Below are 144,179 nucleotides of genomic sequence, written 5' to 3' on the forward strand. Positions count from 1 at the left end.
TCGGCCCTCCGTCCGCATTCTGAGCCATCCGACTCAATCAAAATAAGGCCCAATGTCCTGCCTGACAATACCCCCCAACACTCCTTGTCTACCTAATCCTTTACTTTGCCCCCTGTACCACCTCTATTCTTCTCTCCTAGTCTTCCTACATCTCCTCCTCTCCCCTCTCCTCTGTCTCACATCCTCCCCTTCGTTACCCTTCCACTCCTCTCCTGTTACCCCACTTGCACTCATAGTAAAAATAATTTTGATAAACTCTAACAATTAACATGGAGTATAATTGAAGTTCTTAGCACACATTTGCGCAAATGTGTCGGCCCATCCACCGCGTCCAGGTGAACTTCATTAAATGGGTCCCTAACATTTCTAATACTAACACATTATATAAATTTGCACTCACTTCTAACCTATCTCGGGCCCTCTACTCTACCACTCAGCCCTGCTCCCTCATTCCTCCTACAGTTTCCCTTCCTAGTCCAGGAGTCAGCACAATCACTATACCCTGTACATCTCTGCCTTCTAAATTATATCACCTTAACGCTATAGCAATCCTGATAATCTCATTCACATCCCAACCACTAACTCATTCCCCCTATCCTGTGCCCTCTGGAATGCCAGATCTGTTTGCAACAAACTGGTTCCCACTCATGACCTTTTAATTTCCAACTCCCTGTATCTCGTAGCCATTACTGAAACCTGGATCACCCCCTCTGACACTACTTCTCCTGCTGCTCTCTCTGCTGGGGGCCTCACATTGTCACACACACCTCAACCTGGAGGTCGCCATGGTGGTGGTGTTGGCGTCCTTTTCCCTCTAGCTACTCCTATCAACTCATTCCTCCAGAGCCAACCCTTACATTCTCTACATTTGAGGTCCATGCTATACACCTCTACCAACCTGCCAATCTTCGAGTTGCTGTCATTTACCGTCCCCCTGGCATGCCCTCCAAATTCCTCGACAACTTTGCTTCCTGGCTTCCTCACTTCCTCTCTTCTGACATTCCCTCTACTATCCTAGCTGATTTCAACATCCTTATCAATAAAACCTCAAAATCCCCTGCCTCTAAACTCCTTAATTTCACATCTTCACTTGGTCTCTCCCAGTGGACCACCTCACCCTCCCATGTGAATGGGAACTCACTGGATCTGGTTTTCATTCATCGTTGTGATATTTCTGATTTCTCCAACTCCCCTTTTCCCCTCTCTGACCACCACCTGCTCTCATTTACCTTATCTCTCTCTGCTTCCCCATCTCTACCTCCTAAGGCTACCATCACCAAACGTAACATTGAGGCTATTGACACGTCATCCTTGTCCTCCCTATTTGACTCACTTCTCTCCTATTCTCTCTCTCTTATTCCCTGAACAAGCCACTTCCCTATACAATTCATCCCTTACCTCTGCACTTGACACTGTCGCCCCACCAACCACAATTCACCTTCGCAAATCAACACCTCAACCATGGCATACCAAATACACCAGATATCTTCAAAAATGCTCATGCACTGCCGAGCGACAGTGGAGAAAATCACACTCTAAGGCAGACTTCCTCCACTTTAAACTTATGCTCTCATCTTTTGGTGCTGCCCTTTCCCTTGCTAAAGAATCTTACTTCAAAATTCTCATCTCATCTCAGTCTTTGAACCCCCAACGCCTCTTTGCCACTGTCAACTCCCTCCTCTGCCCACCATCACCTCCTCACTGTCTGCTCTTGACTTTGCCACTTATTTCACATCCAAGATTGACTCCATACGTCAAGACATTTTATCCCACCAGATCGCCAGCAACCAGCCACCTTCTATCCCTTACCACCCCTCCCTTTCCCTCTCACCAACTCTAACATCTTTCTCCCATGTATCTGGTGAGGAAGTTATGGCCCTCATCCATATCTCCCCCAGCACCACCTCCCCACTTGACCCTATCCCCTCCCACCTCCTCCGCCACCTCTCTCCTTCTGACTGTTCCCATCTTGCCCACCTTCTCTATCTCTCCCTCTCATCAGGCACTGTCCCCTCTGCCTTCAAGCATGCTATTGTCTCCCCTATTTTTAAAAAACAGACCCTTGATCCTAACACCCTCTCCAACTACCGACCCATCTCTCTCCTCCCCTTTACCTCCAAACTCCTTGAGCGTATTGTCTACAACTGCCTCACTTCTTTCCTCCCACTCTCTGCTTGACCCATTCCAATCTGGCTTCCATTCTCTTCACTCCACTGAAACTGCCCTCACAAAAGTCTGCAATGATCTTCATGCTGCCAAATCTAAGGGCCACTACTCTCTGACCTGTCTGCTGCATTTGACGCTGTGGACCACCCTCTCCTTCTCTGAATCCTTCACTTCCTTGGTCTGCATGATACTGTTCTCTCCTGGCTGTCCTCCTACTTCTGTGATCGTTCCTTCTCTGCATCCTCTCATAACATTACCCCCCCCACACACACACACACACACACACACTTCCACTAACCGTTGGTGTCCCACAAGGTTCTGTTCTTGGTCCTCTACTTTTCTCTCTCTATACATCCTCATTAGGTGAACTCATTAGTCCTTTTGACTTTCAATATCATCGCTATGCTGATGATACTCAAATCTACCTTTCATCCCCTGACCTTTCCCCCGCTCTCCTCACTCGTATCTCCAACTGTCTCTCTGATATCTCTTCCTGGATGTTCCAGCGCTTTCTCAAACACATTCGTTCGGCAAACACGCGTTGGCTCTCCTATCGACCTGTTATCTCCTCCCACTCCTACCTCAAAGATTTTTCACGTGCTGCTCCCTTACTCTGGAATTCTCTATCTCTCCCCCTCAGACTCTCCACTTCTATGCAGAACTTCAAACGGGCTCTTAAGACCAACTTCTTCACCAAACCCAGCAAACTGTCCTTCTAACCTTCCGTTCCTCGCCCTATCTACCCCTCCGGTGTCACCCCTGTCTACCTGCCCCCCCTCTTTAGAATATAAGCTCTCACGGGCAGGGACCTCTTACCTCATGTGCTTATACTTTCTTACTTCAGCAGTCTTCAACTGCACCAAAGCACGCTGTTTGCTGCCATCTGGATACTTATGTTGCAGCAATTGGCTGATGTTCCTATAATCATTTACCCTGTATTTGTCCTGTATTGTCTTCAACTGTAAGTTACTGTTTTCCAGTTTGATTATGTGTACTCTGTAACTGGGCGCTGCAGAACCCTTGTGGCACCATATAAATAAAGGATAATAATAATAAATATAGGTGTCAGCTGTGGAACATCTGTATGTGTGTGTGTTGGGGGGGGGGGGGAAGATAGAAAGAAAGAAAGAAAGAAAGAAAGAAAGAAAGAAAGAGTTGACGCTGGGCAGAAGCAAGCTGAGCCTTTTATTAATATCAGAATGACCAAGCTCTCCCTTCTGCACTATGCAAATACAGTTCTTTGCACATAAATAACCAGATCCAGTTTCTTGACTTGGGGGAATTATTGAAACAAAAGAAAAAGCAAATATGCCCGGACTCCATTTCCCCCATATTAGTACCAGCTGCATACCTCCCAACTGTCCCGCTAAACGCGGGAATGTCCCGACATTTGGGGACGTTCCCGCGTCCCTCCCGCGGCCGGCAGTGTCCCGCTGCGGGGGGCAGTTGCCGCTCCCTCATTTGCATACTCCACGCCCCCAAATCGGGCGCTCGTGCGGCGTGTCCCTATTCTGATCTTCAAAAAGTTGGGAGGTATGCAGCTGCGTGGCAGTATTAATGCCATATATGTATACAAAACCGAAAAACTTTTGTTACCTGCACTAACAATAATATACCGCATATCTGTGTGCATCTAGCAACTAAAAGCATGGTGATTATGTTCATAATTTGAATTAAACAGCCCGTTGTCAAGAGACCCCAACTCTCTGCAAGCCCCTACACCAGCTTCTATACACAGCATCGAACTGCAGTTGCATGCACTCACCTATCAGGTACAAAGGGTAACATCCATAATTGTGAATTATTGTCGTCAGCCAATCAGATCAATCTCACACCATACTTCCCTACTTTCTTTTGCTCCTCTCCTGAAGTGAAGCCCGGAGAGGAGATGCTGATTTGCGGGGTTGGAGCCTGACATCATCAAGCCCCGCCCTCATTACAGCCAAATGGCAAAATTTCAGGTTAGCAAGGAGGGGGCGTGGCTAAAATGACAAGCTTTGCATAATTTAGCCCCACACCCTCCCTTGTGGATCCTACGATCTCCAGGAGCCACCCAGCTGTTCCGGGAAGGTAGGAGGTATGTCTCACTCACACGGTGATTTGGGGAGATTAAAATATATAAAACCAAAATGGCTACTGGAATCGGAGAATCCACGGTCAGTTTTAAGTTGAAATGAATTATTGTGGACTGAACAAAAAAAAAATACATGTTACTAATATATAGGTTATACAATATTTTTTTAACAATGAATTGGTTTCCTCTCATATCACCAAGCTAAAAGCAAATTCCTTACGCACATGGTATGAAAACTGATAATACCCGATATCTCCTACATCAATAGACTGTTCTTTAGCAAGCTGTGTCACATCACAGGCAGTGCAGAGATAAGGAATAGGCAATAGATAAGTGGGATCTGCTTGTAAAAATGTTTGCTGAGTTTATACACACAGACATCTGACACAAAGGAAGAGCAACAGGAAATTAAAATCCTCCTATATCTCAGTTTATCGCATACACCAAGTGTATTTGTAAAGGCCTTTACATGTCAGATGCTGAAATAACAGCACAACTACAAAGATAAGATACTTAGTAAAGTAAAAATAAAAGTAAAATACATTTCGATACATTACAAAGGACAGCAAACTACATTTCATTATAGTGCTATGTAACAACAGTCTTGCAGTAAATGTGGGCGCAGGGGGTCTGCGGGGCTATTGTAACGCTGCTGTGGCCGGAACCCGTAGATTTGCTTGTCTGTGGTCCCGGCTCGGCTTCTGCTGCTATGAAAACGGACCATCACAAAATGTCCGCCCCCATACAGCAGACAGTTTTTGCGGATGCTAGAGGAGGCGGCGGCCTTCACTAGCATCCTCAAAAACTGTCTGCTGTATGGGGGTGGACATTTTGTGATGGTCCATTTTCATAGTAGCAGAAGCCAAGAGGGGAGCCGGGACCACAGACAGGATCTGTGGGTCCCTACTACAGAAGCGGTGCACAGGGCGGGGTTAAGGGGGGGTGTTTGTGAACTTTACTTGGAGGGGGGGTGCTGCCGAAATTTCGGTGGGGGGGGGTGCAAATCTGGTACTTACGCCACTGTGTTATTCAGTGGCGTAAGTTTGTCCCAGTTGCCCGGAAGCCAGATAAATAGTGGTACCCCACACACACCGAATATAAATATACAGTATGCATGTATGTGTGTATGTTATGTAAATTATATTAAAAATAGTGTTACGTCTTTGATCCTGCTAGTAGGGGGAGTCAGCCACAGAAGCGATATTGACAGCTTTCAATTAACTGATTCAAACTTGCAGGGGAGGAGAGGTGCCCCCTTTGGAGCAGGAGCCCGGCAGCAGATGTCTCCATTGCCTCCCAGAGTTACGCCTCTGGTGTTATTCAATAAATAATAAGATCATTCAAACGTTGAGCGTTCACTGCTGTTATTATTTCATTATAGATTTTTACAGAACAAATACATATCATGCAGCCCTGTACAGAGAATCTGTCATCATTCACCTCAGTTCCTCATGTGAGCTTACAATCTACTTTACACTGTACCTACCACCCACAATGCAAACATGGGGAGAACATAAAAACAACATATACATAGCACCAACCCCACATTCCATTATTGCAGGGTTTATTTCCTGCAGCCGCTGGGTTTCCTATTCAATTGCAGGACTGAAAATGGGACGTAGTGAATTCTATAGGATTTTATTACGCCTCTCCAGAGCAAGTCTGCTTTTTCCTAAAATTGTTAACTTTAGGAAAAATCAATAGGGCTTGCTCTGGGACCCAGCAACCCCCCTCCCCTGTGTAAACATTAAGAGGAGACCACCAAATGCCACGAAGACCACCAGAACCCCCCGGAGAGGTGAGTTTCTTTATTTATTTTACTTATCACTTGGTATTCAGCGCAGAAATCCGCGTCAATATTTTTAAATTAGATCTAATCAGTATTGGGAGCGGACATACTGTATATGCTGTAACCCAAAACTGGCCACAATTTCTGCAGGTTTTTTTTTTTTAACCTTTCTCCCAATTGAATTCCCTGTTTAGTCACTGACAATACGAATCAACGGACACTACAATACCACGTCTTAATTGTTTTAAAGGTAAGTAAAAAAAAAAAAGCAAGTTTAAGATTCTTCTCCAGATTCCTCAAATTGTGCCATTGCTTCTGGGTCACCCGAGAAAAGGGTCCTTGCTGTCTACAGGCAGGCATCAAGATAAGACTTTTGTTTTTACTCCCTATCATTTTAGCCTGTCTGGAACATGTAGCTGAAAGTAATAAAGATAGCAGCCAGGATGGAGCAGAATAGGAAGTTACCCTGACACACATAACTATTAATAGGTCAGTTTGGGCCGCTGCCTCCCCTGTAGACCTCTGTATAAATCCAAGCGTTGCATTAAAATTCAGCATTCAACATAATTGCAGCAATCAGCGTCTTCAGTGCCGGCACACAAGATGCCAATGGTTCCTGAAGCAAGAACTAGTTGATTCATGAACCATTGTCATGTGACAGGAATACATAAATTGAATTAACTTTATTTATACTTGTTAACTGGATGCAGGCTCAGATTGGCCTAACTAGGGATCCAGGGAAATCTCTATTATGGGTAGAGAGAGTTAGATTTAAGCAAGTTATTTTGTTTCTGTGCAGGGTAAATACTGACCTTTATTTTTACACTGCCATATAGATATCAGTTTGAAGTACACACCCCACCCAAATCTAGCTCTCTCTGCACATGTTACATCAGCCCCACCTGCAGTGCACATGGTTTTGCCCATTAGCAAACCAAATGTGCTTTGCGGGCCAACCTGAATATTATATAAGAGGGTGCAGTGGAAGTAGGCTCTCTGGTGTAGTGCAGTAAAAGGCCCATAATACAAAGGCCTGCGACCTCAGTTGTAAATTGTAATATAGTGGTTGGGCTTTGGCATTTGTGTCCACTCCTTTCCGGCGATTTAGCTCCTTGTCAGCTTAGGGCATGATGACAGACATAATGCACAACAAATCAGGGTGGGAGATTCATCAACACTACTTTATTATCTAATTGTCTTTACTTTCATTCCGGTCATTCAATAATGACAATGGGCGAGATTCTCTATCACAGAAATGTGGTAAAAACCCCGTTATCGGGTTTTTACCGCATTTCTGTATTCTCTAACCCCCCTTCGCAGTGTCAGCGCTGCGGAGGGAATCGCCAGAAAAAGCTGGCGATCCCCTGCAGAAGCCTATGGGCTTCTTACCGCAGCGCTGTGTGAGGGATCCGTCACGGATCCCTCCCAGCATGCCCGGCGGCCGGAGCGTCGGTCTGCGCATGCGCAGACGGACTCCCGGGTCATAGACCCGGAAGTCCAGCAACGGCGCCGCATCGCAAGGGACAGCTCTTACCGCAAGAGCTGTCCCTTGCGTTAATGACCGCATATTTTAGAGAATATGCGGTCATTAGAAATGCGAATGCCGGCGATACTGGGCTGCGGATTTTAGAGAATCCCGCCCAATGTATGCAATTAGCGTAGTGCCAATGGGGGAGCAGGGATACCATGTGATGCTCCCCCAGCGGCAATGCGCTGAATTACGTACATTGTTGGCGCCGGGGAGTGACTGCCGGAGGATGGGGACTGAAAGCTGCCGCCCGTCGCCTGTGACCGTCGGCCACGGGGATCGGTAAGTATAAAACGAAGCACCCACCAGCCTGCTCACTCTGCCATCCACCACCCTGCTCCCAGTGTAGTTTCACGGAGGCGCCTACTACGCTGACAACGTAGCTTAGGCTACGCTGTCAGCGTAGCGTACAGCTGCCGCCGTGAAACTAAACAAGTACCTTTAATTTATTTTATATTGAACTTTAATAGTTATTTACATAGCACACTAATATTCCACCACATTATCACTCACATCAGTCCATGCCCCAGCTTACAATCTATATTCATACTAGCGTACACTCCTGCACATGCCAGGAGACTCAAGATTTTTCAGCCAGTCCCCCACACCCAGATCTCCCACCTCTCGTATGGTTCCTAGGATGAGGAGATATTACAGGGAATTGAGGAAACATATCTAGGGCAGGGCCATCTTAACATATGGGCTCTATGGGCTTTGAGCTGAGGCAGATTGGGTTGTGGGCATTTGCCTCCTGGGCTTCTTGGGAGGTAGTAGAGAATGTTGCCTGGTCGCACTGATTGTGAAATACATGCAATCACAGTGGCCAAAAAGCATTATCTTGCTGCCTTCCAGACAGTGAATGGCTGTCAGCATGCTGATTTGTGGATGGCTGGAGTTATCCACCAATCAGAGCCAAGCATTCTCTAACTGCCTCCATGCCTGCAGCCAGACAGTGAATGGCTGTGAGCATGCTGATTGGTGGATAGCTGGAGCTATCCACCAAGCAAAGTGCTGACAACTGATCACTGCATGGAAGTGGAGAGATGGCACGGTACCGAAGGAGGGGTATGTTATGATTTTATTTGTTTTTGTTTATATTTTTTCTGTGAATTGGTGTGGAGGGGCGCCAAATGCATTGCTTTGCCCAGGTCCTACAATCAATGGTGCGGAGAGAGGGGGGAGTGGGAACTAGTTACCCAGACCCTGGCCTGATGGAGGGGTCCAGTTGGGCCCCATTACCTGGCATCAGCAGTTCTTCTCAACATAGCACATGCTGCTGTGTGCTGGGCTGCAGGGCCAGGGAGGTGCTTAACGTGCTATATTTTCTGTTTTTTATTCTAAGGGTGCATGGTCATGCCTCCCATAATTAGGCCACACCCCATGAAAGTACCTGGGCCCGGCCAGGCTCTCTACTGCCCTGCCTACAATGCTGTTAAGACGGCTCTGATCAAGGGTGAAGCTTAATGACACAGCTTCACGTTATTTAGCCCTGCCCATTTCCCATATACTTATGAGTCACAGTATTTTGGGGGTGGGGCCTAGTGATGTGGAGCCCAGCCCACCCTTTGAATCGGCAAGGAGAGTCTCCTCTATGGATAGGAGACTTAAAAGGTAGGCAAGTCTGTCTATAGTCCCTGACAGATGTACGCACACTAAGGACCCTTTGTTTTCTGTCAGAAGCCAATGAGCCTGCCAGTAAGTTTTTGTATTGTGGGATTAAACCCGAGCACATGGAGGAAACCCACACAAACCCACCATTAGGACATCAGTACTCTGATTTGAGTCTGATTGGCAGCCTCATCCTCCTATCTTGCAATCACTAGGGTAATATACGTAACAAAGTCAGTGAGCACAACATTCAGATACCTTTCATGACTAATAATGCCCTATAAATGTTTTATTGTTTCTAGAAAGGGACACAGCAGAACCGGGCACTCCTGAAGACAGATAACAAAAGCAATGTTGTACAAAAGACGCTATATTAGTGTAAGCTGCAGTGTACGCGGCAAAAACAAACAGCTTTCTGCAAGGAGATCTGCCAAAGTACAGTGCCTCAGGCAATAAAAACCTTCTTGAGCAAATTACCATTACTAATCCTACTGATCACCTTTAGTGCTACTGTATTTTGACCTCTAATTCTTTGGCTCCAGAAAGCCTGCGTATCCCAGCCCCCTTTTTATAATAGTATACGTTCAAAGGATACTTAAAAGTCTGGGTCATTTAAAAATAAGGAAACAGGCTGGCAGGAAAGGTCTCAAATATGCCTCTTATCTTTGACTCAGTAAAGCAAGTAAAACAGGAAACTTTACCCCATAAAGCTACACGTCGGGTGTACGGACACATATTGTACATAATAAGGGCCAAATGTAGACTGGAAAGTAAATCTGACTTATGTTGCTGCAAAAATGCTGCAAATGCATGTATCCGCAGTATGCAGAGTTACGTTTATCTTGCTTTACTCCCACTGGGCGGGAGGTTTTAAAATACATTGCCGCCCCTTGCAGCGATGCTAGCGCATAAGTACTAACATATGCGGGTAGCATCGCAATGCGATGACGGAGGCCCTCTGTGATATCTGTGAAGTGGTGTGCGGGGGGGGGGGGTGTCTCCGTCACATCCTTGGGCTTCAGCGACTGTCCCGGCGCCTCTCCTCCTCCCCTCTGCAGCCAGAAGGACCTCCAGATATGAAATGTTGCTAGGGGGAGGAGGAGTTTCACGGAGGATGGGACTTGGTTGGCGTCTGTGTCGGGCGGCGATAAGAAACCCATAGGCTTCTATAGGGTATCGCCACCGAAAACGGGGGTTTTACTGGATTTTTCCCTTAGTACACTATGTGTACCAGCGGCGTAACTATAGCACCGCAGCCCCCGCCACCGCGGGGGGCGCTGTGCATGTGGGGGCGCCGGGGGCTGCGGTGCTATAGTTAACACCCCCCCAATCCCCCGCAGACTTACCTATCTCGCTGTTCCCGGCGGCTCCGTTCTTCTGCTGAGGACCAGCACAAAATGGCCGCCCCCATATAGCACACAGTTCTCTAAAACTGTCTGCTGTATGGGGGCGGCCATTTTCTGGTGGTCCTCAGCAGAAGAGCGGAGCCGCCGGGACCAGCGCAATAGGTAAGGCTGTGGGGGATTGAGGGGGGGTTTGCAGGGGCAGCGGGGCGGGGGGGTAGGGGTGCTTGGCGGGACGGTGGCGGGGGAGGGGCGCCCCCCCCCCCACTGATGTGTACATTTTAGGTGTGGCAGATTTCCTTAGGGTGTACATCCAGGAAAGTTACTAAACCACAGGGCTTGTCTATCTATGACTATATTAGAGCCAGACTTGCCTTCTGTCCCGGATCCGTGAGGCATCGGGTTTTTCGGCAACTCCCCCCAGCACTGGAAGAGAGAGAGCACCCCTTCTGCTTTCTCTTCCTAGTCTAGTTGGCAGAACGGGGATATTACCTTAACAAAACCACAGACCCAGCGTAAGAGGCAGAACCTAATGATTTGTATGCTAATTATTAATTTTAGCTACACCCCTATGCAAATAGTCTCCAATTGCTGCAATTTTCCCAGGAGAGATGGAGCCTAATGATATATTACACCCGTCTCTGTCACCGCCCACCTTCTCCTCCTCTCCAGTCATCTCCAGGAGATGAAGAAATAAATGTAAGCAAGTATGGTTATAGCAATCAGTAGTGTCAACATGATGGTGTCACTATAGACACCCAAAAAACGTGAAACCTCATCTCGACCTTGTCACTGTTGACCACGTTCTCGTCGACCTGTTGCATGCATCAATCTTCTGTTACTGTCGATCTAGATGCTGCCGACTATTTTTAACTAGACACGTTTGACCAGTAGTAGTGGCTGACCATGGGATTGTCAATCTAGACATTGTCAATCTGCTAGGCCATTTCTGTGTTTTTAATTTCAGTCATGTATTATACGCTTAATTTGTATTACACACTGTAGTATTATTAATTGGTCAGATAAATGTATTTCTTTATTTACAGTTTCTTATATAGTGCAGCAGATTCCATTGAGCTTTACAATTGTAAACAGTGATAAAACAAACTGGGTAACAACAGATAGACTTGGAGGTAGGAGGGCCCTGCTGCAAGCTTACAGTCTAGGATAGTGATTTGGGCACAACTGTCATTATTTATTACCAGTTTCTTATATAGCACACACATATTCCGCTGCGTTTCACAGAGAATACTGTAGTTGAACATTCACATCAGTCCCTGTCTTATATTCCCTACCACATGTACACGCACACACAGACATTCTAGGGTTTATTTGTTGGGAGCCAATTAGCCTACCAGTATATTTTTGGATTGTGGGAGGAAACTGGAGTACCCAGAGGAAACCCACGCAAGTACAGGGAGAATATACAAACTCCACACTTTTTTGGCCATGGTGGGAATCGAACCCAAGACCTGAGTGCTGTGAGGCAGTAACCATTACACCATTCGTACTGCCCTACTGTTTTGCAAGGACAACACTGCTGGTCAATCTCTCATGGTTTCTGCATCTCTCCGCATCTCTAGATACAGTATATATAGGTTAAGATTTATTGAGTATTTAAAGTATAATTGATTGCTTCCACAGGTCATGTCATGTTACAGGCTTGTAGTGATTTCTGTGCATTCATATAGGTGCTCACGACAAAACCATGTGGCAACAAAGTCTCCAAGAAATCTGTTTTCAACAACGCAATCAGCAGTAAAACATTTCCTAGGTCAATAATCTCTGATATACAGGTGATATACTGTACTTACTGCTTACAGTATGTGCTCATAAACTTTCTTTGACCGAACTTTGCCTTTGAGTAGCAAAACAATCACTCTGTGTATTTGTGTTGTTGTATACTTTATGCGTGTACGTGTTGTAGTGTATGCTGTGAATGCATTTGTAGCCCATGACTGGTACTGCTTTGCCGCCTTATTATTGTTTTACCTGCAATCACACAGCAGGCTACATTTTACGTAAATGTTACTTCAGCCTAGTTTAATTAGAACAAAAAGAAAATAGGTAAGAAAGGGATTTTTATCACACCGCGGAAGGGCAGACATGTTGGGGCATGTGTGGTCATTTAGGGAGAGACGGTGTCTGATTATATGCATGGCCTGCGAGGCTGGGAAATGAGTTCCTACACAGTCAGAGACCGGCACACTCGCTGTCCGTCTCAATTAGATTATTCAGCTCCAACTCATGGTGACTTGAAGCCTATTAGGTTCTAAATCGTGTTCGGCCACTTAGGCTAGATTTGTGTGACATTACATAGGTGCAAGAACCAGGTGGCTAGGGAACTAAGAGGTAAAGAGAGTAATGAGTAAATGAGCCTGAGTTTTAGGCACAGCTGCCTACCCTCCTGCATTCTGCAGGAGACTCCCTGAAATAGCAGCAATCTCCCTCTCTCCCTCATTAGTCTAGCAATCTCCCTCATGTCACCTAGCCCACATTACACTGTTACATTTTTGGGGAAAAAGGAATGAGAGACAGATACATTTACACTGAATCATCAGCACCATTTCCCAGCACTTTACCAAGTATAGTATATCTTACTAACTGCTTTGGGGCTCATCTACATTTGGATATAAGTCATTTAAAAAGATTCCGCTTAGACGTAGCCGTACACAGCCACGCTTCTAGGTGCCACGTGCACAATCTCTTTTCACAATCTCTCCATATATGGAACTAGACAAACCCCTTTGGGTGGAGCTTGACACGCCCCCTCAATGGGGCGCTGTGCAAAATTCTACTACCAACTATAATCTACCTGAAACTAGTTTTCAAAAGTAGGCAAGTATGGTTGTAGGACTGGGAAACATATATGTATAAATGGAGAGAATCTGGGGAAACAAACATGCAGGCATAAAGTGTAGCTTCTATTCTTCTCTACTTTCCGAGAGACTCCAAAATTAGAGCGAGGCCACCAAAAGAAAGCAGAAGATTCTCCCAGAGAGTGCGCCCCTGCTGCAAGGTGAGTATAGACATGAATTAGGTGGGACATCAAAAGGGGGTGTGGTCACACATCATGCCCTCATCATGTGCCAATTTGGGGACATGGCCATAAGTCACACCCCCTGTTCCTAAGCATGACGTACAAAACTACAAATACAACCACAGTATCCCAAGTTTTAATTTCAAAAGAATGGGATCGGCATGCATGACTTGTGTAATACAGTGAATACAATACAAGGTGCAGATTTAACGTCTGATATTCTTGTTATCAATTGTTACGAATGTTAACTGCCAATTGGATCCCAACTGTAATGTGTCTGTAAAAGGACAGTTGGGAGAAGTGGCAGCCCGTACCTTTTGTTGGGGGGGGTTGTCTGTGGCTGCCGGGACTGGCGCATGCGCAGTACAAACCTCTGTACTGAGCATGTGGCCAGATTCTATAGACTGCTTCGGCAACAGCTCATAGAAGGGAATCATGGTCCCGGCTCCTGTATAATACAAGTGCCAGGCACCGGGACCCGCACATGTGCAGCTCCGTTCAGGGACGTGCGGTGAGGTTAATGGCTGAGGTGTCCCAGGCAAATACCAGAGCCAGATTTGCACACAATATATGAGCCATGGGGTACATGCCAGGATTATACACAAGTGCAGCAGTATAGGTACTCTTTACCTAGAACGGCGCCCATCGCGACCATCGAATGCACTAAAAAACGGGTGCGATGCGATGCCCGCGATGGCCGTGATTTCCCATAGGGACCAATGTTAAAAGTCAGATTGGACGCGATTTTAGTGTTCAATGCCTCAATGCCCGCGATTTTTCCATAGGAAACAATGTTAAATGGGCCACAGAGCCCTAATAGTCCCCCTGAAGTCTGAAATGGCCCCCACAATTTTTAACGGCACCCCACGATCAACGTCAACCCGAAGCGTGGCGAGCGCAGCGAACCCGCGAGGGGCGGCGGTACGCGTCCTCCGACCTTTTCATACCCCCACTATCCACGTCGGCGTGGAGTTGAGAATAGAATAGTGTGGCGAGCGCAGCGAGCCACCGAGCCCGAATCGTGGCGAGGGGACGCGGATACCTTCACAGGTAAACGCGTCCCCTCGCGGGCTTCACAGGTGTCCGCGTCGCCACAGACACCTGTGAAGCCCGCGAGGGGACGCGTATAACTGTGAAGGTATCCGCGGCCCCTCGCGGGGCGCGCTGCGCTCGCCACGCTTCGGGCTCGGTGGCTCGCTGCGCTCGCCACACTATTCTATTCTCAACTCCACGCCGACGTGGATAGTGGGGGTATGAAAAGGTCGGAGGACGCGTACCGCCGCCCCTCGCGGGCTCGCTGCGCTCGCCACGCTTCGGGTTCACGTTGATCGTGGGGTGGCATTAAAAATTGTGGGGGCCATTTAAGACTTCAGGGGGACTATTAGGGCTATGTGGCCCATTTAACATTGTTTCCTATGTAAAAATCGCGGGCATTGAGGCATTTAACACTAAAATCGCGTCCAATCTGACTTTTAACATTGATCCCTATGGGAAAATCGCGGGCATCGCGTCGCACCCGTTTTTTATGTACCCGCGATGCCCGCGATTTTTTACCCCCGACACCCGAGATCTACAGAAAAGGTAGCCAGGTTCTACCAGTATAGTTCTACCAGCTATACCCCTATTTATGCTGTATTTTATCAACACACCCTGTACGTCACCTTGTTATTTGTTTTTTGTTTGCTATGTACGGCACTGCGAACACTTTGTGGCGCCTTATAAATAAACATACTACTACTACTCCAGAGTTTTGACTATAACATTTTTTAGAATAATAAAAATAAGATTTTTTATATATATTCTTTGTATTTTTGACATACTTTATGAACTCAAAACTCCGGCATATACGTTAGTATGATAGGAAAGGCTGTGCCTCACCTGCCTCACCCCACTCGAAGCCACTGGTACCGATATAGGTACTGCGCATTTGCAATCTTGGATTTTGCACGGCAGCCCGCAGAAAGGCATCCCGGAGGAAGGGAACACCTCCCAATGGGACTGCCTTGGTGACTGGCAGGTCGGACTTCCAATAGGAAGTCACTGCCAGTCACAGTGAAGCCAGTGGTGGATTTGACCTGGGGGGGTGCTGCAGCTTTGCAGCACATAGGTAAAAAACGCCACTGGTTGGGAGTCGAGCATTATTAAATGTTCTCAACAGGGGATAACTAGACTGTCACTCAATATTAAACCTCCACCATAATTCTTCCCCGTGAACAGCTCAGCAAACAACAACAACAGATGCATGCAGCAAATATATATTTTTATTATTTATTTGTTTTTTAATAGGTCATTTCCACTATCCTCAGCATTATAACAGTCTGCACATAGGATGTTGCTTAATAATCGTCATAGCAACCTAATCCTCGCATGCACTTCTGCATCTTAATTTATGATTTGTAAGTGCGGTAACAACAGCGGCAACCTGCGCTGGGACACTGATGTGTTGTCAAGTGTCACCAGAAGAGCTCTCTGTCCTCAAACGCGGCCCTGTCTTTGTTCCTGAGAGATGAATGGGGACCCACCCCTCTCTAATTTACCTGCTGCTGTCCACATCATATCAGATTCCATTTACAGCTATTCCCATTGCCTTGTGCACATTCCTGGCTAGTATACAATTACAACCAACACATATTTATGTCCTGTTATAAAAAGTAACACAAATCCCAGCATTAGGCAGAATACACGAAGCTCTGCTTCCAAGAAGAAATCCCAAGACGGCAATAATCACCAGTTATTAACCTTCTGGGTTTTATTTCCAGCCCCGGCAGAGGTGACGGGATGAAGGACTGGGTCACGTATTGCAAAGTCGGTCCTGATTGGAAGAAGCCGGGGCAGAGTTTGACAAAGGGTTATACGGTACCTCTGGAGATGCAAGGGCGAAGAGACCATTGCTGAACCTTAGAAACATAGAAACATAGAATTTGACGGCAGATAAGAACCATTTGGCCCATCTAGTCTGCCCCTTTTTTTACCCTTCAGGTAAACTCAACCCTTTTTAATCCTTATTTCTTTGTAAGGATATTCATATGCCTATCTTGTTATACTTATACATATATTAACTGAAAGCAATTTCATTATTGTCCGGTTTATAATCCCATGCAAGAACAAAATAAAATAACGTTCTACATCTATTATTTTTAAATGTGGGATTAAAGCTACAGTAATGTACCCTGAGAAAGCTCCTGGGTTTCCCCATAAGATGAAGCACTGTAAGCATTTAACACCAAATAAAAAGATTGTGCGTGTGGTTCCCAAAACAATGGCTGCATCTTTCATCTCACATTCCATTAGCAATACCATGTCCCCTGGGCTTACAAATCCCTTGGAATCGTCTGCTCTGTTGATGACCTCAGTCTTTTATTAGCGTTATACCGTGCTGCAGGCTGCAGAGACGACACAAAGCAGGAACAATCTGATTTTTCCTGTGTGTGACGGCACTAAATGTCAGCGGCAATTATTTATTTATTTATTACCCGTTTCTTATATAGCGCACACATATTCCGCAGCGATTTACAGAAAGAATATATGAACATTCACGTCAGTCCCTGCCCCAGTGGAGCTTACAATCTATATTCCCTACCACATGTACATGCACACACAGACATTCTAGGGTTAATTTTGTTGGGAGCCAATTAACCTACCTGTATATTTATGGATTGTGGGAGGAAACCGGAATACCCGGAGTAAACCTACGCAAGTACGGGGAGAATATACAAACGCACAGCCATGGTGGGAATCAAACCCATGACCTCAGTGCTGTGAGGCAGTGGTGCTAACCATTACATCATCCATAGTGCCCCAATGCAATGACACTTTCAGTCTGAGGCTGTTTCGGCAAAACACAACACATACAACATTTTATCTAAACCACAATTGTTAGTCCAAGTCATGGGACGTGCTGTACTTACAGTTGTATTAATGAAGAAGCATATTGCCGGGAGAACCAATGTACTCAGTATCTCCCTACTGCAAATAACCAGTCCTAGACTGCACACCAGGCCATATAATGGGATGTAGATGTCTAACTGTCCAACTGTCCCGCTTATTGCAGGAACGTCCCATTTTTTTGGGACTGGCAGTGCCCTGGGGAGGGGGGGTTGTTCAGTTGGGAGTCCCCCCCCCCCCCCCCCCCTGTCACCCATGAATAGATGCTATTCCTGCAGCCAGAGGGGCTGCTGAGCATGCCCCCACAGCGGCGAAAATGGGTCGTGGTACCGCGCCAGCATCGTACGTACAGGCCACGCCCTCTTTTTGCTAGGTCACACCCCCAAAAATCCCACCTCACAGGGATCAAATGTTGGGAGGTATGGCCTAACTTCTGACAGAAAATCTTGTTCAAACTAAAACATAAAGATGTTCGCATATGATGGTGCGACGGCTGCCCCCATCGCAACTCCAGATGTCTGCATATAGAATGATTTATTGTAAATAAATTCCTACTTAAAATTAACTCAAGTAAAGGGCCCCATACACCTGCGATCACAATTAATTGCTGATGTATGGGGCCCATAACTGTAACACAAAATCAATCTCAGGACCATCATAGTCTTGCTGATGAGATATGAAATGCCTGAACGCAGACAATCCCATCATATGTGGGATAGCTGTATACAGGCTTACCAATATATATAAATATATAGATCCTTGAGGCAGTCTGCAACACAAAACTTAATTCAACTGGGGAGTGCTATGGCTATAAAATGTGGATAAATGCAGAAAATTAGAAGCCTTGATGTGCTGGCTTCTAATTTTCTGCATATATAAATATATATATATATATATTCGTAAAGCAGGCACTGGGTGTAATTAATGAGTCGTTCAAAAGAACCCCTGGCCACAAGCATGTAATCCCCCTGGCAACGAGCAAGGAACCCCTAGTAACGAGCATGGAACCCCTGGCAACCATCATGTAGGTAAGCAGAACTATAGGGGGCATTATGTGTTTGGTCATTAGGGTGTGTGGCATAAAGTTAATAAAGCATTACAGTGTATTGCATAATGTTCACTAGGCATTACAGTGTGGGGCATAATGTGTAATGGGTATTACATAGTTTGTGGGGCATAATGTGTAAGAACCATTACGATATAAAGGAAAAATGACAGGGGGGGGGGGGGTTTGGGCACTGAAACATACCGTTGCTCCAGGCACCTTGTCCCCTAGCCACTGCTCTGGTGCCGGGATCCTGTACCCAACCCATTCAGACATGTAGGAAAATGAAAAAATCATCTTGAACTTTTGACTGTCGTCTTCCAACCCAGTCGACCTTAGCCATTTTGACCTATTTCTGGTGTTGACCTAAGGCCTGTCTACCGTCAGTGGTTGACCTTAATAGGGTGGGCTAATGTCTGTATCCCGTGCAGAAATGGTTGCATAAACAGAGCTGGCACAGACGGAGCGCTGCCCGGCACAGTGTAGAAGGGGCAGATAAGGTTCTCCAGGTAGGGTGAGATGTAATTAGGGCTGACATCTGTCTTTCTTCTGACATCATGCAGTATTTGTGAGGATTAGGCAACGATAAGACGCAAGCTATTTTTATTAACATTAAAAGGATTATCCATTTGATAACAGGATGTTTTTGGCATTACAATGCCCCTGGGTTCCTGGTACCTTGTACCTATGTGCAGCTAAAGGCATGAAACCTCTTACAGAAAAACACTACGTCAGAGGAATGTATCGCTCAGTATGAATATGATAATCAAGTCAATGCACTGACTGACATGAGCTGTGTAATCCCAGCGTTTGCAGGTTCCGTAATTCTTACATAATGGAAGCACAAAATAGAATCAGATATATTTCTATATTATATAGAGATCTCTACAATAAAAAAAAAATTCCAACAGTAATTGTTTACGGGTCTGAGATATACGCAAAAGCGATATTACGGTGATAATCGTCTGACTGCGCATGCATCATGGTAGCACTGTGCTCGTGCCAGGTGCCACTGCTCTGTTGCTTGCATTGAGGATTCTTTTGCAAAGTGACTGACAGTTAGGGACCACTTGCTGCGCATGGTAGAGATGCGTTTTGTGAGGAGCGTCATACGCTGGAGTCATGTAGGCTGTAGCCCAACTTCCACGCGGACGGATATGGGGTGACTGCTTCAGAGGGTTCTTCTGCATGTGGCATTTCTAGGGATAACTCCTGGAGACAGGAAGACAGTAGGCGGGCAGAGATTTGCATTGGCATACAGTAGTAGATCTGGCAGCAGCTGACGTTACCCCATGTGACATCAGCCGCTTGCCCCGAGGATGCATGGGTACACCCAGTGTTTCCATGTGTGCGCCCAGGTTTTTTGGGGTCATACCCATAAAACGCTGCGTATTCGCGCATGCGCAAACCCGACCATCGGAGAACGGGGATGAATTTGGACCACTACAAGCGCGTCTGAATCGGCCCCATTATGTGGATGTTACCTGTATAATACACTACTGCTAAACCCTGGCACGCCCTACATTGAGGCGGCTTTTAGCCTGACCCCACAATGACCGATATTGATCCGAACCTCAGTGTATATCTTCCAGCGGGTACGGGTCATAGGCTGTACTAATATGGCGCAGTGACAGAGGCGGTGGTACTGCAACTCGAGTGAGCGGAACACAAACAGATATCGTTCCTGGTGGTCACATGCGTCAAATGACCCTGGCGAGACCATTGCTTTGTGTGTTGACCTGAAGAGAGCAATTTGTATACAAATCCCATTCAGCGGCTTTGGACAAGCATTCAGTAAAATATGGCAGTGTGCAGTGAGCGATTTTAGAGCACCTGTGCAAGAGAGCATATTTTGCCGTCTATTGCAACATATTACACATGTATCTAATTCTTTCAAAAATACTTTATTTTCTACTATCAGGGCCATTAAGAAATATGGAGGGCCCGGGTGATATTGAGAGGGTGTGGTCAAATCCAGGATGAGTGGCCATGTGACCTCCCAAAAAATGAAAAATACTATGCGTAAGCAGCAGCATAGGCTGTGGAAAGGGAAGCTCTTGTCCCCATGAACCGCTGGCCGGACCCTGCAAGTCCCTGGAACAAGCCTGTACAAGTACCCGCTCCCTCCTCCTCAACAGTCATTATGTCAGTCACTAGTTTGGCAAAGGTCAACATGTAGTCAGTCGACATTAACAAATGGTCGACACAACCAAAATGGTCGGCACATGAAAAAGGCAAGTCTTCATGGTCTTTTGGGTGGGTATGTCACCATTGGTCGACATGGACTGTCAGTTAGTGCACCGCTTTCCCTTGCATGGCTCGCTTCTTTCTTCATGCTCAGTGCAGTCTATTAAAGTCTCACTCAGTGCCGACATAGATTGTGAAGAACAAGTCCGATAAAAATAATCCTGAAACATTCATGTCGACCGTTTCCAATGTTTACCATTGGAATGCTGACCTTTTGCTTGTGTCAAACTTTTTTCAATGTCAACCTATGGCATGTCGACCTATTGCCTTTGACCAATAGTGGTGGACCTATTGGCTGTCGGACCATCCACCGGATCCCCTATAGGTAACCCAGCATTATATTTTATGGGTTCCGGGTGACCGCCTGACAATTGGGATCCCGACAGTCAGTATACCGACATCGGAATCCCGACTGCCGGTGCCCATGGCAGGGGGGATCCCGGCTGACAGGGGCTGTTCTCCCTTGTAGGGGTCCACGACCCTATAGAGGTAGAACAGAACCTGTGGCGAGCCACCGAGCCTGCAAGGGGCTTCTTTGTGCTCGCCCCCCTGTTGAAGCACCGACAGTCAGGATCCCAATGTTGGTATAGTCATACCACGCCCATATTTTATGAACTAAGCATTCCGGAGTCCCCAAGATCAGTGTCTGACTATCCAATAACATTACATTCATTACACCAATACATCCATTACAGTCAATGCAAAGGTTAGGTTTACATGAATTATTTAATGCATTACACATACCCAATATGCTGTCTGTACCTTAAGTGTAGTTAACAAGGAAGTTATTAATAAACAAAGGAATATAGTATTCACGCACGTACAGAAGACACTGGAAAAAAATATGTCCACAGTTTACTTACAGTTCCGTGCAGTATTGTGTTTCATTGGGAATATAACATTACTCTGTATATCATTTCCTGAGTGTTTCTAGAAATAAAAGCCATGTTCAAAAGTTTAAGTATAGTGCGATAATACATTGTACATATTGTTTTCTTTTACATCTTAGCATAGCATTTACATTAGAGTTTAGTAAGTTTGCAAAGGATCAAAAGAACACGGAGATCTATGGACAATAAACCCCTCTGGCACTAGAGATGAAAAGGTTAACACTGCGCACGCTGGTGTTTCACTAGGGAACCATGCCGGTAGAATTTCATGCAGAATCAGGTCATACAATGTAAACTCACAGAAAATAATTGCTTAAGGCCACCTACAGCCAGGACAGCCATCAGGTATTTTGGGGCCCGGGACTCATTTCCAGTCCGGGCCCTGGGCCCTCCTCACATGACTTACCATAACCCAGCTCCTGCTCCCCCATCTCCTCTTCCGCTGAGCTGCAGCCCGGAGGTCCCGGAGCGCAGGCTTCTTCAACTCAGGAAGCCAGCGGGCAATTAGAATGTAGCACCGGCTGGTGAGCCAATCAGAGCATGTGTTCATGGCAGCCGCTCTGATTGGCTGCCGGTACGCAAGCTCTGATTGGCTCAAAAGCCAGTGCAGCATTTTAATTGGCTGTCAGGGTCCTGGGTTGAATAAGCCTTCACGCCAGGACCTGCTTTGTTCAGCACAGCGGAGGCAGTCAGGGGGGTGGCAGTGGGCAGAATGAGCTCCCAACTGTCCCGGTTACCATGGGAACGTCCCAGTATTTGGGGACGTTCCCGCGGCCCACCCGGGGCCAGCAGTGTCCTGCGGCGCGGGGGGGGGCAGTTGGGAGTCCCCCCTGCCGCCTGTGAATAGATGCAATGCGCTATTCATGCCCGACAGCGGCGAAAACGCGGGAGCGGCGCGAGTATAGGCCACATGCCCAAATTTTCAACGTGCCTCCGGCTGCCGGAGGTATGGATTATCTAAAATGCATTAGAATAACGTTTAATGTACATGTTATGACAATGAGAAAAGCATTATATAAACAGGAAGGAGCTCAAAAATATATAGTCCAGGAAACATAGAAACATAGAATTTGACGGCAGAGAAGAACCACTTGGCCCATCTAGTCTGCCCCTTTTTTAAACATGTTACCTCAAATCCTATTTGATCCTTATTTCTTTGAAAGGATATCAATATGCTTATCCCAAGCATGTTTAAAATGTACTACTGTATTTGCCTCTACCACCTCTGATGGGAGGCTATTCCACTTATCTACTACTCTTTCTGTGAAGTAATTCTTCCTCACATTTCCCCTGAACCTTCCTCCCTCTAGTGTCAGTGCATGTCCTCGTGTTCTGTTGCTCCTCTTCCTGTGAAGAATGTCTCCCACCTGTACCTTGTTAAAGCCCTTGATATATGTGAAAGTTTCTATCATGGCCCCCCTTTCCCTTCTCTGCTCTAAAGTATACATATTAAGATCTTTTAGTCTTTCCTGGTACGTTTTGTGATGTCGGCCATGCACCATTTTAGTTGCTCTTCTTTGTACAGTCTCTAATGTATTTATATCCTTCTGGAGATATGGCCTCCAGAACTGAACACAATACTCCAGGTGAGGTCGTACCAATGACCTATACAGTAGCATTATTACTTCTTTCTTTCTACTGCTTCATTGCTTTGTTACATTGCCTACCTGCCTTTTTACCAGGTGTGGATGGAAAAGTCTATAGTGCACTAAGGCAACATGCACAAGGTGGACGTTGACAAAAGGTCGACACAAGCAAAAGATCGACATGGAAAAGGCAACATGAAAATGTCGACATGAGTTTTCCACGTTTTTGTTGTCCATGTTGACACCTGTAGAAAGGGGCCCCCAACTAGTGCAGTGCGTACCCGCCCTTGGCTTGCTTCGCTCACCATGTTTCAGAACACTTTGGGGGTTATTCTGGTTCATTCGCTCGGATGTGAATTCGCTTCCTTGCGAGTGAACCAGATCCCACAATGCGCATACGTTTGCACTGGCTGTGCATAATCATACAATCACAAGGGAGCATACGAGGGCCAAATCCTTCGATGGTCGCCTCAAATGATTGCGCCACCCGTTTGCAAATATGTCAGATATGTAGAGACTGACTTATATATTTGCGAGCCTCTGGTCCGAGAACGCAGCGGGTGGCTGACGTGCTGTGACGTCAGCCGCTGGGCCCCGGGAGGCAGCTGCCCACCTGCGTTCGCATGGGGACCCCCAGCATTTTCCTGTGGTTATGCCCAGAAAACGCTGGGCATCCTAATGCAGATGCCCCCTGTCGACTCCATACGTGCCCCCCCCCCCTACCCGTGCGAATGCCTCAGCGACTGTGCAAGTCGCCAAAGGCATCTGCTCAGCAGCCTTGCAAATGCACACATGCGCAAAGCACAAACATCGGTCCCGGTGCAAATACGTTAATCAAGTCAGAATGACCCCCTACTTACTAAGCATTGGAGAGAGATAAGTACCAGCCAATCAGCTCCTGTCATTCTTTTAAACACAGCCTGTAACATGACAGGAGCTGATTGGCTGGTATTTATCTCCATCCACTTTATCACTCTCCAAGGCTTAGTACATAGACCACTAAAGCTCTGAAGTCTAATTTAGCTGATATGATTGTAATGAACTTTCTGCTCCCCTGTGACCTTCTCAGCGCTTTATCCTGAGTGAATGCTCCCAAACATACATCTGAGGAAATCGCTATCACTGGAGGCTGAATAATTCTGTCTGTAATTGCTGTCTCAATAGTGTCTGTGATTGTCTGTAGTGCAGAGGGATATCAACTGCCTACCCTGGGTGTTCACTTTTCCTATAACTGGCCGTCCGCATAGTATCTGCTTAAAACATCTCTCCAAAAATGGCCACTGCCTTGGAGGGGACAGATGTTGAAGATCCCACTGGACCTCTTGAGTCTGTTAGGGTAGCGCAGCGCATACAGCGTTACACGGAAGTGCTGTATTCCAGGAGTGTTGGCGCGCTGTGACCATGTAACCCACTGGCAACGAGCAGAAGAACCCCCTGGCAATGAGCATATTGAGTATGTAACCTCCTGGCAACAAGCATAATAACCACCTGGCAACAAGTATGTAAACCCCTGGCAACGAGGATGTAAACCCATGGCAATAAGCATGAAATCCTATCAATGAGAAAGAAACTCCTGGCAACCATCATGTAGGTAAAAACCAAAAACTTTTTTGGCAGGTGTGCGCAATGGGCCTTATTCTGGTTCACTCGCAAAGGCAATTTCCTACTCCAATGGACAAAACCATGGGCACTGCAGGTAGGGCAGATGTTACTTGTGCAGAGAGATTTAGATTTGGGTGGGATTTTACTTCAAAGTGAGATCTATAGTGCAGTGTAAAAATAAAGCAGTCAGTATTTCCCCTGCACAGAAACAAAATAACACACCCAAATCTAATTCTCTCTGCACATGTTACATCTGCCCCACCTGCAGTGCACATGGTTCAGCCCATTTGAGAAGGAATTTGCCTCTGCGAGTGGACCAGAATAAGGGCCAATATTTCTATTTATGCCACTGTATAACAGTTACATTCTGGGAGGGAGTCAAAACATTTTTTGGCTTATTTCTATATACTATATTATAGGTAAGTCAAACTTGGCCAAGTTCGAGGGAGTCATACTTGATCTTGATGACTGATTAATATGTTATGGTCTTAATGTGACAGAAGCTTCACGACCAATAGATTATGCATGGGACTCCTTTCTGATGGAGGAAAGACATTACTGCTTTCATTAAGGGCAGGATGCAGCAAGCATCGCAATCTACTTGCGATGGATTCCGCCACACTCTGTATGCATATCACCGTTTACTTACGCCGTATGGAAGAAGATTTTAGCAAAGGACAGCTCTTGCAGTAAGAGTCATCCTTTAAGACTGGGTTTCTGGGTTTCGTACCCAAAGTCCAATCTGCGCATGCATCAGCTGCCCTGCGTATCGCCAGGGATGCTGGAAGCGATCCAGTTGGATCCTCACAGCTGTTGCTGCATCTCGCCCAAAGCATGTAAAGTGCTATTGAGAGTTCAAAAAACGTTACAGTCCACTGAAGCAGCCGGTCTCCCTTGAGTACAAAATACAGAAGATGGAATGCAAAACCTCCCATAGGTCTATTTTGAAACAAAACCAAATTGTTGACAACAGATAATCCAGCTATCTGAGAATGACCTTGTAGAAAGCTTTGACCTCACCTACGAAATCTGGGTTGAAGAGGTCGGTATCCGAATGGCTGACAGACAATACCTGCGTCGATAGTTAATAGCTCAACACCAAAAGATTGACATGCACAAGTATGATATTGACAAAAGGTAGAGACAAGCAAATGGTTGACATGAAAGAGGTGAACACATACTTTTTCAGGATTTGTTTCATTTTTCTAACTTCTTTTTACCTTCTTCCACCATACACATGGACTCGACATGTCCCTGTGCTCAGGTATCGAAACTGCCACCAAAAATTTTAAAAAACTCATGAAGATACTTTACTGTGGCGACCGTTTCCAAGTCAATATTTTTTTTTTCACCTAGACATTGTCTGTGAGCTATACCATACCCGAAGAGGTTTGCCTCTACCAGATGCAACCACTGAAGATCTGCCTACTTTCAGACATTCCAGGGAAGAAGACATTTTTGCCTGAACAGGCGTCCCTATGTGCTATTGTGGAGTCCGTTCTATGCTCCTCTATTACAATCTGGTATGGAGGGGCCAATGAATCTGACAAACGAAGCCTGCAAAGAGTGTTGAGGACAGCAGAGAGAATTATTGGGATGGACCTCCCCCTGTAAGGGAACAATACTTAAGTAGGGTCAAGAAGTGAGCTGGGAAGATCGTGGCGGACAAACTCCACCCTGGCCATAACTTATTGGATATTCTCCCATCAGGTAGACCAGGCATTCCCAACCACGGTCCTCAAGGCACACCAACAGTGCAGGTTTTGTAGATATCCAGGCTTGAACACAGGTGACTTAATTAATATCTGAGGGATTTTGATTAAACCATCTGTGCTGAAGCCTGGATATCACTAAAACCTGCACTGTTGGTGTGCCTTGAGGACCGTGGTTGGGAATGCCTGAGGTAGACGCTTAAGGTCCATCCCTGCCAAGTCGTCAAGAACTGCAAAAAGCTTCTTCCTGACAGCTATTCAGCTATTGAACAATGTACTCTAAGATACTACTAATCTAAACACCTAACTGCTCTATCTAACCTTGCAAATCATAATTTGTGAATTGTCATTTGTATGCGCAACTGATGCAATGTATGTATGCCCTGTTATCCCTCTTGTACCATGCTTGAAGCTGCACTATATCCACAAAAAATTCCTAGTATACGAGAGTATACATGGCCAATAAAGTGATTCTGATTCTGATTTACCTCGGAAATTGAAAAAAAAATATTTTACGTTATACTGAAAGAATTTATTTCATTCTTTCATTTCATTCATTCTTTTATTTTTCACCAAAAATAACAATCAACTGATAATCACTGCCAGCACTGTTCCGTGGCTCTCTGTCACATTATGGCCTAGCAATGGAGGACAGCTTTAGGAAGTCTGTCAGATCCAACATCCTCCCACATCTACGCTGTAAGGACAAGCTAAGTGACATTTTACCCACTTTTCCTTGTTCCAGTACTAATCGGGAGGCTTGCTCATCCAATCACCAGCTATTGCTCGGTGGCAAGCTTCCCGATGAGCGCAGGTGCTAGCCATCTTCGCTAAAAAGTGCATTAGTGTTTTCAAGACATTTGCTAGGTTGACATCTTCTCAACACTCCATGTTGCCCTCTTTGGAGGGAAATAGCATTTCTGCAAAATACTCAGAACCAAATTCTTGGCCAACACTGTCGAATGCTATATGAAACAACAGTAGAATAAAATCTGGCAGACAATTATTGAAACGTCATTTTCGGAGACATATATCATATATCATCAGACCTTTAAAGGCAAATGTCTTGTCCTACGGGCTTGCTTTCTAGTTTTCCTATTGAGCTAAAAATATCAAAGCTACATAAATCTCCTTTCAACCACGATTGTTAATTTTCTCACCACAAAAATGCTATTGTGTAATCTGTTAGGCTTCAAATGACCTTCCTTTCAGCAAGAAATGACATAGGTTTTCCGCGACAAAAATAATATCACACTTAAGCCACTCCGACTGTGGGACACATCGAACAGAGAATGGCGTAAGTCTTCCACGGCCTTTTGAACAGGCGCTGCAAGCAGTAAAGTGTTACCGGAATTGTACTGCCGAAAAAAAAATGGGTTGTTTGCATCAGTCAGATGCAAATAGATCCTGATACAAACGTCCGGTGCAGCGCCAAGGATTCTTTAAAAGTGGCATGATGCCATATTTAAAGAGGCACGCCAAATCACACCATGTACTATGCAAACTTGTGTGTTCATGTAAACCATTTCCTAGAGAATTCACTTACAGACCTGCTTCCAGTACATCTGCCTGCGCTCCAATTACCAGTTGGTAAGCCAGGTGAGCAACGGCAGCCATTTTCTGTTGCTTGGAGGGGCACAAGAGCAGAGTGCTATAAAAAGCCCATAGGATTCTATTGGGTAACACCACATTCCAGAGCTTGGTGCAAACGCGAGAAGCGTCCAAACCGCCGAAGACAGCATTTTCTAGGATTTGACCTCCCAAAAAAAAGCTTCCATGCAACCTGCCGTGACTCAGGAAACCTGTGCCCCAACACCACTGTTAGGGGTAAATTTACTAAGATGGGCGTTCTATTGAAGATGGGATGTTGCTCTTAGCAACCAAACAGGTTCTAATTGCTATGGGCAACATCCCATCTTTAATAGAACTCCCAACTTAATAAATGTATCCCTTATACTCAACCAGAATAAATCGCTTAAGGTTTGTTGACAAAATTGGAACAATATATTAATTTATCTCAATTACAGAAACATTGATGGCAACTTTCAGACTATTAAAAGGATAACAAAGATCAGAAACAAAACTTGAAGAAATAGAGAAATTGTTGAACAATGCACCATTGCAGCTCTGGCTGCGGACATTGGGGACAGTTGCAGTTGTGACAATTGGAGAAGGTCCTGGAAAAGGATGCCAATCCCGGGGCATTTTTTCAATCCCGGGAATCGGGATTGAAAAATGCTCAATCCCAGGATTCCCGAGATTGGCATCCCTAATAGAAAAAAGCCCCCCTTCCCCACATTAACTTACTTGGGGGGAGCAGGTGGAGGCAGTGGATGGGTCAGGTGAAGGCAGTGGGTGGGTGTTGCGCTGGGCGTTGAGGTGCCGGGCGGCTGAGTGGAGCCGGGAGCAGGCTGCGAGAGGGTTCCGACGGCTTCGGAGGTGCAGCAGTGTGGCCTTCAAAGCGTGACCTATAACCTAACTCATGCGGCGCAGGCCACATGCCGGGTTCGGGAACACTCAGGCAGCGTTCTAAGCCGACTCATCCTTCTCCAGTGTCACAGATGGTCACTGTACTTAAGGCAGAATGCCAAAACATATCAACTGCTGTTGGTCAGGAACTTGTGGACAGTTTGCAAAGAGTGTGTCTGCAGTCATCGCTGCCCGTGGTGGACCTACAAAGCACTACAAGTCTATTTGCTGTCAATGTCCAATCCCTTTTGACTACATAGTGTAGATTGTAAGCTTCACTGACCTAATAACTGGTAGTAATTAAACCAATTAGATATATTAGAAAAGGTAAGTGCAACTGTTTTAACTTTTATGGCAGTTGCGTAACAAAAAACTGTGCCCCCATGCTAGAAAAGTTTATTTACAAGTTATGGCAGCCTTGGCTGGTCCAACAACAGACACAAAGGCTCAGCAACCAGGGAGTGCAGCTATGGGGCCCAGAGCTCACTGTGGCCCACCTTCCTTGCCAAAGTTGCATATGTTATTACATGTTTTCACCATTGGGTGGTACAAACCTTTGCCTCTGTGCCAGCATTTATCTGTTACGCCTCTGGACCTGCTCTTGCTAGTGTGGTATAACGGTAACTGGGGAGAATTATAATTAGAGATGGTGGTTTAGATTTACTTGGTTCTTTTTTCCACTAAAATTATTGCAGGTTTGAATTTATGTTATTGGCTATCCAAAACAGGAGCCACATAGCCAATAAGATGCCGTTCTGAGATCAGTACACAACCGAATAAATCAAAGCCATTCATCTCTAATTATAATGTTACATAATATGAACTGGGGCACTGTAATGTGGCACAATATGAAATGTAGGCACTATAGTGTAGCATAATATGAACTGGGGTACTGTAATGTGGCACAATATGAAGTGTAGGCACTATAGTGTAGCATAATATGAACTGTGGCACTGTAATGTGGCAAAATATGAAATGTAGGCACTATAGTGTAGCATAATATGAACTGGGGTACTGTAATGTGGCACAATATGAAGTGTAGGCACTATAGTGTAGCATAATATGAACTGGGGCACTGTAATGTGGCACAATATGAAGTGTAGGCACTATAGTGTAGCATAATATGAACTGGGGTACTGTAATGTGGCACAATATGAAGTGTAGGCACTATAGTGTAGCATAATATGAACTGGGGCACTGTAATGTGGCACAATATGAAGTGTAGGCACTATAGTGTAGCATAATATGAACTGGGGTACTGTAATGTGGCACAATATGAAGTGAAGGCACTATAGTGTAGCATAATATGAACTGGGGCACTGTAATATGGCACAATATGAAGTGTAGGCACTATAGTGTAGCATAATATGAACTAGGGGTACTGTAATGTGGCACAATATGAAGTGTAGGCACTATAGTGTAGCATAATATGAACTGGGGCACTGTAATGTGGCACAATAGTAAGTGAAGGCACTATAGTGTAGCATAATATGAACTGGGGCACTGTAATATGGCACAATATGAAGTGTAGGCACTAAAGTGTAGCATAAAATGAACTAGGGGTACTGTAATGTGGCACAATATGAAGTGTAGGCACTATAGTGTAGCATAATATGAACTAGGGGTACTGTAATGTGGCACAATATGAAATGTAGGCACTATAGTGTAGCATAATATGAACTAGGGGTACTGTAATGTGGCACAATATGCAGTGTAGGTACTATAGTGTAGCATAATATGAACTAGTGGTACTGTAATGTGGCACAATATGACGTGTAGGCACTATAGTGTAGCATAATATGAACTAGGGTTACTGTAATGTGGCATAAAATTAACTGGGGGCACTGCATGTCATAAAGTGAATTAAGGGGTGTTGTGTTGCATAGTGTGCACTGGTAACCCTTAAAGGCCTATGAGTCCTTGGATCAACCTAATTTAGATCGACATGCATTGGGTCGACCTCTGAAGGTCGACACTTGAAATAGGAAGGTTGACACAAGTATTAGGGTGATGATGAGAAGGTCGACAGTCAAAAGGTCGACATGAGTTTTTCATGCCCCCCTCCCCCCCCCCGAATCGACATGAACACTATCAAGGTGTACCGCGTCCCCTCGCATGGCTCACTGCGCGCTTCATGCTTCAAGCACACTATTTTATTCTCCCACCGCGCTGTCGGCACGTCGGCTACAAAAAACACCTGAAAACCTTTTGACCGTCGACCTTCCCATTGTCGACCTAACGCTTGTGTCGACCTTCCATCCCTGCCGACCCATTTCATGAGTCGACCTAAGCCGTATCGACTATCAGTGGTCCACTTAAAAGTGACTTATAGCGGGAGGTACTAAGCATCCCATCAGCATAGCGAGACATTCTGATGTTAATAGCCCCATTATGTACCTAGAAGTGCGCATAGGACTGTTCTTCCAATGAAAGCTGTCCTTTGCAATAGGACTTACTGGTTTACGATCTGAGAGTCCTTCTGCGTAGTTTGACACGGCGGCCACCGGGGGAGCTGGGAGGGACCATAGGTGGCATTACCCAGCAGGTCCAAGTTCTGGAATGTATCACTGTCACATTCTGCAGCTGGCACAGATTGGCCGAAGTTTTCAGCTTTTTGGACGCATTTTCCCTTTAGTACAGTCCAGCCCCTAATGTGATCTATTATGGGACATAAACAGGGCCGGTGCAAGGCACCGGAGCGCCCCAGGCGAGTCGGGGTGGGGGCGCCCCGGTGCCGGGGGGTACCTGTTGCGCCGTCTGGGGAGTGGGCAGGGGGGTCCATGCTGGCGTCTGACAGGAGCCTGCAGTGGTGTCCTTGAAGCGCGGGTACCTGTGGCGCTCTGTATAAAGCTGGCGGCGGCGGGGGGTCCCTGCAGTGAATAAGAAATAACTAGCGTTTGCGGCGGCGCGGGAAGTGCTTCTGTTTTGAAAACACTGGCTGCACGCTGATTGGCTGAATCTCAGCCAATCAGCATGCGGCCAGTGTTTTCAAACCCGGCAGCGCTCTCCGCGCCGCCGCATAGTCCAGAGGATAGCGCTAGTTATTTCTTATTCACTGCAGGGACCCCCCGCCGCCGCCAGCTTTATATACAGCGCCACAGGTACCCGCGCGGCAAGGACACCACTGCAGGCTCCTGTCAGAAGCCGGCATGCACCCCCCTGCCCACTCCCCAGATGGCGCAGCAGGTACCCCCTTTGCACGGAGGGCGAGGGGCGAAATGCCGCCCTCCAGTGACCAGCGCCCTAGGCAAATGCCTAGACCTGCCTAGTGGTGGTGGCCCTGGACATAAAAGGAACTGCTGCAGAGAGGTGTCTCTCTAGAAGCATTGGGACAGGGACCCCATAAAAATTTTGCTATAGTATGGGGCCCACAAAGTTCTTTAAAGCCGGACGTAGATTCTCCTAAGCAGTGTCCATAGGGGCCAATTCAGACCCCTTTGTTACAGGCCAAATTCGGCCCTGTCCTCGATGGTTGGGGTTTGCGCATATGCAAACCCTGGGAGAAAATGGCCAGAGGGGGGCGGGAAGTGGGTGAAAGCATAAGAATGGCCAGCGTTTTATGGGCGTGGCTATTAAAATGCTGGGCGTCCGTTGTAGAAGCAGGCGTGTCGATACCTGCTCGGGACGGGTGGCTAACGTCACATGACATTAGCGCCCGCCCCCAATTCGGAGGACAGCGTGTAAATGAACAGCCCAGGCTGACTTATTATTACAAACGGCAGACAAATCATTCGATGGTGACTGACCATCGAATGAATTTCTGGCTGTGCAGCCCGAGCGATGGTATGTGTTAGCGTACACATCCCCCCCGCCTGCTAGCAAGTAGATTTGCGCTGCGGTGGAGCATTAACCTGCTTGCTAGGCTACAAGTACACGCAGCGTTGCGAAACAGGTATGAATCAGGTCCACAGTGTAACAAAGTTATGACTCTAAAGCCCGTGATCACCCTAAAGTTTTACCTTGCAGAAGCAACCTTCATTCCACGTTTAATGATCCCACACGAAAAAAGGAAGCAGTCCGATTCCCGAAACATCTATATTTCATGTTTGCCCTGCAGGCTGAAGCCTCTGACAGTGGGCCTGATTCTGGTTCACTCGCAAAGGCAAATTCTCCCTCTAATAGACAAAACCAAGCTGCACTGCAGGTGGGGCAGATGTAACATGTGCAGAGAGAATCAGATTTGCTTGTTATTTTGTTTCTGTGCAGGGTGAACACTGGCTGCTTTATTTTTACACTGCAATATAGAGATCAGCTTGAAGTACAAACCCCACTTTAATCTAACTCTCTCTGCACATGTTACATCTGCCCCACCTGCAGTGCAGCATGGTTTTGTCCATTAAAGAGAGAATTTGCCTTTGGGAGTGAACCAGAATCATGGCCAGTGTATTATCCTTTTTTTCCCCTCCTGTTGTTGCATTTTCACATGACCTACACTGTGCAGTCCTGACACACCAAGTAGTGAAATAACTTCCCTTAGGAAATAGTATGCCTGCTATAAACACTTGTGCAATTTGTCTTCTGGTCATAAGGAGTCAAATCACTGAGTTCCCACTCACTGAGCAGAGATCTCCCCCCTCCTGTCCTCCTCTCCCAGGCTGCAATGATCATGGCACAGAGCTTGCTGTAGCTTGCAGCAAACTCTGTCTTGTTGTGACTGGCACCTGGTCTGTCTCCTGCCAGCTAATCCTGACTTCCTACCTGTCTCCCTCACCTACAGACTTCTCCTCCAACCCCCCTAGTGCATTAGGAATAGAGGAGGAGGAGGAGGAGGAACAGGAGGTGTTCCCAGCAACCATCTGACCACCCTGCACTATGAATACTAAGCCCAGCCATGCCCCTGGCTCCTCCTGCAAGGCAGCTCTCTGCCTGCTGCTGCTTAGATGAAGCAGTCACTCGCTCTCTCAGACACTGCTTTGGGTCTCTCATTGTCTGTCTCATCGAACGGTTGCAGCTGATTTGCAAACAACAAAAAAAAGAAAAGAACAGGATCAATAATAAAATACAGCAACAATAAGAAGGGAGAGAGAGACCGCACTCATAAAAGGAGGCTGGCTGCATTTGCATTCAGGATCTTGGTGCGATAGGAAAGTGCATGCAGAAATCAGCAGCCTATATTAGAGCTGGGGAACGGTCACAGCCCTCATTGGCGTCTGGGCAGAGGCAGCAGCACTTGCAGAAGAGGAGGCAATGCTGTTACCGGAGAGAACCCTCTGCAGTCCTCTCTACTCCAGGCTTATCATTGTCTTACTATGCTTACGGGTAAAGGTATGTGTCCGTCCATCTCCAGCTGGATCTGCAGAAATTAAGGACGATCTGATCTTTACTTTTAAGTTCCTCCACCTCATTATTGATACTGATTGGATGGTTAGGAATCTCTCCAGCCCATGCATCGTTCTTGTACATAGTCTTTTTTTTTTTTTCTTTAGTGCATGCATATAGAGCATGCACTTATTTTATTTTTGCATTTATTGTATCCTATTTTATTTTTGGGTGCAAACGGGAAATGCACTTTTTTTGTTTTAAGTTTTTAGTTTTTTTTTATATTTTTCTAATTTGATTTTATTTTTTTTGCAACAGGTGTCACTAGCGTCAGGGCAATTCGAGTTGGAGATACTGTCTATGCAGAACCCCAATGGAGAGGTGCTGAATGGGAACTGCTGCGATGGCTCAAGGAACCCTGCGGACGGGAAGTGCACTAGGGATGAGTGTGACACTTACTTTAAAGTTTGCCTAAAGGAGTATCAGTCCCGGGTGTCTGCGGCCGGGACCTGCAGCTTCGGCGCTGGCGCTACCCCTGTCCTTGGGGGGAACTCTTTCAACCTCAAATACAGCAGGAATACTGAGAGGAACAGGATCGTGCTGCCTTTCAGTTTTGCATGGCCGGTGAGTCCTCATTTGGATTTATTAGGGATATGATATGGTGACCCCCCATCCCTCCCCCAGCCATATATATATGTATGTGTATATATATATATATATATATATATATATATATATATATAATATATATATATATATATATATATATATATATATATATATATATATATATATATAATGTGTGTGTGTGTTCTGCATCACATGTGGTGCCCACATACCAGTGCAATGTCATGGCTGTATTTGCAGTGGTGTTGCATATCCCATCAGAGCCCCCCCCCCCCCCCCTCCTCCCCAAATAAAAAATTATTAAAGTGTTTAAAAGTAAACGTTTATGATGAATCAAGACATCAGCTGTCATCGATGGTGGTTTTGCAATGGGTTAACTCCTTAGCTGCCTGTCTGTGCTTGGTGGATACAAATGTTGGATGAGGAGGGAGGCTCACCAGTACCGGTAGAGGGAAGCGGACTGATTGCCAGCCGTGGACCCAGGAGAGTGGGAGGAGAGCCTGGGATGGAGGGAGCTGCTCCCTCTGTGTGTATATATGTAGAAGATGAATATAGCTATATCTCCCTCTGTATGTTGTGGCTGCATGCTGTAACTGACTAGTTATCTGGCTGTTTTGGAGGACTATATGTCTTTACATGGGTATACGCTGTTGATGTGGCTGCTCACTGCATTGGAGTACTGTACAGCTTTGTTAGGTCCTGTGTATGACTATACTGTATATCCCTGTATGGCTGTCCCTAAGACTGTGCTCGTACCCTGTATTGGAGTGTTGTGGATGTATTAGGACGTCCTATATAAGTATCCCCCCCCCATATTGCTGTATTGGCATTCTGTCCTGCCTGCGGCTGTATTAGGAGGTCAGAAGTTCGGTAGAATGGTGAAGCTGGGGCTGGAGTAAATCTCCTGTAAACCTCTCTAGCAGTGTCCGGCTGGGCTGAGTTTTCCAATCCCTCTCCCTCCCCTCTTGTGGTTACTGTTTGTGTATATACAGCTGTAGCGCAGCTATTGGCAAGAGTAGGATGGATGATGTGACTGGGGGGGGGGATGTATCCCCAGTGTGCGGCCAGCAGAAGACCGGACTCTCTATACCTGCTGCAAGTCCCTGTAGAGATCCACCTGTTTTGTGCCACCTGAATATTCTGGTCAGGGGGTGCATGAAGATGGATTGACAGCTGTATCTCCCATGAGACGTCAGACTGCCTCATTTGCACCACTTCTTTCTGTGAGTGACAAGTGGTTTCTTTCATGTGGTTTAAGTTGGTAAACTCCAGCCAGACTGGGTGGTAATTGCCCTGCCGCTACTTGGGAAGGCTGTTATTGCAGGATATCTGTTTCTTCCCATGCTTATGGAGGCAAGCCTGGCATATATCCAGGAGGAACAGGGATTTATTACTGTATCCTCATACCTACCTATCCCCAAGCTCTCTCTCCCCCCACCACCTACCTCCTCCCATCTGATGATGTGCCTGCCCTGCCCTTCCCCTCCAGCTGTGTCCTTCCATCTCAGCCAGGTGTTGCAGGGTGGGTGTAGGAGAGCCATTTAATCTAGGAGTGCCATTTGTATTAATCATTGCTGTTCTGGAGCTGGGGAGGCTTTCTCTCCTACCCCTAACAGCAGCGATTCCGAAAAACCTTTCTTGTTTTGTCAGTGACTTTATTATCGACCGCATCCAAGGTCGTCCGTCGCAACAACCTGAAACCACAAAACCCCAAATTGTTCGATTTCAGGTATGCCCCTCCCAACCCAATCCTGGCGCTGGTGGGGGCATGACTTGCAGCCAGGATTTTGTGCCCTGTAAGGGTTACAGAGTGTTCAGGTGCAGCCCTGCTGACAATCATGCCTGTTTGCTTTTCACATAAACTGCTTAACATATACTTACAATAATTTGCTTTGCAAACTTAACTGTTGGAGAAAACTTTTTGCTTTTTTTGGAAGTTTTTTTGTGCAGCACAGTTACCCCTAAAGTGTGCTTATCCGTGGCCCACAATTGTGGAACATGGTGGTTAATTCTTTATTGTAGCCCAATCACTTTAGTTAATGTAAATCCGGTGACCTTTTTTATTTTTTCTCCAATTGTTTAAGTAGAATATTTGTAAATAGACATTATTTTTTTATCTATCTATCTAGTAGTATTTTATCTTACTGTGTGGCATTGCAAGATAGTATGTTGAAAAGGCTGATATAATTGTTTACAATCCTCTAATTCCCCATTGGTCACTAAACGAACTGGATAGCACTCCCCCTTATGTGCTGGCATCTAATGTTTAACCTTGAGGGGGTTTAATTGGCTGAAAGGCCAGGTCTCTCGTCTCCCCGTGCTTTTCATTCTCAACTTTCAACCTTGGTTTTGCCCAATGGGACCAAAGATTTTTTTTTTTCCCTTTTTGTTAAATAATGAGGCCACCCCAGTTGCAAAGGACCAAGTGGACGTCATCCCACGTTCCAGGCTTGCAGCCCTGTCACTCTGATTTTTAGAAGTTTGCATTCGCCAGTCCCATTTGCAAGCGTATAGTGTTGCTATTCCACAGATTGCATTAAAATGATTAATTTTTTTGTTTTGATTGTGTTGAGAATGCGGCCTTGTATTCTTTTTGCTTACCTGAATCGCAGATTTAGGAATAAAGCTTAATTTTGGGGGAATTCTGGAACCGTATGTTGGTTAACACAAGTAGCCTCTGTTGGCAGAGTGAGGGAGCCAGGTTTTGCTTGCTGTGAGATAAAATTGTTATCAAATATACCATCAAAGGGATAAAAGGCTTTATAAAAATCTGCGGTATTTGAAGTCCTGCCAATGCATGTACTGGCCCCATTGTTGTGGCATTTGACTTCTTTCCCATTCATGTTTTGAAGGACAGGCTCGTTCGGATGTTTGTCTTCTAACCTGAGGAAATAAACTCAGGTGTTTGATCATGAATGTATTCTACTGTGTTATGGATTTATGTAGCACTACTGTTTTTTCTTATCTTCTGGTTGGGTGGGGTTGATGAGGGATATCCTTTTATAGGAACTCTGGAATTAAACAATTAGTTGTTGTAAACCCTACTATATTTGTCAGACTCGCTGATCGCAACCAGTACTTTGTAGTAATAATCAGAACTTCTACAATTTTCAGTGGTAATTTGGCCACTAGGGGGCGCTGTGTCATTGTTACGCATGGCTTATTATTATTATTTTTTTTTTTTAAAGAAAATCTGTTTTCTGCTGTCAAAAATGTGATTTACTGTTCTGCAAAAAAAAGACTGCACTTTTTTCTCTCCAATCTGTGTTCTTTCTCTAAAAACGATTATTTTGTTGCTTGCCCGCGGACGGTGTCGTAAATTGGTGTAAGTGGGACTGGCCGATTGTTTCGTATCTTCTTTGTGTTTCAGATCACTTAATTCATGAATTGGGTAACCGAGTTCTCTGTTGTGCAGGATTGAGTAATGGGTCCAGAGAATAAAGGGTTGTAAATACATTTTTAAAGTCATCAGTTTGACAGAGTTGCTAGGCTACAGGTCGACTTGGGACAATGCGAGTTCACTAAACTTCGCTGCACCTGCAAATAGGAATGCACACACTGTATTCTGTGTGATCACATTAACCCTATTTTGCATTCCCCCCCCCCCCCCTCTTATTGTTCCTAATCACATTATGTCAGCTTGAAGGCAGTGTTTTTGTTTTCGATAATTTAATTTATTTAGACCTCTAATTAATAATGGTTTGTCTGAGTAATTCATTTTCCATAGAATGCTGGTCTGGAAAGCTCCACTTGTAGACTCGGTAGCCTGTATTGGTCTATGATGGCTTTGGGTGGTGGTTGTGGTTTTTTTTTTGTTTGTTTTTGTTTTTTAACTAGTGTACACTGAGATTTGCTTATGTTGTTGCTTTTGGCTATCCAAACTGGCATTATTTGCTATCTCAGGACACATTGGGAGTAATAACACAATGTGATCATCCTGTGATGAGGCATGACACACTGGTATTGTGTAACTCGGTGTAATAGAAATGTAGTGTCTGCTGAGGGCAACAGGGATGGATGCATGGGGAGTGATTACACATCTGGGGAAGTAGTCGTGGTGGGGCTTGCTTTTTGATACCTTGCAATACAGATGCTAATTTCTTTGTGGTGTTCTATGTAGCTGATCAATTGTGACATTAGCGTTTTTTTTTTTTTTGTAAGATGGGTCATAGGTCAAAGTAGGCAGCTGTCGTGGAATGCTAAACTTTAGTTATCTTAGGTCTCGTGTAGTTTGGGGACTGTATTGAAGGACAACACTACTGGATTGTCGCAGTACTGCACAAAATACTTATTGCAGTATGTATAACTCATTGTTTCAGTTGATGTATAAATTGTATAAAAATTTTTTTGTGGGTGCTAGGAGGGATCAGATTAGATCCCTCCCAGAGGGAATTTTGGAGAAAAAAAACCCATAGGCCTCTATAGCAACAGCTGGTGTTACCTACTACATCCAAGCACTTGGCATGTATTGGAAATGCGGACAATGCAGTTTTCAGACTTTTTTTTTTTTTTTTTGTCAGATCTTACATTCGTCCATCCCATTCGGTCTCAATGGCCCTTATTCTGATCTCGGCGGTACGGCCCGCGTGCGGCCGTACCGCCGATGTTTTCACTTTGCACATGCGCAGAGGTCACTCTGCGCATGTGCAGGGGAAATCGCCGCACAAAAAATGTATACGCCGCAAAGGGGGCGTATAGGGGCGTGAGGGGCTTAATAGCCTCATTACCCTATGCATACGCCCAGCGTTTCATGGGCGTTCCCATGCAAACGCGGGGCGTATGCATGGTAATGAGGCTATGACGCCAGTGATGGGGGCGGAAAGCTGACATCGCCGGATGTCAGCTCTCCGCCCCCATACAAGCTTTCACACGGACGATTGTCCGTGTGGTCTAAGCTTGCGGGAGCTGGTGGAGCGTGCGGCCCTGCCTTCGATGGTCGCCGACCATCGAATGCAGGGGGCAGCTCCCACCATGGTGGAGGCGTACGCCCCACCATTTTCATGCGGATCGCCATCCGTCCGCGTACGGACGGCCGTGGCTATCCGTATTGTAGGCGGGGATTGGTTTGTGCGGCCGGAGCAACGTATGCGGCTCCGGCCGCACAGATCAGAATAAGGGCCAATATCAGGTGTAAGATGGCAGGGAAGGTGGAAACCTGTTCAGACAATGAGGTCTTATTTTCTGTGTCTAAAGAGCACATCAGCAGCTGAAATTAATTGCCAACTTGTCGCAGTAATGATGTCATGGAAACACGTTTGGTACACTGCCTTCTGATAACGGCAGGACATACCTGCTCTGGCAGTCTACGACGGGTATGTCCTGCCGTTATCAAAGGCAGTGTACCAAATGCGTGAGAAGTCATTACTTAGTGATGTAGAAGTTTCTTTATATTTTGTGTACTCCTATTGGTCATGCATCTTTGCTAAATATATTTGTGTTTGGTAACATTGTCCATGCTATAAGACTACCCTGGTTTAACGGACGAGGCCAATATTTTTGTTAGTGGTGAGAAGTAGCCATTGGTATTTTATGAAAACTGGTGTACATGCTATAACCCTAAGCAAGCACACTGTACTGGGGGGATGGAGTATCCAGGTAGATCTATATGGATCATATTTGGCCCCTTTCTTAATACTCCACAGTGTGTATGGCCGGATAGTCATGCGCGTTCCCCCACCTATTGGCCAAGTGAACCACTTTCCACAGTTCACCTCCCGTGAATCTCAGGGCTGGGTGAAAATTGCTCAGTGTGTATGCACTGAGCGATTTTTCGACCAGCAATTTTCACATGATCGCTCAGCATACACATTAGGCATAATGCCCAGTGTGTATGCACCTTTAGAGGGATCGGAGGACATGGCCAGACTAATGCAAGCTGACTGTATGGTGATGGCAAATCAGGTAATCATTATGGTGGTTGCACCCTTGTACCCATGCAGTTCCTCTTTCCTGTCTTGGGTGTTAGGGGGGGTACACACCAGAACGATTAGGGCTCAATTCCATCAATCTGGATCCAATTCCGACCGATTGGATGCAGATTGTATGTAGATTGGGCATGTTTAGGTCCAATTCCGATCCGATGCGCGTCCCCGCTGTCGTTTGGTCGTTTTACAGATCCTACCTGCTGCAGTGAGGATCTGTAAAAGATCCATTCAACTGGATACAGACTCAGATCGGATTGGGATCAGATTGGATGCAGATTGTGTGGCTCCAACAGATCGTGCAAGCATCACACAATCTGCTAACGATCTACTAGCAATCAGGATCGTTCTGGTGTGTACCAGGTCTTACTTTTTGCTGTGTTGGTTCTAGCACACTCTGGTCTGTATCTCATTGCTGAGATGCAAACCAGTGTGTGCTAGAAGCAGCAGAGAGTGACACCCCAGGCAGGAAAGAGGAACTGCATGGGTAACAGGTGCAGGGTGTTTGAATACTTTTATAGTGTCTGTTACACTGGATGGGACACACCATGCTGGAAAAAATGCCCTTCTCAGAAATATGTCGGTTTACCCATTGCAACCAGTCAGCTTGGAGGTAGCATTTACCAAGTACATTCTATAAAATGTTAGTTCGATGCTCATTGGTTGCTATGGGAATCTTCTCCACTTGTTTTCACGGCTTGTCATCCCCAAAATTTATCGCAGCACCTGGAAATTGAAGTTTAAGGAGGAAACTGTCTCCCAATTAACCGAGGTGAAATCTTTTAGTGCATGACCGTGACTACACTTTCATATACTGTAGCAGGGTTTTGTCCTATTGCTATACGTAGCTGAATAATGGGGTGATGTGTCCAAATACATGCTTTTGGGTGAGATGCTTCAAAGAAAAAATGCGGTAAAAACCCTGTTTTCTGGATTTTTACTGCATTTTCATATGCAGCAAAGCCCCACCGCTAGGGCTTCGCTGTGGGGGTTATGCCAGTTCTAGATGATGCAACCCCCCTAGAAGCCTATGGGCGTAACCCCTGCCTTGCCTGTGTCCGGGCAGCCGCCTGCTGTGCTGCCCGGACCAGTGACCACCTCCTCCCTGCACCGCTCCGGGTGCAGGGAGGCGGAGCCCTGGCAGCCAGGGAAGGGTCCAGGGAGGGAGGAGCAACCCGCTGCACAACACAAAGGACAGGTTTTATCGCAAGAGCTGTCCTTCGCATTAATAATTGCATATGTTCGTGCATATGGGATTATTAACAATGAGAATGCCGGCGATGTGCGGCCGCAGTTATTAGAGAATCCCGCCCTTTATATTTTTTTGCAGGAACTTTTATTTTAACTTTATTTTCTATAACAGTATTTTATCTTTTCCTCCATTGAAGCCGGTCTTGAAGGAGTTAAGTTATAGTATGTAATACATCACCTATAAAAACACTGCTGAATTGTATTAGCATTCCTAACCCCTCTGAATGTACACTGAGAATTGATGTGCTTAACCCTAGTGACCTTTTTTATTCCCAGTTGGACAGATAAGAAAAATACTGACCATGTAGATGGTTCGGAGCTGGCGGACGAAAGTGGGTGATTCAACACCGCTTGCTAAGGAGCGGTCGGTCGCTGCTTAACACCGCCTGCCCGAATGCCCTTCCAAGGATTTCTCTCCCCTTCAGAAATAAATCAGTCTGAACTGACTTATTTCCATGCCCTTGCCCGCCTCTCTCTCCTTGACGTACAAACGCCACAGCCACTATAGCTGCCGAAGGTGTTCGTACAGCGGCCCTGCACATGCGCAGAGCCACACAATTGGTCCCTGGAGTAAATATACGCCGGGGACCAATTGAACATGAATCAGGCCTAAAGTCCACCAGAAAGCAAAGGTTCTTGTTGGGGCTGTATGTTCTAGTCACCCAGCAATGTTGGCCTGGGGTCAGGAGGATGGGAAAGTGTGACAGAGAAAATAAGGGCCTTATTCTAGTTCACTCTTTCTGACAAAATCCTTCTTAGATGGACAAAACCATGTGCACTGCAGAGGGTAGATGTAAAATGTGCAGAGAGAATTAGATTTGGGTGAGTTATTTTGTTTCTGTGCAGGGAAAATACTGACTGCTTTATTTTTACACTGCAATATAGATCTCACTTTGAAGTAAAACCCCACCCAAATCTAATTCTCTCTGCACAAGTAACATCTACCCCACCTGCAGTGTACATGGTTTTGTCCATCTAAGAAGGATTTTGTCAGAAAGAATGAACTAGAATAAGGCCCTAAGTGAGGATAAGTTTGGACTGTACTGTGGGGATCCGATTGGATAGGAATGATTTATGTAGGTTATGTGGGCGGTTTTGGAATTTGCTGCCTAAGGAGGTGAGATTTCAGGGAATGCTTGAAGGTTTATCTGTAATATTTGCCCAACAAATGATTGATAGTTTAGTGTGATCCCTCCTCCAGAAATATCCTATTGTAGGAGCTTCCCAGAATAGTTTCCGGACCTTTTTTTTGTCAAAATGCAGTGGTGAGCAGGATACTTTTACAGTGATCTTTCAGCATTGATTGTGGCAATAAAACTTAAACTTCCACTATAGGTTTAGCAAAAATGTATCTATGTAGCTCAGACCTGATGACGTTTACCACCCCAGCTGGCACCTCGCCCCAAAGCTACCTGTAGCATTTTTGAATTAAGCCAAGTTCCTGCAGAGAAGAAGATAACTCATAATGCTGGTTGAAATGGATGAGTGACTGTTCTGCAAATTAACGTACAAGAGGCCAAACTATACACTTTTATAGTTTTGGGGGATCCCTCGACTGGTTCCTAGCTGTGATGTGGGGGTGCGGTGTGCGTTTTGACACTAAGCTGCAGACCCATGAATCCATACCACGGTGGTGGGTTTGATGATGGTGTAACTTGCCAGCAAGGGGCTCCGTTAGGTTGGGCCTACTCCTCCAGAAGGCCTCAAAGAGCTTTGGAAGTCTCGTTGACATTCTATAGTTCTACTATGGCCTATAAACGTGTGTGGTTAGGAAGCAGCATGTTCTAAGTAACCTTATTCCTTAATGCCTGCTGTGTGCTAGGCACTGTATGTTTATGCGGGGTGACCCATTAGCCTAATGATTGGAATACTTTGACATAACACTTAGCTAATGGGAACATGTCTACCTCATTTACTGTATAGCTTTCTGCCAGATAATGCAGAAGTGGTTTCCTTGAGGTGTAATAATGCTGTAGATAAGATAATATGGTCAGGCGACGAGTGCAACGGCTCAGTGATAGTGTTCTTAGGAAGGTGCTTTACACTTTCAGATTCTTCTATCGATGCCGTCTCTGTTTGGGATTAGTGAATAAATCGTAAAATGTACATGGTGGCTGCCAAAGTCCTATTCGGCTCAGTCCGTTTTATGCACTTCTAGTAAATCAGTAGAAAGGGCTCTTGTTCCTGCTTGCTGTGTGTGAACCTGACTGCTGTGCTTGGCTGACCAGCTGGTATTCTATTAACCTTGCCACCCTTTTGTAACTAGTGCATTTAATTATCTGTGGGATTTTTTTTCTTTCTCTTTTTTTGAAAGTTGTTTGGTTAATGTCAATTTCTGAGTAGGCTATTTGTACGGTGGCCATAAACGCCTACTTTTTTTATTGATGGCGCCCATGAGCTTTCGGGTTCCTTCTTAGAACTTCATATACCGAGCCAAAGACTTAACGTTGACACATTTTCTGTGTCTTTCATCACTATTTGTATACAATCTGGAAGTTATTTCCGTTACCCAGGGATACCACCATAGCTGCTCTCTGCAGGCCATTGAATCCAGTGCAGTGAGCAAAATATATTTTACCTTGGTTTAATCTCCTTTTACCCAATGATAGATCGGCGTGGCTGAAGAGCACAGGCAGCAGGTAGAATCGATAAGGCAGCAGGAGTGAATTTTTTTTATTATTGTTGTATACGATTAACTATCGATGACCTTTTTGAGTTTGTGGCACGCCGGTGACCGATTTTTTAATCTGGGAACGCTAGCTGGCTTGATATGGGTTCCCAAAAAAAAAGTTCTGCATTTCTTCATTTTGGGGATTTTATACATGCTACTTTCTGATTAGGACACATTGTAGTCTGGCCACCCAGACAGGCAATGACTGCTAATATTAACCAAGAACAATAGTGTGGCCATTCTGACTGCAACGAGGATTACAGAACATAATGGGCCCCATCCAAAAATAATGCAAATACAGGACAAGCAACAGGAAGCAGCAGTAGACTCAGCAGTGCTCGGCTCTCAGACAAACCGTGGACTTAGCGAACACAATGGCAACTTTAGCACATTATGTATTCACAGGATACTCATTATTCCAGTAGGCTTGCCAGATCAGAGATCAGCCCCATTTATTGGATACAACACATGCCTAGTTTGGATAGTGGCATTTTTGTTCTTTCTGCCCTCTATCATTTGGCGGAAGCAGCTGTAGAATATAAGTTCACAAATTCCGTTGCTCATTTTGTTTCTTTAGCTATGCCGGCTGGGGATTTCCATGCAGAACTTTCGCTGATTTAAATCTCAATTTTAATTGATGTTCATAGCGACTGCCCAGGCATCTCCTCTTTACGTTACTCATTAAAAGAAACCTCGATGTGATGCGTCGGAGGGTAGATGCTCAATGTTGAGCGAGCAGCTTTATTTTGCTTCCCCGTCTGCAAATAATGCTATTGCTCATCACTTTTTGTTTTGTTATCGGTTCTCTAGGAATTATGTGAAAGCTGGCTTTCTGTCCGGTCAGCAATTCACTGACCAGGCCCACCAGAGCTTTGTTGTGTTCGAAGTGATGCCTACAAGCCTTGCTCTCCGGCAGTGAAATGATTAGGTGCTTGCGTTGCCCATCTAGTGTAATGCACAGTTCTTGGCAGAGTACGTGGAAAGTGCTACTACTTGATCCACAGATGGACTGTGCATAATCTCGTAGGCAAGGGAGCAGCCTTCTTCTTTTTTTTGTCTTGATCTTAAACTCCCTGAAATTGCAGGTCTTCTGCACAATTGCAAAGGGATGCTGTGAAAAATGTGTGATTTCAAAGGGACGAGTCATTAGTGAGGGCAAAAATCAGTAAATGTAGGCCATTGGTATGCAGTTCTGCATGTGTAAATTGGTCTTGTAATTATACTTTGCTGTGTAACACCGCCGTGTACTCCACTTCTTTGTGTAGCCCCCAGCACTCCCTTTTTTATAGAGGTTTCTTTTCCTTTAGAAGTGTATACACACTACATAATAGTAGTAATAGATGTGTATGCTGCAGTTTCTGTTTTTTCCAGCATTGGTGTGAAGTGATTTGTGTTGCTTTTATCACCTTGGCCATAAACAGTCGGCCATCTTGTCTGATCTGAATATGACATGGTAAAAGTGAAATGATTGGTCATAGTATATAGTGTTAATTCTAGCACCTGCTATCTTTAAAAATCAATGCAGTTCCTCTTCCCTGCCTGGGGTGTTGCGGTCTGCTGTGGTGTTTCTAGCACATGTCTGGTTTGCATATCGGTGCTGATATACAGACCAAACTGTTCTAGAAGCACTACAGCAGTCAGCGACACCCCAGGCAGGGAAAAGGAACTGCATGTGTTTTCAAAGATAGCGGGTGCTAGAATGAACACTAGTATACTTGGAGCAATTCTTTTTACAGATGTGGCTTCATACACCTTGAATGTTTGTTCCATATGAAGCTACTGTTGAGCATTGCTATGGGTAGCAAATTAGTGGGGGCAGCAGCGCAGCCCAAAATTTAAATAGGGGAGCAGAATTGTCCGACTCGCAGCGATGTGGTGTGGCTCCGCTAGACTGTGCTGGATCAGTTACTTGTAGCAATTCCCGTTATTTTGGGGTTTTCTCTTCAGTTTTGCGTCTCATTCTCTAGTAATTTACATAGCCACATACGTTCGCTAATACTATTCTGGGTACTTCGATAAAGTACCAACCAGTTCCTAACTATCATTTTTCAAACACCACCTAGAACATGGCAGTAAAATGCTGATTTGCTGGTACTTTATCTCTCTCTAAGGCTTAGTAGACCGCTGTCTTGCACACAAGCTACATGACGCGCTGGAGTCGGTACTAAGGGGATCTCAGACCACTTTTATCACATTAGTGAATTAAAATAAAATGCATATTTTGAAAGACATTTGTGTGCCAAACAGGGCTTGATTTGGTGAAAGGTGTATATGAACCCTAGTGAAAATATACCTACAGTGTCGCACGGATCTTGAAAATTCTTTTTCTATGTTCCCAATATTAGTCTGGTTTGTCTTAAGCTCGCCATACATTAGAACGATTCCAAGCTCAAATACGCGCTTTCAACAGGTCGTGCAATCGATTGTTTGCACATCGTGAGTTTTGGTACGATGACTGTGCGGGTTGCTCGGGATGGCTTGTGGTCCTAAGCAGATTGTATGTGTTTTTAGCACATATAATGGTTCAAACTATCATACAATCTGCTTTGTATGCGGCTCGTTCTAATGGATGGCCCTTCACCCCTTTTGGCAGTGTTTCAGTGATTTCCCCTCCCCTCCCCATTTTCCCACTGGGAAGGTAGGTGCTGGGAGATGTAGTTCTCCCAACTGCTGCCTCTGAAAAGAGAGAAGGGGGGAGGTCGCACACATGTAATCCGAAGGTGATGTTTCCCACCGCATCCACCTCAATCTATTGGATTCCAAGCTTGGTGCATATTTGTGATCCATTGAGATTCTACCCAGCACTTGTCAAGTACAGATGGCTATGCTGTTGCCCTAATTTGATTTGCACCAGGAATATTGAATTTGACTGTATATAACCATACTTTACCTATGCATGTGTTTAATGAAAGATCAGTGATTTTACGGTCCGAAAGCTTTCGTTTTAAATGAAGCTCATTGTAATGATCTAGGTACTCTGCATAGCTTGTATGTCCTGTGTACTCCTGTTTAAGTAATCCTGGGGGGGGCGACAACATGATTTTTTTTTTTTTTTTGGCTGGGGTAGACCTCTAGTGGCTAATTAAGTGTGACATTATCAGCACACAGCTGATCTTTGACACTGTGTGGATCTCTCATTTGAATACATTGGTCGTTGCAGTTTTTATTATTTAGGCTGGCTGTATCTTTATCAGGGGTCATCTCTGGTCATGGGAACTTTTTAAAACCTGCTGGTTGCTCTCATTCCAGAGGTATTTTGTAAACCTGAGTGCAGCAGGGTGGATGTAAGCGCTCGTTCACCCATTAATAAACCAACAGTTCCCATTAGCGAAATAAGCTTTTTATATACTTTTTTTTTCTTTATCCCCCTTTCAGTTACATAGACTATATATAATCGTGGAGTTGTATAGAATATACATATTCATGACCAATGCAGGGGGCCCATGGACAGCAATTCTAAGCAGGTGTACTGGGAGGAGCCCCCCCCCCAACACCATTTTGTTTTTTCCTCCATATGTTAAATGGTGTTCTATTTAGAATTCTGCTTTTCCCTGTTTTGCATGTCTGATATACCGCTTATTTATTGGATGTACGTTGTTAATAATTATAATAATAATATTATTTTTTATTTTTCTAGACTTTTTCAAATGACTGGCACAGGACTGATTACTTTTTTGGCAGTGACCTGGCCTGCTTTGCTCAGCCACCCCTGGTGTCTTCTGTATCTGATGCAGTTTCCTTTTTAATTTGGTTCAGAGTCCTCTTAGGATCTAATTGAGATGATTTTTCAATACTGGCCTAGTGAGTTATTTATTGTTCACCTGTGCACAGCGGAGGAAACTCTTTATCCTGGCTTGGTCGGGGTACACTATGTGTACATTGATTTGCAGCCCGTGTTAAGCCTATACCTTTGAGACACTTTGTGGGGGGACTGTTGAGCAGTTACCCAACATTACACTATAAGTGACTGAAAGTGTCAAAGTTGCCTTTGTACTGCTTTGCCCAAGTTGGGGCCTACAGACTTTGTCGGGAAGCTGAATGTGCAAAGGAATATTACCCCCCACATTGTATTCTCTATAAACAGATGGGCTGTGTAAGTGCATTCAGTTTGCGGTATTCTTCCTTACGTTATTTGGGAGTAAAGTATATTTTGGCTGCACTGTGCCAGTTTAGAAGCAACCCAGTCTAATGTGAACGTATTATTTTTGGATGGATGTCTGTATCCAACAGAAATTTAAACAGTTGGTCTTTTCTTTCTTCTGATCCTTTGTGCTATCTTTAATTGAAAGGAAGCTGTTCAAAATACAGAAATCCATCCTTCTTGGGTGAGCGCATTGGCACACCCTGTGTCTGCCAGGTACCAGGTACAGTACTTTTAAGTGCTGGAAAACTGACGTTGCGGTATTCAGAAAGCTAATTGTGCTGATGTGGAATGTTTGGACCCTTTTATTAGAATTTTCATTTTTGGAATTTGATATCTAACATGGATACTATACTACCTGGTTTTCTGGTTGACCAACCTGGCTTATAAGTAGGTTTAAACCCAGAGTCACCTTGTGTATAATGGTCAACCTGTGTTAAGTGTGAAAGGGTCAAAACTGGGATCAAAACCTCCGGTCCGACCCAGCTTAGCGACTTGAAAGCGTTATTACTCAAAGTCCCTCTCGTTTTCAGTTACCTGCTTTCACTGCTTCCATCGGTAAAAGTGGTCTTTATGCATTTGCTTTGTTGGTGGCAATACTTTTGGTTTAATTTGCAAAAAGTGATTGTAAACCTATAAATGGGAATTTATTAAAAAAGGTCTTTGGACCCATCCTTGATGGTGCGATCATGCACGTTTTAGGTTCTTGGGTGGTTCTTCTAAAAAATGCTAGTTTCTATAATTTCCATTTTCATTTCTACGACGGGCAGGAAAGAGGAACTACAGTTTCCGAAAAAGGAGCACTGTGCTAGAATGAACATTAAAGTGTGTGCAAATGGAAGAACCATTCGCGTGCTTCAGTCTCTTGATTGCAGCTTGTGATTGGTTCTCGCTCTCCTCCAGTTTATGAAGGAGACTCAGAAGGGACAAGGCTATGTATAGGTAGGAGGATGTGCCAGGGCCTTGGTAAAATGTAGTACAAGCCAATGCAAAGTGTACACTTTATTGCATGGAAGTACGAAAAAATAATAATTAACAGTTGGCACTGATATTAGATGTAGCATAAATGTCCATAAAGATATTGGCTGTAGACGTTATTCATTTACCAGGGAAATGGACCTGACGGCTGGTCTTTGCATTGGCGGTTGCCTACATGTCCGGGCATGCCCCGATTTGCTGACTCATCTCTGCATTTTCCCACAGTGATCTATGTACAAAAATGGAATCTTGCTCTTTTGAGTATTCTATATATTTAGGCTGTATTCCAAGCGGAGACTCTGAGAAGAGCTTTCCTTCAAAGCCTGCGTGCTCCGTCACGTTGTTAGAAGTGGCTTTATGCTGACTTTTGAAGTTCTCTTCATGCCTACACCTTCAAGGTGTAGATCTTTCTCCATAAATGCTGCATATGGCTTCTGTGTAATTACCACATTCCATTTCTCTCCGAGCAGTATGAGCTCTATCTACAGCTGGTACGGTGGCAGAGCCAAGTCTTTTTCAGTTGGTTCAGCCTTGTTGGGCACTAGCTCCAACTTGCTGAAATGAGTCTACAGCTGAAGGTTTAGCCACTTCTTCTCTTCTGTAAAGACCTGTTTTTGAAAGTGGTCCTATTTGTAGCTTAGACTTGTCGGGGCCGTAAAGCGGAGTACGATGGAGCTTCTGCCTTTCTGGCTCGTGGGTTGTAAATTTTTTTTTTTTTTTTGGGAAGTTAAAGATAAAAGGTGGCCGGATACAATGGCTGGCATCCTTCCAGGGCAAAGGAGTCGGTTTAAGCAGTAGATGCTTATGATTATTACTGGAATGTATGAGATCTGCTGGTCAGATTAGTGCGCCTATAAATGTGACACAAGCTTTGCCCTAAAGGTTTTTGAATGCTTGGGCCCTAGACTCTTATGTGCAAAGAGCCCTCTCCTCCCTCCAACCTCACTAAAATTCATCCGTTCTCTCTCTGGTTACCTGATACTTGTGGGAGCAGAGATGGTCTATTGCAGACAAAGCTTTCAAAGAGGTGCTGAAAAGCAATAGCTCCCAGGAGACTCCGCTTTAGATGCTCAGTGAATTACTGTTTGCAGGAGACTATGTACATGTACATATTTTCCACCCGTGGCATCCGGTTGGTTTGTTTACTTGTTTACACTCCGTCACTTTTTCCCTCCACTTCTCCATAATAAAAATAGTTTTGGCAACTTTTTTTATTAGGATTTTATTTATTTTAGATTATTAAGAATAGCAATAATAATCTAAAATAACGGAAAAAAAATATTTTATTTGAGTCCCTTTTAGTTAAAAAAAATAAAATAGAATACATTCTTAAATTTTTTTAATTTAAAAACAAAACATTTTATCTTAAATACCAATGCTTATTCTTTCATGTTCAATACGGGAGACTCATTAGTGTTGACAAAGATGAGTAATTTAAGGTGAAAGGTCGCCGGTGAATCAGGTTAGCTTACAGAGGTGAAAGAGGATCACATTTGATTCAAGTGTAATCTGTTGCTAGGTTTCAGTTGGCGCAAACTTAATGCATAACTCTGACTTCCTCAGGCACACGCGTGTCTATCGAGCCAGGGTTTTACCACATATGTGTATATAATTTTTATATATATATATATATATATATATATATATATATATATATATATATATATATATATATATATATATATATATATATATATATATATATATATATATATATATATATATATATATATATATATATATATATGACTGTTTTATACATTGACCCCTCCTTTCAGTAACTGAATATCTAACCTTTTGCAGAGATCTTACACCTTGGTGGTTGAAGCGTGGGACTACAATAATGAGACTAATGGTAAGTATCTATGAGCCAATGCATATATGGGCTTTTTTTTTTTTTTTTTTTTTTATGCTGTAGCTTTAAATCTGAATTATGGGTGACAGTGACTGCACATGGTGGAAACCTCTTTATTAAGCTGCAGTAACTATTTTCTCCAGTGTTTATTACTCTATTTAACTATAGAAATTGCTGTTTTTTTCATGCTGTCCCTTTAAGGAGAGGAGGCGCCATTATCCTAAGCTTTTTTTGCTGATGGGTAACGTCCGTGATATGGCATTGCCTATCGAATATAGTAGGTCACAAAGAGGCAAGCTATTATGTCAAGCCCAGGTATCTCAAATGACTGCACTGCTACAACCCCAGCCCAAAATACTCCATGAACTACAATCAATCTTTATTTAAATGGCGCCACAAGGGATCCGCAGCGCCCAATCACAATGTACATAAAGGAATAAGCAAAAGAGTGACTTACAGTTGAATACAATAGACGACCAGGTACAGAACCATAGCTGCATCAGCAGAGGACACGTATAAATATCAGCGTGGCCGAAAACCGGTTTAAGCAAGAGAAGGAAAAGCACATGAGGGAAGAGGGCCCTGCTCATGAGAGCTTACATTCTAAAGGGGAGGACTCTTATTACTGACCTAGAAAATAAGCTAGCAATGTCCTAGTATACTGACAATAAATGTTAATACCATGGGTATGTAGTGCATTCTTTTATCTGTAGTTCCCGCACACTTCATTTATCTACAACTCCGTAGTCTGTACATGGAGACCCTTTTCTGTAGAAAATCCCTCCGCACGTTTTTCTGAGCAGGAATGTTACCGTAGAGTTTTTTTGGGGTATTTTTGACCAAACTGCTAGCGGTGGCTGCAACAAGTTTTTTGTTTCTCCGTTTTCCTTTTCCTGCCAGCTAATGTTATTCCCAGTGCTAGTCATTAAGTGTGTCTGTCTATAGACTAAAAGCCTCAAGTGAAGAGTATTGGTTATAAAAAATGTTTTGAAATGTATATTGATGAGGGCAGGTGCAGCCCAAGGTTGATGAGGGACTTTGTTGCCCCCTCTTAGGACGATATGAAAGCATGTTGGTAAAGTTTTCACCATTAGGAAAAATATATATTTAAACACAGAACAAGCCGTTGCAGAATAAAAGACTAAACGGAAATCCGTGAAATAGTCAATCACCTGTTTTCCATTCATCAGATATATATTTATTTAGTTTTTGGCTTCATTCTTAAAACTTTCATTCACTGGTGCATATTTTGTAGCCATAAGCATCTTAATTGGGGGAATGATACAATAGTTTTTTTGGAGGGACAGCTATAATTAATGGATGCCCCATGATGCCATTCAATTGTTTTGGGTACTCCTTAATTTATTGTGTTTGTTGGGGGTGAAAGAACAATGTTTGTCCCCATATAGCGGCTACACCCGTCTAAAGTCCTAGTTAAACCACAGACTTTCCGCACATTTGTGCTCAGCAGCAATCAAATTGCCCAGATTAAAAACTCAACCCCCTCCCCCTATATGTTAAGCAGTCTTATTTTACATATTTGTGTCTTTAACATTGAATAAAGACGTAAAAGTTTCTGCGCTGTAAGTAATGTTTGCAGTAATTGTTCATACAAGTGGGTGTTTTTAGGTTTCAATTCTGATAATTCCAGAATTGAAGGTAAAAGCACCTGTGCACAAGTTGCTTGACAGTTTGCTGTGCCTCAACTTCAGATTTGCCGGCAACCTATTACATGCAAGTAAATGTTACGTACGCGGGACCCTGTCCTGTAGTGAGGAGTTGAAAACACGCCTTTAATGCTTAAAGGGCATATATACATTTGGTGATTGAAGAACTCTTTCTAAGCAATCTGTGGTTAAGCACCTCACCCAGCAAGGGACTCAAGTCTCCCTGTGTGTACGGGGCTTTTATATGTATTTCAACTGTGGTCTGAATTGCACAAAATTTTTGATCTGCTTGAGCCCATAACATTTAATTTTTAAAAGCAACCAAAATGTTCACATCAACGGCTTAATAAGCTCTAAAAAAAACTTGTAGAAGGTTTTTAAATGACCTCCTTGAATTTTTACCCCACCACCACTCCTATTAGTTTGTAGAGGTTTTTTTTTACAATTTATTTTAGTTTGCTCTGTTAAACGCTCTGCAGGTTTTCCACTGTGTGCAAAGTTCATTTAAATGTTTTCTGAAAGTTCTTCCCTTTGCAGTCGAGGAAGAGCTTGCTGCAGGTCGTAAGACAGTGTCAGATCACTTAAGTCATAAGCCCAACGTACAGAGTGAAATACCACAGATATACACAATATTCCGGGTAACTGTGAAATATTATTTCAGGTTATAACGTTAAAGCGGTGTTTTGGAGTGGACCGGTTGTATGCTGTAGTATTAAGACAAAGGCAAGTCTTCAAGGGGGCAATCCAATTAGCCCCATAAGCTGGCACTTAGTGATAAATAGCCCCAGGAGATAGTCCAAGAACTTATCCCGGGTCTTATCACCCAGTAACAGGTCATTTACCCCATGGTAAAGACGGGCTAGATAGCCCTATAGTAATATGGCTTCCTGTGTGGTAAATTAACGCATGGAATTGAATATGCCTTTTTTATGTTAACAATATTTTCCATGTTCTGCAAATGGCTTGTTATCCATTACATGGGGGAGTGTTTATCTCAGCTTGGAGAGAGATAAAGTACAAGTTTGCGTCATAATTTAAAATGTCAAGTCCCAAACGGCTGTGCCATTATTTATATATTTATTTTTAAAGATGACGACGATGACATCATAGACAAAGCCCTCCACTCCGGCATGATCAACCCTAGCCGCCAATGGCAAACGCTCAAGCAGAATGCCGGCATGTCCCACTTCGAGTATCAGATACGGGTGACGTGTGACGACCACTACTATGGGTTTGGCTGCAACAAGTTCTGTCGGCCAAGAGATGATTTCTTTGGACATTATATCTGCGATCAGAACGGCAATAAGACCTGCTTGGAAGGCTGGATGGGAATTGAATGCAACAGAGGTGATTAATGTAATGTTAGAGTAATGTTTACTTTCGATCGGGGGTTCTCCAACTGTCCACAGAGATTGCGTTTACCAGGTCACCCGACAGGTGCATTCATTACTCATTGACACATTTTTAAAGATTCACAGGTGAAGTTAATTGTTTTTGTGTGGAGGACTGAGTTTGAGAACCTGTGCTTTAGATTAAAATGAATCTTCTGGGTCTGCACACCATAATCCATGCACGTTTTAAATATGCATTCCTCATTGTAACTATCACTCACAGTACATGGGAACCACAAACATCCTTATCTCATCACTGGGGTCCTTTGAACGGGAAAGTGTATAATTGTTGGTTATAATAATGTCTTTTACCATGAATCTATTGGAGGCTCCTGGTGTAAAACAACCTTTTACCTATTCTATTTGCAGCTATATGTCGCCAAGGCTGCAGCCCGAAACACGGAACGTGCAAGACTCCTGGAGAATGCAGGTCAGTTGCAGCTGACTAAAGCTTATGTACTGCTGTAGGCTGCTGGGTCTAGTTGTGACTGCTGTAGAATCAGAAGAGAGCTTTATCGGTGGAATCGTGGCTGCTGTGGCATTGTCGGGGTTAACACCTTTTCACTGTCCACCCCCCCCCCCCCCCCCCCCCACACCAAGTCTATCAATAGGCAAAAAAAAAAAAGTGAGGCATTCTTCAGCGTAGGATTAGTGAAATCTCTAGGTCCCTTCGCTCTTGTGAGCCAGCGTCTGAGTGCTGAGAGGTTAATGGCTCAGATGGAATCTTGTCCGTAGACACTGTTTGTTGCTGGTCTTTGAAGTCCTGCGTGTTCTGGCTTTGATACAATGGAAAGCAGGTTTTTATACATACCCGGACAATTTAATAATTAAAATATTGTGGACGACTTCAAAATTACAGATCTGCTTTCATCTGCCCATTATCCCATTGTTAAGCTTGTTATAACAGGGTAAGATAAAACTTTTAAACATTTTAAAATTGGGAATAAAGTTTTATTGTCAGAGTTGCCCTAATGTTGTGGGGGGGGGGGTGAGACTACATTATAAATATTATCATGACCTCTTTATTAAAGTCCGCAATGCTGGCTGCGTTCTGCTAAATGGGTGACGTTTGTTTGCGTTGGAATACTCGTTATACGGGTGTCTGCTTTGTGGTCACGTTGTTAAACTGTAAATCTAGCATCAATTGCTTTGGGCATATTATACAGTAACTGATCATGGGGTGAGTAGCAGTGTATGAGAGGCTAATGACTTCTGTTCCCGTCACCAATACAAACACGCCTTACTGCGTCGCTACAAGAACAGGCTTTGTTTCCAGGTTTTTAGGCCTTTCTCTTTCTAGATCTTCCCTCCCACTCAGTGCCCAGACATGCACTATTGCCCGTATTTGCTTAAGGTGCAGCTTTCTCACACTTTATTTGCATAATTAAAAAAAAAAAATCTGGTCTTTGAGAAGCTCGAACAATAAAAATAGTGTGATTGGATCGTATTGAAAAGCTAAATTACAGGCTCATAATTGAGATAGATGCTGATCATTGTAGTACGCTACCCAAGGAGACAAAACCAGGGTGGCTTTAAACTTGCAGACCGACCCTTACATTTTATTTTTGTTTAATATGGCCTTATTTTCAGATGCTTCGGGATATATTTTCTAAGGGTATTTATTTACTTTTGTAAAGATTTTAAAATTCTAAAAATCTAAATGGATGTTTTTGTTTCAGTGACTGTTGCGCACATTTACCAACAATTTTTATATAGATTTATTTATTTTTTTTAATCTAAATTGTACACACTGAAGTGATCTGTGAAATATGTAGTTTCCGGAACAACTTCGCTATGTACACGCTATGTGCCGGTCAGCAGTGTTGCACTGACAATATTGCATGCAGCGCTGTGTAATGAAGGAAGGAACGCCGCATTGTTCCAACCTTCGTTACATCGTTCCGATGTGTGCGCTGGCCAACATACCATCCGGGTACACATTGAGCCGGAAGTAACAGCGGATGTGCGGGTTGCTGAACGAACTCTATAATGCGTATTTTATTTTTATTTTTTTAAAGGGGCAGTCATTTACAAGTCAAAGCCATGACTTGTAAATGATTGCCCCTTTTAAAAAGACTTCAGAGTTCAGCCATATAACTCTGACGCTATTACATCCCGCCCATTGTCCAATGTGTGCTCTGAATTAGTAAATGCGTATTTTTCCCACTGAAACATCTATTTAGATTGCTTTATTTCTTTTTTTTAATCAATTTCACCCTTTGAGTGCCAATGGAATTTGTCAAAACAGTTTTTTTATTAAACTCATTGAGTGCCAATGTTTCTGTGAGATCCTCAAATTATCCGTTAAAAATGCTAACACCGCTCCACTTACATCGACTGGTCTTCTTCTTTTTTTTTTTTGGGTGCAATATTTAACTACACTTCAGTTAATTGACTTGGCTGTATTTGTATTTATACTAAAAGAACAGGCGCTGTGAGCGACGCTGGCATTTTTAGCGGATATTTTGACGATTGCGCACAGCAACGTTGGTACTCAAAGGGTTAAAATGAGGTTTAAATCAAATTAAATTTGAGCTTTTATTCAATATAGCCCCCAGTTTAAGAAATAATCTAGGCCATGGAAGTAGTTGCTAACCAAAATCTTTTGTAAAAATAAAGTTTGATTGTCTTGCCAAAAATATTCATTACGTTTTTTGTATGGAATGATGGTGAAAGTTGCCTCTTTCTCAAACAAAGATATTCTTTTGGGACTTTAGAATAAGAATATCAGTATCCACTCAAACTTAGTGCCTATGGGCCAAATGTATAAAGCTTCAAAAGTGATAAAATGGAGAGTGCCAAACAACCAATCAACTCCTGCCTGACCGTTTTCAAAACCAGCCTGTAACATGACAGGTAGGAACTGATTGGCTTGCTGGTTATCGCTCTCCTATGCAAAAAAATCCCCCCCCCCCGTCAGAACGCACCAGCTTTCCCATGATACGGATTTGCTGTGGCAGATTTCTATTTGAAGTCTGAATGACCTCGATCTAATGGTTTATTTTTCTAGTTTATAAGTCTGCTTTGGGGGGAAGTTTTGGTCTCCGGCTGAAGTGTTTAGCTTTGGAATCCATGCTCCAGCATTGAAGACCCCACTAGCGTCTGTTTCCTATCTGCGGCGCTCGCTTCATGTGGTTATAATTTCGACATGGCTTCCCCTCTTCTTGCGGATATAATCAATTTAATGTACAAACAGAATTCTCGAATCTGGGTTATTTTTTTTAGTTTGTACAAGGTATGGGAGTCCTCTCGTACAAAGGGAAATGTTGGGCTGGAGAAAAAAAAAAGACAAATATTAAAAAACAAACAGGAAAGCGGCGTGGGCATTGTTCTCCGGGAACTTTCATTTTACATGCGATTGATTGTCCAGTCTGACATTGCCTAGAGATTGATTTGTCGAGCGCAGCCACCCTCCCTGCCTCATTTGAATGACCTGAGAATAGAGTATTATTGTACTGAATGGCACCATGCAGGGTCTCCCAGAACAGTTATTCTATTGTGAAAAGATTGGCTTAGAGACCTTGGCAAGAACTACTAGTAGGTTTGTTTGCAAGAAAGCCCCAAATACACCCTCTAGGAATGCAATACGTTCTTCTACATTAGGAAGGATGCCGCCGCAGTGAAGGCGATTTGTATAAACCTTTGTCTTTTATTTTACCCCACCCCCCCCAATGCAGATGCCAATATGGATGGCAGGGACAGTACTGTGACAAGTGCATTCCTCACCCAGGATGTGTCCATGGCACTTGCATTGAACCATGGCAGTGTCTGTGTGAAACGAATTGGGGCGGCCAACTCTGCGACAAAGGTATGCTAATAATATACAGCAAAGTCTAAATTCCCAGTGTAAAGCTGCTTGTCTTCATGGAAGTGTGTGTGTGTGTGTGTGTGTGTGTGTGTGTGTGTGTGTGTCTATCTCTCCATTCAAATACATTCCAATCCTAAATTAGCCGCCACCGCCAAATCTGCACAGACTGAGATTGGCTTTAGAGAGCGTGCTACTGTCTGAGATACCCCAACCACTGTATAACAAGCCACTGACCGGTGTGTCCCATTCCTTACGGTAGATCTGAACTCCTGTGGGACTTACCAGCCATGTCTGAATGGAGGTACTTGCAGCAATACCGGTCCCGACAAATACCATTGTTCCTGTCCGGAGGGTTATTCTGGACAAAACTGCGAAATTGGTAAATAAATAAAAATGTTGTGTATATATTATATAATTATTATTATAACTATTCATGTTAACCACACTATTGCCAGGTCGTATGTACATATTGCAGGCAGGTTGCAGTATTGCATATCAGCAAGTGTTCCCTAATGTTTTTGTTAGGTAGATTCATCATTTTTACTTTACGTTTCTATTTGAGCTGTAACCATGTACTGTAACAACGCATATTGCAAGAAGCACAGGTTAAGCTTTCTGGAACTTTTTTTTTCCTGTGTGTGTGTGTGTGTGTGTGTGTGTGTTTGCCCCCACCCCCATTGTACAGCGATGCCTTCTCCCGAGGCTATGGGAATCTGTGTTAGTCCTGGCTCAGACTCAAGCTGATCTAAGCTATGGCACATTGATCAGGTCAGCTTAGCATGAAAGATTATTTCCTCCTTGTTTGAAGTTGTGTTAAACCAAGCACTGTTAATGAGAATAAGATACAGAGACGTTAGTGCTGGTCACAACTCTGAGAGCAAGGTGGTCTTCTTATATAGGGTAGAAAACCATGTTGCATTGTGTGTTTTTTTTTTTTTTTTTTTTTCTTTTTTTTTTTTAGATATAACTTTTATATACTCATTTTATTTAGTACATTTAAGTAACTATCCTTTTCTTTCTGTCATTGCGCAGCTGAGCATGCCTGTCTTTCTGATCCATGCCACAATGGCGGAAGTTGTGTAGAGACCGCTGGGGGTTTTGAGTGTAACTGTGCCCCGGGTTGGAATGGACCTACCTGCGTCCTCAGTATGTATATTATTATTATTATTATTATTATTATTATTATTATTATTATTATTTCAAGATTTTAAAGGTATTTAATAAAATAATTCCATATGTAATTTTTTTTTTTTTTTAATAGATATCGATGATTGTTCTCCCAATCCATGTGCGCACGGCGGCACCTGCCAAGATCTAGTGGATGGGTTTCGGTGTGTTTGTCCTTCCCAGTGGACAGGCAAGACATGCCAATTAGGTAATAACAATGATGTATTTGATATTTTCTTGCATCGGGGTACACGGTGGTTGGCCTTGCCACATCACTGTGTTTTTGGCTGTTTGAATTGTGACAAGATACTGGTGTGGAGTTTATATGTTCCCCAGGTGTCCTGAGTAGGCTTCTATAAATGCAGCACTGAATTTGTAATGAGCATTTTGCCGATCTGATTGGACAGGAATGAAGCTTAGAGAATAGACCGTAGCCATGTTATCAGGATATCGCTGTATGAATAATGGGATGGCTGTGGTTTTTTTTTTTTTTTTTTTGTGTGAACAGTTTATTGGGTTTTAACCGTAGGTTGTTTTGCGAACTGTGCAGTTACTTGCAGAGGTGGATTACCCACTAGGCAACACAGGCTCCTGAATAGGGCCCTCAAGTGCCCGGATTACTCCACTATAGATTATTTTATGTTGTCGTGGTTATTTAATTTTTTTTATTTTTATTCAAACCCCCCCCCCTTAGTTATCATTAGGCCTTTTATAAGAAAGCAATTTTCATAATGTTAGAATAAGACTGTTTGTTATTAGTTTATCCGTACTAGATTTTTATTTCATTATTTGCATTAATACCACAATTGTCAAACAAACCCTTAGTTCTAGTCCTAGTAAACCAGCACGGGACGATTTTGCGCTTACGGTACAATGAGTGTGTTGAAGCTAAGTACTGTTATCTGGAAAAGCATTTAAGATGAGCCCACGTTCCCCCCTGCCCGGTCCTGTGGGAAAGTTGCTGTATCTTTTCAGCCGTGTCAACTCCCACAGACCAAGGAGTTTACAGCTGGGTTCCAAAACGTGGATGATCTCATGAAGAATGAGTTGTCCACATTCTCTGCATGGAGCTCTCTAATCTGGCTGACAATTGTGCAGAAAGTTCCCCTCTGAAATGGTCAATTGCTTCTGACTCCTCTTAATGAGCTATCCGACAAATACCCTTGCAATTATAGGAGATCATTTCGAGTTGGGCTAAAACCGCTCACCTTACAGATCAGCTCCGCCGTTCCGTTCTATCAGTCACTTAATGAGGCTAGGGAGCGGGTTCAAAGGTTGTCCTTCTGTATAGTTAAAGGAAATTAAGATTTAGGAATTTAATAAACCTCTAGGATTACTGATGTGTATGTATGGTCTTGGGAAATGGCTTTGTTTTTCCTTGTTTCTCAACGTAGACTTGAGGACAAGCAGAAAATCTGTACCATGTGTGTGCACATAGGAAGATGTCTGAGTTGTATATACATTCACTTGGAACGGATGTTTAGCTAAATAGGCCTAGGCTCGTCCAGAATGTAACCGTTACAGTGCGGAGGCTCTGGCTTGGGGGTGTGTGCGCATGCTGGGATTTGTAGTCCCACAGCAACTAAAGCGACTCGGATTGCCAGCCTTTCACAGCTGGGGTACTTATCCATCTCTCTTTTTGGCTTTTTTTTAAGATGCAAATGAGTGTGAAGTTAAACCCTGTGTGAATTCTAAGTCCTGTAAGAACCTCATTGGGAGCTACTACTGTGACTGCATCCCTGGATGGACTGGCCAGAACTGCGACATCAGTAAGTAACGCCATTCATGGCAACCCTTCACCGTCTTCTTTATAATAATGATAAAGTAAACTGCAGCTATTTATAAGACTTCCCAGTATTCTGTCTACAGCAGGCGTGTCCAAACTATGGCCCTCAAGCTGTTGTGAAACTACAAGTCCCATCATGCCTTGCCACAGTTTTGCTATTAGGGACTGCTAAAACTATGGCAAGGCATGCTGGGTTGTGTAGTTTCACAACAGCTGGAGGGCCACAGTTTGGACGTGCCTGGTCTACTGTGTCTAGTACAACACAAAAGGTCGATGCAAGGTGTTTTTTTTATTATTATTTTACTTTTTTCATACTTTTACATCCATGTTGCACCTATTAGGGACTGTAATGTGTGCAAATCACAGCTAGGAACCATGTACAATGCATGGTAATCCATGTGAGGTTATGTGCTACACTAATTGGGGGTCTGGGTCTCCAGAACGCCGGCAGTGGGGGAGCACAAAAAGGCCTGTTGCGGGCTGGCTGCGCTTACCACACTGTTGGCGGTTCTGTGCCCCCTCTTTGAGAGTCATAGACCCCCCTCGAGGGATAATAGACCCTGTGTGCCGGGATTCCATCTGGCGGTAGTGTCGCAGTCGGAATCTTGGCGTCTGCATCCTGCCCGCCGGGATCCCGTCTGTTCAGCATATTAACTACACCCCCGGGGTTCCAGGTCTACAGGTGTCGACATGTACACCAAAAACTCATGTCAACTTTTTGACCTATTTACTGTCAACCTTTACATCCACACACACCCCACCCTCATAAGTAGAAGTTGCACATTAGCTGCTATAATATAGGAGAGAAGGGTGTTGTCTTGCTGGAAGTATACAAGATTATCAAACCTATTAGCATGGTCATGTTCTGATACCATCGCTGAAACAATGATGTGAAGTTCAGCTTCTGGAAGAATTGCTTAAGGGGTTCCCACCCTGTAAAATAACCTTATCTAAAGGAAAGGATGCAGGAAACTTGACAAAAGCTCTATCTGAATACAGTTCTACAGATTTGCCTTCTGTCCCCATCATTTGAAGTGTGTGTGTATAGCGCTTTTATTTATTTCAGTCAATATCTCAAGTGTCTTGTGTAACATTTAACAAACCTTTTGTTATTAAAGTTTATTTTGTTAATTTTTTTTTTTTTTTTACCCCCATGTAGACATCAATGACTGTATTGACCAATGTCAGAATGGAGCAACTTGCAGGGTACGTCTTGGTTTTATATTATATTTTTATGTTTTATAGTGTTTTTATTATTTATATATATATATATATTTTGGTGGAGTTTTGTACCTGACTGTTGTATTGGCGGCATTTGCAAGGAAGCTCTGACATAGGTTTTGCAACAGAATTTTACGATTCTCGTCGGTACTAAGTAAACATAATTTCCCTTTGTTTCCAACCTTTGTCAATTTGCAGGACTTGGTTAATGGATTCCGCTGTATCTGTCCGCCCGGCTATGCAGGGGAGCGCTGTGAGAAAGACGTCAATGAATGTGCCAGCAACCCTTGCTTGAATGGGGGTCACTGCCAGGATGAAATCAATGGATTTCAATGTCTGTGTCCTGCTGGTTTCTCTGGAAACCTCTGTCAGGTGAGCCCCAGTGAAATGCAAACCTTTGAGAATTGTTCTTGTTAGACCAGCAGGTTTTTTTTTCCTAATGACTTGTACACTAAATACCTCCTGCTCAGCGAGGCCTGCTGTATAGTCATACTCCTTACAGCTGTCTGCCAATAAAGTGTTGGTCAGAGGAAGGGGGGGGGGGGGGGGGGGGGTAGGAGAAATCGGATCCATTCAGTTAAACAGAATGCAAATGTTTGCGTGTTAGAATTTTTTGTTGTATGTTCGCCGTTGGCCTTTGGTGACTGTTTTATATCCTCAATCTGTCTGCAGAGATGTAGGCAGGCCAGGGCTGTACATTGTGCTATAAGTTAAATGAATAAAGGCAGCTAGATGGAAAGGTCAGATTCCAGACTGTCTGCTCTCTTTAGCATTGAATAGGGTGATAATAAAACATCCTTGTTTCTCTGACTCTTTCCAACATTTACAGTTGGACATAGATTACTGCGAGCCCAACCCATGCCAGAACGGAGCACAGTGCTTTAATCTTGCCATAGATTACTTCTGCAACTGCTCCGAAGACTACGAGGGCAAGAACTGCTCACAGCTGAAGGATCACTGCCGCACAACTGCTTGTGAAGGTAAGATGACCATTATGGCGCTATGCCTGGTTCTCGACAGCACAGCTGTCCGTTTCTGGTGCAAAAAACCACGCGATTGTGACTGTATAATGTTAGAACTAGCTGAATTTAAGTATGTTTTAGTTAGTTGTGCAGAGCGAGGGCTTGGAATAATGGACTTCTCATGTTTGCCCCAGTCATGTAGGGTTTAATCTACTGCTTAACGGTCACTATTGGGTGTGCACTGTCCCCCTAAACAGAAAGGGCTGAAGCAGTGTTGTTGAAAACAGATCACTGGAACTTGTGACCTCTTTGAAGCAATGTCATTGGTTCTTAGTGGAATGATGGATGATCTTGGAAAACCTGTGTGACTGCAGATAAGAACCCACCTAGTCTGCCCTGAACATATGTACATGCACACACTTATACACTGGGGTTAATTTTTTTTGCGAGGCGCTAATTCACCTACCAGTATATTTTTGGAGCGTAGATGGAAACCGCGGTACCCAGAGGAAACTTACGCAAGCACAGGGAGAAAATGCAAACTCCACAAAGTTGGGGCCATAGTGTGAATCGAACTCATGACCTTTGTGCTGTGAGGAAGTAGTGCTAACCATTACACCATCTGTATTATCACATCTTCATGAATATTGCCTGATCCCTCTGAGTGTAGGAGACTGGTAAACTTTGGATCCCATAAAATGACTGTCTGGGAAATGGGACTTATGTGCCCCGTACAAATCTAGTGGATCTATAGGAAACCTCCAAAGTATCATTTTGGAAGTACAATCCTATAATATACTGCAGGCATGTCCAAACTGTGGCCCTCCACCTGTTGTGAAACTAAACATCCCAGCATGCCTTGCTATAGTTTTAGCATTTCCCTTTTAGCAAAACGATGGCAAGGCATGATGGGACTTGTAGTTTCACAACAGCTGGAGGGCCAGAGTTTGGACATGGCTGATCTACTCTATAGCTTTAGTTAGTCATCTGTATGAGATGTGGTGACTTTAGATCCTACGATTGTGTTATTGCCATAGAACTGTACAGCTGATAGTTTGTCCATGATCAGAGCACCCCAGTCTTACAAGTCCCGTAATTCTTACCTTTTGTCCACCGCTCTTTCCTCCAGTGATTGACAGCTGTACCGTTGCGGTGACTTCAAACAGTACCCCCGAAGGTGTGAGGTACATTTCCTCTAATGTGTGCGGGCCACATGGAAAATGCAAGAGCCAGGCTGGAGGGAAATTCACCTGCGAATGCAACAAAGGCTTCACTGGCACATACTGTCATGAAAGTAAGTATGCCTTAATTAAGATGGGTATGTGGATATCGAGGAAATTGGATGTCTACAGCTTTTGATGCTTCTGTATTGTGTAATCTGACTATTGTGTTAGTCGCTGTGGTGTGAAACTCGCCTCTACTCTTTATTGCAGATATCAATGACTGTGAAAGCAGCCCTTGCAGAAACAGTGGCACCTGTATCGATGGGGTGAACTCCTACAAGTGCATTTGTAGTGAAGGCTGGGAAGGAACTTACTGTGAAATAAGTGAGTACTCCTTTATTTAGTCTATGGAAGGTGGTGTGGGACATTGCGCTGTGGGTGGATCCTGTCCTGCTCCACCTCTTGGCTACCACATTGTGTGCATAGTCATGTGACCCATACAGCTGCTAGTACTTGGCTGCAAGCTGCTAGTAGTTGGCTGCAATTTCAAACCCTTGTGGTGCGCTACTTGACTGAGGTGGCGGAGGCACAGGACGCATTGCCACTCTGTATCATGGGTGTCTACAAGAGTAGTGGGATCTGGAATTTATTGTCCCCTCTTCCTACTATAGAGCTAAAGTAGTTTTTTTGTTTTTGTCCATTTGAGACACTTTTTTTGGGTGCCGTACACCAGGTGTGGCCAAATCTGTCCTCAAGATCTACCAACAGTTCATGTGTATCAGGCAACCTGTGGGTCTATAGTAGGAATGAATGCAGCAGGTTTGAAAATGTGACTGTTAGTAATGAATACAGCTGTGCACCAGGTGATTTGGGTCATGTGACCGTTGGTAATAACTAAAGCTGTGTACCAGCTAGGGAGTCTGGGAAATATGACCGTTGGTAATGACTACAGCTGTGCACCAGCTAGGTGATTTGCAAAACATGGACCGTTGGGAGATCTTGAGGACTGGTTTGGCCACCCCTGTTGTAGAGAGTCGAGAAATGCTACCGAGCAATGATTGTCTTGATTAGCCTAGAATTTTCATTGGGTATTTATTTGGAAGATGCATATGTCTATATGGGAGGAATTGCAGATGCGGTCAGTATGCAGTGCTCTATGAATGCAGTATTACTTTTAATACAGAGCACTTGGCTTGTAAGAGAAGCTACATTCTGGCGATCATAACTTGCTGGGGGTTGTAGTGCATTATGTCATGAAAAGCCGCTAATACCCCGGGTCTAGCATGTCGACCTGGAAATTTGCCTTTTAGCACTTTTTTTTTTGGCAGTGTGAACGGGTCGCATACCCGGATCTCGTACACTGGTAAACCCCTTCTTTTTACTCGTGTTTGAGATCCGACTGCATAAAAACCCGTGTTAAAAGGCAAATTAGAACTTCTTCACCCAGGGATTTGCCTTGCAGTGAGAACGGGGGTCAGTCCCTGCAGTCCCCTGCATTTATCACTGGCAGTGAGAACACTGTGTGAGTCTCTGCCCCCAGCCTAGGTGGCCGCTGTCATTGAGCACTTGTTTGTAACCGTGCGCTGTATCTGTTTCTCTTCTTAGATATAAATAACTGCAGTAAAAATTCTTGCCACAATGGAGGTACTTGTCGAGACTTGGTTAATGATTTCTACTGTGAATGCAAGAATGGGTGGAAAGGGAAGACGTGCCACTCCCGTAAGTGTATGTTTGTAATTGAAGATGAACGCTGATGTTTCGGAATGCCAGATCTAAAACCATGTGCTCTCTTCTTGCAGAAGACAGCCAGTGTGACGGGTTCACCTGCAACAATGGCGGCACGTGCTATGACGAGGGGGATACCTTTAAGTGCATGTGTTCGGCTGGCTGGGAAGGGACCACTTGTAACATCGGTAAGAATGCGTTCTAAGTACTTTAGAAACTGCATGTGTTACGGTCTATCTTGGGGAATGTAGTTGGGGGAGGGGATAAGGTCGCTAGGTTGACACTTTATAGGTTTATTAGGTTGAATGAATGTCGACACGGCTAAGGTCGACACAAGTTTTTAACTTTTTTTTTGAGCCAACTTGTGTCGACAGTTGCTATTTCATACCCTAACTTCCATTAGGGAGTGCAAAATCTAATGTAACGAGTGCAGTGAGGCACCATGCCCAAAGAGGGGACGCGGTACACTGATACAGTGTCAGTGTCGACTTACGTCGAAATTTGGGGCAAAGACGTGAAACTCAGGTCGACCTTTTGACTGTCCACCTTTCCATTGTTGACGTAACGCTTGTCGTCCTTCTGATCCTATTGACCTTCATATTGTCATCCCTAGAGATAAAATGACAGCCAATCAGTTTGTCACTTTTTTCAAAAACAGGCTGTGAAATTACAGAAGCTGATTGGTTCGTAACTTTATCTCTCCAGTGTTTGATTACCAATGTTCATGGGCTAAACCTTGTGGAAAAGAACACAGAGGGATATGTTCTAAAGCTTGGAGAGAGAGAGAGCGTGAGAAACAGTTGGCATCGATCACTTTTTAAACACCGTCTATAAAATTACAGGCGCAGATTGGTTTGTACTTTATTGCTTTCCATGTTTTCTCTCTCTCCAAGGTTTGCTACATTTCCCCCCCCCCCCCCCCCCCCCCCCTCCCCAAAAGAGCATACAGCAGCCGGTGAGCTGCCAGGAAGCCCTGACTTTGTTAAATTCATCCCTCGCCCCCCCAAAATAGCTAGTAGCCCCATTTGTGGTACTATCATCGACCTTCATAGTTTGGGTCCTAAAATATATTTGACCTCCATGGGTCTTAGGGAAAGTACCAGTGTCCTGGCTCCAGAGCATAAGCACTAGATGCCCTGTAATCCCTGCATTATGGGTTCTGGGCTGCTCATGTTGGTCTGTAGTGGAGAAGTCTGTAGTTGGGTTAAATCAGATGAAGGCATTTTCTAGCTTGCTGTTTGCAGTCGGCAGTAAAGTGGAGAAAATGAATTTTGAAAGCAGGGAAACATCCTGTTCGCTCTCGTGACTCGTCTCTCCCCTGCTCGGCTTTCATGCTTACTTTGCACTGTTTTTTTCCTCGTAGCAAGAAACAGCAGCTGTTTGCCAAATCCTTGCTTCAATGGTGGAACTTGCATAGTCCGAGGGGATTCTTTCACTTGTGTCTGCAAAGAAGGCTGGGAAGGTCCGACGTGCTCTCAGAGTAAGTCTGCTGTCAGCGGGGAGGGGGTGGGGGGAGCAGAGCTGCAAGAACTAGACAATTAGCTCATCCTGTCGCCCTCTGTACCTTAAATTGGAACCAGAAGTGGGGGAAGTGTTTGATGTGGACTTCAGCATCACCTGAATCATGTTATGCTATAACATGAAGTAACAGAGGTCCGACCTGGGCATGAGAAAGTTGCAGATGACCTAACCAAGGACAGATGTTGCCTGGTGTTTAAACACACTCACAACTCGTCTGCTTCCTCTCGCTTTCCTTCATATTGCAAGCGGATTTTCCTATACTTGTATTAGGAAAAAAAATAAGACCTACAACCCCCCCCTCAAAAAAAACAACTTTTATTTACAGTCCCTAGTGTGCATAGGATTTGCTTATATTGAATTACGATACTTTTTTTCTAAACTGCTTTTGTTTTGTTTTTAGATACGAATGACTGTAACCCGCATCCATGGTAAGTAGCATTGCAAGCCATTACATTTAACAACCAATAAAATGTCTAGAGTGGGTTCGGTTTTACTCTGTTCTCATCGATTGGCTATCTGTCACGTGTTTTGGACAGCCAATAAGATCCCGCTTTGAGATCTGTGTAAAAGTGAACCCACTCCTCCTCTAGCTATAACAAATTGGTCGGCTTCATGCATGTCGGCAAGGTGTCCTGTATTTTGTATTCTCTATTTCATAATTGGTCATAAATCATAATGGGCCAGATGCACAAGGCTTCAAAAGTGATAAAATTGAAAGTGATTAACCGCCAGCCAATCGGCTCCTACCTGCCATGTCACAGACTGTTTAAAAAATGTCAGGCAGGAGCTGGTTGGTTGTTTATCACTCTCCGTTTTATCACTTTTGTAGCTTAATGTATCTGGCCCAAAGTACTATATAGTCACTTTCCCAAACTGCGCTTACACATGACTATTTTTTCATGAACATTTATATTCTGAAAGCATGGGAGCAAAATAATATCTTACTCCCACCCCGCTCCACCACTAATGTTTCCTTTCAGAATTGAATTTTTTTCACATGTTTACAAGTAGCTGTAAATGTTGGGGGTGGGTGGAGTTCCTAATCCTGACCCCCCCCCCTCTGAGTGGGCCCTCTGAGGAATTCAAACATACACTGAATGTTTGACAGCCAACCTGTCCTCCCCGATACTACATCTTACTTGTTTCACACCACCTAGAACAGGACAGGCCAACCTGTGGCTCTCCAGATGTTGTGAAACTACAAATCCCAGCATGCCTTGCCACAGTTTTAACACTCCCTCATAGCAAAACTGTGGCAAGGCATGATGGGATTTGTAGTTTGACAACATCTAGAGAGCCACAGGTTGGCCAGGAATGTTCTAGAAGATCGTAACTAGAAGCTGATTGGTAACTATGGGAAACGTCCCATCTTGGTAAATTTACCCCACATTATTAACTACTGTCTGACTCCCGACAAGTTGCATTAGTATATGTAACAGAAGTATTATGAGGTCTGGGTAACATACGTCCCGTAAACTTTGCTTACAGGGAAGCCTACGTGGTAATACTTGTGTAAGAACGGATGTACTAAAGGTTATTTTTATGAACCTATTCAACCGTTTAGATGAATGTAAGATTGCAGTGTTTCATTCAGACCTTAAGTTATATAAAATGGCTAAAATTAAGTGATAAATTCAGCGTTTCATCTCCAACATGTAACACTTACAAATGTATCTGATTTATTTTGTATTTATATTTTTACAGTTACAACAGTGGAACCTGTGTAGATGGGGATAACTGGTATCGCTGTGAATGCGCTCCTGGATTTGCTGGTCCAGACTGTAGAATAAGTAAGTATTGCAATTAAACCATTTTAATGTATTGTTTTGCTATTTTACCGCCTTTAATTCCACTAGAAACGACATTTTATCCTGTTTCTTAACCCCATATAGTGTTTAATGTTCCCCTATGTGGTGTGACTATTGCAAAAAAAACAACAACTTTATTTTTAGTGTGAAACAGGCAATTAACACATGTGGCTGAGTTCTGCATAATTGTACTCCGTGATGGCACAAAGTGTATTTTCCATCTAAGTGGAATGCTACAGCCTGTTTTTTAAATGGCATTCTGTCACAAATGTTAGCACTGTAGATTTCACACCAGATTCCATGCAGAAAGCCATACCGGTGATAATACAGCTGGGAACCTTTCACGCACTCATTTATGAATAGGCTTGCTCAGATTTGGGCGGCTGCCAAGCGGAGTCTAGTTGGCGTACGGATAACGACAGCCCTCCCTCACTGGCTGCTTGTTAGAAGTTGGGGCCAGCGTGCTGAGTGCAGGCTTTTGCAGGCAGGGAAGGTCTTTTGTGTTTACGCATCAGAGGAAGACATTGGGCTTCTAAAGGAAAGTTAATGAGGAGGTAGAGAGGTGGTCAGACATCACTGTGGGCAGAGGGCCTATTAATTACAGGAATATATATATATATAATCTCTCTGTCGCGTATAGGGCGGCACTCACCCGGATTTCCAAGCAATTAGAATACAACCAAGCTTTGGTAATTGTAGTCCAACGTTTCAAATCGTTTATTGGATTTTTCGTCAGGGATAAATGCAGTAAATGACTGTCTTACCTTAAATAGTGAAATACGCCAGTGACCCGGGAACACCCAGCGCTTGGAGGTCTCCAAGTTTGTCATTAACCTCAAGCGGTTTCCGTCTCGTGGAGCGCAGCGTCCACGGGGCGGTTTGCAGTCAATCTGAGTTTCCGCTGAGGCCTGTAGCAGTTATCAGGTTAACGGTGAAAAAAGAAAACTGAACAAGCCTTTATAAAAAAGGAAGTTGGTAACATTAACCCGTCATGGGCATTAGAACATTAATAGTGCCCAAGGGACACTTCAAAAATAAAGTAGCCATATTTATCAGGATTAAAAATGTCACAATTAATGCAGAACCAATAAGGCACAATCATATATGCAATATATCACAGCTAAGAACAATGGACACAACTAGTGTGTATGATACACCAACAAATGACAGGTGACCTGAAAGTTAATAGTCTAGATTCTAAGATATTCATTGAGGCCTCAAGGGGCCACCGTGTCTAGTCTGGATATCCACTTTATCTCTCCCTGAAGTAGAAGCTGTGCACAATCGCCTCCTCCTTTTCGGCATTTCGACTTGATCTATTCATTTGTAACGTAATTGTGCCTATGAGTGTCTGGCTAGTTTGTAGTGACTTGCAACTGGTTGGTCGGTCACTTTTCCTACACAGTCCAGCCTGATGGAAGATCTATGTTGTGTCGCGCGATCTCCGAAGGAGCAGGTGGTTTTACCCACATAAGTCAGTCCACGCGGACACTTGATTATGTAGATACCGAAACGACTGACATCTTAATGTCAAAATCATCCCATTTTCATGTGTCAGCAGGTAGCGTAGACGACACATTTATCGCACCCTGGAGCTTTAGACATAAAGTGTATGTTTGAAGTGCTTGGTTTGGCCGTGTTATCATTTTTTACAAGCCAGTATTTCAAGTTTTTTCCCCTCTTCTTGCATTTAAGGATCCGAGTATCTTGTAATCCTTTTAGATGTGGATCGGTAGTGATCATTGGCCAAAGTTGTTTAACCGTTGTAGATACCAGTGGGCTAGCTGTAGTAAAGTTATTCACAAAGGGTAGAACGATCTGATTTTTTTTTTTTTTTTTAAGATTGGTTTTAAGACAATCATCACGTGTTCTATTTAATACTTTTTTTTTTTTTTTTGGCTGCCAGCAATTCAGATTTCGGTACTTATGTAGTATCTGGGCTGCCGATTTTTTGATTGTATGCCTTAAGTTAAGGCATACAATCAGATGCGATGCGATATCGCATCGCATCGCATCGCATGCGACCATCGGATGCGATGACCCGATTTTTCCATAGGAATCAATGTTAAAATGGACTGAGTCCATTTTAACATGGAATTCAATGGGAAAAAGGGGTCCTTTTCATACCCCTACTATCCAAGTGGGCATGGAGTTGGATATAAACCTGTGGCGAGCGCAGCGAGCCACCGAGCCCGAAGCGTGGCGAGCGAAGCGAGCCCCGCGAGGGGACGGTATTCTGTGTTCCCTCGCGGGGCTCGCCACGCTTCGGGCTCGGTGGCTCGCTACGCTCGCCACAGGTTTATATCCAACTCCATGCCCACTTGGATAGTAGGGGTATGAAAAGGACCCCTTTTTCCCATTGAATTCCATGTTAAAATGGACTCAGTCCATTTTAACATTGATTCCTATGGAAAAATCGGGTCATCGCATCGCATCGCATCCGATGGTCGCATGCGATGCAATGTACCCGATTTAGAAATCGGCAGCCCAGATACTACATAAGTACCCAGATTTCTTGTAACCCCTTTGTAGGAATTTTGTTAGTAAAATATCCATTTGTTTCTCAGTCTCAACTTCTTGGCTGGTGATACGGCGAATTGTTAAGAACTGTGAATATGGTATTCCCTTTTTCATCGGGTGGGGTGATGACTGTTGGAGTGTAAGAAGGTGTTCATATTAGTAGGTTTTACATAGATATTGGTTGTAGTTCAGTCCCTTCTTTGGTCATTAAGACCTCCAGAAAATTTGTCGGGGGCAACATTCAAAAGTAAATTTTATCGTGGGGTCCATCTTAGTGACCTCCATTTTGATTTGTAAAGTCTGTTTGTGATCCCATCTAAATTAAATCGTTTGTTCCTAACCATTCCCAATATGCAACAGCATACATTATTCTTCTATCTCCTTTCCACCACAAACCTGTGGGCATTTGCAAATGCCGGGGCTGTGTTCCACCCCATTGCACACCCCATTTAAAAAAAAAATAATCTTCACTGTTAAAGTAAAAGAAATTACGGGTCAATGTTTTCTCTAAAAGTGTCAGAAGAAAATCAATTGCTGGTCCTTTTTGTAGTGTTGATTATTTGTTAAAAGGGTCTCAACCGATTTTAAGACCTCTCCGTGGGGTATGTTTGTGTATAGGCTGTTCACGTCTATACAGCACAGGAGACGGTCTGCTGTTACTGAACCTAATTCTTGTAATTTTAGCAATAGGTCTGTTGTACGTCTGGTCTAAATAGGTATTGCCAGTTGTAACCGTAGATTTACGTATTTGGCAATTATGCTATATAAAGAATTTCTGGCTGAAATTATTGTTCGGCTGGGCGGGCTCATAAATTTTTTTTGTGAATTTTTGGGAGACTATACTGCAGCAGCATCACTGGAAAATCTACTTTAAGTGACCCCCCCGTCAGCGGCTCTTATAACTAACGAAGTGTTTAGCTGAGATTTTTTAATGCTTCATGTTCATACGTACTTAAATTGTTATGTTGTAGATTATTTATGCTGCTTTCCCACTGCAGACCAGTTTAAAGTACTGGTAATCTTAAATGGTATTTAAAACGGTATTAGCATTCCCACTGCAGCAGATTACCATTTAAGTACCATTCCCATTGCAGTGAACTGTAATGCAGTGAACGTGTAAAATGTAGAGTGCCTAATCCCTCCCCCCCCCCCCCCAAGTGTAAAGAGTGCCTAGCCCCCCGTACCTGCCCTGTGCCCCCACCTCCCCTCCCCTTGTACTTACCTGCACGGGGATGCAGGGCAGTGGGGAGGCAGCGGGGGTCCATGCGGGGTACAGGCAGTCCCAGTGCCTGATGAGACCTAGTAGTTCTCACTTTGTGCATATGTAAAGAGTACACGTGCATAATAATGAGCCGCTCATTACATATGCACATATGTAATGAGCGGCTCTTTATTATGCACGTGCACTCATTACACATGCACAAAGTGAGAACTACTAGGTCTCATCAGGCACTGGGACTGCCTGGAGGCTAAATAACGTTTAAGAGGCATTCCCACTGCCTCTTAAACGTTATTTTAACGTGTTAAAACGGGTTGAAATACCATTTAGCTTTAAACGGTATTTCAACTCTGGCACTTTCCCACTGCAGCCTTAAAACGGTAAATTGCGCTGAAAATCGGCAATTTACCATTTTTTAGCTGCAGTGGGAAAGGGGCATAAGTGTATTCTTTACACCACTGATGACTGTATTTTCCAGTAATCGACTATAGCAGGCCTGGCCAACCGGTGTCTCTCCAGATGTTTTCAAACTACAAATCCCATCATGCCGTGCCACAGTTTTGCTATAAGGGAGTGTTACAACTGTGGCAAGGCATGCTGGGATTTGTAGTTTAACAACATCTGGAGAGCCACAGGTTGGCCTGTCCTGGACTATAGCATTTGATTGAGGGATTGAAACTTTGCGGAGATGTAGATTTTCTTTTTAAATGGATGAGCTTGCTGTGGGTCCTGGGGGTTGGGAGACTTCATGAAGTATTCTTTCAGCTTTAAGTTTCGATGGTGTCGACCCATCAAACTCCCCTCAAACTCCTTAAAGTGGTTGGTTGGTACAGATGAAAGTCCTTTGTTTAATAGGTGTTTCTCAGTATCTGACAGGACATAAGAGATTTACTACTAGATTTACTTCTTGTAATTGCGTTTTGTTCGTCCTTTGGCTTAGACCACCACTGTGGGTGTAGTGCCTCCTGTGCCTGTACGTGTGGTTACCCCTAAAGGTGGTCTTGGTGGTCAGTTATTGTCAGTATATTCAGTATCTGGGTCAATTTGACCAAAGGGGCATCTTGCCCTAAATTGGCGAGGTTTTCTTTGAGGATATCTACCAGTCACCCACGAGTATACTGCATATATCCCTGATGAAAAATTGAATAAAAGATTTGAAACGTTGGACTACAATAACCAAAGCTTGGTTGTATTCTGATTGCTTGGAAATCCGGGTGAGTGCCACCCTGTACGTGCTTTCTACAGACTGCTACTTCGCAGCCTTGGGGAGGCACCCAGTTATCTAACATTACAAGCTGAGTGCCAGTCCCATTCTAGTGTGTGTGTGTGTGTATGTGTATTCTAGCACCCGTGAACCCATGCAGTTCCTCTTACCTGCCTGGTGTGTTGCTGTCTGCTGTGGCATTTCTAGCACAGGTCTGGTTTGCATATCAGTGCTGATATACAGACCACACAGTGCTAAAAGCACTACAGCAGACAGTGACACCCCAGACAGGGAAGAGGAACTGCATGGGTTTTCAAAGATAGCAGGTGCTAGAATGAACACTATGTATGTGTATATAATATTTACAAAACAAGTAGCATAGTGGTAGGCATTGCTGATACTTGGCATCAAACTTGGATCTAATGCAAGTCCGTGGTTTATTTGTATGGAGTTTATAAGTGTAATCTGTTGACATTTCATTAAGGATACTCATGCCCAGAAGCCACAAAGCCAATTCTCTGTACTAAGTGACCTATGATCACGGTTTTATAGCCTGTAATATTTCTACACATATTGAGTTGGTTATGAAACTGCTTTCAGGCTATTCGTCTGTTAATTATTATTAAGCAAACACTAAAGTAATCCCGAAGGGGTAATCGTAAGGTACAATACATTGCCTTTGGCCTTAAAGACTTGACTATATATTGCATTTCATAACTATACTTTTGGAGCCAGTCCTCGAAGTGTTTATCTCATTCTGCATTATTACCAGTTACAAAGGTTACTGGCAAACCTACTGAGACGGCCAGCTACTACAGAGGAAGCCGTCGGGTTATTAATCTGCAAAGCATGATGGGACAGATGCATGAAGGTGATAAGGGAGAAGAAGTGAGCCGGTGGAGAAGTTCCTCTCGACAACCAATCAGCTGCTCTGTTTCACTTTTATAGTATGCAAATTATAGATGTTACTTCAGTGCTGATTGGTTCACTGGCTCGCCTCTCCTACCTTATCACTGCTACATACATCTGCCCCAAAGTCATAGAACCTTGCATTCTGGTGGAATCGATGCAATAAAGAATACAGTATCTATCCTTATGTATCAATGCCTATTTCCCTATAGATTGTAAGCTTACGAGCAGGGCCCTCCTACATTTTGACTGTCTGTAAATACCCTGTTTTGTTGTATCACTGTCCCCTTTGTAAAGCGCAACGGAATATGCTGCGCTATATAAGAAACTGTAAATAAATAAATGTGCAGTATGTTATCAAAACCTCCATGTTGTCTCATTTTTGATATTTTTGTTTTCTTTCTCTTCCAAGATATCAATGAGTGCCAGTCTTCTCCGTGTGCGTTTGGGGCTACCTGCATAGACAACATTAATGGTTATCATTGTGTCTGTCCACCTGGCCGCAGTGGTCCAAAGTGTCAAGAAGGTATTGGATAATGCTTTTGCTCTGTTATGTTGTTATATGATGATCTAACTCAATAACTGTTCACATCAACCGCAAACTGCGACCTTCATGTATGGGCTCCATTAATGGCAAATGCTCTAAGTGCAGTTCCGGTTGGAATTGGTACAAGCCATTGGGCTGACGCTTCTATCATTGTGCAGTTACAGGAAGGCCTTGTATTACGAATGGACATGTTAAGCCAGATGGAGCGAAATGGGATGACGAGTGCAACGAGTGTCACTGTTTGAATGGAAAAGTTGCCTGCTCCAAGGTAAGCTTTGTTTAGATGCCAGGAAGAGCCAAGGCGAATGTTGCCGGCCATGTACGTTGACTGAAATGTTTTACATTCAAAAATCCCCTTGTAAACCTAAATAAATAAATCTGTTGTCACTGTAAGATCCGAATAAGTCACTGACAACAAGGCGGTACAGTCCCTGCTGTAAACTCTGTATTAGAAGAAGGATGTAGGATCAAGAACAGTCTGTCCAGAATTTTCTCTGCTTGACAGAGCACAAGTCTTCAATATGCAGCTCATTGAATTCTGTAAAGTTGGATGGGGACAGGGGCAGCAGGACCCGCTGCTTCCCCTGTCAACATCACACTCTGCACATGCGCCGTCATTCGCTAATCACTCGCAGCCTGGCAACCGGGTCTCAATGAAACACCCCCCCCCCCCCCCCATATTCAGTATGCGACATATGAAATGCAGATACATTGAGAAAATAGGCATGCCCTTTTGATCAGCAGAAACTGCATGTGTCCTATTTGCATAGCTGTGCGAAGAAGATGCATTTTCGGCAAAAACTTACTCCCAATGTCTGCAGAGCTGCCAGGAACTGCCGGCTTACTACCGCCGGGTATGGCGTTCTTGAAGCAAGATGTATGAACACATCTGTAAGTCGAAGTAGCAGAAAGAAGAATGTTCTTGGACTTCAACAAAGTCTCTATTCTACTAAGGTCTCTGTGGGACGGCCAAGTGCTGAATGTAGAAGGAAGGTGGCACCAATAACTGCAAAATGGAGATAGTGGTACTTTGCAGTGGAATGTCAAGGGGCATCAGACTTGTGCGGGCCATACATTTACGGCCCTGACTTCCCGTTGCGCTGATCCAATCCGCCACTCCGCTATCTGATTGGCATCTAAGAATGGTGATCCACCTGGGAAAACCAACATATTAAATGAACCAACTCTATGATTCTGCCCATTTCTTTTGATAGGAAGTGATGTGCCAGGGGAATCCAATATGTAGGGTTTGTACTAAAACTGTATAAGTGATGTACATATAGCCATAGTATTGCAAGTTTCTATGTATAACTTTCCTGTTTTCACTTGTAGGTGTGGTGCGGCCCACAGCGATGTGAGTTACACAGTAAAGGCCATAACGAGTGTCCCGCTGGGCAGTCTTGTGTTCCAATTAAAGACAACCACTGCTTCATCCCTCCCTGTACCGGAGCTGGGGAGTGCTGGCCGTCAAACCGGCCACCGGTGAAAACTAAATGTAACTCCAACAATAGTTATCAGGACAGCAGTTGTGTGAACGTCACCTTCACCTTCAACAAAGAGATGATGTCACCGGTAAGTGAAGATCTATTCCTTACATATTGGAGGTGGGGGGGGGGGGGGGGGGAGGGGGGATTCAATTATTTACATTGGGAGAAGATGATTTCCGCTCGTGATAGACATGCGTGACTGGGATAAGTGATGTTTGCTTAAACAATTTCATAGTTCTGCAGACAATCGATTTGTGTGCTTTAACTTCCTAAATTGTATTTATCTGGTTGAGTATAGAAACTTTGTTACATGAATATCCCACCTTTTTGGTGCAGGAAAATCCACTATGGTCTCTTGACTTTAAAACAAAACTGTATTTAATAAGTAGAAATAATATTTTGGACGTAGTGTCCTACTCTAGGTCACACTTACTACACAGCCCTGATTTCTGGAATCTAATATGTATTGTTTGTTTGTCAGGGGCTCACGACTGAGAGCATTTGCAATGAACTGAGGAATCTTAACATTTTGAAGAATGCTTCGGCCGATTATTCCATCTACATTACCTGCGAGCCGTCTCCTTTGGCAAACAATGAGATACACGTCGCTATAGTAAGTTCCTGTCAAATAAGATCTATACGTTTTTGTCTGTTATGTGCATGTTCCCTTGTGTGCCTTATGCACCTATAAATATTACTATTTTATCTATCCTGGTTACATGTTGAGGTAATGACAGATTGCGGGTACACACTGAGCGATCAGGCTGATATATCGGCCGAAATTATTGACCGAACATAAAGGGCGGTACTAAATCTTGGATTCCGACTGTTGGAATCACGGTCAGTCCCGCTTGGCTCGACTGTAACTCGACAGCCGGAATTCAATGTGCGGGCTGTGGAGTGTTGGAAAGTGAACGTGTCGGCAAAAACAGTCGCCGATTGTCAAAGAACTGCAGTGAATTCAACAATCCGTGGCCGTTTCCGACCAACCAGTTCCAACAGATTAAAGTCAAATCTGTTTTGTTGGAATCTGCCTTCAATGTTGTCCGAAACGGTAGCATTGAATAGGTGGGGATCAGCATTTCCCATGGCGGGCGAGATTGAATATGCCCCATAGGCCTGATATCACGCCAGTGTGTACCCAGTTTAAGATGTGTTCGTGCATATGTGATACCAATAGACCTAGCAGCGGAGATCTCCATCTGGTAATAAAATGCACTGAATTATTATGCTCACAGAAGTGGTGGCTGACCAGCGTGCTACTGCTCTACTACTGCTCTACTACTGCTCTACATCTCTCATGCACAGGCCTGGTCAATCTGTGACTACAGCTGTTGACACGCCGAGGCATGATGGGACGTGTAGTCAACAGCTGGAGAATCATGGGTTGGCCTGCTCTAGCACCCCATCCGTTACATCTCTTTCTGGACTCTGGCATGGGCACTTAGGCAGTCTTTGTAACTGGACTTCTCAGTGATTTCCCTGTGCATCCACAGTAACAGTGTAACTTCAATAAGCAGCTTACTCAGCTTACAAACAATGTCTGAGGGCTTTAACACACAACACGCCCCTTCAAAAGCAAACATCCTATATGGTCTGTTTTGAAAGCGGAATGAGCATTTTGTTAAATAACTTGTGTTTACTTTCAGTCTGCTGATGACAGCAGAGATGGCAGGAGCCGAATCCAAGATATCACTGAGAAGATAATAAACCTGGTCAGTAAAAGAGATGGAAACAACACTTTCATCGCGTCGGTGGCAGAAGTTCGAGTGCAGACTCAAACCAAAAGCCAGACAGGTGAGTGCTGGAACACTGGAGTGCTCGCTGACGTAGTTGGAGTGGGGTTTAAAATAGAATAAAAAAAACTGAATTCCATTTGAATATCCTATATCCATTTCCTCTTTGTAATCCTTTGTTGAATACGCTACAGTCTAACAATCCCTGCTTCTATTCCATAATCATGGTCTTAGTTGGGAGTAAAACAAAGTCTCTTTTGGGATAGATTTCACAAATTTAGGAGAGCAATTAAAGGACTGATCTGTTGCATATTTTTCAAACACAGCAGGTGAGGGCAAACAGATTGGTTAGTACTTTATCTCTCTCCAAACTTTGCAAAATCGATCTTCTGACCTGCTGTGTTTGAAAAACTATATCCCTCTCCAAACTTTGCTAGAACTGGGGCTTTGTATCTACAACAACAAACCATGTTGCAATGCAGTGTGTGCACTAGTGGGGGCTCTGTAGCTGTAGGTGTAACTGTAGTATACTGTAGAACTTAAAAGGGGGGTATTCAATGTGAGATTCCGACTGTCTGAACGTCCTGACAGTCGGAATCACTGACTTTTTTCACTTGATCGGACAGTAAATTGACAGTCTGTATTCAATGTACCAACTGTTGAGTGTCGGAAATTCCACTGATTGTCTTAACACGGACATGAATTTGACAATCCGCGGCCATTTTCGACCAAACCAATCCGACTGGTTTGGACATCCTTCAGTGCTGTCGTTAACCGCAGCACCGAATAGGTGCGTGCCGATATTTCCCCTGTCTGGAAGTATTGACATATCAGATTTTGTCTATCATTTTTTAGGATGGAACAGAGAAACGATAGATAAAATCTGGTTGCTATAAGCAACATCCCCACTTTTTGTTTATAGACACTAGTAAATTGACACCTCCTATAGTGACCAAGGTGACCGCATGGAGATATACTGTGGGATGGCATTGATGGAGATGGACCTGTGTGCATTGACCGTATATATTAATTGTTCCATCTTTCCACAGCAGACTTCCTCGTACCGTTGCTGAGCTCTATCCTGACAGTGGCATGGATTTGTTGCTTGGTAACCGCCTTCTACTGGTGCATTCGTCGGAAGCGCAGAAAACAGAGCGGCCAGAGCCACACCGCCTCGGAGGACAACACCACGAACAATGTCAGGGAGCAGCTAAACCAGATTAAGAACCCCATCGAAAAACATGCAGCGAACAGCGTTCCCATTAAAGACTACGAAAACAAAAATTCCAAAATTGCTAAAATAAGGACACACAACTCAGAAGTGGAAGAAGACGATATGGATAAACACCAACAGAAAAGCCGATACGCCAAGCAGCCGGCATACACGCTGGTAGACAGGGATGAAAAAGCACCTAATGGCACGCCCACAAAACAACCAAACTGGACAAATAAACAAGACAACAGAGACTTAGAAACAGCACAAAGTTTAAATCGAATGGAGTACATTGTATAGCAGACAAGGGGGCTGCCATGCAGAGCTGGTGTCTGCTGTTCTAGTTCTTAAACTGTTGTGTAATATTTGAGTCTAAGGCTATTATTTACTTAGAATCCCTATGTTAATTTAAGTTTTGACAAGCTGGCTTACACTGGCAAGGATAGTTGCTGTGGTTGGCTGGAATACCAAGTGCTGCATTTCACATCTATGCAAAACTAGTGAGAAGTGCCCTAATGAAAATTCAGCCGCATCTGGACGATGGAAGGAATGCTTCAGAAGATCCGGCATTGCCTTTGCAGTTCGCTAGCTCTTATTTTTATTTTATTTTTGTTTTTTTATCGACTTTTTTCAACAGGTGTCCATAGAAATACAGTCTTTAGAATAATACATTTTATTTATATTTATTATATATATAATTTTTTTATTTTGTATATTTGTTTTTATAGTGATGTACAACTAGTTCTGTATTTGAAAGTGCCTTTGTAGCTCAGTACCACAGCAACTATCAAAATTTAAGTTTATTATTTATTTTTTTTATTGTATTTTTTGTGTTGGGGGAGGGAGGGGGGGAGGCGGCGGGACTGTCAGCTGTTGCTGGTAAAATGAAGAATTGTCAAGTAGAATTTTTTTATTTTTTTTTGTATAGACCTGTAAATAAATCATTCCCCCCCTTTTTTTTTTTTTTTTTTTTTAATCAGTGTATATTTCATTTATTAACTTAATAATCGAAAGCCTTAAATATCATCATTCCTTTTTTATTTATACATATTTGTTTAGAGTTTAAGGTTTTTGATAGCTCTTTGTAAGCTCGTGGCTTCAGTTTTTTTTTTTGAATTTTTTTTCTTGTTACACGTTTAACTATATGCCAAAACTTAAGGTGTTCTAAAAATAGTTTTATTTTTTAAGAATAGGATGGGCGCACGTGCCTCGATGCTGTTTTTTGTACATTTGTCAAATGTAAAACACCTTTTTATATAGTATCACTTTAAAACAAAAATACAAAAAAAACTTTTTTTGTACGTTCATACTGAGACCATTTTCAGAGTTAGACTTTAGAGAACAATCTTTGCTGCTTTTGGCTTTGATATAAAAAGAAAAAAAAAAAAAAACCTAAGTGGGAGAACAAAAAAAGTGTGACTGGCAGATATTCTGGAACCGTGCAGTACAAGGGAACATGTACAAGAAATTTTTTGAGTGCGCATGTAAAAATGAAAAAAAATGTAACTCAATTGGCCTGTGAAGTTGCAAACTCTGCAATCTTGTCTTTGTAAAGTCTTTTTTTTTTTATATATTTTTTTTGTTTTGTTTTACTATAAAAAATGTGCTAAAGAACCACTTGTAGATATTTGTTTCGTTTGTTTTTTGATCTACTGATACTAGGGAGTATTCTAGGAGAATTATTGAATACTTGAACAGTAGAAGTCCAGTTCTCACTGTTGTGCGTCCACACAAATACACTGCCACTGCAGGCCATGTGGCCAAGGCACGTGGGTGTTCTATAATACTGTGGTTTAAATATGTTGACAAAATGCTGATTTGCTCATGCTATAATTATTGACAACAAAAGTACTTTAAAGGCAAGCTGGCAATAATACAGTGGTTGGATCTGTACTTAAGCACTGCAGAAGCTGATTAAAACTCTAGACCGTCATAGGCCATGATGTAACATCCTTGGAGTTGCAGGGACTTGGGCAATTAGTGATCTTGCCCGTAGATTTAAAGCGGCAATCATTTTATAACTATTGCCCCTTTAAAACTAGCGGAATTGCACTGGTTCCTGCAGCCCGCAGGCTTTTTTTTTGTTGCCACTATTTATAATGAACTGCAACGAAACTGCGTGTCTTAGGCTTTCACGTTCCCTGCATTGTTAACTGTACTTGCAGAGAAGAGGAAGTTTATGCCCCAGCTGTAGCAGATGTAGTGATGGTTCTATTTCAAAATGCCACAGAAGTCCTGAAGAATCCCTGTATTGTGATATTGGTGTTATATAATCCCTAAAGTGCATCTTTTTATGTTGTTGGAAGGCAATAAATTTTGAAAAGTAATATTTATTAAATTTTTTTTGTATGAAAACTTCTGAAATTGGACTTCACATTTGTTTTACATATTCTGTTGTATCGTCTTGCGTATCCGTTTACAAAATACCGCACTCTGTGAACCTTTCACAACACATTGCAAAATGCGTTGGTGTTGCACCGTTGAGTGTACTGTACATGGTCAGCCCTGAATGTCTTGTGTGTTCTTGATTTGGTCCCTGCAAACTAAGGGCCTTATGCAGATCCCTTTGCTCGGACGCGTGCATGGGCCAAAGTGAATTTTTCCAAACCCAACCTAGTGAATGGATTGCCAGTGTCGCCCACTCACATGCTGAATTCGGCCGCTCGGCGAACGGATGATTTATGTGGACATCCATTTGCATGCCTGTGGGAACCTCCCCCATCATTCGATGGTCGCAATGCCCCTCTCCACCCCCTGCTCGAAAGGCCAGAAGTGAGCTTCCAGTGTACAGACATGCGCAAAAATGGTTCTGCGTATATGCACAACATCGGGACACTGGCCACATTTTTGTCGAAGTGATCTGAAGAAGGCCCTAAATGCAGACAGGATGAAATCATTAGGTGGAATACTACTGACCCCCTCCAGTCTCCTTTCCTGCATGTGTATTCATTTGGCACGTTGTTGTTGTGATCAGATTTGGGGCAGGATAACCGGGGGAACATCTTGTGATCCAGTTTTGAAATCAGCTGCGAGGTGCACACCCAGTGAAAGCATAGTGACTCTCTTGACAAGACAATAAGTAACTTTTATTTTTGCCAGAAGCATGAAAACCTGACTAAAAGAATGATTTGTTGCCATTGGGGATGAATCCTGTTCTACAGCACTACACACCTTTTTTCATTGCATAGTCTGAATAAATGAAGTGTCCCTTCACCTTCTTTAACCCAAACCTATTGTTTGCATCTCCTCTTTAAACTAGTCTACCAAGCAGGAGTGTGCAAAACTGCTAACGCTGCAACATGACTACAGTCATTCTAGGTGTTCAAATGCTAACAGGTGTGGTTCTTACTTCTAGTAGGGGGGATGGCTGCCGCTACACCGTGCCCGGAGCGGAGTTAACTGACCAGGTCCAAGCACCTGCACAATGGATCAAGGAAGGTGCCAGTACCGGTGCTGCTGTGTGACAATCTGTTAACCCCTGGCTTCTAAGGACCGCATCAGCTGGAGCCCATAGAAGCTAGATTGGGCAGCGTGAAAGATAGGGAGTGGCTTCCTTTATGGCTGGCAGTCCTAGAGGGAGGAAACTCCTCCTACCAGTGGGACCGCTGGTAGTGTCTGACTGACCGGACATCCAATAGGAAGTCAGTGTAGTCAGACATTGAGCGGGTTGGAAGATTTTTGAAAACTAAAATAATTAAGGGTGTAATCCCTCGTCTGTCTAGGATTATTGGTAATTGACTCCTTTAAATAAATTACAGCGGACAAATTGTCTTCTATAAGAAGCAGGCAGATGACCTTGCCCTACAGCTTGTCAGCCCTGTTTGTAATCATCCACTTGTTGTGTAGGCAACGCTTGATGTTGTGAATACAACTACTGTATTGCTTATAAACCATTTTAGTAAATAGTTTATTTCAATGGATTTAAAGCGTTAAAAAAAAGGGGGGGGGAGCACATATGTGGGTACTTATGTAGTATCTGGGCGTCTGATTTAGAAATCGCATCGCATGCGACCAAATCGTATGCGATGGTCAAGATTTTTCCAAAGGATTCAATGTTAAAATGGTCTGAGTCCATTTTAACATAGAATTCAATGGGAATAAGGGGTCCTTTTCCTTTCCCCACTATCCAAGTGGGCATGGAGTTGGATATAAACCTGTGGCGAGCGGACACAGAATACTTTTTAAGAAATATGCGTCCCCTCGCGGGGCTCGCTGCGCTCACCACGCTATATAAAATCAACTCTATGCCCACTTGGATAGTGGGGAAATGAACAGGACCTTCTTAACATTGAATCCTATGCAAAATCGCATCGCATCGCATCTGATTGTATGACTTAAGGTAAGGCATACAATCACAAAATCGGACGCCCAGATACTACATAAGTACCCATATGTGCTTTAAAATTATTGCACCTGTAAATTGCCTTAATGTTATGTAGGTTAACCAGATTTGTGGTCCATAATTACATTTTTCATGCTTTTGGCAAAAAAAAAAAAAATAATTTGTACAATTTCTGAAAATAATGCTTTGAATACCAAATCTAATGTGTACCAGTTCCTGTATTTCTTATTTGTTCACTGGTATAATCTATAGTTATACATTTGAAGCACTTATGATCACTGTGGCACAGTATTATTTGTTATTATTATTGTCTTGAAAGGGTGTGTTTTTTTTATTTTTTTTTAACTTTTTTTTTAAAGCAGAAAAAACTCCAGTTGGAGAATATAACTGTTGGGTGAATAATTTTATAATCCATTACCAGATTGATACAGTACAGTGGTTTCCCAAATGCAGTCAACAAAGAGCATGGCCAGTCCAGGTATCTAGGGCTTAGCACATTTTTCTAAGTCACCTGTGGTCAAGCATGGATGTATATTTAAAACCTGGACCTTGAAGACCTGGGACCTACTGATGCAGTATAAAGAATACCATTGTTCTTATTTCATTCATTTTGGGTATAAGGATGTACTGATTTTCGACAAAAAAATAAAACCTGTCTTGTTTTTGTAGTAATACCCCTTTCAATACAATAGGCAAATGTAGGGCATAGTTAGGGGTCGCCATAATAGGTGTCCTGGATTAAAGGAATATTATTAGCACCCCTTTCACAGAGCTTTAGAATCCAACCTGGTTAGCTTGCAGGGTTGGTCCTGGTAATTCTGCAGGTTAGGTGGCACTGAGAACAGGTAACACAGGTACTCCAACCTGGGTCCTATTCATGGCACACAGAGATAAACACTGTAAACCGTGCTGACCTAGGCTGCTGCCACAGTGTGAAAGGGGTCTGACCTGTAATAGAACAGTGTCCCAAATCCTGGGTCAGACCTAGGGCTTTGGTGTGAAAGAGGGATTACACAGGTTCTGTGGCTAATACCCCTTTCACACCGCACTTGTTAAACGGTATATTGCCGTTTTTTTTTTTTTTATTTTAAAACGTTTAAGGCTGCAGCCGGAAAGTGCCAGAGTTGATTTACCGGTTAAAGATAACCGGTATTTCAAAACGTTTTAGAGCCGTTTTTTATGCAGTGAGAATGGCTCTGAAACGGTATATAGTAAAATCAACAGATTACAGACCTGTGATAGGCTGTACCCTGCATTCTGCCTTGAAACGTGTTCTGGGGATTAAACGGGTTGACTGATGTGAAGGGTATTTAAACGGTAATCTACTGCAATGTGAAGGTTCAGACCTGTTTCAAAATACCGGCTTTTAAAACATTTAGGCAGTGTAAAAGTGGTAAAGTAAACCATGTAAAATGCAGGCTTTAAATTAGTCAGCCACAGAACCTGCGTAATTAATGTGTTCTGGACGAAAGGCATATTATGGCCATTCTAGGCAGTTTTCTTGTAACATACTGTAAGTCAATTAAAACATTCCCATTGCAGATTCATGTCCATCCGTGCTGTTTACTGAGTCAATAACCAAGAGAAGAAAGCAGCTAATGATTCTTTACACAACTATTGAGTCCACTTGCAAATTTGTTACCGCCATTTTAAGCCGTTCATACACTTCCCTAGTGGAGACAATCTAACTAGGCCATCCAATGTCTTCATGAGAAATGGATCATGGAGTAAGATGTCCTTCATAACCTAGGGTTATCATTAGTGTAGTCTTCCAATGACAATTCATGGGGGACTAATGACCTCCCTCCACCCACAACATGTTTCCTACCATTGTGTCTCCACAACCTTTCCACATTAAGGAACATGTAGGCAAGTGAGAATGAGGATTCAGCTTCAGGACTGGTGTTTGTTATGTATTGGTTGTGTTCTCCTGGCTCCGATAATTGCCTAGTTCAACGTGTCGTGAAGACTTCAGCGGAAATGACTTGGCGATGGAAGAGGTCTTGTGATGGTTCCCACTGCTACGGTGTTTGTGCTCTGAACATGATTCATCAAACTGCAGCAGAAATAGACTTGCTTCCCATTAAAATAAGGATCAGCATTTCACTTAATAATAGCAGCAATAAAAAGCATTTATTTAAATACATATTTATATAGCTTTATAGTGGTAAAGGGATAGTCTGGGAATGTTGTTTGAACATCTAATAAAGGCAATTACATGATGTGGGAACGAATCATAAAAAAAACCCAGGTCTCAAGACAGAGTAATTGTAATTGGCTTGCTGCTGAAGTAGTCTTGTATATCACATGGTATGCCAACAGAAAATATACAGCATAAGCTCACAGCGATTAATAAGTGTTTTACTGATGGCCATATGTCCACCTGTCTCACCCAAGTTCTCCATACTTGGCAGGTTAGGAGATACGCTGCCACGGTTCTTCTATTCCTTCAATGCCCCACCCCAACATTCCCACCCTTTCTTTCTGGATTTGTCCACCCTTTACTGAAGTGGTATGGATGAACTATATTGCTCTTGGCCTAGTGAGGGTCTCAAACCTTTCAATGCGAACTCAGCTATGAACTTGGAGGCAGCCATTTATTTTTTAAGGAATACTGGGGAAGATGTATGAAGCAGTGATAAGGGAGGAGAAGGGAGCCGGAGGGGAAGTGGCCCATGGCAACCAATCAGGTTATAATCTATAATTTGATTGATATAAAATTATACAGAGCAGCTGATTGGTTGCCAGGGGCCACTTCTCTTCTGTCTCACTTCTCCCTTATCACTGATTAATTTATCTACCCCACTATTACTGGGTGCGATGTGTGGTCTGCATTACCATGCAGAGGGCAAATGACAAGACAGTACATGGTAACGCGCTACAACATACAATCAACAAACTGCACTACAACTCTCCTTACAGCTACTGGTGCAAGGGGAACATTCGTTACATGCGGGAACCTGTCCTTATAGGTTAGGGCGCGATGAACAGGTTAAGAACCACTGCAAGAGGTACCAGGGAAAGTCTCAGGCAGTCAGCTGTTAACTGTCATATCAGAGACTGTTCTAGGTAAATGACAGAAGTAATTAGTATCTTGGGCAACTTTTCAACTTTACACCTTTACAGTATCACCCTCCGAGGCTGGATACATCGCGCCTGAGGCTGGTCACACACATATCACTTTCAGTAGTTTAGCAGACTGAAAACAAATTAGCATAGAGCTATGTAAGTTGAGGTCCATTTCTAACCGAATAAGCATTTAGCAGGCTTGAGATTATTTTTACATTCGGTGATACGGATCACAGCTCAGAGAATACATTTATAGCACCTTGTTTACATACTGCGTTTTTACTGCAACTTTTTTCACTCAATACACCTGTATGGATTTTCAATGCAAAAATATCAGGTTGGTGCATTGAGAAATTGCAGAATTTCCGACAGTATATTGTATAAAACGTGTTAGCTCCGTACCCTCTGTAGGGCCTATGTGACCCTTATTTATTACAGGTCTCAAGAGAGTTGGGTAACACCAGACTCCACCTTTATTTAGAAAACAATGTCTATGTTGCTCCAAATATTTCTGCACGACATCAACATGATATGTTTTTTTCTACTATTTAATTATTAATTGGATCCATTCCAGTACCCCGACGGGGTCACCTGCGTATTTTTGGTAATGAGTCCTATACCCAGAGGTAGGTTCTATACCCAGAGGTGTTTCTATTCTATGCTATAAGAGCTGTCCTTTTAATGTTTAATGCCTTTCCGGGTACATACCGGCATTATTTACACAGTAAATGTAACTGGCATGCAGGGTACCTATATGGCCACCCACCCTACAGCCTAGAAAGTCGCTTCTTGTAATGTATGTAGGATGCCCTAGGCATTTAGGTTATCCCTGGTTCTAGCAGCAAACCACCCCATGGCTGGTGACCTAAGGAATAGGTCACTCTGGGCATTGACAGTGTTCCTGGAACCTGCAGCCCATTCTCTCATTATTACCCTACTATCACACCGAGTACATGGCAAGTAGTTCAAATTTTTCAAAACTTGAAAAGGAAAAAAAACCCACGCAAACACTTAAACACTCAACAGCTACAACCTGGTACAGGTTTACAATACTCAAAATGGCAGAGATGCAGTGTACTCTTATCTGGGTGCCTCAGTTTGCACAGGACATCTTGAGTCCCCCTATAGCACATCGAGATTGTGGAGCGCCAGTGCACCACTTTTGTGCAGCAGTACAAAAACAAGGCTGGTATTCAATTAGCCCCCCAAGAAACAATGTGTACCTCCTGATATTTCTCTTATTATTTTTTTCTGGCTATCACTTTTGGTTACTGAAACCTGTGTGTTTTTTGCTAAAAACAGCCCTGTTTTTCGGCTGAAGGCAGGTGAAGAAAAATCCCAGATAAGCCATGGCTCACGCCGACGTATCGGGGCTAATTGAACAGCTCACTGGTGAGACAATTACCCACAATGAATGGTCAGGGATAATGGAATACCGGCCTATATGTAATTTAGCAAAGCAGAGAGCTGTAATGGGATAAATGAACCTTCACTTGCACGGAAAAGGGCTTATAGGATTGGTGGGAAGCTTAATGCCAGTCATGTATGCAGTTGGAAGACCAATGCCAGTCATATATGCAGTTGGAAGACCAATGCCAGTCATGTATGCAGTTGGAAGACCAATGCCAGTCATGTATGCAGTTGCAAGACCAATGGTAGTCATGTATGCAGTTGGAAGACCAATAACAATCATGCATGCAGTTGGAAGACCAATGCCAATCGTGTATGCATTTGGCAGACCAATGCTAGTCATGTATGCAGTTGACAGACCAATGCTAGTCATGTATGCAGTTGGAAGACCAATGCCAGTCATGTATGCAGTTGGAAGACCAATGCCAATCATGTATGCAGTTGGAAGACCAATGCTAGTCATGTATGCAGTTGGAAGACCAATGCCAGTCATGTATGCAGTTGGAAGACCAATGCAAATCATGTATGCAGTTGGAAGACCAATGCCAGTCATGTTTACAGTTGGAAGACCAATGCCAGTCATGTAGGCAGCGAGGAATTAAAAATGTGTGATCTTCTTTTGAAATGACGGGGTTGCGGTATTTCCTCCTGCATATAAGCAAATAACTGCACCATCATCAGTACAAACCCATTTACTGACACATCTTCTCTCTCCAGTCATCTGTTACACCAGACTGTATGAAAACAGTGACTTCCTTCCTACAGCATCAAAGGCAAAGTCAGCTGTACTCTACAGATAGTTCAGGGGGGGAGGTTGTTATTCTGTTCATACAAAAAGCCATCATTTAATCCTTGAGCATGCATCTATAAAGCCTATTAAGTGTCATTTTGAATGACACTTAGTACAAAAAAAGTAATAATAATGTGAGTGAATGGGCCTGTACACACATATAATTTATATTTACATTTATATATTTCCTCCTTCTCCCTCCAGTGCCTGTTCAAGTAGATAAATAGTATGGGTTCACCACGTGTCACCAGGAACGTAATATTCTTACATGTATGCTTACATGCAACAAGCACCGTCTCAACACATCAAGGTTTCTTTTAGTAAAGGTATGCGTACTTGTATGCTTACTTTCAAAATGCTTGACTCCTCCTATCATGGTTTCTTAAAACGGACATCTTCGACAGCATGATGGTCCAAAAATTTTTTTTTTTTATTGGTAAAAAATGGGTTACAATAGTACAATGAGTAAAACCGAGACCTGGACCACACCCACAGACCCTTTTGACTGGGAAACTCACTGATGTACTTCGAGGCCTTGAGATGCTCACCAGTTCAAGTAGTCAGGGGTCTGAGTTAAAAGAGGTAACAACACCGCACCAACGCATTTCAACTCTATGGTCTTTTTGTCTCCAGTGAAGTGAAATGGATAGAACTGTGACTACACGATTTGCAATGAACCTAGTAATCATATCCCTGCTGATGGATGTCCATAATTATGGAATCCCAAAGATGTCCTAAGTCCAAAAGTTGTTCCAAATGGTCCTTATTTGGTCCAGACAGGATACAAGTCATCGTTCATGGGCATGCAACTAACGCATTTCATGGTAGTCTGTACAACTTTTTTAAAGGATATTTGATTTCCATCCAAGCACACAATATACTGGTGAGGACCGCTTGTTTCAACTAAATGCTTCACCATGCTTCATCCCCCAGTGTTGATCGGTGATATGTTGGTGAGGGAGGACCTCTTGTTTCCCATCAAAGGAACATTTTTTTCCCCTCCAACAGTGATATAATGAAACCCACGTTTCTTGAACTGAGCTACTATCCAGGAGTCAGATATTACATATTAATCAGGGACTAGCAGTTTGTTATTACATGCATTATTGTAATTTTATCTTTGCTATTTTAATGTTTATATATTAATAAATAACTCCCACTAGATACCGTCATTGGTAAATCTAGCATATTGTTTAAGTTTCATGTTTTTGGGTAGAGCTACTTATTGTTTTTGATTATTGCCATATTAGACTTGCCCCCTGCGATGTAATGCCACAAATCATGGTGTTTGACCACAGCATGGGGGTAGTGTTCATGAGATCTGTGATACTATGTCCATTACTTTGGACCAACATTGGAATCCCGACCGCTGGTACTCCGACAGTCATTTGTCGGGCATTTAAACAGTTGGAATCCTGATTTCAGAGTATTGACATTCGGTATCCCTAATGTTGGGCTGTTATCCTGCACCCGTTATTTATCATGATGGACTAGCAGTATTTACTATATATATTTATCAGGGGGCCCAGTTTATGCACTTTCTAATAGTTAGCCAAACCTCTGTGGCAGCTGGCCACACCTCCTCTTGAGACTGGCCACACCCCTAAACATATGCCCCTACCATTGCATTCTCCTGGTAAACCTTTCATGCCATCAGTCCGACACCCTCCCAATGACCTGGCCTCCCAATTGGTACAGCGGTACCGTTGGAAGTAGAACACATAAAGAAAGAAAGATGGCGACTACTTGGTGACTTTTCATTTGTGCCACAGGAAATGCCAGAGTAGAGGGCACCGGTGGGAGGGAGCACCCTGTTTCCCACCCACAATGATGCGTTTCACCAGGAATTGCTACATCAAGACCTACTCTGAGGAACTGAGTGAATCCAGAAGGCCGGCCTATTCTCCCTGGAGACTGGGAGATCTCCCCTGAAATCTGGGAGTCTCACGGACATTGCGCAAGTACTGTACGGTTAAATCCCTGGTGTCACTAGCTGAATAAGAAAGCGTCCAGTCTACGTGCATACAGTATAAACATACCACGTAAAATGGTTGTGCGAGAGCAGAACGATGTGAGCTGAAGTCAGGTGGCTTATGTTTGTTTTAGAGTAGTTAAGGAGATAAGTCTATTTCTGGACGGACTGTGTGTTTACAAGATCTGCTATATTTTAAGTCTATAAATTACAGGTTAATCCGCAGACCTGTGAAATGTGAGACATTTGAGAAAGATCAATGCAGCTCTGCAGAATCCTTTTAGATAATTTACTTCCCACTGTGTAATAGCAGCAGACTGCAAGCACCAGTCAGTCACTGTCAGAGCATGCACTGTCATGTGAGTGCGTAGGCTGCACTACACAGAGACCAGATGTAATGAACCATAGGAGTAACTGAAGAGCTCACTTTAAAGTAGAAACTAAAACAATGAAACTCTTAATTATATAAAGATACAAGATAGAAGAGCTATTACCTAAAAGCTCAGTTGCAAAACAGACTGTATACTTCTAGATGCCAAAAAAAGTATTTATATCATATTAACCCATCGTCAAAAATAAACTATTAGAATGCATTGATAGATAAAAATATACACGTATCATATTGGCCATATGATAAAATTGTTCACATTTGTTTTCAGCTGGTGCTCATACCCTACTGCGCATACGCAAACCAACGGAAAAATAGTGCACCTGCAGTGTCAGTCCGCAGTTAGTACAACTCTAGAATTTCTTATAGTTCTATTCAGTCCAATTGTGTTTTTTATTTATTCATTAGCAACTAACTCAAAATAATTATATCAAAGTTTACCTTTTCTACCTGTTAATGTTTATTGCATACTTGCCTACCTTCCCGGAATGGCCGGGAGGCTCCTGAAAATTGGGTCACTCTACCGGCGACCCAGTAAGGTGGCCAAGTCCCCTACATGCTTTCTACAGCCCCCGCACAACCCAGAGTCGTTGAAACAAATTCTGCAATTCACAGGTCTGCGGGAAGAGTTTGTGTGGATTGGGGGTGGGGTTTTGTCCCCACACCTCGACGTGCAGCATTGGATCTCCTCTCTGGGTTTAAAAGTCGGTAAGTACGGTTTATGGGGGCTCCTAATCGTAAACATAATAAGAGGAGCTAAGATTTGTAGTTTCACACAGAAAAAAAGATAAAATGCAGGTGCACATTTTAAATAATAAGTAGTACTAATTAAAATAATTATAATAAACTCAATATAATACAGTCAATTTGAGGTGCTTAGCATAATTTCAGCCAAAAATATGGACCCACCAACTCCGATCAGGAGACCTCATCAGTTGGGTCCCTAATAGAGGGTACACACTTTGAGATATGCACTATAAGATACACAATCAAATAGAACTCAAGATTGAATGCACATGGAATGCTTATATTAGCATTCCATGCAGATTCTACACCAATAAATCGAATAGAAAAAAAGTCTTGGCAGGCAAGACTATCTAGTGGAAATCTAATAGTAGATGGTGCAAATCTAATGTAGATAGATCAAATCTAATGTGTTCATTGCTGCATTCGCTTCGATCCAGATTCGATTTCAATCTCCTCCCTGAAGGATCGAGAACACTGTGAGATCGAAGTCAAATACAGTAGAATAGCAATTCGAATAGTGCAAATTGAATGCACATCGAATAGTAAATTGAATGGAAAATAGAGAAAATCAAAAAGGAGTAGAAAAAAAATTCAAAATAGGTGGAATAGGTCAAATCGAATTGAAATCGAATCAAAAACAGATACGAACCGTGTGTACCCTCTATAACGCTAAGGTTCAAGTCCAGGGCACGGGACTCCCTAAACCAACACAAGCCAACCACCCCAAGGCATCACATTAGTAAGTGTTACAAGGTATTAAATTAGTAAGAAGCAGCAGCTATGTGTTGAGAGTGTTACATAGGTGACGGGTAATGATAGGAGTGTTAAAAAGTATTACGCTGGTATAATTAATAAAGAACCTGTTAATGTTTAAATGGCTAATTTGTATTTGTTTTTTTAATGCTTTTGTTAATTTGAACAGAATTTTTTTTGTGTTTTGAGCTAATTTTTTTTTTAAAAACCTGAAAATATCACTATTCGCTGTTGCTATTTAAATTCAAACAAGCCCGGACATGCCCAAACCATCACATACTGGCTGCACCTGTTTGCCTGGCTGAAATTGTTAAGTCTATACAAAGTTTGTCAATTTTCAGGACATGAGAAACACATCAACAAACCGGCTGGAGAACATCTTTGAATCATTTTGATTATCTCTGTTGATGATAGATTTTCCCTCAGTCTGAAGGCCCCCATATACTAATGCAATATGGCCACTTTCTATCCAATTCTGAGCTTCCGAGGGATCGGATGAAAAGTGGCCATATCGTATTAATTTTCCTCCGACTCCGAGTACTTCTTGGATCAGAGTCGCAGATTGTCATAATTACGGTATTCCGCAGCCATGACTGGGATCGCATACGATACATTGTATGCAAAAGGACCGTATCTGCCGGTTGAGGTGGAGGGGTATCGCATATGATATCTCACATGGAGGCCGAGAGTTTATTGTGCCATGGACTCAATAAGATCATTGACAGTAGGATATAGGGATGCCGGACTAAGCTGACCACATTGGCACTCATTCAGAGATCTGTCACTTTATGCAAAATCCATGACAAAGTCCTTCCATGGTATGCATCTGTGTGTATGAATGTGCAAGGGCTAAGATGTCCACTGTGAGCGTCTATAGATGCTGTAATACAGCCTGGTGCATCTTTAGCCACCATCATTGGCCACAAATGGCTCCCAAAGTGAATGATTGATCATCTGCGTAGCCAACCAATTCAGCGACATATCCACAAGAAGGCGCCATCTCCGTGCATGTGTGTTGCCACCCACCAATCCATGTCCACGTATGGCCAGCACTTTTCCAAGACATTGCGGATACTGTGCTTCTTTAATGATACAGTGAACACTGTGTAAAAGGCACTATGGGGGCAATGTGACGCTGGGTGTCCACCAGGCAACGAGGGTCCCGGTGATTAAAAATATCACGAAGGTGCTTGCACAGGGAGGGGGGGGGGTCTGCACATGCACATTAGCACCTATGCTCATGCGGAAACCCCCACTACCGACAGAGGGGCTGAATTTGGTGCTCTACGAGCAGGTGTGAAGGCCCCTATAGGTGTTTTCAGGGATTTTCATGCTATGCGCAGTAGAAAAAAATCACTCCACTATGTACATAGGCATCGCATATGACTCTGAATCAGACCTACTGGATCCTATAGATAAGGGGTGGAGGAGAACAGTCATTCCATCCACTTTTATTTACGGTGGATTGGATTGAAGTGGTCGCGGTAATGGCTAACTACATTGCCTGTAATAATCCTGGAATCACTGCACACCATACCTAGACATGTAGAATGATAGCCAAGTACAATGGATGAATGCAGCTGAGCATCAATGTGGGGCCTGTAAACATTACTTTGCTTCTCCCAAGGGCAGGACATCTTAACAGCAATGTAGGCCTCATGAAAAGCAATGAACTGTGGCCCGTATCTATCCACTTTAATGATTAAATTGATGCCTTCACCAACATTAGGGGGACATGGACGCACAAACGTTTCTCCACATGCATCCATCCAGTGAATGGCTGTAAGCACACTGATTGGTGAATAATTCCAGACATCCACCAATCATCATTCACTGTCTGGTTGCAGACTGGGAGGCTGATAGATAATGCTGCCAGACCACTCTGTGTCCTTCACAATCACAGCAGGAAGACTGAATCCTCTGGAGGCACTGCCCTGGCCCAAAATGCATCTTCACAAAGGCCCCTAGCAACAAGTGCTCATGGGCAGCTGCCCAATGAGCCCATACATTAAGTTGGCCCTGTCCAAAGGGAGTTATGTGGGCCAGTTACTGTATATACCCCACAACACCATTGTTCTGCCACCACCAGCCTATTTCTATCCAGGAGGCTATATCTATGGACCAATGTGGTGTTACCATATCATTGTCTGCAAATCAAGGGCCCAATTCAGCATAGATCGCTCAGAGGATTAGCAAATCAAGAGGATTAGCAAATCAAGCAATTATTGAATGAATGCGCATGCGCAGCAATCTCATCGCGCATGAAATAGCGAAAAAAATATCTACTCATAGATGTGACAGTTTGATTGACAGGAAGATGGTGAACATGGGGCCTTCTGTATATGTTTGTGTATATGTTTGCGACATCAGCAATGACCACCTCTTGCCTGAGTCTTAAGCAGGTTAGTGGAAGCCCTAGACTGACGCAGTTGGAAAAAACTGTTTGATGGTTCGGTTTTTTGAATGGATTTGCAAAACATTGCTTTTTACCATGTAATCACAACTATGCAAGGGGCGTCTTTTCGTTCTGTCTGGGTGGTGGCTGTTTGTTTGCGGTCCGATGCGAATTCTATCATTAGCGATCCATGCTGGAATAGGCCCCCAAGGCACAGACAAGGGAATGTTTCTCTAGTTGTACAGCATTTCTCTTCCTTGTTCCACCTTCTCGTTTTGACTGACATAAGTGGCATTCAATACTGCCGCTATCCACAATACCGCCGTTATCCACAATACCGCCGTTATCCACAATACCGCCGCTATCCACAATACTGCCGTTATCCACAATACCGCCGTTATCCACAATACTGCCGCTTTCCACAATACTGCCGCTATCCACAATACTGCCGCTATCCACAATACTGCCTCTATCCACAATACTGCCGCTATCCACAATACCGCCGCTATCCACAATACTGCCGCTATCCACAATACTGCCGCTATCCACAATACCGCCGTTATCCACAATACCGCTGCTATCCACAATACTGCCGTTATCCACGATACCGCCGTTATCCACAATACTGCCGCTATCCACAATATCGCTATTATCCACAATACCGCCATTATCCACAATACCGCCGTTATCCACATTACTGCCATTATCACCCATAATTCAGTGTGTTTTAATATCAGCACCATAATAACTAATGCCACCAATACTTGATTTTGTTGGTTACACTGGAAGGGAAGGTGTATAAGCACTAGAGGTTATGGAGACTGATTGGCAATCATTAAGAACATCTGCGAATAAATCACTAATAATAATACTTAGCCATCCTTCGAAGACAATTTGCAGACAAGAACATTTATTCCTAATACCCCTTTCAGACATATACCCCGGGCTTCAACACAACTTACACCCAAGACACTGAGCATGGATTGAAGCTTCTGTACTTGTCCTTTGTCACACATGGGACCAGAACAGAAAAATATGGAGAAGTAATAATAACAGAACAAGACAAATACTGGCTCAACCATGGTTAAGGCAAATAAGCAAACACAAGATGCAGAAACAGAAAGGGCTACAGCATAGGGCTAAGACAAGGACCCAAGATACAACGTTGGGCTTGAAACAGGTACAAGACACAAAATGCTTCAGCAACTACCAGTGGAAAAAGGAGCTGAATGTATTAATGGGGGTTGCTGGGAACAACATTGGGAGTAGTTACAGCTTTTGTCAACAGTAAGCGAGCATAGCATAGCAATCCGGGTATAGATGCCTGATGGCACACAACTCGTCAATGTTCTCCAGTGATATTCCAGACTGGGAGCTTATTTTGGATGCATAAAGCATCAAAGAATTAGAAGATTTAAAAATAAAAATCTTCAAAGAAAGACGTTCATTATTTTTGTCTGTTTTGTTAATTTCCTGCATTAATTTATTATAGAACATTATACGTCTTTCTACTAGACTGAATTAAATTAATGTTGGAGTGGCTCAAGGGCAGGGCAGCAGAGGATGTGGTGCATAATCTCTTTATTCCAGACATTAAGGGTCTTCTATATGAGGAAACAAGCAGTCTGGAAAAGGCTTCCACCCAATTCCAGCTCCTGACAAACCTAAAATAGATGTTGATCCAAAAGGGAAGGACATTCTGCGGTGTGAGGGTTACCGGATTCCCCCAAACGGTCCACGTTGATAGTGAGCCAGTTCAGCCTCTAAAAATATCAATATCAACCTCAGAAGATGTCACTCACCAAATTAAAATAAGATAATTAACATATGTAATTATACTAATTAATATTGATTAGTACAAATTAGGAGTGGGTTATGGGTTTGTGCGTGTCCTCATGCAAATTTTTCTATATTCACGACTTTAGACCTTGATTTGCTTTCTTGGTCCCTTTCAACTAGCAATTAGCATTGCCCAAGTGTCCCCATTTCAGCAGAACAGTCCTGTTAATTAAAGCTGGAGCCCCCATGCCACAATTCCTGGGTCAGACCCAGGACTTGATGGGAAAGGGGTGTTAGACCATATTAATTATTTATTCTAACCAATGTGTTGTTATATGTAGTGCCAGGTACTAAAAACCATATGGAGATCATACGACCATAGCACCTACTTATTATTATTTTCTTAGGCTTCATATTTTGCTAAAACAATTATGTATGCTCTTAGAATGGGGTACGGCCATTAAACCAATTAAAATGGTATTAGTTTTTCATTACAATGTGAGAACAGATTTATTTGTAGAAAAATAAATGTTTCAGATATTTACTGAGAGCTGCCATGTTTCTGTGAAAGCCACTGATTTGGATGAGCAGGTAACCGGTCTTGTATAATTATCACGTACTCTACACATAGAGCTTGGCAGGTACGTGTCTATTGACTGAGGCAATCTGTTACTTGTGTCACATGGTGGGTTTTAAAAGTGAACTTTTCTTAAGTATAAATGGAAAGACTCAAAAAAGGTTTTCAATAACTGTGCTGTGGTTTCGAGATGTTCTTAAGTGTGCCCCCAGATCTAGAGATGCCCAAACCAGTTTACAGCCACCACCAGTTCAACTGTTATTTACTGGTCTCTTCTTTTCATGTAAAGGGTCAATGTGTTTTGTTTTTGTTACCCGTGGGGACCAGTATGATTTTTTTTTTAATATGGAGGCCAATAGGTATGTTTTTTTTTCCTGTGGGGGCCAATGTGTTTTGCCCTGTGGGGATCTAATGGTGTGCCTTGGAAATTTTAAAATCTTATTTAGTGTGCCGCATGGTAAAAGGTTTGAAAAGCACTGGTCTGGGTTGACAGCAGAAAGTCGACATTCACAATGTCGACACTGACAAAGGTGACACCAGCAAATGGATGACATAGAAAAAGTTAACACATGAAAAGGGCGACAAGTTTCTACATTTTTTTTTTTTTTGGTGTCAATGTCGACATCTAAGAACGTGGATCCCCAATTGGTGTAACCCTTTGATTATCATGCTTTACCATTCCCTATCATAGTCCATGTGGATGAAAAAGTAAAAAAAAATCCCAAAAATAAAAAAATGTAAAAAACTCTTTTCAAGTGACAACCAATGCCATGTTGACCTATTGCTTGTGTTGGCTTTTTTTGGTCAATGTCAACCTTGTGCATGTTGACCTTTAGTGATGCCATAGACATTGTTGCTCAGCCATCGGGATCCCCAAAAGAGCACATAGATGGCTCCATGCCCTTGTGAAAGCTCACCTAAAAACATTAATATGGCTGCCTTACCTGGTATGCTCTTGGCTGAAAAAAAATACATGGACCTGACTGTTGTGTTAAACCCTACTACAAGCTTTACAATGCTGCAACCACCACAATTTGTGTAATCCATTCTAGGCGCGACCTATTCCACCTAGGGTAATCCCACATAGTGCGCCCAAGATGGCTGCCTCATCTGGTACCTTTCATAAGTGGAATATACTGTACAAACCCTTCAACTGTACCAATTTAGCCAGTACAGTACCCTTTAATAATGGTCTGTACCGGCTGTACCGGTTTTTCATAGGCAGCTCCTCCGACAATGGGGCAGATGTTTTAAGCTTTAACAAGAGATAAATGCAAGGGTGATAAGGAGAGATAAACATCCAGCCAATCAGCTCCTTACTGACTTTTTTTAAACACAGCCTGTAACATGGCAGTTGATTGGCTGGACATTTATCTCTCCTTATCACCCTTGGATTTATCTCTTGTTAAAGCTTAATACATCTGCCCCACTGGGAGTTGTAGTTTCCTAGTACTGTTACACCGCCGGCTGGCCGGTTGTGGAGCATGAGGGTGAGTGGCTGCCCAAGACTACATCTCCCAGGGGGACTCAGCGGGCGCGCGTCCCCCTGCTCAGGGATTCCTCCAGCTCCACAGAACCTCTGCGCCTCCTCTCTGTTCCCGGGGGGGGGGAGGCAAAGCAAGTGCACAGGCACCACCATTACAGGACAATGGGCAGCTTTAGGAGGTCCGGGGATCGCAAGAAGCAGTTGAGTGCCACTAGCAATATACTTGGGTCACCCTGGGGCCCCATGTATGTGATCTGACGCCAGTACACATTGGTCACACCCCCTTTTTGAATGTGTTCCGGTTTCTGCCCTTAATATGTTGGAGGGTATGACTGTATAGCCCATGGAATTTATTACCCAAATTAACTGAAACAACCCTGCAATACAATTTTTTTGTTAAATGTGTGTTTGTTGTTCTCTCATCTATTACTCTGTGTGCACTTTTAATTAATAACTGCATAGCATACTTGATTACTTTTGAAAACTAGTTTCAGGGAGATTATAGTTGGTAGTAGAATTTTGCAAAGCGCCCCATTGACAGGGCATGTCATGCTCCACCCACACATTTATGGAGAGATTGTGAGCGTGGCACCTAGAAGCGTGGGTGTGTACTGCTACGTCTGAGAGGAATCTTTTATGACTTAAGGCCCCCATACACTAGGGCGACTTGTCCTTAGGACAAGTCGCCCCCGACTTCCCCCTGAGCTTCCCCGGCTGCTCCCCGGGGGAGCTTGATTAGATTGGCACTTGATGTGCCATTTTTTACATGTGATAAATCGTCTCGATTTATCACATGTAAAAAACCCGGGGAGCAGGGGGGGGGGGGGCTAAGAGGTGGGAGCTGGTGGGAGCAGGGGGGCTGGGGACGCTGCGGGGGACAGCGTCTGTGCGGCGAGAAGGTAGAGGGAGCAGGGGGGGCTGGAGACGCTGCGGGGGACACGTCTGTGTCCCCCGCTGCTGGGGACGCTGTCTGTGCGGCGAGAAGGTAGAGGGAGCAGGGGGGGCTGGAGACGCTGCGGGGGACACAGGCTGCATAGAGCCGGGCAGGGGGAGCCGGCCGGGAGCTGTCAGTAATGAATAAAAAAAAAAAGTCCATACAATGAATGGGCGGCCTGTGATTGGCTGAGCGCTCTCTCAGCCAGTCAGCAATTGGCTGAGAGAGCGCTCAGCAGCCAATCACAGGCTGCCCATTCATTGTATGGGCTTTTTTTTTTTTATTCATTACTGACAGCTCCCGGCCGGCTCCCCCTGCCCGGCTCTATGCAGCCTGTGTCCCCCGCAGCGTCTCCAGCCCCCCCTGCTCCCTCTACCTTCTCGCCGCACAGACAGCGTCCCCAGCAGCGGGGGACACAGACGTGTCCCCCGCATCGTCCCCAGCCCCCCCTGCTCCCTCCACCGCCGCGCCGCCCCACTAGGTCCCAAGTCGGGTGGTCGGACGTGCAGCAGGTCCGACCACCCGACGCAGATCCGATGCGCACGGGACCGCGCATCGGATCTGAGGGGACATCAAAACTAGCTGATTTTGGTCCGATTTCGGCCAGATCCGACTGATCTGGCTGAAATCTGACCAAAATCGGCTAGTGTATGGGGGCCTTTATATACAAATGTAGATGAGCCCCAAAGCAGTTAGTAAGAGCTACTATACTTGGTAAAGTGCTGGGAAATGGTGCTGATGATTTAATGCAGGCATGTCCTAGGGATGGCCATCGATGATTTGAAATCATCGATGGTCTATGGCCGATGTCTAATGCTTTTGCCATTGATGGGGGAGAAGCAGATGGTTTCCCTCCATCGATGGAATAGCAAAACAATGTTTTGCGTTTTTTTTTTTTTATCAAAGTGCTGGGACACGGAGCATAGCCCCGCCGCCTGACACCCGCAAAACCCCGCCCCCATGTTTTGATTGGCCGGCATGCCAATCAATCAAATACAATGGATGACCATCGATATGTAAAAATATCGATGGTCATCCATTGCATAGTTAAGCACTATCGATGGCCAGTTGCAGAATTGCCATCGATGGCAATGGCAACAATGGCCATCCCTAGCATGTCCAAACTGTGGTCCTCCAGCTGTTGTGAAACACAACCCAGCATGCCTTGCCATAGCTTTAGCATTCCCTTATAGCAAAACTGTGGCAAGGCATAATGGGAATTGTAGTTTCACAACAGCTGGAGGGCCATAGTTTGGACATGCCAGATTTAATGTAAATGTATCTATCTCTCATTCCCAAAAATGTAATGTGGGCTAGGTGAAATGAGGGAGATTGCTAGGCTGATGAGGGAGAGAGTGAGATTGCTGCTATTTCAGGGAGTCTCCTGCAGGATAGAAAACCTCAGCCCCATGTAACCATTGGCTGATATGTCTCTGCCCCAACAGGTGCTATTAATCTGTGCATGATTTCAAATACACCATTCTTTATTGCACGTCTTTGTGTGTTGACACAGAACAGGTATGGCTATCAGTGAGTCCTGCATCTTCTGCCTGCAATAATACATCAGGGAGAGAGTTTATCTTCATCGTAAATAAATAATTTTGCAATGTTGACATTGTGCATGTCAATCTTTCGGTGTCGACTTAGACATTGTCTGACACCCATCCGGATACCGTGTAGTACTACGCACTCCTTATATTACGCATAGCAATACACATTTTATTGGTTTTGAAGCCGCCAATGTAATTTTATCATTGGTTACTTCTGAAGCAATTAGCCTTTTTCCATCAATAGGAATAGTTGTGAGCTGCTAAATCACACTGCCCATTGACAAAATCCAGCCCTGCCATCTATCCCAGAGCCACACAAGTATACAGACCACAGACATGATATTAAGTAATGTGGTCTGTGAGTGAGATAGGAACGCTGGGACAATGACACAATAGCGCTCTGTGACCATTAAGTCATGATACACATTAGTGCTGTCTGTGAGAAGGAAAATAGCTTCGTAACGAGTTTGACAAGACAGATTTCTTTCCAAGCGATTTGTACAGTATGTTACATAACATGTTTTTCTTTTGCATGTGACTTATTTATCTTTGAAATGTATCCACACAGCAGAGCACTATGAGAAAGTGAGAAACAACTAGAGATGTCGGAGGCTAGTATTCGGCAGAACTAGAACACATGCTGCTGTAAATGATTGCAGGAGAGGCAGTGGTGCAAGTTTGGCGGTACGGGGTGGTACGGTGTACCGCTAAAACATATTGTGCCGGTACCCTGTAGCTCCATAACAAATGACCCGGAGAGCGCTCGCTGTGCAAGCGCATGGTTCCATGCAGCGAGTCTTGTTGCCACTCAGAGCGCCGAATTCAGTGCCCACTGACCGTCCTCCTCTTTTCATGCGGCCGCCGTTCTTCATATGCCTTAGACCTGGGGTAGCCAACCCTAGTCCTCGAGAGCTACCAACAGTGCATGTTTTGCAGGTCTCCTCACAGAATCACAAGTGAGCTTATTAGCTCCATCTGTGGATCTTTTAAAATATGTCAGTGATTAATGAGTGCAGCTGTGCAGCAGCTAGGTTGTCTGGAAAATGTGAACTGTTGGTAGCTCTCGAGGGCTAGGGTTGGCTACCACTGCCTTAGACTCTACTCTGGCTCCGGCTCGACTCCTCACTCCTCGTGTCTCCGGTAACTCTTCCTCCTTTATCACACGCCTTTGCTGTGTAATTTAAACTGTTATACAGGGGCATCACCTGAGTGGGGCAACACAAATTTACCCCCACGAATAAGGTCATTTCCTGCCACAGATCCACTCACTTCCAAGGTGAAGTGGGTGGCAAATATGAAGAGGGTCTATTTTCTCAGAAGTTAGTAGTAGTAGTACGTTTATTTATAAGGCGCCGCAAAGTGTCCGCAGCGCCGTACATAGCAAACAAAAAACAAATGACAGGGTAACGTACAGGGTGTGTTGAAAAATACAGTATAAATAGGGGTATAGCTGGTAGAAATAAAATCAGCATCAGTTCAGAAGTAGGTGTCAAAATTGTCGAGGAGACTGAAGATGAAGTAGAGGAAGGGAAGAACAGGACAGGAGGACAGGTGAGGTAAAGAGGTAGGGTGAGTACGTGAGGCAGGTGGAGGACCCTACTCATAAGAGTTAACATACTAAAAATAGGTGGGTGGACGAACGAAAAACAACAGGATAAGTAGGAACGGAGGGGAATGGAGGCAGGATAGGAGGATCAAAAGAGGTTAGGAGGAGGGATAGGCTAGTCGAAAAAAGTGGGTTTTGAGGGAGCGCTTGAAGGAGGTAAGGGAATCAGAAAGCCTGATGGGTGGCGGGAGGTTGTTCCAGTGCAGGGAGGCAGCGCGAGAGAAGTCTTGGACACGGGAGTGGGAGGAGGTGATTAGGTGAGAGGTCAGTCGGCGGTCAGCGATGGAGCGAAGAGGACGGGAGGGAGTGTGGATAGAGATCAGTGAAGAGAGGTAAGGAGCGGTGGAGGAGGAGAGAGCCTTGTAGGTGGTGGTGAGGAGTATAAAGAGAACTCGGAAAGGAATGGGGAGCCAGTGAAGAGATAGACAGAGGGGGGAGGCGGAGGTAGAGCGGCGGGAGAGGAAGATGAGCCTAGCAGCAGCGTTAAGAATGGTTTGGAGAGGTGCGAGGCGGGTGAGAGGTAGCCCAGAGAGAAGGATGTTGCAGTAGTCAAGGCGGGAGATGACAAGAGAGTGAATGAGAATTTTGGTCGCGTCAGTGGAGAGGAATGGTCTGATGCGTGAGATGTTGCGTAGGTGAAAGCGGCAAGACTGTGAGAGAGCACGAATGTGGGGGGTGAAAGAGAGGGAGGAGTCAATGATGACACCGAGGCAGCACGTTTGGTCGGTGGAGGTGATCTCGGTTTCACCAATGCTGATGGAGATAGTGGGAGAAGAGGGGATGTTCGGGGGATGGAAGATTAGAAGTTCAGTTTTAGCCATGTTTAGTTTCAGGAAGCGTTGGGTCATCCAGGCTGAGATGGCCGTTCGGGGGAAACCCATTAAAATGTGAGTAGCCCCAGGACAATAATGGACATTTGTCATAAATGCATAAGACATGAATCCACCAAGAACAAAGAAAAATCTATTTTGTTAGCATAATTATTTTTCAGCATAACATATCTTTAGGGATTAAAATCGCAAAGTACATAAAATACCTCTCTGCCTAGTCCAGACTGCAAAAAAAAGGGGCTGTAAATTTGGTTATGCCCCTTTTGTCATGTAGCCACTCCCCATCGCATCATATGACCATGTCCCTGACCACACCCATTTTTCCTGGCACGCGGCACATTACCACTAAGACATTTTTTCTACTTGCACCACTGAGGGGAGGATTGCATTTCTCTGCAGCAAACACAGATCATTCCTTGTATGCTGTATAGGTGGGGTTGGTACAGAGCTGGAAGCATATTCATACCTCCCAACTTGTTAGATTTGGAAGGTGGGACACTTATGGGGGGCGTGGCATAGCAGTAAGGGTGTGGCCTATGCATGTGACACTCACGAGAACTATCTCAAATCATGTCCCTCTAGGGATGACCATCGATGATTTAAAATCAACGCTGGTTTATGGCCGATGTCGAATACTTTTGCCATCGATGTGGGAGAACCAGATGGTTTCCCTACATCCATGGCAAAGGAGAACCGATGTTTCTTTTTTTTTTCTCAAGGTGCCGGGACACTGAGCATAGTTCCACCCCTCTACACCCAGAAGTCCTGCCCATGAGTTCTGATTGGCCCACGGGCCATTCAGTCAAAAATAATGGTTGACCATCGATAGCTAAAACTATTGATGGTTATCCATCAAATTATTTGCCACTATCGATGGCAGGGTGCAGAATCCATTGATGGCATCTGCAACGATGGCCATCCCTACGTCCCTCATTTCAGCCAACATCTAACCACTGTCCTAGTGTTACAACAGCAGAACCATCCATGGAGGGCAGACGTTATGCTGAGGTGGTCATGGAGGTGGGATTTTATTGGAAGAGCCCCGCCCCCATAGCTGCTGTTGGAGACACCCTTTGCGACAGTATCTCAGAGCAGCAGAACCTTCGAAATGTTGAAGTGTATCTTTCCCCAGTAAAACACAACACCATAAACCTTATGGCAAGGATGGAGAACCTTTGGACCTCCAGCTGTTGTTGGACCATGCATCCCAGCATGCCGTGCAACAGTTGTAGTATGGCCAAAGAGAAAAGCTGTAGCAGGGCATGCTGGGATGTGTAGTTCAACAGCAGCTGGAGGGACAAAGGTTCCCTCCATCTCTGCCTTATGTAATCTGACTGCTAATGTATAACCACAGCAGAACTGGAGACAGGCTTGGTGGTTGTTAGTAAGGGGGCAACAGAATGTAGCCGATTTCTGGGAATACAGCCCACCTGTAGCTGCAGAGTATCTGTGGTTATTCATTTACTGTAAAGGGGTCTATACTGTAGTTCTATTACTGGCAAGCACCTGCAGCAACTATAGCTGAACTCCTCTTATCTGTGCTAGGTGTTATGGCATGTGTGGTTAACATAACCCATTTATTTTTCCCAATTTTTTTTTTTTTTTTTTACTTATCTTCTATAAGTCAAAAAAAAAAAAAAATTCAGAGAAAAGAAACCCTGAGGTAAATATTTGCCAATAACTGTAATATGCACAGTATAAGCTCTACAGACCTAGGGCCTTATTCTGGTTGACTCGCTCCGGTGTCAATTTGCACCCTTGCGAGTCATCCAAAACGTGCCCTGCGAATGGTTATACGCTCGGCCCCCTTCACACGCTGGGTTCATTCATCCGGCCTGCGAATGGATGTTTTACATAAACATCCATTCACATGCCAGTGGGAACCTCCCCCATCTTTCGATGCGATGGTCGCCGACCATCGAATGATTTTGAATGTGCACGCATATGTATGATATGAGCGAAGAAATGCAGGGAATTGGCCTGGCAGCTGGCATCCGGTTATGTCCGCTGTCGGCCCCACACACGTGCGTCATGTGTATGCCCAGCGTCTTCATGGCAACGCCCATGAAACACTGGGCGTTCACATATGGTAATGGGCCTGTCCAGCACCTCTCACCCCTCTCCGCCCCCCCCCCCCCGCTTGAAAGGCAGGGAGCGTGCACTCAGCAAACAGGTTTTGCGCTGAGTTTGCACACCCCCAGCGTATGCACAAGTGCAGAAATGCTGCAAAACATCGGTCCCCATGCGAATTCGCGCCCGGCCGAATCAACCAGAATAAGGGCCCCAATGCCTCTATAAATGAACGTAATCCCCATCTGAATAATGGTTTGTCCCTGTATCTACAGCATTATAAAGGTTAGTGAGCGAGACCACAAAGCCACAAATAAGTAACAGAAAACTTAATGTAACAGATAAAGGATCAACGGAAGTTTAGGCAGCAAATGGACAAACAGTCAAATCGCCTCCTTTTCAGGTCTAAAAACTGAGTCACATTTTTGGAATGCTTTCCAGTTAAATGCCGTTTAGGCGTGAATGAGTTAGGCGCAGAGGCAGCAGGTGTGTGGGCTATTCAATGTGCTGTACAGCATAAAACATAGCCATAAAGAAATCTCTGCCGTGAGTGCTACTGTTGGCCTCTGTTATTACCTTTGACTAGGTACATAGGGAAAGCAGCCGTCACTTTATTGCCTGCAGCCGTCTATTCATGGGGTATGTCACATCTCTGGAATCCTGGGCTGCACAGGGAAGAGAACAATGGCTAAGGAGTTCATTGTTGGTCCACCGCTGACTAAGGAAAAATGAATTCCTGAGATAGTCGCTTTACCACAAATTCTCAAAAAAAAAAAAAAAAATCTGTAAAAAAATATTATTTTTTATTTAAATTCCTATAAAATGTAAGAATAATAATCATGGAAAAACACATGGAAGCCACTTAACCATATGTTGTTTACTAGTTATTTTTTTGCAACCTAAAATATAGCATTCATCAAAAAAAAAGGTAAAAGAAAAATAGCAGATACTGGGGAGAATGTGTTTTATGGTTCTTCATTATTTATGTTAAAATTGCATTAAAAACATTTTTTTTGTGATTTTAGCACAAATTCCCGTTTGCAGGATATAAGACATGGTTTCCGGGAGAAGTTCCCGGTCCCATGTGTAATTGCGGATCTGAAGGGCTGTTATCAGGGATTATGCTGTGTGTGCTGCAGGCACCCGAAGCATTATCCCCAATAAGTGCCGACATCAGAAAAAAAAACACTCTGGCATCAGAGCTAATTGGATTGCCCTGGGGAGAATCCATTAGCAGTGGTTAAGGTACTTGTGTATTATCACGGCGCCCATCGCATTGCAGACCATAAGGCATGCGATGATATGCGATGGTATGCGATGCGATGTTCCGCGATGTCCCCCAATGTCATACAATTTAAAAATTGTATGGCATTGTATATGGCATACAATGCGATGCAATTATAAATTGTATAAGCACCCAAATGGGGGCTTACAATGTTAAATGGACCCCCACGCCACCCCCACTATGAACGTGAACCCAAAGCGTGGCGAGCCTGCGAGGGGCGGCGGTACGCGTCCTCCGACCTTTTCATACCCCCACTATCCACGTTGGCGTTGAGTTGATTTTATATAGTGTGGCGAGTGCAGCGAGCCACCGAGCCCGAAGCGTGGCGAGCCCCGCGAGGGGACGCGGAATACATGTAAAATAATACGCGTCCGCTCGCTGCGCTCACCACACTATATAAAATCAACTCCACACCGACGTGGATAGTGGGGGTATGAAAAGGTCAGAGGCTGCGCTCGCCACGCTTCGGGTTCACGTTTATAGTGGGGGTGCATTAAACATTGTAAGCACCCATCAGGGTGCTTATACAATTTAAAATCGTATAGGGGGCTTAAATCGCATCGCTGTGCATCAGGTGTATGGCATGCGATGCGATGAAAAATCATGCTCTGCTATGCGATGGGCGCCGTGATAATACACAAGTACCGTGGTTAATTACCATTGCTAATAAGATATCTCCTATACCAGGGCTGGGCAATTGCGGCCCTCCAGATGTTGAGGAACTACACATCCCAGGATGCTTTGCATTAGTTTTGCTATGTGCCATGCTGAAACTGATGCAAGGCATGCTGGGATGTGTAGTTCCTCAACATCTGGAGGGCCGCAATTGCCCAGCCCTGTCCTATACCCACTAAGGCCCTGATTCTAATTGACTCGAAACGGGGCCCCGTTCAGATTTTTGGGGGCTCTGCGCATGGTATATAATGTGCATGTGCAGCTCCCCTTTGCAAACTAGTTGTTCACAAGGATCAGGGTGGGCTCGGGGTAGACAGCGGCAGGCCGGGCATCCCCCATGGGAACACCGAGCATTTTATTGGCCTTCCCATGGCTACGCGGGTAGGCCTGTCATCATCCCGGCGGCCGCAAATATAAGTCCGTTGAGACTGAGTTATATTTGCGAAGGCAGGAGAAATCATTCGATGGTCGGTAACCAGTGAATGATTTATCCTGCTGTGGCGGCATGTGAGGGGATGTGTCTTTGGCAATTGTAGTGGCGGGGGGCATTCGTGCAGGTGGCGGTACATTGGTCGGTAAGCAGCGAATTCTCCCTGCTTAGCGAGTCAATCAGAATTACCCCCAATGGATGCAGCCATGTTTCCTGGGCTGAACCAACATTTCTGATAATGCTATGAACACCTAAGGTATGCCGGCCATTTCCATTTGTTGACCTACGGCCTGTCGACCGCATCCCACTGTAAGCACTAGACTCACTAGTAGACCCTAAAGCTGTGCCCACGTCTAGTGTGCATGCATAATCATTTGAGGAAATGGTGCGGCGGCCATTTTACTGATATTCCTATTGCACATGTGTAAAACGCTGCGGGACTCTGCAGGGGTAAGTATTGAAGAAAAGAGTGCAGCGTATGCTGTGTGGGCAGGGCACCCATTATACACCACTACAGTCCAGGTTTTAAGGATATGCTTGTTTACAGATGGTATAATAACAATAACTTAGGTATTAAGTAAAATGAACTTAAACAAGCATAGCAATAAAACCTGGGCTGTTTGTTGGCATGGGGAGTGCACAAGACCTGTTCTGCACATAAGTGGAACAGGTCCTGCACCATCTTACGCCATTCCCCCTAAGCCGCAGCCGTACAGTCTGCATCTGTTTGGGGTCAGGGAGGGGTCTGCAGCGGGCAGCATTTCTCAGAATGGGGGCGTGTGTTTGGATGCAGCAGCAGATCACAGAAGCATTCAGTGGCGTCTGTTTACACAGGGCACATCCTGCAGCAGTAGCATAATATGGCAAGAGTGGTTAACACAAGCTTGTGTACCCTCCTGGAGTAGCAAGGAGGCTTGCAAAAATCAGGACCACCCCCTCCTCCCCTCCGCGCAGATTCAATTACTGCCAATCGCGGGGCAGGGCTAAAATAACACAGTAGCTGCATTTTGCATCATTAAAGCCCCGCCCCCGGGCCACAGGCCCGCGAATCACTGAGTTTTATGGCATGGGGCAGGGCCTAGTGATGTCAGCCTTGTTCCCCCTGACGTGGTGCTTCTCCAGGCTTCTCCTGGGGAGGTGAAAAGAAAAGTAGGCAAGTATAACAACAGTCACATCTGCCGTTGCACTGTATAGCAACCACCACGAATCAGGACTCAGGTTTGGGAACCACTGGATTAGACTAGTAGATAACGGAGGACCGGATTCAGCTTTTATTAGCAAAGCAAAAAAGCAGGCATATGGACATAACCATGCTGCACTGCAGGTAGGCAGAAGTAACATGTGCAGAGAGAGTTATACCCCATACACACGGGGTGACTGAGCACCTGTGCTTAGTGTTTTAGTTAAGCACAGATCGCTCAGCACACAGCACTGCACCAGCGATGTGTGCTGAGTGATGTCACAGCCAGTGTTCTCTGGAGAGAGAACACTGGTGATGACCAGATTTATAGTGCATGCAGTATATAATCTAGTCAGGCGATGGCAATGTGCAGGACCGCACATCGCCGTGCAGCACACATACACACGGACCGAACCATGCTTCATTTCTAAAGCTGGCCATACACTACTGCGAACTCATGCATGCCGGTCCGAACTTCTGACTCAGGTCAGATGCACACAGGACAGTGCATCAAACCTGATGGGAAATCACAATCACCTGATTCGGGCCCAGGGCCGCCGGCACGGGGGGTGCCCTGGGTACAGCTGTCCCGGGCCTCGGCCTCTGGAGGGGCCCAGGCAGATGCCTCCAGCCCCCCCCCCCCCCCCGCACCCGGCGCCAGCGGCCAGGCACGCACAATACACAGTGCAGCCTGCAGAGCGCCGAGCCTAAGACACAGAGGGGCTCGGCACTCTGCAGTGTGCACTGTGCGCGCTGGACCTGTCACCTGACCGTGGAGAACACTGAAGGAGCCGGACGATGCGCGACGCGGGTGATGGTAAGTAATGGGGATGGGGTAGGGGGAGGCGGGGTGTTGTCATGCAAGGGAGGGCGGGCGCGCAGGAGGGGAGGTAGGGGCCCAGACTGAAGGTCAGTCCCGGGCCCCAACATTTCTAGTGACGGGCCTGTTCGGGACCGTTCCATCACAGGTGAAATCAACCCAAATAGTATAGATCGCTTAGAAATGGGGATTTTATCGCCCCGGGTGTATGCACCATTAGATTTGGGTGGGATGTGTTTAAACTGAAATCTAAATTGCAGTGTAAAATAAAGCGAATTTCAGTGTGATACATGCAAAAGCAGCCAGTATATACCCTGCAAAGGAGCAATATAAATGTATTTGTTCCCCTTGCATAACAAAATGGTTTTGTCCGAAGTTAGTACACAATACTTATTTTTCAGTTTGTTATACAAGTATACATGTCCCTAATCCTGATTTCTTTTATATGTCTCCTACTTCAAGACTTGCATAAAATACTATTCAATGAGAGATATTTACTGTTACATTTCCATCATGTATTTGTATTTGTTGTTTGCAAAGGAACAAAGATTGTCTATTTCCATAGGCAGATAACACGGACCAGCTGGTTTCCAGTTCTTGCCAAATTTGTTTTGCGATGTAGCACTATGCGAGGGAAATGGACAAATTAAAAAATATTATTTTTGTAGATTCCAAAAATATAACAAAGACTATGGGCAGCATTTGCTGGGATTCATCTAATTTTCCAGGACACTTGACAGCAGCAGAAAGTGGGTATTTCAGTTTAATCAGAGCTATGTCAAACTATGGGATTCTGAATGAGCTTTTCCAAAAATATTATGAATTCCAGATTGTGTAGCTGTCTGATGGCAAGGACTCCGTCTCCAATCGGACCAAGGAAAACATCTCATTTTTATGTGACATGTAACAGTTTTGAACAGTAAAAATCACTAAAGTTTTTTTTTTGTAATGCATTTCGTTCATTTTGGCCCTTCTGAATCATATTGGTCAAAATATCTTTCAGTGTGTACGCTGAAAGACACCGATGACCAATTTCCCTTGAACCCAGTGTCTTGGACGAAAGATGTTGATGAAAGATATCCAAATTGAGCTGCATGCACCCTTGATGAACAACCTTGATGAACAACTGGCGGGTGCGCGCATCATCTTTCGCCGTTCGTCGCATACACAGTGAAAGATATTTTTGACCAATATGGTTCAAAAGGGCCATGAATGAAATTGGTCAAATATATATATTTTTTAATTGTACAGTGTGTATTCACCTTAACAAGTAACAGTGTAGCAAAGCTGCCTTAATCAATATCAACCAGGTGCTAAACTGACAGCAAACGTCCGATTCATTGCTATGGGTGATTTCTGATTTTTTTTTCTGTAGTCACTTACCTACTTCCATTAGAGTCCCCCCCCCCCCCCCCCAATATCTCTATTTAATGCTGTGACTAGATACAGTACCCCCAGCTCTACAGCTACAGAATTGTTACTCTATCCGCAATGCCTTTTATAGGAATTGGTTTAACATACTGTTTTGCCCATAAACGTGCCCAAATTATGCATTAATTTATGCCCTTCTATACCAGTAATCAGTATAATCAAGGGGAGAAGGTAAACTCTGGGAAATGCTTACGGTACTCATGAGCTATAATTATATTTTCAGTTCGCCGCTGTGATTGCATTATTTACATAATGCGTGTATATAAAATTACATTTTATTACAAAACGATTGAAGCACAAGTATTCAAATGTGGTATATCCTGCCTGCAATTGTAAGTGTCTAATTATATCAGCATTCAATGCATTAGCCTTGTTTGTACCGATGCATATTTATATGGATGCAGCAACTTTGTGTGATTTCAGTTAAGTTCCCGGTGTACCAAGCCATTAGGCAAACCACATGGAGTCTTGAATTGTTCGGAAAGCCGGCAGACGCAGACAGCAATTAGCACAAAGTCTGTGAAGCAATATCTGTCCTTGAACGACGTTCTGCTTTTCTTTCTATTTTATTTCCCGTAGAACAATCTATTCTGATATTCAACAAAGAAAAGGCTTTGATGCTTGCCGATTTGTTAAAACACAAAAGGAACCAGGCAAAGTACCGCTATGTTTATCTCTGCACAAACACATACAGATGTGTCCTCATACACCTAGCAGCGAGATGCCTGGCGTGTGTAAAGGTGCCCACAGACGCATCAATTATCGTATGCGTTTTGTACTTTTTAAGCACAAATTGCATCTTATGTACAATTATTGGATGGTGTTTATGGGCTTGTGCGATGCGATAAGCCCGATACTGTATGTCTAAAAAAGTATGTGCTGCACGTACTTTTTAGACTACATCTGAAATTTAACATTACAAACATGGGTTCATCACATGCATCCAAGTACACATCTCATAGCAAGCTGGAAGAAAAATTGTATAGAACCATTGTACAGTCAAAAACGCATAGCACAGTACAATTGTAGCGTCTGTGGGCACCTTAAGCCATGCTGAGCAGTGCAGTTTCTTTTTCGACCCAATTGGGCATCTTAGTTGCAACTGGTTGTGACTTAACCAATCCATGAGACTGTACTGATAAATTTGATGCGTGTCTGAATCCTATATATTAAGGGTAACGTTGCTCCTCATCTGTGGGGGGAATTTAATTGTTTTTTTCTTCAGAGATCACTAGATGGCGCCAGGCAGAGCAATTCAGGTGTTGCTCTGTTTGGCAGTGCACAGCCGCTAGTGCTGACATTACTGCTATGTTGTTGTCTGCTGTATTGTAGCAATTTGTATACAGACGCACACAGATATACTATTGTCGCGTATCAAGCTAGTGAGTGCAGTCTAATGAGTGCAGTTTTGTCGCGCCACATTGCGCACCAGTTTTGTCGCACCACAATATGCACATTTGGACATAAAAGATACGCGGCACAAGCAAAGTCACACTGGACTGTGGACATTTGAAACAACTGCAGTAATGTGTAGGAGTATATATATATATATATATATATACACATATATATATATATACACACACACACACACACACACACACACACACACACACACACATAAATAATATATACACAACCATGTCTTCTTAGCAGCATTTTATTGAAACAGGGGTAAAAGAACCAAACAAACAGACACACAGGTACTTATTAAAATTCTGTACCGGAAACGCTACTGTATATGTGGCAATAGTAAATTTTCCCAATTTACTACGATGGGAATTTGATTTTACACAGGATGTTGCTATGGGCAACCAATCAGATACTACCTATTATCTTATAGAAGGTGCTAAATAAATAAGTAGATTCTAATTGGTTGCCCATAGTGAAGTAGATCTCCCATCTTAGTAAATTTCTCCCTAGAGGGTAGATTTACAAAGGCTTCTACAAACGAAACGAGGTGATTTTGCCCATAGCAACCAACCGGATTCTATCATTTGTCTACTGCATCCTAAAAAAAAATGATAGACATAATTGGATTGGCCGCTATGTGCTACATCTCCTTTCATTTTTAGAAGCTATAGTAATAAAGTTTATGGAATAATAAGGTAACATCTATTTATGACATCTAACTGAATGTGGGTTAGTTCAAATGTATATGTACCACCCAGGAACGGAGTTAGTATTTCACAAAAAATACTAGGATGGAACTAGGGTTAAATAAATGAAACCAGAGTAATCTATAAAGTTTTTAAGAAAGTACAGTAAAGGGCAGGACTGAAGTTGAGTCCGGAGCACCTGAATGGATGTGGCCAATCACAAAACTACAGCTACAATGCGCTGAAGAGCTACAGTAATCTGGCCATACACTATTTAGGCCCTTTTTAACTAATCCTGGCGCATCGGGGTGATAAATCGGATGAGAAGTGACAAATCGTATGTTTTGTCTGAGATTCTGTTCCGATGCATGGTCCAGTGTGCGCATCGGAGCAGGAGATCGCAAGTAGCGATTTATCGGATCAAGTAGCACTTGCTGGGGTTGCATATGATACATGAACCCCATACGTTGTATCTGATGTGATCCTCCCGCCATGGAAACTGCCGGGTGGCTCAAGGTGGAACGCATGCGACTTCTCCCCTCATAGTAGTTGCACAAGTGTGTGGGGGCCTTAACATATATACGTGCTTTCCGTACCTTAACTATGGTTCTTTGAGGTTAATAAGAGATCTGACATCTATCTTATGTTATGTTCCAAACAAAAAGTTGCATGGTATGTATGATGTTCATCTTTAAAGATACGACCATGATCAGACTAGTCTGTATTGTTCTACCCACTAAATTTAGAAATGCAAATGACTCTGGCTTCATTATAATACAATGTGGTCTGATCCCGGTGATGTTATCTTTGTATTTAAAAATATAGTTGATGGTGAGCTGTCGGATGAAGTCACGGAACATTCAGATGTCATCATTAGGATATTACGGAACCCTACATACACATGAAAGAAGAGCCAAAGTGTTCTCCTACCAAGATTGCTCATATTAGATACACAGATAATGCATAATAATCTGTTCCAATTCCAGCACCATATATCACACGTGACTCCTACGTGGGCCAGATAAAGGAAGAGAGAACGAGTCTTCTTCAAATCTTGGAAAGTGGAGGTTGAATTAAAGCTTGCCTATAATTAATAACACCTTGCGGACTGTGTTAGAAACAAAGTACAGATGTTTAACAGTAGTAATTGTTCCTCTACAGGACACTCTTTACTGATAGCAATAACATTAGTTCAATGTCTCAGATAGCCCAGGTCATGAATTAAGGACTCAATGTAGTTTTTTTGACCTCTGAAGCTTCAACCTCTTGGGCTGGCCATCGGTAGGCCTCCTGCTGTCTGCACTGGCCTTTTCTTCAGGTATCCTATTGGACAAGAAGCCTGGCTTGTTCTCACTCGTGAGTGTCTCGATGATATTAGCTTGCACGGTCTTTTCCACTGACACCATGGTGCTGGCTGCGACTGTTGAGGTTTTCTGTTTGTTACGGATCCTTAAAGCTAAAGGTATGTCCTCTACAAGCTCTGCTGGCCCCTTGTCAGCTATGCTTAGAAACGTGTCATCCCTCAAATCTGCTCTCTTATAGCACAGAGTAGTTTTTCCCTCCGAGCTGTGCCGTCTCCTCTTCTGTTGCGTAATACTTGTTCGGAGGGTTTGTTTTTGTTTTGGCAGTGCTGACTCACAGATCCAGGAAAGAGCCTCGCTCGGGTCCTGTGCCTGTAACCGCTCTGCAGGGCTGAGTCTCTGTTGGATGCTGGCTTTGCATGGCTGGCTGTGATTAACATCATTTTCCACTTCACCATTAGGAAGCCCCGAGCTGCTCTGAGCAGTATGTAAGCCGTCCTGGGCTTGCTCCGCACTCCTGATCTCTGATTCAGGCTGCAGATTACTCCCGGTTCCTTTGTCGAAGTCCGCTTGCTGAAGATGAGGGAGCAAGCCACAGTCCCTGCCGAAACTGGAGCTTGCATTCTTTGCAGCTTTTACCTTCTTTACTCTGTAATTAAAAAAATAAAATTAAGTCTCGTTCTTCCATCCGCTGGTAATTTATTATGAGTTAAATAGGCTCGCAAAACATCTGTCCAGTAACATAACAAATCTGCCTTACATATATCACCATGACGAGAAACATTGTTTGCAGTGGAGGAATCGGATCATACTTTATACATATATACATATTTAGTCTCTCGGCTATGGAGAAGTTCACATTGTGCTGACTAAATTTGTTACAGATGTTAAGGTCAATATTACATACTGGGATCGTGTTTCAGTAGAGGCTGAATAAAATATTATAGCACAAATAGGGCTTTTTAAGGAATGCATCCCAAGGCGCTTAATGATATTACTCCATACACATTTAGACAGCGCCATCGGTTTTCTCTTTTTACCGCGCATGTAAGAGCGGAGGTGGAACCGCTAGGGGCCTAGAACAGCGTGTAATCAATCTAGTTTATCAACGGTGTTTGTCACATGCCAAGCTTTCTGCACATCCTGAAACTAAGCTATGCAAATGAGTGGCCTCACGGACGCGATGGAGGCAAGAGCATGACATCATCGGAGAACAGCTGTCCCAACTTTGTTTCTTGATGACACAATGCAGCTTAGCAGCAATTCCACCTAGGGTTGTCTGGCAAACATAGCTACACAGCGTTGGAATGGAAGGCCGTAATTCAGACATCACAATCACCTCATGATATCGCCACCTCGGAGGAGAACTTACATGTTTTTCAGCACAGCTTGCTTCCTGGCCGTGGCGGATAATATGTTGTTTACTTCACTTTCCCCGCGTTCAGCAAAATATTCGGATGTTCCACTGGAAGCCTCCTTCTGTGTAATTGCACAGGTCATAAAAAACGGTGACATAAAAGCAGACGTTAGTTTGGAAACGGACCCAGGAAACTCTATATTACGAGATGAAAGTTGAGCTCTTTTTGGCCAAGATCTACAGATGTTGCTTGTTGAATTATTCAAATTGGAGGGGGATAGGCGTTTTTTCAACATTTCCTGGTGCTAATGAGGCAATAAATGGCTGTGGTGAGCTTCAATTAGGGAATGACATGTTTACCAGGGTTACAGTACAGCAGCATATTGTAAGACCATTACAGATCGCTTAGTAGTTTCATGACCATGCAAATCACCAGGCCTCGGAACTCCAAGGGGACTTGTAATCTAAACAGTGCACGATACACAACTCCTTATAACTACTAAACATGTATTGTGTATAGTTTCCCCAAACATGAATGACAAACAAGAACAACCGCTGGGAAGTGAATGAGAAAGGAGTGTGGGAAAAGTAGACGATGAATTCCCCATTTATTAGCGGTCTTTTAACAAAAGCGAAGTTGTGGTTGTGGTTCTGTCTGTTTATAGAGAACGAGAATTTCCAACACTTATGTCAAACTGCTACTTATAAAAGTGCCCCATGACTTATGGTGCATAATTATTATTATGTAGCAGCAATATCACAATGTCTTCAGTAGTAACCATCACTTCAAATAATTCACTGATGCAGCCAAGAGCTTCCTCTTTGCTGTCAGTCTGCACGGATTTGCACATGCGTGACCTGACTTTGCATGTACACACTCCCAACTCTCCCCCCCCCCCCCACCGCGGGACACTGCCAGCACCGGGCAGGACCCTCCCAAAAAACCGGGACGGTCCCGCGAGTATATCTCGATCTATCTATCTATAGATATATATTGTATATAGCATATTTACAGTAGGTCTTATTACATAGGCTTCCCCAGCTTTCCCTGTACAAGTACCGGATATAGAGTTTTATTGCTTTATTAAATAGAACTTTAATGAGTTGTGTCATGGTTCAACAGTTTACATCATTAATGTATCAATCAAATGTCAGATGACGCTGTGGCAGAATCCTGCATATAAGGAGTGATACTAGTGTTCTAATAGAAGAAATGACTTTGCCCTTTATATGGTAATATTTCCATATATACTATACAGATTCTCTTCTTCTGGACAAATACAACTGATCAAAGGCTCTGATTCCAGTTTCTTCGGTCCGAAGCCTGGAAATATGTCCGTCTTCAATTACATATTTGTGAGCCCAGGAGCAGAGGCAGAACTCTGGGAGGCAATGGAGTCATCTGCCGCCGTGCTCCTGCTCCCAAGGGGGCACCTCTCTTCCCCATCAAGATTGAATCAGTTAATTGAAAGCAGTTGATATTGCTAATGTGGCTGACTCCCCCTTCTAACATAATTTTTGCAAGTATCACACCCTGTATTAGATCCCATGACCTTACTGGAGACAGACACCTTACTGATTGAGCTATTTGGGGGGGCACCAATACTTATCTTGCCTCCGGGCAACTTGGATGAACTTACGCCACTGCCCAGGAGAAATCATTTGATGGTCGCTAGGCATTTTTTTTTCGGTGGGGCAGGCACTCTGGGACTCGGCCCAAAATGTACTGTAAGCAAAACACCCATATATGTGAGCAGTATATCAGAAGGGTCGACAAGCGTAATAACTGTGGAGGGGGGTGCTCCGGTGCTCACCCACTCCACAGGGTCGCTTCACCGGGAAGGGGGGGGGGGGGGGGGGGGGGCGGGGGGTGCCAGGCACTCCGGTGCTCACCTGCTCCGCTCGCTCCACGAGGGGGTGCCCAGTAATGCGGCGCTGCAACGTTCAACAGGGGGGGGGGGCGGGAGGGGGTGGGTGTGATGTGGCTAGGGACGTGGAGTAACTCCACGGGGGGTGATACGGTGGGAGATGGGGGGAGAGTTGCCGCTAACCTCCATCTACGGCAGGGCTCGGCAACACCGGCCCTCCAGATGTTGATGAACTACACGTCCCAGCATGCCTTGCATCAGTTTCAGCATGGCCACATAGCAAAACTAATGCAAAGCATCCTGCTATGTGTAGTTCATTAACATCTGGAGGGCCGGTGTTGCCCAGCCCTGATCTACGTGGACCTGCTCCTAAGTGCCGTCCTGCAGTGGCCGACGCCTTAGGCAAATGCCTAAGGCTGCCTAGTGGTGGCGCCGGCCCTTCTCGCAATGGCCAAATTTAATTCTCTAGAGACATGTTACATCTGCCCCACCTGCAGTGCACATGGTTTTGTCCATTTGAGAAGGAATTTGCCTTTGCAAATGAACCAGAATAAGGGCCTTTATCTCCATACACTTTATCTCTCTGTCCAAGGCTCAGCAAACAGACCACTTCATCGTATATTACACAGAACGCTGTAGGATTTTTTTCCTGTATGTATTATAATTCTTAACACAATATAACAGTTACAATACACAGTGATCACTAATATACAGACTGTATAAACTTGTGCAAACAACTCAAACCCATATGAAAACTGATGGTCATTTTTATAATCATCAATGTTTTGTCTGTTTTTCATCATGTCCATAATCAGCGGGAGAGATTTGTCAAGGCCTGGGGAGAGATAAAGAACCAACCAATCAGCTCTTGCTACTTTTTCAAACACACCCTGTAAGTTGGCAGTAAGAAGCTGATTGGTTACAGGCTTTGATACTGTGAACACCCCTCTCACTTGCTGGCTGTCAGAAGTCAATGTGAAGTTATTTGCATTGTGTGCCAACAGGACAAATGTAGGAGTTGTCCATAGCAACCAACTAGCATCTAGCCATAATTTTTCTATTACATGCTATAAATGATTGCTAGCATCTGATTGGTTGCTATGGGCAACACCTCCTCTTTAGAAGTTTTGATACATCTCCCCCTGTATCAGTGCCAGCCCCCATACCCTGGGCATGACATCTAAGATGCATTGGGAGTCCTACTGCATTCATCTCTGAAGAACTCCCTCTATACCAGCTACAGTCACACGTTCTCCGCTCAGACAAGCAGCACTTTCTCTCCATGCCTCCATTATTCATTGGAAGTTGCGGAGTTAAACCACAAGCCTAACATTTGGATGATCATGGTTTGTGCTTGTTGGCTACACTTCCTGCACAAACCACAGGAGATTTCATGTTGTCTACGCTACGAAAAGGGAATCATTGGAGAGCTTTACAATTTGCTGAAATATACCCAAAATATAAACAGGGAAAAAGAATAAAAACAGACAGTGTGTACAAAAAGTCTTCTTCCCCTCCCCCCCGAGACATTAGACATGTGCTGGTTAAATGCACAAATGGAGGGTTACAATCTTTTTATTCACTTGCTCCAAACACTTGTTTACTTGAGAAAAAAAATAGAGGGTCCTTGGGGCCGTTACAAAATACGCCTTCTCTGTCCTTCATTTGTTGGTGCAACAATATTTATTACCAGATATTTCTCTAGCGCACGCATGTTCCACAGCGCCTTACACTTGATATTTGGTCACTCACATAAGCCCCAGTGGAGCTTACAATCTATATTCCCCATTACATGTAGCATACCTCCCAACACTGAAATGCCATTGTTAGGGACACTCACCCAAAAAAGGTCGTGGTCTCTACAGATAGGGATGTGGCCTTGCGGGAATACCATGCCCGCAATGTTCAACCCTGTTTTCCGTCACTATGGTGGCATGGCCAGCACTGTGTAAATTGTTGGCCATGCCCCCAGAACCTCTGTTTCACAGAATAAACACTGTGCGCATGTGCACAGCATCTATTACCTGCTGTTCTGCTGAGCAGAGCAGCGACAGGCAAGGGGGGCTCCCAATTGCCCTTCCTCCCACCGTGGGACACGGTCGGCCCCAGGTGGGAGGCGAGACAGTCCCTAAAAAAATCGGGACAGTTGGGAGGTATGTAGGGATGTAGGGTTAGTTTTTGTCAGGAGCCAATTAACCTACCAGTATATTTTTTGGATTGTTGGAGGAAACTCATATAAACAGAGAGAGTATATACAAAGTCCACAGTTATGGCCATAATGGGAATTGAACCCAAGACCTCAGTGTTGTGAGGCAGTCATGCTAACAATACCACCCACCATGCTGCACGGTAGAATATCTATTATATCACTTGGATGTAGCCCACAAATACTGGACAGTTTTATTTTACATTGCAAATTAAATTTGAGTTTGGACACACCCCTCACACATCTAAAGCTATCTGTCCATTTTAATTCTGCCCCACCTGCATAACATATTATTGCAATCGACCTGCAAACCCATACTCAATTCAAGAACTATAAAAATAAATTCCAGTCTGTTCAAATGTGAATAACCCTGACCCAAATCTGCCACTGAGATAGGCTGACCGAGGACGTCACAGACCCTCCCAGAAAATGGCAGGTTACCACCCCCAATGCCAGCTTACTGTCAGTTAACCTCTGTCCGCTTTGCGTTTACGATCCATGCTCATCTGATGCTATTTGGGTTTGTGTATGTGCAATGCATATGGTACGCATGCGCAGTCATTTGATAATCACTGAGTTTGCAAATTCGCTGATTAACGATCAATTTTGAATCAGGCCCAATATTCCCGATGTCATAACACAGGGCATAATGGGTCCAATACTATAAGAGCATATTTGGGTGTTGCTAACACAATTGGCAGAGTCCATACTGTAGCTACAGGAGTAATTCTAGAGGACTGAAAAAGAGCTAATGCAGTCCCACTGCACAAAAGTGAACACAAGGAAGAGCAAATAAACTACCGGTCAGTGAGCCTTATATCAGTAGCAGGGAAATCGAACGCCCTTAAAAGAAAGTTTAGGAATATCTTAAATCCAGCAATTTACATGATCCCAAACAGCATGGATTTACTAGAGAGCAGATCATGTCAAATAAATCTTGACTTTTTGACTGTGTGGCTAAAGTAATAAAGTTGGGTTATCTACATATGAGTGACACTATCCCACAGCACAGACTGAAGCTTGGGGCTGAATTCTAAAATAGTTGAATGGATAAGATCTTGGTTACAGGATAGAAAATTGAGGGTTGTAGTAAATGATGTACAGACTCAGGAGGGATAGGTTACCAGTGGAGTACCCCATGGATTCTTGGTTGCATAGGGGATATGTATCTGTAGCAAAGAATACATTACCGATGGTACAAAGACACCAGGACATGCACTGAAACTGGATGGGAAGCAGGTACAGGGGAAACCTGAGGAAAATTACTTCACATACAGAGTAATGGACAAGTGGAATAGCCTCACATCAGACAAGGCAGAGGCGAATACAGTAGAGCAAGTTAAACATGCTTCGGAGAGAAATAAGGATATTCTCTTAAATAAATCATATTTAAATAGGGTTTGAGGTTAAAACTAGAAGTGACAAGTGGTTCTTATCTGCTGTCAAATTCCATGTTTCTATTGCACTGCACAGAGCTGTACATATTTCAGCCATTTGCCTACTTGCGATAAAGGAGAGGTAACTGAGCATTAGCATGGTGTTTCCAATCAAGGGGTCAATTTTGATTTAGACTGAGAAAGAGGTTATCAGTCCTTCAGGCAATCTAACAATAGGGATACTGCAGAGGGATCAGGATAGCGGTATGTATAGTTATTCTGCAGCGTTTGGAGTCGCCCTCAGGAGTACTGCAAATATGCGCCATTTATTTATTTACGGTTTCTTATATAGCGCAGCAGATTCCGTTGAGCTTACCAATAGTAAACAGTGATAGAACAAACTGGGTAACAACAGACAGACTTGGGAAGTAATATTGCCCTGCTGCAAGCTTACAATCTATAGGGACATAGGAGGGAAACACAAGGACAGGCACCAGTAATAGCATAGCTTGTAGGCCTAGAAGGGAAGCTATATAATATATAAGTGCTTCAGAGCAGGACAGGCCACCCTGGTGGCTCTCCAGATGTTGTGAAACTACAAATCCCAGCATGCCTTGCCACAGTTTTAACTCTCCCTTATAGCAAAACTGTGGCAAGGCATGATGGGATTATGTAGTTTGACAACATCTGGAGAGCCACGGGTTGGCCAGGCCTGCCTCAGAGGGTTATGCATGTGGTACTTAAATATGATAGGCTTGCCTGAAGAGGTGAGTTTTCAGGGAACGCTTGAAAGTTTGGAGGCTAGTGGAGAGTCTTATTGTGCCACAGTTTTAACTCTCCCTTATAGCAAAACTGTGGCAAGGCATGATGGGATTATGTAGTTTGACAACATCTGGAGAGCCACGGGTTGGCCAGGCCTGCCTCAGAGGGTTATGCGTGTGGTACTTAAATATGATAGGCTTGCCTGAAGAGGTGAGTTTTCAGGGAACGCTTGAAAGTTTGGAGGCTAGTGGAGAGTCTTATTGTGCGTGGAAGGGCATTTCATAGGGTGGGAGCAGCCCAATGAAAGTCCTGTAATAGCGAATGGGAGCTAGTGATCCATGCAGAAGAGAGACGCAGATCTTGCGCAGAGCGGAGTCCTCTCGCCAATACGCAGTACAGCAGAAAAAGGAAGTTTTTACTGCGCATGTACAGTATGGTCTCTCCAGCCTGCGCACATGCATTGATTCAATCGGTGCATTCATTACTGGAGAGCATTACTCTCTCAGGTAAGAAGACCGTATGAAGGATGGATTTTCAGAGTGGATGGCGGGGGAATGGGGTTTGAATGCAGATATATACATTGCAGCTGTAGTTCACATTCACGAGTCCTTAGTAATGGTAAAAACAAACAAAAAATTATAATAAAATGAAACAAGTCCAGTGATACAATCTATAGACTCCCAAATGCTGAGTGAAAAATCTCTATAATTTATAATTTAACATGTCCGGATCGGCCTCCCGAATTGTTGTGTGTGGTCAGCATATGTACAATCCTCAGAACAAAAAGGTTTGTAGAGATGTTTTGCATTGCTGAAGGTAAAATTGGGATATCGGTGGTTGAGAGCGATGTACAGCAAAACAAGCTTGTAGATTTAAAGCCCACTGTTGACAACTTGTGAACTTGTCGCTGTTATCCAGTGCTTGGAACCCTGATGCTTGCATGTGGCACTCACGGCTGAATCAGGTACTGCTAGAACCTCAAAAAAAGAAAAACCTCCAGCTCTGGACAAGTTGCACATGTGCCAGGGTCATGTCAGAAACACATCGGATACTAAAGTGTGTTTGTGGCTAGAGTTGATTTAAGAGGAAAAAAAAATGCCCCCTATACATTAATGCAGCTGGCATAAGCTTCCCAAGGAGATCTACATTTCTGTTAGCCTAGGGCATCTGGAACCTCTATTTGGGCCCTGTATAGGGCTAAGAAGGAGAGATGACACATAAGCTGGTGAACCTGCAATGTGCCAATCAAAGGCTGTTAGCTAACCTCCATCATCATGTAAGCCCTCTGGCACTTGCAGGTGATCGTACTATCGACAGGCATAGATATTTCGGTACTTGTTTCCTAGCATGTAGCCACCGATTTTAATTGTATGAAATCGGGTCGATCGCATCGTATGCAACCAAATCGCATGCGATGCGATTGACCCGACCGACCCGATTTTTACATTGGAACCAATGTTAAATGGTCCCTGAGACCCGATTTTACATTGGCCCCAATGTTAAATGGCCCCTAGACCCCATTTTTCATTGTATGCCCCCCCATTGTTAACGCCACGCAACGATCAACGTCAACCCGAAGCGTGGCGAGTGCAGCGAGCCCGCGAGGGGTGGCAGTACGCGTCCACCAACCTTTTCATATCCCCACTATCCACGTCGGCGTGGAGTTGATTTTATATAGTGTGGCGAGCGTCGCGAGCCACCGAGCCCGAAGCCTGGTGAGCGCAGCGAGCCCCGCGAGGGGACGCGTAATACGTCTGAAGTAATGCGCGTCCCCTCGCTGCAATCAACTCCACGCCGACATGGAAAGTGGGGGTATGAAAAGGTTGGAGGACGCGTACTGCTGTGCTCGCCACGCTTCGGGTTCACGTTGATCGTGGCGTTGCATTAACAATAGGGGGGTGTTTGACATAATTAACCATCGGGGTGGGTTTACAATTAAAAATCGGGTCTGGGGGGCATTTAACATTGGGTCCAATGTAAAATCGGGTCTCAGGGACCCTTTTTACATTGGTTCCAATGTAAAAATCGGGTCGGTCGCATCGCATGCCATTATAATGGCATGCAATGCGACCGATTTTCAAAGTGCGTTAAAAACTTGTTTAAAGGACGAAAATCAGGTCGGTCAGGTCCCATCGCATACCTTAAGTTAAGGTATGCGATGGGACCCGACGGGCGCCGTGCTAGGAAACATGTAACGATATTTCTTACCTGTGGCTCATCAGCTACCTTGGAATTTGTGGCTCTAGGAAGGCTGGGGAGCCACAGGTTCCTAATACACAGCTGGTTCACTCAGTGTACAGCGCTAAGTAAAAGCTGCAAGCACTATATAAACTTAAAAGATTATAAACAGTAACTTCAGCTCTCCTCCACTGCAGCATTGTACCTAAGGGAGCATTAAACTTTAATTCATCCCTGACAACTGGAGCACTCTGTACTGTATCCGTATCCTTCACGTCATAATAAGGCTGCTGGTCCTTGGAGACGGAACCAGCGCTCGCAGCCGGCGTGTGAGGAGGTAGCCCCGCTCAAGGCCGCTCTTTCGCTGTAAGTCGTGAGTGTGGCATTTTCAAGTGGAACAAAAACATGATTTATGTGTGAAACATTTCTGAACATGCCCTTTAAGTACAGTAGACTTTCCTCTCTGGCCACACCCTTCAAGTGCTGAATTTGGAGAACAATTAACACAGACCGTGAGTCAGTCTTTGAACAGCTCTGTGGGAACCAGAGACTCAGCTATGTGCAGTGATGTAAACTCCCTGAGGCTTTCTTAAGCCTACAAGAGAATTCAGAAACAGACCTCAATAAGACGGGGCACTGCGTTCAGTCACATTACCAGAACGTCCCGGCGTAATGGGCCGTGCGTTTCGCTGTATTCTTGTTTATCTCTAGCCTTCGAGCATCGTTACGGGATCTGTAATGCAGATGTGGAGGTTCATTTTTTTATCCTGAAATAAGCGTGTAAATGGAGCACGAGAAACGATGCATGTCGATGTATTGTATCAACACTGGAAGGGGAGGACCTCGCAAGTCACAAATGTTCTGTCTCCCCCCCCCTCTTAAATTAAAAGCACATTTGCTGGCGTATTTACACTTGCGAAAAGGCTGGGTGGGCACTGCACATTACCGAGCTTTTCCAGCCCATCGACTGTCAGCTCTTATTAGGCGTTCAGCTATCTGACTCCTCGCTTCTGACCGGCTCTTGGGAAGGGTTAAGGCCCTGACATCCCTTAGGGAAATGAGATTAGGGGGAAAGTGAAGGTAATGCCGATACCAAGGCACCTCTAAGTGATGTCAAAAGTATGCAGTCTTTTATAAACTGTCCCCTGACAGATCGACCTATCGCTCCTCTTAACGTGCAAAGAATTTGGCTCTGTGAAACGTAATTTAATTATTTGAGTCAGTTTATTGCCGGTGACCGATGCAAAGCTTTGTATGACTGGCTTTAAGCTTTAAAAAGGGTAAAAAAGAAATACAAAATATAAAAACAGTTTTAGTTTATTGAAAAAAAAAAAAAAAGTTAATTGTCTCCGAGAAGTTTTACAAGCACAATTTATTGACATGAGTAGTAAGATGAAGATTATAAAATACAATGCAGCTGAAATTAGCTATATCCCCCCCCCCCCCCCCATTTGCAATATTTTACTATAATAAAGTTTTTAACAAGAAAAAAAAATAAAATTATGCTGTAAATGTCGGATGTGAAAGTATGAGTTATAAATGTATAGATAGATAGATAGATAGATGAGAATTGCCTGGGTCTCAAAACTGTGGGCTTTTGAATAAACTTCGGGAAGCGTATATAAAGATACTAGTAAGCCTGCTTGAAACAAAAGCTTTGAAATATAGTATGCTACTGTATCTTCTGTGTTTGTGCATGTGTGAGAAAGAGATGTAGTCTCACTCTCTGCCAGCAGATGGCTGTGTTTAGGAGACTAAAGGGGGTTATTCAATCCCGTGTCACGACTGTCGATCTTGCCCGACATCCGAGACTCTGGCCTGTTTTCATTTTGTTCGACTGCAGATCGCCAGGCGCGATTCAATGCCCCACTTCGCGATCGGTGAAAAGGGGGCGTGTCTGCGTAAACGGCCGTGGATTGTCGATATTCGGCCGCGATCGTGACAATTCATGGCCGAAATCGACAACATGATTTGTGTAAATATTTGCCAACAGGAATCTTTTTAGAGAACTCACACATTTCAAGCGGCACATTGGTAATGCAGCAGCTCCACATTCATCCACAGTAATATAGGTCTGATTTTCTCAAGAGACCACTAGCCGTCAACCTCGGACTGCAAATCTCTGACGTTTGTACGTGATATTTATTATGCATTTCCCCTTACTGTGTACGTATTTGTTTCAGTGGCAAGAGGTGCACAACTTTCATGTGCCACTGTCCATCTGACGGCACAAGATTCACTTCCAAACCACACAGATACCTTTCAGTTAGAAGGGAAGCTGGCCTTTGATTCAGCGCAATAGCGGTTATCCTCCTACCAAAGTCAAGGAGCTGAATTAATCGGACCGCCAGTGAGATCGTCATGATACTTCCTAGGGACAGTATGCAAATACCCAAACCTATACAGGAGAAGGCAGTGGCGTAAGTTCGTCCCAGGTGCCCGGAGGCAAGATGAATGTTGGTGCCCCCCCCCCCCCCCCCCCCCCCATACATACACTTTATTATATATAATGCAATATTCTACGGTGCCACGGACTTCAGCATATATTCATGGTTTAACTTACTCTCACTCCCTCCTTCCTTGCTCCTCTACCTCCATCTGTCACCCCTCCACCTCACCATCGACTGTTCAACCCTACACCTCTCACTCCGTCCACCTCTTGATCCCAGTTACCACTGCACCTCTTACTCCTTCCTTCCCTGCACCTTTCTGTCCCCCTGTCACCTCATTCCCTCCTCCCCTGCACCTCTCCTTACGTCTGTCACCCCCACATCTCCTTTGACCTCTCACCCTACACCTCTCACTCCTTGCACCTCTCTATTGACCTATCACTTCTTCACCTCTCTCTTCCTCCACCTCTCCATCCCCCCATTCACCCTCCTTTCCTGCACTTTTCCGTCCCTGAACTTCTCAATGCCATCTTCCATGCACCTCTCTGGTCTCCTCGGCACTCACCCCTCCTCGTACAGTGTCTTGGTCACCCTTCAAAAAGGTCACCAGGTGTTGGTGTGATAATAGAAGTCATTTGAAGAGCGCTAGAATTGCTGACGGGCTGCGGTGAGAAGGGGCAAGGTGACAGGCTGAGGTGAGAAGGGGCGAGGTGACGGGCTGAGGTGAGAAGGGACAAGGTGATGGGCTGCGGTGAGAAGGGACAAGGTGACGGGCTGCGGTGAGAAGGGACAAGGTGATGGGCTGCGGTGAGAAGGGGTGAGGTGACGGGCTGCAGTGAGAAGGGGTGAGGTGACGGGCTGCGAAGAGAAGGGTCAAGGCGACAGGCTGAGGTTAGAAGGGTCGAGGTGACGGGCTGAGGTGAGAAGGGACAAGGTGACGGGCTGAGGTGAGAAGGGACAAGGTGACGGGCTGCGGTGAGAAGGGGCAAGGTGACGGGCTGCGGTGAGAAGGGGCAAGGTGACGGGCTGCGGTGAGAAGGGACAAGGTGACGGGCTGCAGTGAGAAGGGACAAGGTGACGGGCTGCGGTGAGAAGGGGCAAGGTGACGGGCTGCGGTGAGAAGGGGCAAGGTGACGGGCTGCAGTGAGAACGGACAAGGTGACGGGCTGCGGTGAGAAAGGGCAAGGTGACGGGCTGCGGTGAGAAGGGGCAAGGTGACGGGCTGCGGTGAGAAGGGGCAAGGTGACGGGCTGCGGTGAGAACGGACAAGGTGACGGGCTGCGGTGAGAAGGGACAAGGTGACGGGCTGTGGTGAGAAGGGGTGAGGTGACGGACTGCAGTGAGAAGGGACAAGGTGACGGGCTGCGGTGAGAAGGGACAAGGTGACGGGCTGCGGTGAGAAGGGGTGAGGTGACGGACTGCAGTGAGAAGGGACAAGGTGACGGTCTGCGGTGAGAAGGGACAAGGTGACGGGCTGCGGTGAGAAGGGACAAGGTGACGGGCTGCGGTGAGAAGGGACAAGGTGACGGGCTGCGGTGAGAAGGGGCAAGGTGACGGGCTGCAGTGAGAAGGGACAAGGTGACGGGCTGCGGTGAGAAGGGACAAGGTGACGGGCTGCGGTGAGAAGGGACAAGGTGACGGGCTGCGGTGAGAAGGGACAAGGTGACGGGCTGCAGTGAGAAGGGACAAGGTGATGGGCTGGGGTGAGAAGGGACAAGGTGATGGGCTGCGGTGAGAAGGGACAAGGTGATGGGCTGCGGTGAGAAGGGGTGAGGTGACGGGCTGTGAAGAGAAAGGTCAAGGTGACAGGCTGAGGTGAGAAGGGTCGAGGTGATGGGCTGAGGTGATAAGGGGCGAGGTGGTGGGATGAGGAGATGGGCTGAGGCAAGAAGGGGAAGAGGGGCATGCTGACAGGGGGTGAGGTCACGGTGACTTGGTGAAATGGGGCGAGGTGGCAGAGGGTGAGTCGAGAGGGGTACAGGAGAAGGTAGGAAGAGGAAGCAGATCTGTTCCCACTAGCATTGAGTGGCTCACAGGGGCCGGCCTCTGCTGGCTGATACCGGCCTTTGCTCACCTGTTACCGGCCTTTGCTCACCTGATACTGGCCTTCTCATGTGGTCCCGGCTGCCGCTGCCCTTATCATTGTCCCTGGCTGCCGCAGTGCCGCTAATCACCTGCTCCCGCCAGCGCCTACGTTCCCGGCCACTCAGCTTCTGCTTCAGTCCTGCTCCCTGCCTCCGCTGCTCTGCTCACTGTGCCCGGCCGCCGGCGCTGCTACTACTCTCCTGCTCCTTGGCGCCGGGGACTGGACCAGACGCGTCCAACATTTCCGCCTCCACATGGCGCACGGGGACTGAGGAGGGAAGCACCAGCCGCCAGAGCTCCTCCGCCTCTTTCTGCTGCAGCTGCTGCACAGCAGCGCAGCGAGTGTAATATATATAAATAATAGTGGGGCACTGCGCTGGGGCACTTTGTCTTACAGGGGCTCCCAGGAGGCAATGGAGCCAGTGGCCCCTTTAAGGCTGGCGCCCGGCGGCAGATGACTCCATTGCCTCCGAGAGTTCCGCCACTGGGAGAAGGGACATCTGAGAAGGGACACAGTTTACAGGGCAGGACTATCTACAGCTAACAAAACATTACACTATGTTTCAGTGTTTTTTCAAGGCACAACCTTAATGTATAACTACTATTAAAACATACCTCCTATTGCTAATTTTGTAATTATTAATAATCTAAATTTTATAAATTAACTCCTGGGTCTAAAACCACATGAAAGAGTAATAAATAATGTAACATTAATGACATCACAGTTCGGCTTCTTTGCCCTTTTATTCTCTTACCTACATACAAGTAAATACTATGTTGTTTGCCTACTGTTGTTCTCGCCACCAGAGAATGTGAAGATAAGATAGGACCATTGGGAAGAGCGAATGCATCTGCCGTTCGGCCCACAGCTGGCTGTTGGGTGGTCACACACTCTCTGTCCATCCTCCACTGCCTTAAGGCGTACTTCAATCCCCCTGTAGGATTGGGAGGATGAGTGCGGTTTAGGGCCTGGCCTGGCTGCAGCATTCGAGCAGAGCAGAGAAAAATGATCAGCATCCCCCGAGGTCCACATCCACCCGCGGCCAAGGATTTCTGCTGTAATTCCGTACGGCTGCTCTTGAAGTTCTCCATGGCAGGAGGCCACTGGTATGTTTTTCAGTGATCATAGGATCCCAAAAGGACTGATACGATTACATATCTTCAAGGAAACCAACTGCAATCGTTCCAGGAGGAAATACATTGTGGAACTGGGCCAGTTCTATCCATGGAAAACACTCAGTACTAACTATAAATAAAGGTGATGAAATAGACAATATAGAATTCAGATGGTCGAATTATAAAAATATTTATGTAACTGAAATTTCTCAAAGGAGGACAGCCATTTTGGAGACTCTGGACGGCTGGCAATAATACAGCTACCTTCTTAATTGTTATTGTGTTGTAGGAGGTGACTCTGGCACGTGTCCCATCTACACGGCTTAATTTGTACTTTGGCACTTATGTCCCATAACTACTTGGAAAACTGACAGGATCACTTCAATGGATATATAATGGTAACTCCTGCATAGGTGCACATTGTTTATCCTTCCTAACCTGCTATTATACCCAGGGCCTGATTAGGGGTTCTAGCCCTCAAAATAGAAACAGTGTGTGCCGAAGGGGCACGCCAAAAATTTAGGGCATGGCTTCCTAGAGAAGGGGCATGGCCACATAATAGTGGCACAGTAGTGTCCACTATTTACATTACACCACACAGTAGTGCCACTTGTACATATTGTGCCATATTAGTGTTCATTCTAGCACCCGCTATCTTTGAAATCCCATGCAGTTCCTGTTCCCTGCCTGGGGTGTCGCTGTCTGCTAAAAGATTGGAACGTGGTTCCAATCTGGGTCTGATCTCTTTCACACTGCAGGTCCAACCCTAGTCAGAGCGGTTTATACTGCAATTAGGTACAGTGCTAAGTCTTGATGATATTTATTTATTAACAAGTTCTTAATTAGCGCACACATATTCTGCAGCGCTTTACAGAGAATAGTTATGAGCAAAAACAGATACCGAATTACAGTACAAGACAATTTAGGACAAGTACATGGTAAATATGGATAGTTGCATCAGGGGACAGGACACTGAAGCAATTATCAGGGTTTTAGAGATGTTTATATTCCATAGGTGCCGATTTATGTTTTTGCTGGTGGGTGGTCAAGCCAAAAATATAGGGGAGTGGCTTCATGGGGAAGGGGCGTGGCCTCAAAATAATACCAATTTATATTACACAGCACAGTTGTCTCCAATATTCAAATTGCGGCAGCAGAGTTCCCTTTTTTACACATTACAGCAGCAGAGTCCCCCTTTTTACACATTACGGACAAATACATAAATGTCCCCACAGTGCCAAGTACATAAATGCCCCCACAATGCCAAATACATAAATACTACTCAGTCGCACAGCACACCCTACTCAGCCGCACAGCATGCCCAGAGCACGCACATGCTGGCCGGCCCACGTCCGCATATTACTCCGCGGACGGAATACACTCTTCCCGCCATCCTGGCATACTATTGCCAGGTGGCAGGTCCGGCGATGCGGGTACTGCAGCCGCAAATTAGCAAGTTAATATGGCGGCCCAGCAGCAGGACTCGGACCCGTGGGTGCTCATCAATTTCTGTGGGTGTTCGGGCCCTTGAGCACCCACAGAATCAGCACCTATGATATATTCTAAGAAAGGCACATGAGAAGAGAGGGTCCTGCTCAGTGGCGTAAGTTCGTCCATGTCGCCCGGAGGCAAGAAAAAAGTTGGTGCCCCCCCCTCACCCTAGATAGCTAGCTAGAGACAGAGGTGGAACTGGAGAGTTGTGGGCCCAGGTACAAAAATATGCTTCTTCCCCATTCTAAAAATGAGAACAGTGTGTGCCAAAGGACAGCTGCAGGGGGTGTGTGTGTATGATAAGGGTTATAAGCTGCGGGATGTGTGTGCGTGGTTAGGATTATAGGCTGCAGTGTGTGTGTTTGTGGTTAGGGTTATAGGCTGCAGGGTGTGTGTGTATGGTTAGGGTTACAGGCTGGAGTGTGTGTGGTTAGGGTTATAGGCTGCGGGGTGTGTGTGTGGTTAGGGTTATAGGCTGCAGTGTGTGTGTGTGTGGTTAGGGTTATAGGCTGCAGTGTGTGTGTGGTTAGGGTTATAGGCTGCAGGGTGTGAGTGTGTGTGGTTAGTGTTATAGGCTGCAGTGTGTGTGTATGTATGGTTAGGGTTATAGGCTGCGGGGTGTGTGTGTGTGGCTAGGGTTATAGGATGCGGGATGTGTGTGTGTGGTTAGGGTACAGGGTGTGTGTATGGTTAGGGTTATAGGCTGCGGGGTGTGTGTGTATGGTTAGGGTTATAGGCTGCGGGGTGTGTGTGTGTGTATGGTTAGGGTTATAGGATCAGGAATGTGTGTGTGTGTGGTTAGGGTTATAGGCTGCAGGGTGTGTGTATGGTTAGGGTTATAGGCTGCGGGGTGTGTGTGTATGGTTAGGGTTATAGGATCAGGAATGTGTGTGTATGGTTAGGGTTATAGGCTGCAGGGTGTGTGTATGGTTAGGGTTATAGGCTGCGGGGTGTGTGTATGGTTAGGGTTATAGGATGCGGGATGTGTGTGTATGGTTAGGGTTATAGGCTGCAGGGTGTGAGTATTGTTAGGGTTATAGGCGGCAGTGTGTGTGTGTGTATGGTTAGGGTTATAGGCTGCGGGGTGTGTGTGTGTGGTTCGGGTTATAGGCTGCCGGGTGTGTGTGTATGGTTAGGGTTATAGGCTGCGGGGTGTGTGTGTGGTTCGGGTTATAGGCTGCCGGGTGTGTGTGTATGGTTAGGGTTATAGGCTACGGGGTATGTGTGTGTGTGTGTGTATGGTTAGGGTTATAGGCTGCATGGTGTGTGTGTATGGTTAGGGTTATAGGCGGCGGTGTGTGTCTGTATGGTTAGGGTTATAGGCTGCGGGGTGTGTGTGTGGTTCGGGTTATAGGCTGCCGGGTGTGTGTGTATGGTTAGGGTTATAGGCTAAGGGGTGTGTGTGTGTGTGTGTGTGTGTGTGGTTAGGGTTATAGGATAGGGTGTGTGTGTGTGGTTAGGGTTATAGGCTGTGGGGGGGTGTAGAGTTAGGGTCAGGCTACAGGGGGGTGTAACATTAAGGTTAGGCTACAGGGGTGTATGGTTAGAGTTAAGCTGAGGGGAGGGGGTGTATAGATAGGTTGCGGGGGTGGGGGTGTATAGGTAGGCTGTGGGGGTATATTGATAGGCTGTGGGGGTGTATAGTTAGGCTGCAGGAGTGGGGATTTATATATGGGCTGCGGGGGGTGTATAGGTAGACGGTGGGGGAGTATTGATAGGCTGTGGGGGTGTATAGTTAGGCTGCAGGAGTGGGGGTGTATATATGGGCTGCGGGGGGGGGTGTATAGGTAGATGGTGGGGGTGTATAGTTAGGCTGCAGGAGTGGGGGTGTATATTTGGGCTGCGGGGAGGTGTATAGGTAGACTGTGGGGGTGGGGGTGTATAGTTAGGCTGCGAGGGAGGAGTGTTTATAGAGTTGTTAGGCTGCATTAGAAATGGTAACTTGAGAGTTAGGCATCTGAGCTGTACTCACAGTGCCAGGGGCGGAGGTCTACGGTCCATGCCGCAAAGGTGTCCTCAGGAAGGTAGAGAGTAGAGACAGCTTCCTCAGCTGTAGGCGCGCAGCAGCAGCTGGTGATAATAGCCCAGAAAACACTGCCGGGTCTAGGGGACGCTAGGCCACACCCCCCTCAGCTGGGACCGGCGCCGCTACTCTCCTCCTCCGCTCCCTCAAGCAGTCTGACTGACAGGTGGCCCGACTTCTGACTAGCGGCAGACAGTGTGCGTAAGCCGCAGAAGGGAGGTACTGCGGACCTGGCCGATGACTGCCTCCTTCAAGTTCTCCCCGTACAGCTCGCCTCGCGGCGAGTGCCTGCGGATTCCCTGTCAGATCCTGCGCCTCAGCCTCCGCTGCATAAAATAAGGGTACCGCCGGGCAGCAACTCTGGGTGGAACTTCGGGGGGCAATGGAGCCGGTGCCCCCTTTAAGGCTGGCGCCCGGCGGCAGATGACTCCATTGCCTCCGGGAGTTCCGCCACTGGTCCTGCTTGAGAGAGCTTACATTCTAAAGGGGAGGGTTAGACAAACTGGGGTGACGCAGAAGGGGAAGACGTGAGCATAGACAGAAGGTTAGGATGAGAGATGGTCAGGTTTTATGCAGGAGGGTGGGAAGAGGTCAGCTTAGTCTTTGATATTTTAAGTCTAAAAAGTAATCCAAGAGTAGATAGCAGAGAGACAGAGCGAGATATGAGTGAGGATAGAGGGAGAGAGATCAGGAAAGGAGGGGTAGATACCAGTTTTATCAGCATAGATGTGATAGTGGAAGTCGAGTGAGCAAGTGAGCTCACCCAGAGAGAACATATAGAGATACAGAAGAAGAAGGGCGAGAATAAAATGTTGGGGGACACCTACTATAAATGAAAAAGCAGGAGAGGTGAAGTCATTAGGTACAGCTGCATTTTTAAAACTGATATCATCTCCAGGTGCCGGGAATCAGGCCACCCCTGTCTCAACCCTGTTACACATTCGGACCTTTGTTTTTTTGGGGGGCACCCTTTACCACCGAGCCAAGACCTTCGCTAACCAAGTAATAACCAGGCTCGAAGCGGCTTTGCGAATGAAGAAGGTCATTGCACCCATAATGCCACTTTGCTACTCCAGATGGTAATCTTGCTTGGTGTCCATCACACGCTGCAGTCATTAACTGTGCTCAGAGGACTCATGTATAATGCTTGGCCAATAAATGCTATTTATAGCCACATTATAGAATCGATTGCCTGAATAATCTAATGCTATTGTGTGGGAAATCTGGAGCTGGAATTGCTGAGTGATGTAGTGCAGCATACATGACGTGAGGTGATTGCTACTCACTGCATACAGGGCCTGATTCACAGATGTACATTAATGCTTTTTGCAGCTGCGTCTTTGTATGCAGTGACTGTGCAAAAATATGCAAATAAGTCAGCGGTTAAATTGTTTTTTTAAGGATTTTCAAACTTTAAATGATAATATCCCCTGTAAATCGGGCTCCTGGCTGCAACATCTGAATTTGACTGTTAAATGCCCGAAAGTTGTATTCCGATGTTGGTATACTGACCGTCAGAATCCCGACTGTCAGGAGGTCTTTTGGCACCTATTAAAAAACTACACATGTCCTGCCCCACACGCTGGGGCGTGTCAGCGAAAATGGCTGTGGATTGTCCAGAAACGGCCGCGAATTTGACAATCTACATCTGTTTCCGTCAAAACAGATCCGATCTGTTTTGTCGAGATCCGCCTTCAATGCTGTCAGAAATGACAGAATTGAATAGGCAGCGGGAGCTATTTCCTCTGTCGAAAATAGGGCACGGGATTGAATACCCCCCTAACTCTAATAAAAAGATAGATTCTCATATTTAGAAGTGTTGAGGCTAGTCCCAGTTGTCTTAAGGGCAAGTCAGACCCCATTTCCCTTCAACTTTCCCGGCAGCTCACCGAGAGGGCTCACATAAGATTTTGCACGTGATGTGCCATTTTTTGCATGTGATTTATTGAATGTAAAAAGGACACCCGGGAAGCAGTTGGGGGAGTTTAAGGGAATTGGATGCAATACATCCTGGGTGCTAAAAAGCACCAACGATGTACCGCTGTTGGGTCCAATTCCGACTCATCTTATGTTCTGCAGTCCGACTCTTATACGATGTGCACGGGAACACGTACCAGATCCAACCAATGTCAAACCACGGCGATTTGGACACACTTTATCCGATTCCTCGGCACGATCCGTCAGAAACGGATGAAAAGAGGCCAAATTGCACAGGTGTACGGCAGCCTTTAGTATTGTCTTAACAATTCTATACCAGAATGTTTCATGATGTCACCACTAGGGGCACTGTTTCATTGGACTATTTCTCTGATAAATCATTACAGCTTTACCTGGCAGAACCTACTCAAAGCAGTATAAAGGTGTAGATAATGACAATACTACACCAAAAGACACATCCATATAGAGAATTCTCCCCATGAGCAAAGTAAGAAAGTCTTGTTTACTATACACACACTCACCATGCTGGCAGGTTTGCCCGTCCCGGCTACCCACATGTTGGAATCCGGTTCTAGTTGACTCGCGCAGACCACAAATCTGTCTGGAAACACATACAGCTCTGTGCAAAAAAAAAAAAGATTGAGGAAATTGCTTACTTATTCAACATTCTCTTGTTCCTATATACTCTACGGGTATATTTTCCTATTATGCATTATTTGGATAAAATACGAAGTACAAACCATAGTTAATCATAACAAATCTCAGACTGCGAGTAAGTCCAACCAGTCCTCCAGCACCATAATTACATATTTCATCATCGGCTTTACTTGGTGAAGTGGATAATATGTGGTTGGACCACTGGCAATAGCCAACTGTGATCATGTTAGGAACTTGAGAAAACTTGTCATCCTACAGTGTGAGAGGGTGGATGAAGTTCACCACCAAAGTTAAGTACTTTAGCGTAAAACGGCAAAATTTGTTTTACAGGGGTAAAGCTCAGCTCCTATGTCTGAAGCCACAAACGACTTGTTTCAGCATCTTACCCAGACAGATAATAGGCAGCTTCTGCTAAACGGCAAAAAAAACCACGAAAACAGCTGCATATGAAACCTATATTCATTTGAAACAGAATATTTTGCAACGTTAATTTTATAGTCTGTGGACTAGACATTTACCATAATAAGACCACGCATGTCATTTTGCCTTATTAAGCTTCTGTTCATAAGCACAGACAGCCCCCTTCCTAATTTAGTTTTGTTGACCACATAAGCTTCCATAGGATCACTGTCCAAATCGGGCACACATGTGGGTGCTTCGAACTCATAGCCAAATATTCCTTTTACACCTACAGTAGTAGCCAGGTCGCACCAGGGTTTTTGGACTACAACCCGGGTGCGACTTGGCTTTTGACCCATTTAACACTGCGTCCCCACCCAGCATAATGCCAGGCGGATGACATCACTGGAGTCAGCAACTTTTCCACTGCTGAGAACAGGTCCCGTTACCTGTTTACACTACACCCCGATCAGTTTGCCGGGTTGAAATCCCGGGCCTCACAACTCAGTTTAGAACACTTACACCGCCTGCAATTCTGAGTTTTTGCGCGCTCCCATTTATTTATATGGGGCGATATTGGCTGAAATCGCTGGAAATATGGTCGCTGAGCAACCATATTGCCAGTGATTTGGAGTGCTGCTGGCGATAAATCGCCAGCTGCGCACTCCCATGTGCACTCCCTAATGGTCGCAGGAGCATGCTCCTGCGACCAGCGGCTTCCTCCGGCGCTGAGCAGGAGGTCAGCTGAGATCAGCGGCAGAAGGATTCCCTTCTGCTGCTGCTCCCTCCTCCCTTTGCGTCCCTCCCCCCGCTTCTCCGTGACGCTGCTGCTGCTCTCTCTCTCCTCCATTCGGGTCTCTGTCTCTTCCCGCCCCCCCGCCCCGCCACGTGATAGCAGCAAGCAGACGAATCTGATTGGTTGCTCTGGGAAACATCCCATCTTCAATAGAACTCCCATCTTAGTAAATTTACCCCTTAGAGAGGATTGAATTGTGAGATCTGACCAAGGTTATTTTGCTTTAATTTTCAAGATTCATTTAAGTTATTGCAAATTTACATACAACAACATTGCATCTTGGATGTTGTTTTTTAAAATGTCAACAGTTTGTTCACTTATCCTTTAAGCTAACTTCTATCTCCCAGAACGAAGGTATCAGCTGACCAGAACAATAACCCCCCCTATGATCCAGTGGCTCAGCCTAGGAACCAATCACCAGGATAAACTCAACAACATATGACCACCTCTAATGTTCTTCGGAACTCTGAAGATAAATCGTAGCAGCGACACAAAAGAATTCTAGACCTGTAAAAGGTAAGAGCTATACTATCATCGCTGCAACATCACACGGTTATGAATTCCAAGCATTAGCCTGAGAAAACAAAAATTCCTTTGATAATACCACCTAAAGGTTGGTTTTAGGTTACATTTGACCAATAATGAGAACAATGTGGGCTCAGGTTTCACAGTCTCAGAGCCTTGCTATAAAATGAGTTAGCTGCCGCTGTCCAGCTGATTTACCCTGAAGGGTGGAACCTATCTCAGGTGAAACTCTTATTGCATTTTTTTCATTACGTAGATGCACATTCTGGTAAAGCTGTCAACGCCGGTTCCCACCGTAAACCATGGACTCTACAAAGTAACATAGTAAGGAGGAAGTAGCAAAAAAAATGCAAACAAATCACTTACGAAGGCATCTTAAAGATTGAGTTACCTTTAGATATTTAAGACAGTTATGATATGACAGATGGAAGTATAGATAGTAGAAGCAAGCTGTATTATGTTACAGCATACAGTACTAACAGAACACCATTCATCACATTGAATACTGAAGGTGTCAAAAATCGATTTCTTGCATCAAACCTAGAAATAAATAGGGTTTCTTTAATTAACCATCACTGTAATTAGCTAAATGAATAGAATAAAAGCTGCCAACTGCTCAGAAATCTATAAACATAGGAGGTCCACTAATTGGAGTTCTAGTTATTTAGAACTTGTAGCTAGTGATAAATGGTGCTTCAGCCAATCAGCTCTGTCATTTTTCAAACGGATGACAGCTGGGAGCTGATTGGTTGGAGCACCATTTATTATACGCAACAAGTTTAAATGTCTGAAACTCATTGATACCTGGGCCACATAGTACCACCGGAGGGCTGTACAAAATATTGTTAATGTAGGTGGTAAGATAGATGAGGGAGATGTCTCAAGCCTTCTAAATAATAGATACGTTGTTCATAATCAGCTTCTGACCATCATTTTATAGTCGGTACTTACTAAAAAGTAGCTAGAAGAGGATTACACATACCCTAGGGCAGATGTATTAAGCCTTAAAAAGAGATAAACGTGAGGGTGATAAGCCGGGTGCTGGATGACTGCCCGACAGTCAGGATTCCGACGGTCATTACTTTAACATTGGAATACTGACTGCTTAAATGCCTGATAGTCGGGATCCAGACAGACAGGAGCTTTTCTCCATCTTGGTGGGTCCTCGACCCCACAGAGGGAGAATAGAACCTGTGGCGAGCGAAGTCAGCCACCGAGCCCGCGCTCGCCCCACTGTCGGAGCACCGGCAGTCAGGATTCCGATGTCGGGATACTGACCGTCGGGTTCCCGATTCCCGGACCACCATTTCACACCCAATAAGCCTCCATCCAATCGGCTCTTAACTGCCAATTTTCAAACACATGGCAGTTAGGATCTGAATGACTGGACGTTTATCACTCTGTATCACCCCTGCGTTTGAGACTTAATGCATCTGCCCCAGTGACCTCTAAACCACTATCTGGGGTATGACAAGTACTATTTGAGGTTTGTTGTAGCCGCTTTAGGGGCAGATGGATTAAGCCTGGTGAAGTGATAAAGTGGAAAATAATAACGCACCAGCCAATCAACTTCCAACTGTCATTTTTCAAAAACAGCTGATTGGCTGGTGCTTCCACTTTATCTCTTCACCAGGCTTAGTACATCTCAGCTTGCTATTGCTACACTATGGCACTGTGACATGATACATGGGCATCTCTTGATAAACCTATCCTTTTAAGAACCTATGTAAGTGTATGCTTATTTAGCAGTATGGTGGCATGGTGGTAAGTATTGCTGCCTTACAGCAATGGATTCAATGGATTCAATGCCAACCAGGGACATATCCGTTATATGTTCTCCTAACATTTGCATGTATTTCTTCACTACAATATACTCACTCCAAAAACAGTTCTGGGCTATAGACTCGACCTACTGTAGTTTAGGTCAACAATTCCATGATCGACCACTAGTGGTCGAAGGCGTCTAGTTAGGCCCTAAACTTGGTCGACTGCATCTAATTAGACAGTGACGGGAGATCAACATCTGTGAATGATCGACGGTAACGCGGTCAAAAGTAGCAAGGTCGACACGAGTTTTCATGTTTTTCCGGTGCCGAATGTGATACGGGTCCGAATGGACACTTTGTATGTGCACCGTGCTTTGGACACACTATTATAATCTGGCTCTTTGTCCACTTGGATAGTAAAGTATGAACCAAGTGGACCTGCACCCAAAAAACATGAAAAAAACTTGTCGACCTTGCTATTGTCGACCATGTTCCCGTCGATCATTCACAGGCGTTGATCTCCCATAACTCTCTATCTAGACACCGCCGACCAAGTTTAAGCCTCTAACTAGACTAGTGATCGATCATGGTATTGTTGACCTAAATATGATAGATCCGCTGTCCGGATACCGCCCAAAAAAACACACTAGGCAGGTTATATTGTTTTTGTCACAAATGGACCTTAATGTGTGCGTGCGGGGGAATTTAGATTGTAAGCTCCAATGTTAGAGGGACTGATGGGAATGAATAAATATATTTTAGGTAATATATATATATACCTGTATCTGGGAGGGGAGTACATGTAACTGCAATGGAATGGTGTGTTGGGCGTAGATGCTAATGTAGGGACTTGTAGAACACTGGAATCACTTGACAATGGGCCGTAAACCTCAATGTTGTGATCAAAATATGACTCATATAAGTCTATTATTTCAGGTGCTCTGGTATTCTTGGGGTCCCTCTTAATGGCACTAGTACTTTCAAAATGGCTGACACTGGCAGATCACAAAGGGAGTGTAGGGCATAGCCAGAAGTGGGGAACCCCGCACACAGATTAGATACACTCTTCTAGAGACTGTATAGAACCAATGATAAGCAACAGAGGGGGACATGTATCAAGGAGTGTGGTATGACAGCCCGACAGTCGAGATTCCAATGGTCAGTATACAGACATCGTAATCCCAACCACCGGTACTACGATAGAGCTACCAGTGCAAAGATGCCCCTTGAGGACACACTGCACTCACCACGCAGCGGGCTTGCTGTGCTCGCCACAGGTTCTATTCTTCCTCTATGGGGGTCGTTGATCCCCATGAGGGAGAATAGAACGTCAGTCGGGATCCCGACTGTCGTGTATTTGAACAGTAGGGAATTCTGATGATGATATACTGACTGTCTGGCAATCATCCGGCACCCATCTAGACTTTGAGACAAATGAAGTACAGCTTCTGTCACTTTTCAAACAGAGGCTGCAATATGATTGGTTGGTGCTTTATCTTTCTAGTTCTGATACATATCCCTAGAGTGGGCTTGACATTTAAAAAATTACTACACATATATTAAAGGGGGCGGGTAGAAAAAGGTGACTGCTGCTTAAGATTATTGGCTTGTGCAGAGCTGCTATGCTGCTGCTTTCCAATAAAGTGAGTCAGCCTGACATACTGTACATACATGTATGAATATCACACATAAATCACATACTTACATACTGTATACTGCAATTTCTACATTTTAAATACAATGCCGAGGGGCGCATACCAGCTGCATAGTCATTTTGTTCTTAGAGGCCCTGGATTGGTTTGAAACAGCAATATGACTATTCCAGATAACGTCCCTGATACGCATAACATTGCACGGAACAGAACATATGAAATTAAAAGTTGGCCTTTTACAAGTCTTTTCACATAGGATCGACGTGTGTTTTATAATTATTAATTTATAGAACTAAAGGTGCCCATACACTAGTAAGATTTATCTTACGATCTGGCTGGCTGGAACAAAAACATGTTTATGGATGAGTGACAGATTGTCAGTTTTCCAGCATTTCCAAGCAAATGGTCAACTGTCATTTGCTCTCATCCATAACCATGTTTTTGTTCCAACCAGCCAGATCTGAAGATAAATCTGTGTGTGTATGGCCACCTTTAGTCTCCTTTTAGGTGTCATTGGTAGGAATATTGTCCTCTGTTACGGCCTTGTCTCAACAGCCGTCTCTATGATTCCTCCTTACTAATTTAGTGATTGGGTGGCACCTGCAATCTGAGTCAGCCAATCACAGTCACGACCTGGTATAGCGGGTAATTATGACAGTACGGAATTCTCTCTCATCTCACTCGTGGCTATATCCGTAGCAGCTGTACATGTAGAAGTTGCCTGGTGGAAGTCGCTCAGCATGGGTAAGCCCACGTTTCTCTACAGGTAGGCTTATCCCGCAAAGAATTAGTTGCATTGTTTTCAGACCTATAGCTATTCAAGGCTTCTATCATTGCAGGGGAGGACATGCTGGGACGGCCTATTTAGTAAGGGTAATATGGGATATTTACCACAGTCCAATCCAGCATGGTAGTATTATATGACCAGTTGGTG

General features: G+C 44.4%; 2 protein-coding genes across 5 annotated transcripts in view; one reads left to right on the forward strand and one right to left on the reverse strand.

Annotated features, from left to right (window-relative positions):
- The first annotated feature begins 33,826 nt into the window (after positions 1-33,826).
- On the forward strand, positions 33,827-83,079 carry JAG1 (jagged canonical Notch ligand 1). Of its 2 annotated transcripts, none has more exons than XM_083175848.1 (26): positions 33,827-34,249; positions 34,562-34,867; positions 51,636-51,687; positions 54,444-54,701; positions 55,115-55,175; positions 58,423-58,553; positions 58,813-58,932; positions 59,586-59,699; positions 59,815-59,928; positions 61,376-61,489; positions 62,666-62,712; positions 62,926-63,099; positions 63,557-63,707; positions 64,819-64,983; positions 65,123-65,236; positions 66,458-66,571; positions 66,652-66,765; positions 67,941-68,057; positions 68,499-68,526; positions 69,803-69,888; positions 76,171-76,284; positions 76,464-76,573; positions 77,638-77,877; positions 78,274-78,405; positions 79,442-79,589; positions 80,578-83,079. In XM_083175848.1, the coding sequence occupies exons 1-26, from the start codon at positions 34,172-34,174 to the stop codon at positions 81,039-81,041; spliced, it is 3,666 nt and encodes a 1,221-aa protein (XP_083031974.1). In that variant the 5' UTR covers positions 33,827-34,171; the 3' UTR covers positions 81,042-83,079. The 2 variants fall into 2 exon arrangements, with proteins under 2 accessions (XP_083031974.1, XP_083031975.1); XM_083175849.1 differs by having other exon boundaries at positions 80,581-83,079.
- Positions 83,080-114,918: 31,839 nt separating this feature from the next.
- SLX4IP (SLX4 interacting protein) overlaps positions 114,919-144,179 on the reverse strand; it is a 167,992-nt gene continuing 138,731 nt past the window's right edge. For all 3 annotated transcript variants that reach the window (XM_083175853.1, XM_083175852.1, XM_083175851.1), the window contains 3 exons: positions 137,972-138,069; positions 118,033-118,139; positions 114,919-117,309 (listed from right to left, as the gene is read on the reverse strand). In XM_083175853.1, the coding sequence (XP_083031979.1) occupies positions 116,589-117,309; positions 118,033-118,139; positions 137,972-138,069 (926 nt within the window). In that variant the 3' untranslated portion in view covers positions 114,919-116,588. The remainder of the gene's footprint in view (positions 117,310-118,032; positions 118,140-137,971; positions 138,070-144,179) is intronic.

This window comes from Crinia signifera, chromosome 3 (assembly GCF_055691185.1).
Source record: "Crinia signifera chromosome 3, ASM5569118v1, whole genome shotgun sequence".
Classification (NCBI taxonomy): domain Eukaryota; kingdom Metazoa; phylum Chordata; class Amphibia; order Anura; family Myobatrachidae; genus Crinia; species Crinia signifera.

Bases quoted from the DNA above. Each gene is read 5' to 3' on its own strand.
- JAG1 (XM_083175848.1), top strand. From the start codon at position 34,172: ATGCTGTTACCGGAGAGAACCCTCTGCAGTCCTCTCTACTCCAGGCTT. The intron at 63,708-64,818 runs GTAAGATGACCA...TCTTTCCTCCAG, and splicing joins CCGCACAACTGCTTGTGAAG to TGATTGACAGCTGTACCGTT. The intron at 68,058-68,498 runs GTAAGTCTGCTG...TTTTGTTTTTAG, and splicing joins AGGTCCGACGTGCTCTCAGA to ATACGAATGACTGTAACCCG.